General features: G+C 42.1%; 3 protein-coding genes across 3 annotated transcripts; 1 reads left to right on the forward strand and 2 right to left on the reverse strand.

Moving 5' to 3' along the window:
* Positions 1 to 5,296: 5,296 nt before the first annotated feature.
* Positions 5,297 to 41,881, reverse strand: LOC112219200 (F-box only protein 40-like). Its single transcript, XM_042301344.1, has 7 exons — positions 41,733 to 41,881; positions 20,957 to 20,999; positions 19,470 to 20,675; positions 7,702 to 7,988; positions 7,434 to 7,565; positions 6,998 to 7,346; positions 5,297 to 6,791 (listed from the first exon to the last, which is right to left on the reverse strand). The coding sequence occupies exons 2-7, from the start codon at positions 20,957 to 20,959 to the stop codon at positions 6,576 to 6,578; spliced, it is 2,193 nt and encodes a 730-aa protein (XP_042157278.1). The 5' UTR covers positions 20,960 to 20,999; positions 41,733 to 41,881; the 3' UTR covers positions 5,297 to 6,575.
* Positions 41,882 to 55,891: 14,010 nt separating this feature from the next.
* On the reverse strand, positions 55,892 to 58,785 carry LOC112219091 (beta-crystallin A1-like). Its single transcript, XM_024380305.1, has 5 exons — positions 58,702 to 58,785; positions 57,649 to 57,840; positions 57,264 to 57,405; positions 56,779 to 56,921; positions 55,892 to 56,526 (listed from the first exon to the last, which is right to left on the reverse strand). The coding sequence occupies exons 2-5, from the start codon at positions 57,813 to 57,815 to the stop codon at positions 56,379 to 56,381; spliced, it is 600 nt and encodes a 199-aa protein (XP_024236073.1). The 5' UTR covers positions 57,816 to 57,840; positions 58,702 to 58,785; the 3' UTR covers positions 55,892 to 56,378.
* Positions 58,786 to 61,349: 2,564 nt separating this feature from the next.
* LOC112218349 (protein unc-119 homolog A-like) lies at positions 61,350 to 107,913 on the forward strand. Its single transcript, XM_042301345.1, is given in 6 exon segments — positions 61,350 to 63,352; positions 97,254 to 97,367; positions 97,621 to 97,720; positions 97,946 to 98,091; positions 98,094 to 98,117; positions 107,545 to 107,913. Coding segments are annotated over 6 exon segments (624 nt in total). The 5' UTR covers positions 61,350 to 63,228; the 3' UTR covers positions 107,661 to 107,913.
* Positions 107,914 to 144,179: the final 36,266 nt, after the last annotated feature.

The following is a 144,179-nucleotide window of genomic DNA, read 5'->3' on the forward strand; positions in this document are numbered from 1 at the left end:
CGAGCTTCAATGCCATACAACTCTCCTTCCGTGGCCTCCAACTGCTCTTAAACGCTGGTAAAACGAAATGCATGCTTTTCAACCGTTCGCTGCCTGCACCCGCACGCCTGACCAGCATCACCACCCTGGATGGTTCCGACCTTGAATATGTGGACATCTATAAGTACCTAGGTGTCTGGCTAGACTGTAAACTCTCCTTCCAGACTCATATCAAACATCTCCAATCGAAAATCAAATCAAGAGTCTGCTTTCTATTCCGCAACAAAGCCTCCTTCACTCACGCCGCCAAACTTACCCTAGTAAAACTGACTATCCTACCGATCCTCGACTTCGGCGATGTCATCTACAAAATTGCTTCCAACACTCTACTCAGCAAACTGGATGCAGTTTATCACAGTGCCATCCGTTTTGTCACTAAAGCACCTTATACCACCCACCACTGCGACTTGTATGCTCTAGTCGGCTGGCCCTCGCTACATATTCGTCGCCAGACCCACTGGCTCCAGGTCATCTACAAGTCCATGCTAGGTAAAGCTCCGCCTTATCTCAGTTCACTGGTCACGATGGCAACACCCATCCGTAGCACACGCTCCAGCAGGTGTATCTCACTGATCATCCCTAAAGCCAACACCTCATTCGGCCGCCTTTCGTTCTAGTTATCTGCTGCCTGTGACTGGAACAAATTGCAAAAATCGCTGAAGTTGGAGACTTTTATCTCTCTCACCAACTTCAAACATCTGCTATCTGAGCAGCTAACCGATCGCTGCAGCTGTACATAGTCTATTGGTAAATAGCCCACCCATTTTTACCTACCTCATCCCCATACTGTTTTATTTATTTACTTTTCTGCTCTTTTGCACACCAATATCTCTACCTGTACATGACCATCTGATCATTTATCACTCCAGTGTTAATCTGCAAAATTGTAATTATTCGCCTACCTCCTCATGCCTTTTGCACACAATGTATATAGACTCCCCTTTTTTTCTACTGTGTTATTGACTTGTTAATTGTTTACTCCATGTGTAACTCTGTGTTGTCTGTTCACACTGCTATGCTTTATCTTGGCCAGGTCGCAGTTGCAAATGAGAACTTGTTCTCAACTAGACTACCTGGTTAAATAAAGGTGAAATAAATTAAATAAATAAAAAACTGCCTCATTGCCAGCATCCGTAATGGATCTGCGGTCAAACGACCTCTCCTCATCACTGTCAAACGCTCCCTGGAACACTTCAGCAAGCAGGCCTTTCTAATCAACCTGGCCCGGGTATCCTGGATATTGACCTCATCCCATCAGTAGAGGACACCTGGTTAAAAAAGCATGCCCCACTCAAGAGATTTAGAACCAGGAACAGATATTGCCCTTGGATCTCTCCAGACCTGACTGCCCTTGACCAGCACAAAACATCCTATGGCGTTCTGCATTAGCATCAAACAGCCCCCGTGATATGGAATTTTTCAGGGAAGTCAGGAACCAATGTACACAGGCAGTTAGGAAAGCCAAGGCTAGCTTTTTCAAGCAGAAATTTGCTTCCTGAAACACAAATACAAAGAATTTCTGGGACACTGTAAAGTCCATGGAGACTAAGAGCACCTCCTCCCAGCTGCCCACTGTACTGAGGCTAGGAAACACTGTCACCACCAATAAATCCACTATAATTGATAATTTCAATAAGCATTTTTCTACGGCTGGCCATGCTTTCCACCTGGCTACCCCTACTCCGGTCAACAGCCCTGCACCCCCCACAGCAACTCGCCCAAGCCTCCCCATTATCCTTCTCCCAAATCCAGTTAGCTGATGTTCTGAAAGAGCTGCAAAATCTGGACTACTACAAATCAGCCAGGCTAGACAATCTGGAACCTTTCCTTCTAAAATTATCTGCCAAAATTGTTGCAACCCCTTTTACTAGCCTGTTCAACCTCTCTGTCGTGTCGTCTGAGATTCCCAAAGATTGGGAGCAGCTGCGGTCATCCCCCTCTTCAAAAGGGGTGGCACTCTTGACCCAAACTGCTACAGACCTATATCTATCCATATCTATCCTACCCTGCCTTTCTAAGGTCTTCGAAAGCCAAGTTAACAAACAGATTACTGACCATTTTGAATCCCACCGTACCTTCTCCACTATGCAATCTGGTTTCAGAGTTGGTCATGGGTGCACCCCAGCCACGCTCATGGTCCTAAACAATTTCATAACCGCCATTGATAAGAAACAATACTGTGCAGCCGTTTTCATCTACCTGGCTAAGGCTTTCGACTCTGTCAATCACCACATTCTTATCGGCAGACTCAACAGCCTTGGTTTCTCAAATGATTTCCTCGCCTGGTTCACCACCTACTTCTACGATAGAGATCAGTGTTCAGACGACACCAGTGTTCATATCGGAGGGCCTGTTGTCCGGGCCTCTGGCAGTCTCTATGAGGGTGCCACAGGGTTCAATTATTGGGCCGACTCTTTTCTCTGTTTACAACAATGATGTCGCTCTTGCTGCTGGTGAGTCTCTGATCCACCTCTACGCAGATGACACCATTCTGTATACTTCTGGCTCTTCTTTGGACACTGTGTTAACTACCCTCCAGACCAGCTTCAATGCCATATCACTCTCCGTCCGTGGCCTCCAACTGCTCTTAAATACAATTAAAACTACATGCATGCACTTCAACCGATCGCTGCCTGCACCTGCCCGCCCGTCCAGCATCACTACTCTGGACTGTTCTGACTTAGAATATCTGAACAACTACAAATACCTAGGTGTCTGGTTAGACTGTAAACTCTCCATCGAGACTCACATCAAACATCTCCAATTCAAAATGAAATCTAGAATTGGCTTCCTATTTCGCAACAAAGCATCCTTTACTTATGCTGCCAAACATACCCTCGTAACACTGACCATCCTACCGATCCTCGACTTCAGCGATGTCATTTACAAAATAGCCTCCAACACTCTACTCAAAAAATTGGATGCAGTCTATCACAGCGCCATCCATTTTGTCACCAAAGCCCCATGTACTACCCACCACTTCGACCTGTCCTCTCTCATTGGCAGGCCTTCGCTTCATACTCGTCGCCAAACACACTGGCTTCAGGTCATCTACTAGACCCTGCTAGGTAAAGCCCCGCCTTATCTCAGCTCACTGGTCACCATAGCAGCACCCACCCGTAGCACGCGCTCCAGCAGGTATATCTCACTGGTCACCCCCAAAGGCAACTCCTCCTTTGGCCACCTCTCCTTCCAGTTCTCTGCTGCCAATGACTGGAACGAACTACAAAAATCACTGAAACTGGAGACTCATATCTCCCTCACTAACTTTAAGCACAAACTGTCAGAGCAGCTCACAGATCACTGCACCTGTACATAGCCCATAGCCTATATTGCTCCTTTGCATCCTAGTATTTCTACTTTGCACATTCATCTTCTACACATCTACCATTCCAGTGTTTAATTGCTATATTGTATTTACTTCGCCACCATGGCCTATTTGTTGCCTTACCTCCCCTATCTCACCTCATTTGCACACATTGTATATAGACTTGTTTTTCTACTGTATTATTGACTGTATGTTTGTTTACTCCATGTGTAACTCTGTGTTTTTGTATGTGTCGAACTGCTTTACTTTATCTTGGCCAGGTCGCAGTTGTAAATGACAACTTGTTCTCAACTTGCCTACCTGGTTAAATAAAGGTGAAAAAAATAAATAAATAAATAAAAATAAAATTGACAGTCTGGTACGGTAATCTGAGCGTGAGGAGCTAAAGCAAACTAACAAGAAGAGAAAACACAGCCAGCACAGTAATTGGTCGACCACAGGCTCAGTTGAACGGTCTGTTCCAGAAGGCAACCAAAAAGAAGGCACCGTCTGTCATTGGCGACCCTTCAGGCTCTCTACACCCTCAGTTCTAGAGGCTTCCCTCTGGCTGCACTTCAGAATGCCCATGGCCAAGAAGAATGTGTTCAAACATTAATTCATTCCTTGTGCTGTTGGACTACTAAATGCAATGTAAATTGTGTCGGTATGTGTACTTATCTATCCAGTGCAGTTGGGACAGTGGTCAGTTGTGAGTAAATGTATGAATGTCTTCTATATTTTTAGTATATGCAATATGATGGACTGACTGGTTTAAATGTGTATGATGTGAGAATGTATGCGTATGCAATCCTTTGAAAGTAATGTGATGCCAAAGCAAAATGTCCATTCTGGATGGACACTAAAGTTTTATTCTATTCTAATTTACAGATGCAGAGAGAGGAGCATCACTTTATCAAATCCTCCTTCAGAGTTACATCCATTTAAAACATTTTGATTTCTATATAGTAAAAAAAGAGCATATTCTGCAGTTTTTATGACACTAACCTTTGTCAAATAACTCAAAATTCAAGAGGTGCAGCTCTATATTCATGCTGGCCTTGCATAAACGCATGAACACTCACGAGGCTGCATTGCTCTGGCTACTAAGAAAAAACTAGTAACATAATAAATATACAATTTAAACATGCTATTCTGGTATCAACGGATGAATGGGCGATAGAAACCAGATAGAAACTGATAATGGTGCATGTGACTTCTATGACCTGAATAATGAGGAGGGTGAAGAAGGTGATTGAATTTGATTTATCTAAATGATGAGGGTAAAGAGGATGATTGAATTTAGAACAATAGTGTAATGATGATGAATTGTGGGCAGTCTAATTATTTTATTGTGAAAGGCTGGAAATGGTGTATATGTACATTACATAACCAAAAGTATGTGGACGCCTGCTCGTCAAAAATGTCAATCCAAAATCATGGGCATTAATATGGAGTTGGTCCCTCCATTGCTGCAGAGATTTGCCTCCGTTCAGCCACAAGAGCATTAGTGAGGTCGGGCACTGATGTTGGGCGATTATGCCTGGCTCGCAGTCGGCTTTCCAATTCATTCCAACAGTGTTTGATGGGGTTGAGGTTAGGGTTCTGTGCAGGCCAGTCAAGTTGGAAGCACAGAATCATCTAGAATTTAGTTGTATGTTGTAGCATTAAGATTTCCCTTCACTGGAACTAAGGGGCCTAGCCCGAACCATGAAAAAAATCCCCAGACCATTATCACCCCTCCACCAAACTTTACAGTTGGCACGATGCATTCGGGCAGGTAGTATTCTTCTGGCATCCACCAAACCCAGATTTGTCAGTTGGAGATGGTGCCAGATGATTCATTCATCCAGAGAACAGCACTTGGTGGTCCCGTTCTGTGAGCTTGTGTGGTCTATCACTTCGCGTCTGAGCCGTTGTTGCTCCTAGATGTTTCCACTTTCCACTTGCCTAGTTAAAAAAATATTAAATTAAGTAAAATACAAAAACAGCAATTACAGTTGACCGGGGCAGTTCTAGCAGGGTAGAAAAGTGTTTTTGTCCAGGGTTACAAGAAAATGTGTGCTGTACTCTAAAACGGAGTTTGTGTCACGACTCCCGCCGAAGTCGGCTCCTTTCCTTGTTCAGGCGGCGCTCGGCGGTCGACGTCACCGGTCTTCTAGCCATCGCCGCTCTACCTTTCATTTTCCATTTGTTTTGTCTTGTTTTTCCGCACATCTGGTTTACATCCCCCATCACTCTACGTGTATATTATCCTCTGTTCCCCCCATGTCTGTGTGTGTAATTGTTCATTACGTTTATTGTGTGACGTGGCAGGCTGGGTTTTTCCGGGTATTGTTTTGAACCTGTGTTATTGTATTGTTGTTCATTATTTGTGCTCTATTCGCTTTTGCCTTTTGGCTGGAGTGTTGTGACGCTGTTGCATCCAACTGATGTGCTTCTGCCAATTAAAGTGTGCCTGTTCACTCATCTCTGCTCTCCTGCACCTGACTCCAGTTGACCAGTTGCACTCCCAGTCTGACGGTTTGGAACATCTGTGCTTCACCACGGGTAAATTAATAAAGGTTTGGTTTTGATTTGAAGATGTCAATTTGCCCACTAACATGGGGTGAACAGCTGCGGTGATTGCTCTCTATACAATAGCATAGACTATGAGACAGATCTGCCCAGCTGCTCAGACTTTGTTTACACAAGACAACACGTTGCACATTTTTTTTAACTTGAGAAATACTGCACCAAACATCTTAGTTAGATGTAGAATTGCGCAACTAAATCATCCTTAGCAAAAATGTCAAAATGTATTACAGATTTCTTGAGTTATCTTCGATTTATTCTGGGGATTTTGAGGAAGTGAAATAGGCTTCCGCAGTGTGTAATGGGGGACAAACATCCTTAACAAAGTGCAGAATCGGTCAGGAAACGCACTTCCAAGACTGAAATCAAATTTTTCTAATGAGCAACAGAAAAACACACATGCCAATCAGCATGTTCAGTGGCTCTTTAAGTAGATCGCTAACTTGGTCCCAGATATGTTTAAGCTCTTGCCAACTCTATTGCTGTTATTGTCAAGCCATACATGTTTGGCATGACAATGAGTGACAAGGATGATGACACAAACAGACTGGCACTCAGGGTAGAGGATTGTAAGTGCAGCACAAATGAACCACTATTCAAACCTTATGAACTACTATTGAAAGCTTATGAACCACTATTAAATCTTATGAAACACTATTCAAATATTCTTCTGGAACAAGGTGACCAGACTTTTGCTGTTGCTTTGTGTGTCTGTGTTCATTTTGTTGTTGACAATGTGAGGCAGGAGCACACGCTCGGTCCTGGGCTCCATCTCGTAGTAAGGGCACACCTTCAGGTGGTCTGACATGGAGGGTACATTGTTGTCAAAACACCATGCTTCTACTGGAGAGAACAGAGTACTGAACTGCCACACCTGGGCGGAGGGGAGGAGTGGAGGGAGAGTACAGGGGAGGGGAGGAGAAGATGAGAGGAGGAAGGAATAGAGAGAAGAGGAGAACAAAGAGGAAAAAGCAAAAAAGAGGAGAGCAGAGAGGAGGAAGGAGAAGAGAGGAGAGGAAATCAACAAAGGAAAAGCACCGTAAAAAACTAATTTAGGAACTTCTATCTCGGCTAACTCACCACCTTCTTGGCCTTCCACTTGGCCATGCCAGTCTTATAGGTCTTCTTCTCCCAGAGGAGGGAGACCATCCCCCTGTCGTGCAGCAGAGAGGAACACACCTCCCTCATGAGGTGGGACACCAGGGCCAGTTGGGACAGGGAAAGGCTGTCCAGAAAGCTGGCCATGTGGTACAGCACCTCGTAGGGCAGAGTGCTCAGAGAGTCCTGGTCCCCTCCACCTCCACCCCTCGACCTTCGCCTCCTGAGGTTTGAGACTGGTTCTGGAGCAGGCTGGGACTTGGAGTATTGGGGTTCCTCATTTAGAGAGGCAGGGACCGTGGGTCTCAGGCTGAAGCTACTAATCTCTTTGCTGGACGTACAGGTTAGATAAAGTTATTGTCAGGGTCAAGGTAAAGGTAAGGGCTGTCTGTATGTTTCTATGAGGGAGCTTTCTTACTTGTAGGTGACGGTGGCAGTGTGTGTGGAGGGCTGGAACCTCCTCTGGCTGTAAGTGCAGCCCAGGTAGGCTAGGGGACACCTCTGCTCAAACCAGCCACTAGCACACATCTGTATGTCGGTGTGCACGTTCCTGAATAATAATGATGAGGAACATTTAATTTTATTTGTCTAGAAAACATACTAAAGGATATCAAGCCATATCATATACTACACGACAGCGGGTCAGGTACGTGAAATGTTTGGGCTACCTGAAGTGTTAGGAGTACCTGAAGTGTTTGGGGAACTCTCTGCGTTGGAAGGTTTGTCCACAGAGAAAGGTGAAGGCGGAGCTAGACTTGTTGTGTCGGGCTGTCACACCCTTCGCCTGCAGCTGGAGGTGGAGCTGGAGGGGGCGGTCCTCCGTCAGACTGGCCAATGAAGTGTCACGACCGAACGGAGCTGACAGGAAGGCGTAGGTCTGCGTCCCTGTGTCGCTCAGGAGGGCGTCGCTGGACTGTGACTCAGCGATCAGGTGACCCCTCTGCTCCTTCTCCAGAGAACACAGCAGACTGGCCTGGAGGATACATGCAGGAAGGGTTTGGGAGTGATATGCACATCCTAACTTTTTACACTGTTGCTGGACAAGATTAAACGCTCACACCAGTAGAAATCCACTTTTTCGGGCTGAAAGACATTGGCCAGAGCTTACCCATGATGAAAGTCAATAAATCATTGTTTTAGTCAAAGTATGATGCATTTGTGCTTGAAGTGACAGAACCGAACTGTCTGCTTCGTGCATATTTGTGCCAATGACGTGTCTTTTCCTATGAAATGATGTGTAACATTTTTTTTGCCTACGTTTAGTTTCAATGCTTGTTTTAATTTGAATGGTACTACCCACTAGCATTGAATTGTTTATTAATCAGAAACACCTGCAAAGTTTGTGAGTCACATCTGAGCTGAGCAATATAATAGATCATCTTTGGCTACTGCAAAGATGGGGGATAAATTAAGATAATTTACCATTTTGGAAAAATGGTCAGTTATGTAATTTTGACTGCTCATGAATTTATTTTATTACTATGCTATTTTTTAAGTCATGCCCTCCTCCATCCTTGGCTTTTCCTACATAAGTACGTATATATCATGCTGTTGATATGATCTTAATATCACAAACAGAACTGGAGTTATAACCAGCTTTAGTAGGGAATGTTGTATTTGAATGGTTTTCCCCGTTGCCCCTCTTCCCAACAGTAGGGCCTGCTGCACTCATTCTCCCAACATTGGATTGTTCAGTGCCCAGTTGATAATCACCCCGATAATTGCTTCTAAACTTAACCTAAACTATACCGACACTAATTTCACACATATAACAACATATTTGATACTTTACTTAATGTAAGATGGGGAGAAAGGGGGAAATGGGTGAGTTGATGAGCAAGGGGAAGCGAATTATGGATATTTATGTCATCAAACCCAAGCAGTTGTATCAGTGTACTCTGGCCTACTTGGAGTACACAGTGAGAGATTTAATGAATTTATAAGAAGACCAAGACGAATGGATGCACATGCTGCGTTATCGCTGCTACAAACAAAGGTATGTCAATATTACATAACACCTATTGCCATACATAAACTAATACAATGCTTGAAGTGACAGAACACATGTTTTTCCTATGGGAAAAAATTATCCTAATGTTTTCTACTCTACTGTGTTCCATAGGTTGGTGTGGATGTTTTGAAGGGACTTCATCATGAGTCTGGTATATGGGCTATGTTTGAGACCTATGAGGGCCAAGGCAGCAGCACAGATTCCATGGGAGCCTTTGCGTGAGATAAAATTGCTCACAGCTCCCGGGGGGGAGTCGGTGCCAGGTGGCCAGATGCACAAAGACAGAACCCAAGACACTTGTGTCACCTGCAAGTGATGTGTTTGTGGGAAGTGTGTCAAGCAAATGAAAGTGGAAGATTTGTGTCAACTGTTAGGACAAGGAAGAAGCTCTAAATGAAATCAAACTAATGTCATTGAGTAAAAATGCACGCCATGTAAGCATGAGCTGACAATAATGTACTATTTATGGCTGCTGTCATATCGACACTTATATTAATTGTAATGCCATTATTGCTTTTGTGCCGATATTCACTATTTATCGAGCACACTTTGCACTTATAATGATGTTTAACCTTTCTAGGGCAGGGGGCAGTATTTTGACATCCGGATGAAAAGCGTGCCCAAAGTAAACTGCCTGTTTCTCAGGCCCAGAAGCTAGGGTATGCATATGCATGGTAGTATTCGATAGAAAACACTCTAAAGTTTCCAAAACTGTTAAAATAATGTCTGTGAGTATAACAGAACTAATATGGCAGTTGAATTCGGCCCGCTACCAAGGACTGCAGGCCCTCCATCTCCTTCTCTGTGGCCGACTTGAGTAAAACATTTAAACGTGTTAACCCTCGCAAGGCTGCTGGCCCAGACGGCATCCCTAGCCTCGTCCTCAGAGCATGGGCAGACTAGCTGGCTGGAGTGTTTACGGACATATTCAATCTATCCCTATCCCAGTCTACTGTCCCAATTGTTTCAAGATGTCCACCATTGTTCCTGTACCCAATAAAGCAAAGGTAACTGAACTAAATGAATATCGCCTCATAGCACTCACTTCTGTCACCATGAAGTGCTTTGAGAGGCTAGTCAAGGATCATATCACCTCCACCTTACCTGCCACCCTAGACCCACTTCAATTTGCTTACCGCCCATATAGGTCCACAGACGATGCAATCGCCATCACACTGCACTATCCCATCTGGACAAGAGGAACACCTTTGTAAGAATGCTGTTCATTGACTACAGCTCAGCCTTCAACACCATAGTACCCTCCAAGCTCATCATTAAGATTGGGGCCCTGGGTCTGTGCAACTGGGTCCTGGACTTCCAGACGGGCCTCTCCCAGGTGGTGAAGGTAGGAAACAACATCTCCACCCTGCTGATCCTCAACACTGGGGCCTCACAAGGGTGCGTGCTCAGCCCCCTCCTGTACACCCTATTCACAAATGACTGCGTGGCTAGGTGCATCAAAGCTGGGACCGAGAGACTGAAAAACAGCTTCTATCTCAAGGCCATCAGACTGTTAAACAGCCATCACTGACACAGAGAGGCTGCTGCCTACAAACAGACTTGAAATCAGTGTCCAGTTTAATAAATGGATCACTAGTCACTTCAATAGTGCCACTTTAATAATGTTTACATATCTTGCATTACTCATCTCATATGTATATACTGTATTTTATACCATCTATTGCATCTTGCCTATGCCAATCGATCATCGCTCATGCATATATTTATATGTATATTTTCTTATTCCATCCCTTTGCTTAGCTTTTTGTGTATTAGGTAGTTGTTGTGGAATTATTAGATTACTGTTAGATATTACTACACTGTGGAACTAGATACACAAGCATTTTGCTACCCACACAATAACATCAGCTAACCATGTGTATGTGACCCCCAAAAAATTGATTTAGCCATGCTGGTTAAGTGTGCCTTGAATTCTAAATAAATCACTGCCAGTGTCAACAGCAAAGCAACTCAACACCATCACACCTTCTCCTCCATGCTTCATGGTGGGAACAACACATGCGGAGGTCATCCGTTCACCTAATCTGCGTCTCACACAGACACAGAGGTTGGAACCAAATATCTCAAATTTGGACTCATCAGACCAAAGGACTGATTTCCACTGGTCTAATGTCCATTGCTTGTGTTTCTTGGCCCAAGCCAGTCTCTTCTTATTATTGGTGTCCTTTAGTAGTGGTTTCTTGCAACAATTCGACCATTAAGCCCTGATTCACACAGTCTCCTCCTCTCCTCTGAGTGCCTCGAACTCAGGCCCTGTGTGGAGCTAACTTAACCCTCTCTGCCTATTCATCGCCATTTACCCGTTGTTGCTGTCTTAGCTGTTTACCCATTGTTGTCTTAGCCCTCCCAATCAACACCTGTGATTGCTTTATGCCTCCCTCTAATGTCAATATGCCTTGTAAACTGTTGTTTAGGGTAGCTGTCATTGTTTTGTTTTACTGCAGAGCTCCTAGTCCCGCTCTACATGCCTCGGTTAGCTCCCTTGCCCCACCCCCACATATACGGAGACTGCACCTAGTTTAACTGGTGTTTCGAGATGCAGCCTCTCTCATTGTCACTCAATGAGTAAGTTTACCTCCACTGTACTCGCACCCTACCATGCCCTTGTCTGTGCATTATGCCCTGAATCTATCCTACCACGCTCAGAAGTCTGCTCCTTTTACTCTTTGTTCCAAACGCACTAGACAACCAGTTCTTATAGCCTATAGCCTTATCCTACTCCTCCTCTGTCCTTCTGGTGATGTTGAGGTTAACCCAGGTCCTGTGTGTCCCCAGGCGCTCTCATTTGTTGACTTCTGTATACGTAAAAGCCTTGGGTTCATGCATGTTAACATCAGAAGCCTCCTCCCTAAATTTGCTTTATTCACTGCTTTAGCACACTACGCCAACCCAGATGTCCTAGCCGTGCCTGAATCCTGACTTAGGAAGGCTACCAAAAATTCTGAAATTTCCATCCCCAATTACAACATTTTCCATCTAGATAGAACTGCTAAAGGGGGCGGAGTTCTGTCACACTATCCAGGTCTATGTTACTTTTAAAAATCAATTTATCCAGAAATTAGTCTCTCACTGTTGACGCTTGTTATAGACCCCCTTCAGCTCCCAGCTGTGCCCTGGACACCATATGTGAATTGATCGTCCCCCCCATCGATCTTCAGAATTCGTACTGTTAGGTGACATAAACTGGGATATGCTTAGATCCTTCAATTTAAGCTAGATGCCCTCAATCTCACACAAAATTATCAAGGAACCTACCAGTAACAACCCCAAATCCGTAAACATGGGCACCCTCAAAGATATCATCCTGACCAACTTGCCCTCTAAATACACCTCTATTGTTTTCAACCAGGATCTCAATGATCACTGCCCCATTGCCTGCATCCGTTATGGGTCCGCGGTCAAAAGACCACCCCTCATCACTGTCAAATGCTCCATAAAACACTTCTGCGAGCAGGCCTTTCTAATCGACCTGGCCCGGGTATCCTGGAAGGATATTGACCTCATCCCATCAGTAGAAGATGCCTGGTTGTTCTTCAGAAGTGCCTTCCTCACCATCTTAAATCAGCATGCCCCTTTCAAAAAATGTTGAACTAAGAAGAGATATAGCCCTTGGTTCATTCCAGACTTGACTGCCCTTGACCAGCACAAAAACATCCTGTGGCGCACTGCACTAGCTTCGAATAGTCCCCGCTGTGTGCAACTTTTCAGGGAAGTCAGGAACCAATACACAGTCAGTTAGGAAAGAAAAGGCTAGCTTTTTCAAACAAAAATTTGCATCCTGCAGCACTAGTTCGAAAACGTTCTGGGACATTGTAAAGTCCATGGAGAATAAGAGCAACTCCTGTCAGCTGCCCATTGCACTGAGGCTAGGAAACACTGTCACCACATATAAATACACAAAATCGAGAATTTCAATAAGCATTTCTCTACGGCTGGCCACGCTTTCCACCTGGCTACCCCTACCCCCAGCCAACAGCATTGCACACCCCGCAGCAACTGGCCCAAGCCCCCCCGCTTCTCCTTCACCCAAATCCAGACAGCTGATGTTCTGAAAGAACTGCAAAATCAGGACCCCTACAAATCAGCTGGGCTAGACAATCTGGACCCTCTCTTCCTAAAATGTTCACATCGTCTGAGATTCCTAAAGATTGAAAAGCGGCCGCGGTCATCCACCTCTTCAAAGGGGGAGACACTCTAAACCCAAACTGTTACAGACCTATATCCATCCTGCCCTGCCTTGCTAAAGTCTTCAAATGCCAAGTGAACAAAGATCGCCAACCATCTCAAATCCCACCGTATCTTCTCCACTATGTAATCCAGTTTCCGAGCTGGTCACAGGTGCACCTCAGCCACGCTCAAGGTCCTAAACAATGTCATAACCACCATCGATAAAAAAACAGTACTGTGCAGCCATCTTCATCAACCTGACCAAGTTTTTTCGACTCTGTCAATCACTGTATTCTAAATCGGCAGACTCAACAGCCTTGGTTTCTCAAATGACTGCCTCGCCTGGTTCATTAGCTACTTATCAAATAGAGTTCAGTGCAGTGGTTCTTAACCTGGGTTCGATCGAACCCCAGGGTTCGGTGAGTCAGTCTCAGGGGTTCGGCGGAGGTCAAGACACACATCGGACTCATATGATTCGTGATGACACGCCCCGCTTGGCCATCATTGGCTGCAGGTGATCACGCTACATCGCTTGGCCTATCTGTGCTGCAGGGAATTTGGTGCGCTCAGTAGTCGACTTGTGACTGTCGTGATGGTACGTCTTGTGATTTCTTTATTAATATTTTAATCCCTTCATACTTACTATGTCGAGCAAAAAAAGAAAGTGGTCGGACGAATATGTACAATATGGATTCACATGTATAACGGAATGTGATGGGAGTCAGCGTCCTAACTGCATGATTTGCAATGCCAAGTTGAGCAATTCTAGTCTAGCACTGGCAAAACTAAGAGAACACTTCCTTAAGCTGCGTGGAGATGGAAAATACAAGAACACAACGCTCGCTGAATTCAAGGTGAAGAGAGCCAGATTCGATGAAAAGGCTACTCTGCCTGTTCTCGGCTTTGTACCTATCAACAAACTGATCCTCACAGCATTGTACGAAGTTGCTTACCTGATCGCAAAGCAGGGCAAACCACACACCATTGGTGAAACACTCATAAAACCAGCTGTGTTGAAGATGGTGAATATCATGCTGGGAAAGGAGGCTGAAGTTAAGTTATCCCAAATTCCTCTTTCAAATGACACCATCAGCGACAGAATAGAGGACATGAGCTAAGACATCTTGGCTCAAGTAGTTGCAGATCTGATTTCAAGCCCGGCAAAATTCAGCCTTCAACTCGATGAGATCACAGACGTTTCCAATCTGAGCCAGCTTGCTGTATTCGTGCGCTATGTGAAAGACAACGTGATAAAGGAAGATTTTTTATTTTGTAAGCCTCTTACAACAACAACTAAGGCAGCCGATGTGAAGAAACTTGTGGATGACTTCTTCAAAGACAACAATCTTTCGTGGGATATGGTTTGTGTAGTTTGTTCTGTCGGAGCTCCAGTCATGCTGGGCAGAAAGTCTGGTTTTGGTGCGCCAGTGAAAGCCGATGCACCACACATCATTGTTATGCATTGTATTCTGCACAGGCATGCGTTGGCAACAAAAACCTTGCCTCCAAAACTACAGAAGTATTAAAAATTGTAGTGGAATGCGTGAACTATGTGCGAACTAGTGCTCTGAGGCACCGCATCTTCACTGAGCTGTGTAAAGAAATGGGCTCTGAATTCCAGGTACTTCTGTACCATTCTAACATTCGGTGTTTATCCCGGGGACAGGTGCTGAATCGTGTTTTTGCCGTGCGTGTGTAATTAGCCCTGTTTTTGCAAGAGCACCAACATTGTCATGCAGATTGCTACAAAAATTCTGAGTTCATTCTCATTTTAGCGTATATGGCTGATATCTTCGCAGCTCTCAATCATCTCAATCAAAAGATGCAGGGCGGTGGAGTCAACATCATCGAAGTGGAGGAAAACTTGAAGGCTTTTCAAAAAAAGCTACTGTTATGGAAACGACGGACAGAGAACGATAACTTCGCAAACTTTCCCCTGCTGGACGACTGTGTAAGTAAGATCGAAGATGTATCTGGAATCGGAGACATTTCTGTACCCGCGGAACTGAAGCAAGCAATTGCCACGCACTTAGATGAGCTTGCAAAGTCTCTCGACGGATACTTCCCTACAAGAGAGTCATATCCAGCATGGGTGAGACAGCCGTTCACTTCGTTTAGTGTTGAGACAACAGATGTCAATGATGAATATCTCGATGAAATCATTGAAATTCAGCAGAGCCAGGTTCAACAGCAACTCTTCAGAACAACAACGCTTTCAACGTTTTGGTGTCAACAAATGGTAACGTACCCTGTTATTGCTAAGAAAGCTCTGGAGATTTTTATACCGTTTGTTACAACATATCTTTGCGAGCAATCCTTTTCGAGGATGCTGGACATAAAAACGAAGAAAAGTAACAGACTTTGTTGCGAAAATGAGATGAGAGTGGCACTTGCCAAGGTGAAGCCGCACATTTCTGAACTGGTCTCTGAAAGGCAACAGCAGAAGTCACACTGATTTGCAGTAAATATTCATTATTATGTTTTTGTGTGAAAATCATGTTTTGATGATTTTGTTCTTTGAACACAGTGATGTTGATGCACGGTTCATTTTGTGCACCAGTAAAATATATACCTATGTTTTTAATTTGAAAAAATCATATTTTATTTTTCCAATTAAGAAGGGTTCGGTGAATGCGCATATGAAACTGGTGGGGTTCAGTACCTCCAACAAGGTTAAGAACCCTTTTCTCTGTATATATCAATGATGTTGCTCTTGCTGCTGGTGATTCTTTGATCTACCTCTACTCAGACGACACCATTCTGTATACATCTGGCCCTTCTTTGGACAATGTGTTAACAAACCTCCAAATGAGCTTCAATGCCATTTAACAATGCCATTTAACACTCCTTCCGTGGCTTCCAACTGCTCGTAAACGCTGGTAAAACGAAATGCATGCTTTTCAACCGTTCGCTGCCTGCACCCGCACGCCTGACCAGCATCACCACCCTGGATGGTTCCGACCTTGAATATGTGGACATCTATAAGTACCTAGGTGTCTGGTTAGACTGTAAACTCTCCTTCCAGACTCACATTAAGCATCTCCAATCCAAAGTTAAATCTCGAATCGGCTTCCTATTTTGTAACAAAGCCTCCTTCACTCATGCTGCCAAACATACCCTCGTAAAATGGCATAGCAGCTTAGACGTCTTTTGTCCTCGTCTTGTCGTGTCCCGTATATATATATATTTACAACTTTTTTTCACATACCTTTTTATATATATTTTTTAATTTTCCATAAACTCATTTTCAAAACACTCTCCTGCAACCCGCCTCACCAATTTATATTTATTTTAAAAAAGTATTATTTACCTCAAATCTGTAATCCTCTATAGAAGCTAGCCAGAAACTAGCCAGAAGCAAGCCAGGAGCTAGCCAGAAGCTAATCAGAAGCTAGTTAGCTTCTTTACTGGCTAATCGTTAGTATTCAGCTAACCACGGTTTGTGGTCATCAGCTATCCTTTAGCTCGAAAATCTATCGGCAGTTTTGTACGGCGCGGCTCGGGAGCGGAACATAGCGGACCTATTTTTCTCTCCATGTCCCTGGATTTCAACCGCTAACTCTGGACATTCATACCTGGATCTCACAGCTAGCTAGCTGCTATCCGTGTGACTATCAGCTTTCGTTGATTCCGGAGCAAACATCAATTATTCCGGAGCTAGCCAGCTGAAGAGTTCCATCACTCACTCCTGGGCTACAATCACCTATCCGGACCCGTTTTACTGCCAACGCGGAGCCCCACCGGGCCTTCACAACTGGACTGCCACATTATCTACCCGAAGGAGTTATCCGGCTGGCTCCTCCGTCACGACGTTACCTGAACGCACATCTGCGGTCCGCTAACCGTTAGCTGTCTTATCGGCTGCTATCTGAATAGACAATCGGACAATTAATTAATTAATTATTATTCTTATATATATATTTTTTTTCCTTCTTGGGCCTCTACAACTATATCTATTGTTTTTTTTGTTGTTGTGTGATTTGGATTAATCCCCTCTACCACACGGAACCCCACTAATCTACCGACGGAACGCAAGAGGTGGCTAATAACAGACCTCCATCCTATGCTAGCTTGCTACCGATGGCCTGGCTAGCTGTCTAAATCACCGTGACCCCCAACCAACCTCTCTACTCACTGGACCCTTTTGATCACTCGACTAAGCATGCCTCTCCTTAATGTCAATATGCCTTGTCCATTGCTGTTCTGGTTAGTGTTTATTGGCTTATTTCACTGTAGAGCCTCTAGTCCTGCTCACTATACCTTATCCAACCTATTAGTTCCACCACCCACACATGCAATGACATCTCCTGGTTTCAATGATGTTTCTAGAGACAATATCTCTCTCTTCATCACTCAATACCTAGGATTACCTCCACTGTATTCACATCCTACCATACCTTTGTCTGTACATTATACCTTGAAGCTATTTTATTGCCCCCAGGAACCTCCTTTTACTCTCTGTTTCAGACGTTCTAGACGACCAATTCTTATTGCTTTTAGCCGTAAAAAAACAACTGATGTGTCTGTTACTTGAACTCTGTGAAGCATTTATTTGGGCTGCAATTTCTGAGGCTGGTAACTCTAATGAACTTATCCTCTGCAGCAGAGGTAACTCTGGGTCTTTCTTTCCTGTGGCGGCCCTGATGAGAGCCAGTTTCATTATAGCGAATGATGGTTTTTGCGACTGCACTTGAAGAAACTTTCAAAATCCTTGAAATGTTCCGTATTGACTTAACGTAATGATGGACTGTTGTTTCTTTTTGCTTCTTTGAGCTGTTCTTGCCATAATATGGACTTGGTCTTTTCCCAAATTGGACGATCTTCTATATACCACCACTATCTTGTCTCAACACAACTGATTGGCTCAAATGCATTAAGAAGGAAAGAAATTCCACAAATGAACTTTTAAGAAGCCACACCTGCTAATTTAAATGCATTCCAGGTGATGACCTCATGAAGCTGGTTGAGAGAATGCCAAGAGTTTGCAAAGCTGTCAACAAGGCAAAGGAATGGTACTTTGAAGAATCGCAAATATAAAATATGAACACTTTTTTTGGTTACTACATGATTCCATATTTGTTATGTCATAGTTTTGATGTCTTTACTATTATTCTACAATGTAGAAAATAGTAAAAAATAAAGAAAAACCCTTGAATGAGTAGGTGTGTCCAAACTTTTTACTGGCACTGTATACTCTACAGTAACATAAACTATTGAAAATGCTATTTTGTTATTTGAAATTAGAAAATAAATCTTATTTTAATGCTTCCTAAAACCTTCATGAAAACAACAAAATTGTTATTTTACCAATAGCATATATGAAATATATGAATTACACTGTTAGAATTCTACAGTCCCTCAAGGCCCAGTGGTTCTAGTGTTAATGGTGTGGGTCTCCCATAGACTCAAATGCAATAGCAGATGGGTCTGGTCTACTTAGTTCATTGACTTTAATTGATCCAGAGAAAAACAGCAAGTGGGCTCTCGCTTCCTTTGCTGTAGCCTGCACTTGGCTGCCTGAGCCATGGAGCAAATTAAAATAAGGGGTGTAAACTAATGTTTTTGCACCTCCCTATTTTCAACCATTCCAATGATCCTAAAGAGAAATCTCCACCCACCCGGGGCACCGGTACATGCAAAACGAACTCGCCCATTGTCTCAATAGTTATGCTATCCATATTACCAGAGCTTATATTCTTTCTATTTCTATGGCATAATCACAGCCGCAATTTAGATAATGCACTGATATATAGCTTGCTTAATGACATCTGGAATATGACACAGTTTCACTGGAATTATCAAATGGGAAGAGTCAGACAAACGTCAACATGTCAACAGCTTGTTTAGGCATGGTTTAGCTGAGACTCATTTCTTGACAGGTAGGCTGGTAGTCTTTTTAAGAAATAATTATTTTCAACCGTCTTAACTGAAATAGTGCTCACATAACTTTCATTGGCCAGCTAAGGTTAGCATACTAGCTAGTTACTCTGACAGCTGTCAGTCAGTATGTTATTTGTCATTATTTTTCTGCTACACATGGAAATCACCACAACGCTCACACCCCCAATTCCTGAATATGTATTAGCTTAAATGAGAATTTCCGCTCTAGGAAAGGAATTACTCTAAATAGGTGCGGCAAATTTTCAGTTAGGCATGAATTGATGCTAATAGGAGACTAATGAACTATAATGGGAGACTATTGGTCTGCAACTACTTTGACTGGAGATATCCAAAGAGTTCACCTTGAACTCTCACCTGCACCTCCTCCCAGATAGGCATGTCCTGTGGCTCCACCCCCAGGTCGCTGGTGTCCACGGCCGTATCCACCCTCTTCCGGTGTCCTGGGTTCCTGATGCGTGTGTGTTTGGCCGTGAAGCTGGTGGGAATCTTAAAGGTCCTCACTGTGTTGATTTTCATGGGCTCCAGCTGGCTGTAGTAATACATCTGTTTCTTCTTAGTGCCGGCCAGACAGGCCACACACTGGGGGTTGGGGCGTTTGTCTGTGTGTGTGTGTGTGTCATTAAGTGCGTGTGTCCCTGTGGTGGTCAGGGTCTGTGATTGATGTGACTCCATCTCTTGACCTCTAACTCCTGATGCTTGACCCTGACCTCTGCCCCTTGCCCCTGCCTCTTGGTTAGCCTCAGCTATCATGCAGCCTCCCCTCTCCATGTTAAACATGCGCTCCCAGACGTAGGCCACCGGGCCCTCTGATCCTACCACCCTTCCCCTGGCCAGCTCCTCCCTCTCCTCCTGGGTCAGCTCTCTCTCCTCCCCCCTCTCTCTGTCCCTCTCCCTAACCGCCTCCTGAATATCCTCAGGTAGGGGTCCATACCATCCTCGATTAGCAGGAGACACACAGCCAACCCTGTTAGGGAAAGAGCATCCTCCATCCACTCCCTGTGCCTCCAGGGCCTCCCTCTCCTTCTCTTCCTTCTCCCTCCTCCTCCCCTCCCTTCTCCTCTGCTCTTCCCTCTCCTCCACTTCCACCCTCTCAATCAGCTCAGGGAAGAGATTCTTCATCTTCAGGGAGTGGAACAAATGGTGCTGATCTCTCAGAGCCATGGCCAGGTCCAGCGCCTCACTGTGTCCTCCCCCCTTCTCCTCTTCCTTCACTAGGTTATCCTGCAGGGCCGAATGTGTGTGTGACTGGGCGTCCTCGGCTGGCCAGCGGTTCCACTCCATGGAGCAGCACACCACGCTGGCTGGACAGACCTGCAGGTGGGCCGCCAGCCAGGAACGGGGCATGCTGATTGGACAGCCGAAGCCCGCGTTTAAGCACGGCACCCTCTCATTGGGGCAGAGTAGTGCATGCTCCTCCTCTTTGCACAGGTGAAAGAGGGCGCCACACTGTAGGCGGCAGGGGATGAGCACACATGACACCGAGATCTCCACAGGGGCCTTGCAGCACTGGCTGAAACAGCTGTCACAGTGGCGGTGACCGCTGGGGCGGGAAGGACGAACCTTAGGGGAGGGCAAGACACAGGTTGAGAGGGAGGTAGAGGGAATGAGAGTGAGTGAGAGAGCGAGAAAAACAGAGAGAGGGAAAGAGGGAGGAAGGGAGCGAGGGACAAAGCAAGAGAGAGATAGTCATAGGCAAAGAACATAGGCAAAGAGTCAAAACTACTCTCAATGAAAAACATAAACTCTGTTTTAATAATTTCCCATTTTATGATTGTCGTTATTTGGTTTCAATAGCTATTGAAATATGATTAATTTTGAGTTCAAAGTAATTTTGAACTTACCATATTCACAGAACTTCAGTGTGTCAAATAATTGGTGAATATCCTGAAAAACAAATAATTTATATGATTAGACAATAAAGTTGTTTTGTGTCAACCTCCCTAAAGGTAGAGGTAATAACAACAAACAATAACAGGACAGATATAACACAGACAATCCTCTGATCAGACTATCATGGGAATCACATTAACATTGTTTGCATGTAATCTGTCATTAATCGGCCATAAAGAAATGTAATCATACTGTCATAATATAGTCAATGTTGTGCCCTCCTCCCTCTATGTACACAACCATAAAACAAGAATAGATATTGTCAGCTAGAGGCCTGGGGGTGGTCGAGTGGTTAGTCCCACCACCTGCACGGGTGGTAGTGTATGGTGTTGGCCATGGCGTTGGGACGAATCTGTCCCACTACCTATTTGACACAATGTCTGTGTTCTTATTATCTACCCTTATCTATTATCTATTCTGGGTAAGGTAGAGAATCGGAATGTAGTCCATGTTTTCTCTTGTCTTTCCTGTTCCCTCACTTTCTATCAACGTAACAAGTAAAAACATGTTTAAAATACAATGAACAGAAATACAAACGCAACATGCAACCATTTCAAAGATTTTACTGACTTATAGTTGAGGAAATCATTCAAATGAAATAAATTCATTAGGTCCTAATCTATGGATTTGTTGGTCACAGAACCATCGGGTTCTTGGTCAGCTCCCTGACCAGGCCCTTCTCCCCCGATTGCTCCGATTGGCTGGACGGCCAGCTCAAGGAAGAGTCTTGGTAGTTCCAATGTGTTCTTGGGGACCATCAATGCTACCGAAATGTTTTGGTACCTTTCCCTCGATCTGTGCCTCAACACAATCTTGTCTTGGAGCTCAACGGAAAATTATTTTGACCTCATGGCTTAGTTTTTGCTCTGACATGCATTGTCAACTATGGGACCTTATCTAGACAGGTGTGTGCCTTTCCAAATCATGTCCAATCAATTGAATTTACCACAGGTGGACTCCAATCAAGTTGTAGAATATTGTTTATTCTTCTCCCCTTTCTCTCCAATTTCGATCTTGTCTCATTGCTGCAACTCCCCAACGGGCAGGGGAGAGGCAAAGGTCGAGTCATGCATCCTCCGAAACATGACCCGCCAAACTGCGCTTCTGATCACCCGCCCAGCTGCACCAATGTGTCAGAGTAAACACCGTTCAAATGATAGACACAATGTAAGTAACCTAATTTATGTCCCTCTTACTGCTCTGAATGTCTCTGCTGAACCTACAGCTATTGTATGCAGTAATATATGCCTATGAACCAGAATTATACTGTTAACACTAAGGTGGTGTGTCCTAGCAGGAAGTCCACTGTGTGCAGCTCACCCTGCACAAATAAAAAATAACACGAGCATGTTTACCTCTGATAATCTTCCCAGTAAAGCAAGAAAAACAATCAAGCATCCCAGAAAAGTGTTAGAAATAGCCCACATTAACATATGTTGCTTAAGAAACAAGGTTCATGAAATCAATCATTTCTAGTAACAGATGAAATCCATGTTCTGAAACTCACTTAGATAATACATTTGATCGTACAGTGGTAGCAATATATGGTTATAAGATCTACAGAAAAGATAGAAATGCCATACGAGGGCGGTGCTGTGGTCTATATTCAGAACCACATTCCTGTAAAGCTTAGAGAGGATCTCATGTTAAATGCTGTTGAAGTAATATGGCTACAGGTTCATCTGCCTCACATAATGCCCATTCTGGTGGGAAGCTGCTATAGATCACCAGGTGCTAACAGTCAGTATCTGGATAACATGTGTGAAATGCTTGATAATCTATGTGATATCAATAGAGACGTATAATTTCTGGGTGATTTAAATATTGACTGGCTTCCATCAGGCTGCCCACTCAAAAAAGAAAAAGCTTCAAACTGTAACTAGTGCCTCCAACCTGGTTCAGGTTATCAATCAAACTACCAGGGTATTTACAAACAGCACAGAAATGAAATCATCAACATGTATTGATCATATCTTTACTAATACTGCAGAAATTAGTTTGAAAGCAGTATCAAAATCCATTGGATGTAGTGATCACAATATAGTAGCCATATCTAGGAAACCTAGTATAGTACTTAACTTCTCTAGGGTAGGGGGCAGCATTCGGAATTTTGGATGAAAAGCATGCCCAAATTAAACGGCCTGCTACTCGGGCCCAGAAGATATGATATGCATACAACTGGTAGATTTGGATAGAAAACACTCTAAAGTTTCCAAAACTGCTAAAATAGTGTCGGGTAGTATAACATAACTGATTTAGCAGGCGAAAACCTGAGAAAAATCCATTCAGGAAGTCGTTTTTTTTGTTGGTTTTTGTAGTTTTCTATTCAATGCCATTACAGTATCCATTGACTTAGGACTCCATTTGCAGTTCCTTTGCCTTCCACTAGATGTCAACAGTCTTTAGAAATCGTTTCAGGCTTGTATTCTTATAAATGAGGGAGTAAGACCAATCTGAACGAGTGGACCCTACCGTGTCGCAGAGCTTTTTCATGCGCATGTGCATTTCTTGTTTACCTTTTATATTGACAACGTTATTGTCCGGTTGAAATATTATAGATCATTTAGGCTAAAAAACAACCTGAGGTTGAATATAAACATCGTTTGACATGTTTCTATAAACTTTACGGATACAATTTGGATTTTTTGGTCTGATTGTTTTGACTGCGTTTGAGCCTGTGGATTACTGAAGAAAACGCGCTAACAAAACAGAGGTTTTTGGATATAAAGAGACTTCATCGAACAAAAGGAACATTTATTGAGTAAATGAATGTCTTCTGATTGCCACTATATGAAGATCATTAAAGGTAAGGGATACATTTTTTCTCTATTTCTGAGTTTTGTAACGCTTCTGCTTGGCTGGTTACTGTTTGTAATAATTTGTCAACTGGGCTATGTTCTTGGCTAGGTATGTTCTGGGCCAGGTATGCTTTTGCCGAAAAGCATTTTATAAATATGACACTGTGGTTGGTTTAACAAGAAGTTAATCTTTAAACCTATGTAAAATATGTTTTGTTTTCTGAATTTTTATAATGAGCATTTCTGTATTTGAATTTGGCGCTCTGCAATCTCACTGGATGTTGGCCAGATGGGATGCTAGTGTCCCACATACTCTAGAGAGGTTTTAAGAGTTCAAACAAAAAGTTTTGTATTGATTCCTATGTTGGTCCGTGGTGTGTAATGACGAGCAACCAGATACTACACTTGACACATCTATGAAATTGCCAATCCCAGTTACTATTGTGCATTCACCCATTAAGAAAATTATGGTAAAAACTGTTATATCCATGTGGATTGATGATGAATTGAAAAAGTGAATGGTTGAGAGGGATGAGGCAAAAGAGATGGCAAATAGGTCTGGCTGTACAACCAATTGGAAAATGTACTACAAATTGAGAAATCATGTGACAAAACTGAATAAAAAGAAGCGCTACACTGCGAAACAAATATAAATGACATAGAGAATGATAGTACAAATCTTTGGAGCACCTTAAATGAAAAAGGCAAACTCAGCTCCATCATAAGTCAGCTGGCTCATTCGTCACAAAACCCACTGATATTACCACCTATTTTAATGATTCTTTCATTAGCAAGATTAGGAAACTTAGGCATGACATGCCAGAAACGAAAGCTGACACTACTCATCCAAGTATATCTGACCAAATTATGAAAGACAAGCATTGTAATTTTGAATTCTGTAAAGTAAGTAAAATTATTGTTGTCTATCAAGAATGACAAGCCACCAGGGTCTGACAACTTGGATGGAAAATTACTGAGGATAATAGCAGACGATATTGCCACTTCTATTTGCATTATCTTAAATCTAAGAATACTTTCTAGAGTGTCCTCAGACCTGGATGGATGCAAAAGTTATTCCCCTACCTAAGAATAGTAAAGCCCCCTTTACTGGCTCAAATGGCCGAACAATCAGCCTGTAACCAACCCTTAGTAAACTTCTGGGAAAAAAATGTGTTTGACTAGATAAAATGCTATTTTACAGCACACTTCTAGAGAAGGACATTCAACAAGCACAGCACTTACACAAGTAACAGGCGATTGACTGAGAGAAATTGATGATAAAATTATTCTGGGGGGTGTTTTGTTAGCCTTTAGTGCGGCTTTAGAAATTATCGATCATAGTCTGTTGCTGGAAAAAAACGTATGTGTTATGGTTTTACACCCCCTGATATATTATGGAAAGAGTTACCTGTCTAAAAAGAACACAGAGGGTGTTATCTATAACGGAAGCCTCTCCAACAAAATCCAGGTAGAATCTGGAATGCCCCAGGATAGCTGTCTAGGACCATTACTTTTTTCAAGTAAAGCAAAGCCAATGTGTCTATGTATGCGGATGACTCAACACACTATACACGTCAGCTACCACCGCGACTGAAATGACGGCAACCCTTAACAAAGAGATGCAGTTAGTTTCAGAATGGCTGGCAAGGAATTAGTTAGTCTTAAATATTTCAAAACTAAAATACTTGTATTTGGGACAAATCATTCACTAAACCCTAAACCTCAACTAAATCTTGTAATGAATGATGTGGAAATTGAGCAAGTTGAGGAGACTAAACTGCTTGGAGTAACCCTGGATTGTAAACGGTCATGGTCAAAACATATTGATACAACAGTAGCCTGAACAGTAGTCTGCATTATAAATAGCACTATCAACAAGGCAGGTCCTACAGGCCCTAGTTTTGTCACACCTGGACTACTGTTCAGTCATGTAGTCAGGTGCCACAAAGAGGGAATAAGGAAAATTGCAATTAGCTCAGAACAGGGCAGCGCAGCCCTTGGTTGTCCACAGAGAGCTAGCATTAATAATATGCATGTCAATCTCTCCTGCCCCAAAGTTGAGGAGAGATTGACTTCATCACAATTTCTACTTGTGAGAGGTATTGACATGTTGAATGCACCAAGCTGTCTGTTTGAATTACTGGCACACAGCTATGACACCCATCCATACCCCACAAGACATGCCACCAGAGGTCTCTTCACAGTCCCCAAGTCCAGAACAGACTATGGGAGGCGGACAGTACTATATAGAGTCGTGACTACATGGAACTCTATTCCACATCAAGTAACTGATGCAAGCAGTAAAATTTGATTTAAAAAACAGATAAAAGTACACCTTATGGAACAGCAGGGACTGTGAAGCAACACAAACGTAGACACATGCATGCAAACACACAATAACATACAGTTCACACTATACACACACAAGATATACTGCATATACAGTGGGGCAAAAAAGTATTTGCAGCCACCAATTGTGCAAGTTCTCCCACTTAAAAAGATGAGAGGCCTGTAATTTTCATCATAGGTACACTTCAACTATGACAGACAAAATTAGAAAAAAAATCCAGAAAATCACATTGTAGGATTTTTAATTAACTTATTTGCAAATTATGGTGGAAAATAAGTATTTGTTCACCTACAAACAAGCAAGATTTCTGGCTCTCACAGACCTGTAAGTACTTCTTTAAGAGGCTCCTCTGTCCTCCACTCGTTACCTGTATTAATGGTACCTGTTTGAACTTGTTATCAGTATAAAAGACACCTGTCCACAACCTCAAACAGTCACACTCCAAACTCCACTATGGCCAAGACCAAAGAGCTGTCACAGGACACCAGAAACAAAATTGTAGACCTGCACCAGGCTGGGAAGACTGAATCTGCAATAGGTTAGCAGCTTGGTTTGAATAAATCAACTGTGGGAGCAATTATTAGGAAATGGAAGACATACAAATCAAATCAAATTTATTTATATAGCCCTTCGTACATCAGCTGATATCTCAAAGTGCTGTACAGAAACCCAGCCTAAAACCCCAAACAGCAAGCAATGCAGGTGTAGAAGCATGGTGGCTAGGAGAAACTCCCTAGAAAGGCCAAAACATAGCCTGGTTCCTCTCTAGGTTTCTTCCTATGTGGGGTGGCCAGTCCTCTTCTGGCTGTGCCGGGTGGAGATTATAACAGAACATGGTCAAGATGTTCAAATGTTCATAAATGACCAGCATGTTCCAATAATAATAAGGCAGAACAGTTGAAACTGGAGCAGCAGCACGGCCAGGTGGACTGGGAACAGCAAGGAGTCATCATGTCAGGTAGTCCTGAGGCATGGTCCTAGGGCTCAGGTCCTCCGAGAGAGAGAAAGAAAGAGAGAATTAGAGAGAGCACATTTAAATTCACACAGGACACCAAATAGGACAGGAGAAGTACTCCAGATATAACAAACTGACCCTAGCCCCCCGACACATAAACTACTGCAGCATAAATACTGTAGGCTGAGACAGGAGGGGTCAGGAGACACTGTGGCCCCATCCGAGGACACCCCCGGACAGGGCCAAACAGGAAGGATATAACAAGACCACTGATAATCTCCCTCGATCTGGGGCTCCACGCAAGATCTCACCCCGTGGGGTCAAAATGATCTTAAGAACGGTGAGCAAAAATCCCAGAACCACACGGGGGGACCTAGTGAATGACCTGCAGAGAGCTGGGACCAAAGTAACAAAGCCTACCATCAGTAACACACTACGCCGCCAGGGACTCAAAACCTGCAGTGCCAGACGTATCCCCCTGCTTAAACCAGTACATGTCCAGGCCCGTCTGAAGTTTGCTAGAGAGCATTTGGATGATTCAGAAGAGGATTGGGAGAATGTCATATGGTCAGATGAAACCAAAATATAACTTTTTGGTAAAAACTCAACTCATCGTGTTTGGAGGACAAAGAATGCTGAGTTGCATCCAAAGAACACAATACCTACTGTGACGCATGGGGGTGGAAACATCATGCTTTGTGGCTGTTTTTCTGCAAAGGGACCAGGAATGACTGATCCGTGTAAAGGAAAGAATGAATGGGGCCATGTATCGTGAGATTGAGTGGAAAACCTCCTTCCATCAGCAAGGCCATTGAAGATGAAACATGGCTGGGTCTTTCAGCATGACGATGATCCCAAACACACCGCCCGGGCAATGAAGGAGTGGCTTCGTAAGAAGCATTTCAAGGTCCTGGAGTGGCCTAGCCAGTCTCCAGATCTCAACCCCATAGAAAATCTTTGGAGAGAGTTGAAGGTCCGTGTTGCACAGCAACAGCCCCAAAACATCACTGCTCTAGAGGTGATCTGCATGGAGGAATGGGCCAAAATACCAGCAACAGTGTGTGAAAACCTTGTGAAGACTTACAGAAAACATTTGACCTCTGTCATTGCCAACAAAGGGTATATAACAAAGTATTGAGATAAACTTGTTATTGACCAAATACTTATTTTCCACAATAATTTGCAAAAAAATTCATTAAAAATCCTACAACGTGATTTTCTGGATTTTCTTTCTCATTTTGTCTGTCATAGTTGAAGTGTACCTATGATGAAAATTACAGGCCTCTCTCATCTTTTTAAGTGGGAGAACTTGCACAATTGGTGGCTGACTAAAAACTTTTTTGCCCCACTGTATGTGGTAGTAGAGTAGGGGTCTGAGGGCTCACACTTACGTTGTGAAATCTGTTATGAATGTATTGTAATGTGTTTAAAATGTATAGCTGCCTTAATTTTGCTAGACTCCAGGTAGAGTAGCTGCTGCTTTTGCACTAGATATTGTGGATCCATAATAAATACAAATACAAATGTTATGGGTATCTGTAACGGGATTTTTCCGTCGAAGGAGAGGCGGACCAATACGCAGCGTGGTTGAAGTTCATGTTTTTTTAATAAGAAAAACTATACATGAACAAACTACAAAACAATAAATGTGAAAACCCGAAACCAGTCCCGTGTGGTACAAACACTGACACAGGAGACAATCACCCACAAAACCCAACACCAAACAGGCTACCTAAATATGGTTCCCAATCAGAGACAATGACTAACACCTGCCTCTGATTGAGAACCATATCAGGCCAAACACAGAAACAGTCAAACTAGACACACAACATAGAATGCCCACTCAGATCACACCCTGACCAAACAAAACATAGAAACATACAAAGCAAACTATGGTCAGGGTGTGACAGTATCCTTGTAATCATTAAGGACTGGGGAGTTTTTCAGAATAAAAAAGAAACAGAAGGGAGCTAATCACAAGCAATATCCTAGAGGAAAACTTGGTTCAGTCTGCTTTCCACAAGACACTGAGATTAATTCACCTTTCAGCAGGACAACAACCTAAAACACAAGGCCAAATCTACACTGGAGTTACTTACCAAGAAGATAGTGAATGTTCCTGAGTGGCCGTGTTACAGTTTTGACGTCAATCTACTTCAAAATCTAAAAATAATAATGGACAAATGTTGCACATCCAGGTGTTGAAAGCTCTTAGAGACTTACCCAGAAAGACTCAATCGCTGCCAAAGGTGCTTCTACAAAGTATTGACAGAGGGGTGTGAACACTTACACTACTGTTCAAAAGTTTAGGGTCACTTAAAAATGTCCTTGTTTTTGAAAGAGATGCAACATTTTTGTCCATTAAAATAACATCAAATTGATCAGAAATACAGTGTAGATATTGTTAATGTTGTAAATGACTATTTTGAGCCTGTAATCGAACCCACAAATGATGATGCTCCAGATACTCATCTAGTCTAAAAAAGGCCAGTTTTATTGCTTCATTATTCAGAACGGGGTGGCAGGTAGCCTAGTGGTTAGAGCATTAGACTAGTAACTGAAAGGTTATAAGATCAAATCCCCAAGCTGACAAGGTAAAAATCGTTTGTTCTGCCCCTGAACAATGCAGTTAACCCACTGTTCCTAGGCAGTCATTGAAACTAAGAATTTGTTCTTAACTGACTTGCCTAGTTAAAGAACAAAAGTTTTCAGCTGTGCTAACATCATTTCAAAAGGGTTTTCTAATTATCAATTAGCCTTTTAAAATTATAAACTTGGATTGGATTAGCTAACACAACGCGCCATTGGAACACAGGAGTGATGGTTGCTGATAATGGGCCTCTGTACGCCTATGTAGATATTCCATAAAAATTCTGCCGTTTCCAGCTACAATAGTCATTTACAACACTAACAATGTCTACACTGTATTTCTGATCAATTTTTTTTTAATACATAAAAAATGATTTTGAGAAACAAAAAAGTTATTATTGAAATGAAACTGTGTCCACGATAATGCATCATTTAAAAATTATCATAACTGGCATGCAGATCAGTAGAAATGGTAGGATAAATTGCAATCTTCCCCAAACTTGCAACTCTGACGCTGCTTATGGTCTTTACCCATTAAAAGAATTGTGCCGGCACAAGCACGTGCACAAATAGGAGGTCCGATGAAAGAAACGTGCACTCCCGTGGAAATCAAATGCCCATCCAACTGATTCGTTAAAAAAATTTTTTTTTAAAAGAACAGCTCAAATAAGCAAAGACATTAAAGTCAGTCAATATGGAACATTTCAAGAACTTTGAAAGTTTATTTTAAGTGCAGTCACAAAAACCGTCAAGTGCTATGATGAAACTGGCTCTCATGACGACCGCCACAGAGGATGACCCAGAGTTATGTCAGCTGTAGATGATACATTAATTAAAGTTACCAGCCTCAGAAATTGCAGCCCAAATAAATGCTTCACAGAGTTCAAGTAACAGACACATCTCAACATCAACTGTTCAGAGGAGACCACGTAAATCAGGCCTTCATGGTCGAATTTCTGCAAAGAAATCACTACTAAAGGACACCAATAATGAAAAGAGACTTTCTTGGGCCAAGAAACACGAGCAATGGAAAGTAAACCGGTGGAAATCTGTCCTTTCGTCTGATGAGTCCAAATTTGAGATTTTTGGTTACAACTGCCGTGTCTTTGTGATGCAGAGTAGGTGAATGGATGATCTCTGCATGTGTAGTTCCCACCGTGAAGCATGGAGGAGGAGGTGTGATGGTGTGGGGGTGCTTTGCTGATGACACTGTCTGTGATTTATATAGAATTCAAGGCACACTTAACCAGCATGGCTACCAAAGCATTCTCTAGCGATACGCCAAAACATCTGGCTTGCGTTTAGTGGAACTATCATTTGTTTTTCAACAGGACAATGACCCAACATACCTCCAGGTTGTATAAGGGCTATTTGACAAAGAAGGAGAGTGATGGAGTGCTGCATCATATGACCTGGCCTCCACATTCACCCAACCTCAACCCATTTGAGATGGTTTGGGATGAGTTGGACCGCAGCGTGAAGGAGAAGCAGCCAACAAGTGTTCAGCATATGTGGGAACTCCTTCAAGACTGTTGGAAAAGCCTTCCAGGTGAAGCTAGTTGAGATAATGCCAAGAGTGTGCAAAGCTGTCAAAGGCAAATGGTGGCTACAACAATAAAAACCTTACAGTGTAAGTGTAAGGTTTAGTAAGTCATAAGCTACGGCTACATGTTACAGCTTTTTCTGACAAAGTAGAAACAAAATAAAAGTTTTTGTTCTAAATTCAGTCACACTCTTCTTCTTCATCCTTATCATTCAGTTAATTCAAATGGAATTATAATACATTTTGTCACTCTTGTTCAACAACTCCAAATCGCTTTTGCATGTATTCCAAAGTAATAAATTAAAATAACATAATCAAAAGGAAAAATGTGATTATTTATTAGCTTAGTGGATATAAGTATTTAGGCATGTCATGTGAATTAGGCCTCATTTAAAATCATTGTCAAAAGCACAAGAGATATGGAACAGTTTAAACAATACTAAATAAAGTATAAGTAATACCGCCGAGTCTGTTCTAATGAAAACAAATTGTAAAGTCTTTAATACAGCATAACAAAGTTTAAAAACAGACGGATTTGTGAAATTGCTTGATCCAACATTTTGCGATTGTATGAGGCTTGGTAATCACAGAATCAGTAGGATATTAAACAAAAACTCAAATAGGCAACAGAAGCAGAAACAGCATAGGGCTCAGTCATTCCTGGCGTTTGTTCAAAATAAGTTATATTATAATGTACGTTAGACACATTCTTTCTGATTGTCTATAGCATGCAGTCTCTCCTCTCACTACAGCTAATTTCATTTGAATTATAATGTGGATTATAATAAATAAATATATTTCTACGGGTGGATGCATTTTTCCTTAGGGAAAATCTCGTCTGTGATATTGAGTTAGAAATGTAAAACTTTAGAGTACTTAAGTATCAGATGCAAGAGAGTCACCTTCAGATGGATGTGTGGTTTCAGAGAGAAGCCAGCTGTGAGCCTGGGACCAGACATGGTGGATAAAGAGTCACCTTCAGATGGATGTGTGGTTTCAGAGAGAAGCCAGCTGTCAGCCTGGGACCAGACACGGTGGATAAAGCATCACCTTCAGATGGATGTGTGGTTTCAGGTAGAAGCCAGCTGTCAGCCTGGGACCAGACACGGTGGATAAAGAGTCACCTTCAGATGGATGTGTGGTTTCAGGGAGAAGCCAGCTGTCAGCCTGGGACCAGACACGGTGGATAAAGAGTCACCTTCAGATGGATGTGTGGTTTCAGAGAGAAGCCAGCTGTCAGCCTGGGACCAGACACGGTGGATAAAGCATCACCTTCAGATGGATGTGTGGTTTCAGGTAGAAGCCAGCTGTCAGCCTGGGACCAGACACAATGGATAAAGAGTCACCTTCAGATGGATGGATAAGCCTGGGACCAGGCACAATGGATCACCTTCAGATGGATGTGGAAGCCAGCTGCGAGCCTGGGACCAGACATGGTGGATAAAGAGTCACCTTCAGATGGATGTGTGGTTTCAGGGAGAAGCCAGCTGCGAGCCTGGGACCAGGCATGGTGGATAAAGCATCACCTCACCTGTCAGCCTGGGAGGCATGGATAAAGCATCACCTTTAGATGGATCTTTGGTTTCAGGGAGAAGCCAGCTGTCAGCCTGGGACCAGACATGGTGGATAAAGAGTCACCTTCAGATGGATGTGTGGTTTCAGGGAGAAGCCAGCTGCGAGCCTGGGACCAGACATGGTGGATAAAGAGTCACCTTCAGATGGATGTGTGGTTTCAGGGAGAAGCCAGCTGCGAGCCTGGGACCAGACATGGTGGATAAAGAGTCACCTTCAGATGGATGTGTGGTTTCAGGGAGAAGCCAGCTGCGAGCCTGCAACCAGGCAATTTGAATGACATCCTTGTCCTGCACAGTAATTTGAAGAAATATAGTGATGAATGGACCTTTTTTTAAAGTTATTGTTTTAGTATATTTATTTGTTGTCTAATATTAGAAGGCTTTTTAAAGTGATTTGAGTTGTCAAACTGTAGCACAAATTGCATTGTGAAAAAAAGATATCTGTTCTCAATTCATGGCATGTATTATTTTTATCCAAATGTTAAATAGACAAGCAGACAAATTAATTAATGCAGGAAAAGAGGAATAATAGCCTGGTATTTGTGGTCATAAAAACAATTAGGTATATTATTTTGTTGGGTAATGGATTGGCTCTCGGAAGTCATTGAGGCGGCTTCGATCTTCAATATAATCATTCATTCTGAAGGTTAAACCCATATGTCTTAGGCCTGCAGTAAATTAAATGATATTACCAGGTTTGTTTTTCATTAGGTTATAATAATCCATGCATTCTGGGAATGTTGTAAAGTAAAATAAATGATGGGTGGAGTTAGAAATTTGGCTGTCAGAAGTATTACAATGGGAAATTACACTCACAAAACCGGACTGAAACATTCACACCTCCATGAATTTATGAAAAGATAGTCAATTTGTGCCACAGTTTAGACTACCGATAGATCAGCAACTTCCCCTTTTGATTGTGTGGTGCAATGACAGAATCATGCAATTTACTACAATGTGCCACCATCAAACTCAAACGGTCGCACCCTGATCTGTTTCACCTGTCTTTGTGCTTGTCTCTACCCCCTCCAGGTGTCGCCCATCTTCCTCATTATCCCCAGTGTATTTATACCTGTGTTCTCTGTTTGTCTTTTGCCAGTTCATTTTGTTTTGTCAAGCCTACCAGCGTTTTTCCCGTGCTCCTGCCTTTCTCTAGTTCCTGTTTTCTATTTTTCCCAGTTTTGACCATTCTGCCTGCCCGATCTTGAGCCTGCGTAGCATTCTGTACCTTGTCACACCACCCTGGATTATTGACCTCTGCCTGCCCTGACCCTGAGGCTGCCTGCCATTCTGTACCTTTTGGACTCTGCTCTGGATTACTGATCTCTGCCTGCCTTTGACCTGTCGTTTGCCTGCCCCCCTTGTTTTTGTAATAAACTTTTGTTACTTCGAAACTGTTTGCATCTGAGTCTACTCCTGAACCTTGACAGCGGCATAAGCTCCAAATATTTAATTAAGGAACATTTAATTGAGGAACCAGTGTAACTAGCTTAGTTGTAGAAGAACACACATCTGCACAGTTTAATATTGTACATCACTCTGAAGTTTTATGACATGTGCCACTAATTCTGAAAACCCATTCATATGTAAAGCAGCACACTGTCGGAAACCATAACAACGTACAGTACGACATACAGCCCATTGTACCATACATAACAAGTATCATCCCCTCAGCTCCTCAATGTCTCAGTCAGTGTAGGCTCCTGAGAACAGGAAGTGGAGGACTATCCTTATCAGTGAATTTCATAAAAATACGAATAGTGAAACTTTTAAAAGTTATCCTTTTGTAGATCAAACTATACTAAATGTCACCAAATAACTTATTAAAACACATTGTTTTGCAATGAAGGTCTACAGCAGGCTCAACAGGACTCAACAGGGTAGCACCATGATGTAGCCGGAGGACAACTTTTTTTGCGCTCCTCTGGGTACAACAACTTCAATACTTAACCTAGGAGGCTGATGGTTCTCACCCCCTTCCGTAGACTTACACAGTAGTTATGACAACTTCCGGAGGATGTCCTCCAACTTATCACAGCATGAACTGACATGTTGTCCATCCAATCAAAGGATCAGATAATGAATCTAGCACTGAAAGCATAAGCTGCAGCTAGCTAGCACTGCAGTGCATACAATGTGGTGGGTAGTTGACTTAAAGAGAGTAAAAAACAATAGTTGAACAGTTTAAAAAAATTAAGGAGAAGCAGCAGAGAGAGAGATCATTTGTTGCATAATTTTTTTCAGGTTCAGTTTCACTTACGCTAGCTAATCCAGCTAATTAACCTATTCAACAACCTGACTCAAATAGAGAAGAGTTACATTTATTTTAGGTAGCTGGCTAAGGCTATCCAACACTTCCAATTCAAGGTAATCTTTCGGGTCCGCCATTGTAACTGCTAAACTACTTGCCGTACACGTGATTCTACACATGGATTAGATTGTGGGTTTACTAACGCGTTAGTTCTAGTAGCTATGTTGACTCTGACATTATCTAATATGATGACAATGATGTAGGTTGTGTGTAGACATTATTGTATGAAGGTTTGTCTTGGAGTGTTTTTTTTGCCTGGTATTGTGAAAAAGGCTGGTCATTGTGAACTGATGACTCCTTCAGTCCCCCGACCGGACTTTGTTAACACTGAAACAGGAAGCATAAGAAGAAGGACAAGAAAAGGATCAGCCTGGATCTGCTGAGGAGCAGCATGGCCCATGTTATGGATACAGGTGTCCTGCATGTATTTCTTTTCTCTCCTTCTCCCCTCCTCACAGGTGGCAATCATCATTCTCTAATCAGTCTCGACAGAAGACACACCTGCTCCTTTCCCCTTACCCAATCACATCCCCTTTCCCTTGGTTTAAAAACCCACTCAGTTGTTTTCCCAAACTCACTCTCTCTGTCTCAATCCCTCTCTCTTTGGATTGAGCAATCTCTCTTTTGTTTTTGCTCCTACATGTCACATTTGTCTGTTATCCTGTGAGTATGTATTGTTGTGGTGTATGACTGTTTGTTTGTTGGTGGGACAAGGGGATACCAAGCCAAGTCGCCCATGGGCATATATTGCCCTAAGGAAAACATTGTCTAAGAACCCTAGTTAGAACTGGTTAGGTAGCTAGCGGTTATTGAAGCAAGTGAGACTAGCTTAGAGGTTTTTGGATATTTATTATTTCTTTCCTTGTATCCAGCTCAGCCCCCCTCCCCTTTACCGTGTGTTTAAAAATAAACCAATGGTGTTTAATGGTAGATTTAAGTTGTCTGTGGTTATTAGTTCTCACTGTTCCTTTTCACTGTTTTGCATGATATGTGTTACAGGTCTCGTTTCCATCCCCCCTAGACTGCAGGGCCAAAGGGGTTCGTAACAGCCCAGTTAATGGCAGGGAGGAAGTGGCGGCTGTGGATGGTATGTATACAGATGTTCCTCTGCCTGAGGGCGGAAGTAAATTCTATATGGCGACATCCCCGTTGAACTCAAGCCCTGGGTTAGAGCTGGTGGAGCTGCCAGATGGCACGTGGGCGTTGAAGCAGATGCCACCACATCGTCAAGTGTGAAGCAGACAATGTGTTACTTTGTCTAGACATCAACTGTAATGGAGATGACGTGTTGTGTAACTTTACTTAAACATAATGTGTAAAGGGGACAGTATATTATGTAACTTTGCTTAAAAACTCTTAAGGATCCGCCCCTTGTTTTTCAATTTTCACCTAAAATGACATGCCCAAATCTAACTGCCTGTAGCTCAGGCACTGAAGCAAGGATATGAATACTTGTGGTACCATTTGAAAGGAAACACTTTGAAGTTTGTGGAAATATGAAAGGAATGTAGGAGAATATAACACAATAGATTTGGTAAAAGATAATACAAAGAAAAAACAAACGGTTTTGTATTTTTTGTACCATCTATGAAATGCAAGAGAAAGGCCATAATGTATTATTCCAGCCCGGGTGCAATTTATATTTTGGGCACTAGATGGCAGCAGTGTATGAAAAGTGTTAGACTGACTGCAACCATTGCATTTCTGTACAAAAATTGTGTCAAGACTGCCCAAATGTGCCTAATTTGTTTATTAGTCTAGTTGAAGTTTAAATTGTGCACTTTCCTCAAACAATAGCATTGTGTTCTTTCACTGTAATAGCTACTGTAAATTGGACAGTGCAGTTAGATTAACAAGAATTTAATCTTTCTGACTATCTGATATGTTTATGACCTGGGAAATGTTCTAGTTACTTACAACCTCATGCTAATCGCATTTGCCTACGTTAGCTCAACCGTCTGGTGGAAGGGACACGTTTTAATAATTAATCAAATCCATCAGTTGTGAACCATATCAAATGAATCTGCTCCTAGTACATGTGATTATTAAACACTCTGAATCAAATAAGACGTTTTACTGGTTTTCATTAACCAGTTATTGTGTTGGTTTGAGAAAGCGCTAAGGAGTAAAGGAACATTATAACGACTGTTGGCTAAGGGGCTTCACCTTCAAGGTGGCCCGTTGCCAAACCATATTGTGAGCTCAAGCAGGCAACCAAAGGGGAGCTTAAGGGTAACTGTGTTAAAGGCACACTCAAAGGAGTACTGGGAGTCTAGCCTATAGAGCTTTGTCCTCTACCCATACGAAGTGCTGAACCCCTGCTTTCAGCTAAAGATGATTTAGTTGGAACCCTATACCTGGGACTTAACGAGTGTGACTCACTTGTGAGGGTGTTGTCCGGTCAGGAAGGGAGGGCCAGCCACTGGTAGGAGTGTTTGTGATTATGCCACGCTTATAACAAGTATGCCACGTACAGCGACAGCAGTGTCGTAAGAGCAGTGCCACGTATTAAAATAGTACATAGTGTACTATAACTAAATATCGCATTGCTTAATAGCATTATATATTGGAATAGCCCCCGCTGACTTATAGTATACCTTGTCACGAACTACCTGTGAAGTGTAATCAGTAGTAACGAGTGAGGTAACCCCTGTGGCAAGCAGGGTTAGACCAAGCGGGGTAACCCGGTTGTTAAAATTTAGCTTGACGCGCTAAACACAATTTAGGCTAGCACGACAGGGAGACCGCCTCACCGGGAAAGAGGCTTATACCATGGGATAATCCAGGCTGACAAGGTGTGGGGAGAGTTGACCCAACCTGTGAGGTCAAGTGAAGATCCACAGGACTACCCATGCGTGAGTGAATTTAGTAGGATCATCAGGGAGACGATCCATACTAGTCACCTCGACATTCTTGGCGCCTAACGTGGATCTATGGATCTAATCTACAAAGTAACCTAAAGTAATTGGTTAGTAGAATAAAGGTGAGGCGCCAAACTAAAAAGGCCCTGAGAAATAAAGAATAAAAGGTACAAGAACTAAAAAGACCCTGAAAAATAAAGAATAAAAGGTACAAGAACTGAAAAGGCCCTGAGAAATAAAGAATAAAAGGTACAAGAACTAAAAAGGCCCTGAGAAATAAAGAATAAAAGCAGAGGTATAAGAACTAAAACTAGGAACAGAGTCTTAATTCATTAAATCCAATTAGAGACGTCCAGGCTATAACAATTAAGTTTTGAGTTTATTGACCTGAGGTAACTGGTCTAAAGACAGCCAGAGTAAAAGATACCTGGTCATCGAAAAAGCAACTTAAAGTAATTTGTTGTGAAAAGAAGCCTCTTAATCTTAGTATGGGACAAAGGATCAGAAACAGTAAAAGGAAAGTTAATGAATGAAAAAATTGACTGTGATCAATGGATTAATCTAATGGTAGAATTGAAAGAAGGATAGTTCAACTGGAACCCAGTTAAACCACAGGATAGGCTGTAACTGACCAGAGATCCTAGTTCAGGCTCAGTGGCAGAAGCCACATTAGAAAACTGGGTGGCCTGTTTTACAAAACGTTACGAGAAGAGAGGGAAATTTAGGGAAAATAATTAGTACCTCCCATAGGATGGATAGATGGCTGGAGGCTCTTGGAAAGTGAATATTCAGACGTGTATGTGGTTCCAGAGGATGTCATGGATAAGACACCCACAATAGTGACACAAGCAGACTATAAATGTAGCTTATACTATGAGAGGGGAGTACCTAGTACAATATGTGGGTATAGTCATTTAAGTAAGTCATACAGTGTTGGAACGGTGAATGACAGGCACTGGGGGAGAGATGGGGGGGTCAAGCAGAAACGCAGTATCCCCTTTAATGTTGACTCAGATGATGCCCTCAGACCTGCAATGGCATGCAGGCTGAGTACAGTTGTGCAAAAAATGGGATAGTAAGGAACAGTTGGAAACTGGGTGGAGATGTTCAGGGCCAGAATACCTACACCCTGAAGGGTTGGCTCCTCTTTATCTACCACAACTTCCCTCTTACCAAAAAGCAGCGCCTCATGGACACTTTCGGCACCCGCTCAAGAAGAAATGGGAGGCCACAGGCCCGAAAGGTGTGAGATAAAACAGGAGCACCTAGAGGTCTGAACCGTCTCCTCAGAGGTAAAAGAGAGAGGACGCGAGACCGAGGACGTGGAGTATGTTTTTAGGTCAGATGAGAGTGAGATAGGGTGTGATTGGGCAGATGTGGAAACGGAAGTGGAAGAGCATAACTAACTGCAGTTTGGGGAGTGCCTAGCCCTGGAGCTCTGTCAGAGAGAGTCAATCCGGGCGGACAGCTCCAGGAAGAGTCTGGGTGATTCCAGACTTCTCTCATTGAAGAATGATGGAGGATCATAGCAAAGGGTCTGAATACTTCTGTAAATAAGGTATTTCTGTTTTACATTTTTCATACATTTGCAAAAATGTATACAAACCTGTTTTTGCTTTGTCATTATGGGGTATTGTATGTAGATTGATGATGAAAATGTTTAATTTAATCAATTTTAGAATAAGAATGTAATGTAACAAAATGTGGAAAATGTCAAGGGGTCTGAATACTTTCCAAATGCACTGGATAAAAGATAGATCTCTAATGAGGGAATGCTGCATTTCTCACTTTCAATGAGACTGTATGATCTGTAATTCTAATTCTGTCTACCTTTTTTCTTTTTCAACAAACACATGTAATATTGTAATATTAGCCTGTTAGCCCCCAACAATCCTTTATTGTTTACTGTAAAAGATAGCAACACCTTTCTTGAATATTTAAACAGAAGGAAGAGATCATAACACATTTTTCTCTGTGATTCAAGTGAAACTGTTGACAACTTTGTGCAATTTTTTGGAGGACATTTAAAAAAATGCCAATGGCATAACACTAATATTTCTAAACCCCCTTTTCCAAGAAAACAGAGAATAGAGAATGTAGTTATCAGTTGAGGTCCCAGATGTTGTTCAGGAATATTGAGGGGGAAAGAGGAGGGGAACAACTCATTTTAACATGCACTAGCCAAACCAAACTATCATTGTGTCTACAAGGGAACTGTCAGGAGAAAAAGGAGAAATAAAAGGAAAACAGCAGCAGGTAAACTAGACTATAACTTCAACTAGACTACAACTTCAACTAGACTACGACTTCAACTAGGCTACGACTTCAACTAGGCTACGACTTCAACTAGGCTACGACTTCAACTGGACTACGACTTCAACTGGACTACAACTTCAACTAGACTACGACTTCAACTAGACTACGACTTCAACTAGACTACGACTTCAACTAGGCTACGACTTCAACTAGGCTACGACTTCAACTAGGCTACGACTTCAACTGGACTACGACTTCAACTGGACTACAACTTCAACTAGACTACGACTTCAACTAGACTACGACTTCAACTAGACTTCGACTAGACTACGACTTCGACTAGACTACGACTTCGACTAGACTACGACTTCGACTAGACTACAACTTCAGTTAGACTACAAATTCAACTAGCCTATGACTTCAACTAGACTACGACTTCAACTAGACTATGACTTCAACTAGACTATGACTTCAACTAGACTATGACTTGAACTAGACTACGACTTCAACTAGACTATAACTTCAACTAGAATATGACTTCAACTAGACTATAACTTCAACTAGACTTCGACTAGACTACGACTTCAACTAGACTTCGACTTCAACTAGACTACGACTTCGACTAGACTACGACTTCGACTAGACTACGACTTCGACTAGACTACAACTTCAGTTAGACTACAAATTCAACTAGCCTATGACTTCAACTAGACTACGACTTCAACTAGACTATGACTTCAACTAGACTATGACTTCAACTAGACTATGACTTCAACTAGACTATGACTTGAACTAGACTACGACTTCAACTAGACTATAACTTCAACCAGACTATAACTTCAACTAGTCTATAACTTCAACTCAATCAAATAGGTTTTTTGACTATTGTAGCTGAGAAGCAATTCTCTTTATGACCAGAAAGGTCCAGTAAAAGTGTGAATTGAGCACCAACAAATTGTCTATATCTAGTCTGTCTGTGACTAGGAGCCAATCCAGAATTGACCTCTAATCCAGAATTTACAGTATATCTGTATAGTATATCTGTATATCTTGTGGTCCAAGAGAGCTGCGACTTGTGGAGGTATTTGTCCCAACCCAACACTAACACACCTGATTTAAATAATCAACTAATTAATCAAGACCTTGATTAGCTGAATATCATGTGTTAATGCTGGGCTAGGACATAACCCTGCTCATACTGCAACCAGGGTTAGGGCATTGTCTTAAATCAGTGTGGCGAACTGAGTGACGCTTAGTTGTGTCACCACCTCAATTCCATTTAATTCAGTCAATTCAGGAAATAAACAAAAATTCCAACTCCCCCACAAACAATCTGTGCTTGTATATGAGAAAAAAAATGGAATTGGAATTTCAGTTTACTTCCGGAATTGTCTGAATAGAAATGCAATTGACCTCAACCTTGACTGCAACCCTCCAGAACCAGGAGTTCAGAACAGTGTACTTACTAATCTGACACAGTGTTGTCTTACCAGGGTATGAATGCTGAAGAGTCTTTCTTCTTGTCTCTCTCTCCTCTGAGGCTGAGGTCCAGCTATTAGCTTTTATAATAACTATTCAAGTCAGTCACCTCATCAGTCAGACAGTCAGTCATACAGACAGTCGGTCATCCTTGCATGCGTTACAGTCCTGAAAGTTCATTACGAGATTGACTAGGGCAGTTTAAATATAGCCAGGTTGCATTCTGGTCCGCAGGGTGAAGGGGGTCTCTCTCTGGAGCAGTGGAGTCAGGTTACACCGTGAGACAGACAGAAAGAAACCACAGCACATATTTCATTAGTGTTTCAATGCATTATAGATTCAACATGGATGTCATGTTGACAATCAGTTCAGTGTGTCTGTAATGATAAGTGTCAGTGTGTCTGACTGTCTCCCCATGGTGGAAACTGTCATGGGTTAGGCAGGCAGGCTTTCGTGGGTTGGACAGAGTTGCTAGCCATATTGCTTACACCCATTCAGTTGTTTTCAGCTCTACAAGGGGCCATCAAGCCTTGTCTGAGGGGTAGGGCTATACTGTACTAAGAGTGGGAGGCAGGAGTTGATATCCAGCTTTACTTTCATGCTAGTTGTTTTGTAGGAGGACACTGCTGTATATTTTTTTTAATTTTTTTTATTTTACCTTTAATTAACTAGGCAAGTCAGTTAAGAAAAAAATTATTATTTTCAATGACGGCCTAGAAAGAGTGGGTTGTGCCTGTTCAGGGGCAGAATGACAGATTTTTACCTTGTCAGCTTGGGGATTTGAACTTGCAACCTTCCGATCGCTCTAACCACTAGACTACCCTGCCGCCCCATAAGTAGTATTCCTCACATGGACTTAGTTAAACATCGCATCTTTGTATCCCATTGGGCAGTGCCATTGAGGCCATCTCCATTTTGAATAAGTCAATTTTCTTATTATCCTACTTGAGTTGGTAAACACACTTAAACACACTGCCACCTGGAGTGTGTTGTTTGAACTGGTATGAAGCCAAGGCTTCCGATTTACTTTCACCTGCAGTTATGGAATATTTGCTCACAAGTATAATTCCTTGGCAGATCCCTCCTGATGACCTGGATGTAATTGTGTGATCCTTCCTAAACCCATAGGAAGTCCCACCCAGTTTACTACTTTAAAATGGTGGAAGTCATCAATGGCAATGTCCGTGCAAAAAAAATATTATTTCCAGGCAGTGTTTGTATGTATGTATTTGTTTGTCCCCATTAGCTGCTGGGGTCCAAACACATTAAGTCACGTAATATATTACATATAAAACAAAATATAAAACAGTACATCATATAACATTATTACACCACTACAAAACAAAATGTATAATTCCCCCATACAACAATATTACACTGTACGTGTGTATAGAGTTTGTGTGCTAGCGTTTGTGTGCCTGTGTTTGTGTCTCTTCACAGTCCTCGCTGTTCCATAGGTGTATTTTTATCCGTTTTCTTAATTGGATTCCACTACTTGCATCAGTTCCATGGAGTCATGGCTCTATGTAGTACTTTGCGCCTCCCATAGTCTGTTCTGGACATGGGGATTGTGAAGAGACCTCTGGTGGCATGTCTTGTGGGGTATGCATGGGTGTCCAAGCTGTGTGCCAGTACTTTAAGCAGACAGCTCAATGCATTCAGCTTTCCAACACTTCTTACAAAAAACAAGTTGTGATGAAGTCAATCTCTCCTCCACTTTGAGCCATGAGAGATTGACATGCCTATCACTAATGTTAGCTCCCAGTGTACATTTAAGGGCCAGGCGTGCTGCCCTGTTCTGAGCCAATTGTAATTTTCCTAAGTCCCTCTTGGTGGCACCTGACCAGACAACTGAACAGTTCAACTTGATCAATATCCACATCATTCATTACAAGATTTAGTTGAGGTTTAGGATTTAGTGAATGATTTGTCCCAAATACAATGGTTTTAGTTATTGAAATATTTAGGACTAAACATATTCCTTGCCACCCATTCTGAAACTAACAGCAGCTCTTTGTTAAGTGTTAAGTCGCTCTAGTAACTGAAGTGTAGAGTGTTAAGTCATCCGCATACATAGACACACTGGCTTTACTCAAAGTGGCATGCCGTTAGTAAAGATTTTAAAAAGTAAGGGGCCTAAAGAGCTGCCCTGGGGAATTCGTGACTCTACCTAGATTATGTTGGAGACTTCCATTAAAGAACACCCTCTGTGTTCTGTTAGACATGAAACTCTTCATCCACAACATAGCAGGGGGTGTAAAGCCAAAACACATTTTTCCAGCAGCAGACTATGATCGATAATGTCAAAAGCCTCACTGAAGTGTAGCAAAAAAGCCCAAACAATCTTTTTTATCAATTTCTCCTAGCCAATTGTTGAATGTCCTTCTCTATGAGCATGCTGAAAGTTTGTCAATTTGTTTACTGTAAAATAGCATTGTATCTGGTCAAACACAATTTTTCCAAAAGTTTACTATGGGTTGGTAACAGGCTGATTGGTCGGCTATTTGAGCCAGTAAAGGGGGCATTACTATTCTTAGGTAGCGGAATTATTTTTGCTTCCCTCCAGACCTGAGGGCACACTTTCTAGTAGCCTTAAATTAGCGATTTGGCAAATAGGAGTGGCAATATCATCCTCTATTATCCTCAATCATTTTCAATTCAAATTATCAGACCACGGTGGCTTGTCTTTGTTGATAGACAACAAAAACAAATTCACCTCTTCCACACTCACTTTACGGAATTGCGCCTTCTTCACCACACTGTCCGTGTGCATGGACCATTTCAGTTTGTCGGTGATATGTACACAGAGGAACTTAAAATGTTCCACCTTCTCCACTGCTGTCCCATCGATGTGAATAGGGGGGTGCACCCATTGCTGTTTCCTGAAGTCGGAATTGATTGATTGATTATGTCCGTAATCACACCAGCCAGCTGGTCTGCGCATGCTCTGAGGACATGGCTAGGGATGCCATCTTGGCTGGCAGCCTTGTGAGGGTTAACCCGTTATTTTTTTTACTCATGTTGGCCATGGAGAAGGAGAGCCCACAGTCTTTTGCAGCGGGTCTCGTCAGTAGCACTGTATTGTCCTCAAAGCGTGCAAAGAAGTTGTTTAATTTGTCTGGGAGCGAGACTTCGGTGTCCGTGTGGCTGGTTTTCTTTTTGTAATCCGTGGTTGTTTGTAGATCCTGCCACATACGTCTCCTGCCACATACCTCTACACTTTGTCTCTATACTGACACTCTATACTGACATTGCTTGTTTGATTGCCTTACAGAGGGAATAAATACACTGTTTGTATTGGGCCATGTATCCAGTCGCCTTGCCATGATTAAATGCGGTGGTAGGTGCTTTTAGTTTTCTGCTAATATTTAATCAATCCACAGTTTCTGGTTAGGGAAGGTTTTAATAGTCACAGTGGGTACAACAGCTCCTGTACACTTCCTTATAAACTCACTCACCGATACAGCTTATACGTCATATGTTATTCTACCCGGAACATATCCGAGTTCACGTGACCCAGTCCACGTGATCAAAGAAATCTTGAAGAGTGGAATCCGATTGGTCAAACCAGAGTTGGATAGACCGAAGCACAGGGGCTTCCTGTTTTAGTTTCTACCTATAGGAGGAGAGCAACAAGATGGAATCATAGTCAGATTTGCCAAAAGGAGGGCGGCTTTATATGCATCGCGGAAGTTAGAGTAGCAATGGTCGAGTGTGTTACTCGCTCGAGTACTGCAATCGATATGCTGATAGAATTTAGGTAGCCTTGTTCTCAAAATAGCTGTGTTAAAATTCCCAGCCTCAGGATATATGGTTTCCAGTTTGCATAAAGTCCAGTGAAGTTCCTCGATGGCCGTCTTGGTATCCACTTGCGGGGGGATATACACGGCTGTGACGATAACCGAAAAGAGTTCTCTTGGGAGACAATACATCTGCATTTGATTGTGAGGAATTCTAGATCAGGTGGACAGAATGACTTCTTGTATGTTGTTACAATTACACCAGGAGTCATTAATCATGAAACATAAACCCCCTGCCCTTCTTCTAACCGGATGCACTGAAAATCCCGTTGGCTGTACGTACTCCGACAGTATGTCCCCAGCAAGCCATGTCTACGTGAAACAGAGTATGTTACAATCCCGGATATCTCTTTGGAAAGCAACTCTAGCCCTGATTTCGTTGACTTTGTTATCTAGGGACTGGATATTAGCGAGTAATATACTCGGAAGCGGTGGGTGGTGTGTGCGCATCCGAAGCCTCACCAGAAGACCGCTCTGGCACCATCTCATCCGGCGGCGTTGTTTTGGGTCGGCCTCTGGAATCAGTTCAAATGCCCTGGGAGGTGCAGACAAAGGAAATTCCTGGTCGGTCGTAGTGCTGGTTGTGCTGGTAAGTTGACGTCACTCTAATATTTAATAATTCTTCCCGGCTGTATGTAATAACACTTAAGATTTTCTGGGCTAACAATGTAAAAAACGAAATAGTACATAGTTTCCTAAGGACTAGAAGCGAAGCTGCCATCTCTATCGGCACCATCTTGTTACTGCATGTACATATTACTTTGACTAACTGGTGCCTCCCACACATTGACTCTGTACCGGTACCCCCTGTATATAGTCTCACTATTGTTATTTTATTGCTGCTCTTTAATAATTTTTTACCTATATTACTTATTATTTCAAAATTGTAACTTTTATTATTGTTTTTTCTTTCATACATGTTTTTCTTATTATTTTTAGTTAATTTTTACATAATAGATATATTTTTTAAACTGCATTGTTGATTAGGGTTTGTAAGTAAGGATTTCACTGTAAGTATAATTTTTTACCTTTATTACTTATTACTGTTGTATTCGGCGCATGTAACAAATACAATTTGTTTTAATTTGAAGGTTCACCTTCCAACAGGACAATGACCCTAAGCAAACAGTCAAGACAACTCAGGAGTGGCTTCGGGACAAGTCTCTGAATGTCCTTGAGTGGCCCAGCCAGAGCCCATACTTGAACCCGATCAAACATCTCTGGAGAGACCTGAAAATAGCTGTGCAGCGATGCTCCCCATCCAACCTGACAGAGCTTGAGATGATCTGCAGAGAAGAATGGGAGAAACTCTCCAAATACAGGTGTATTTGCACAAAGGTCCAACCAAAATTTGGGGGGGTTAAGTGCCTTGCTCAAGGGCACAGTGGCAGGCAATGGCAACCCCCTGTTTGCCAGCTCACTTCTGCCAGGTTTTTCTCGTCATACCTGAGATTCAAACTGACAACCATCCGGTTTCTGGCTCGCCTCTCTAATCGCTAGGCTACCTGCCATTTGGGCCATTTGTTAGAGTAAGAATACAAAATGTGGTCCACACGTTAGATAACATGTCTTGATCTTGGTTAGAACTATTGCACACTCACACGTTTTCAGAAAAGGGTTGATCGACTTTGATATATGCATAAAATCTGGTTTATTCTCAATACTAACATATGGAATTGTTTTAAAATGGTCATACCATGGATCATTTAGCTATCTGATTTAGAATTTTAGGACCCCTTTTGGTATAAAAAAAATATATATATCTAAAAAGGATTTGATAATATATTGAATTTTTCCTTTACTACTATAGCCCATAGAAACGCATTGAATAACACATTAATAAATGTGACCGACTGGCTCGATTCGGTCTTATATAGCAAAATTTGAAATTAGGTTTTTTACATTGGATAAAAGTAGAGACTCAGAGCTAGAGCTATATCATACACGACAGTTGAGGAACAATTGGAAAGTATTTATGCTTTGAAAATTGATAAACATATAATCTCACTTTTGAGAAACTGTCCCTTGAATATTTTGGTACTTACTGGAGAGCTCTTCTTTGTCTTTGTACACCCATTCAGCATTGTTCCCTCTTAAGCTTTAGCCCCACTCATCTATTTAAGCATTCACATGTGAGGTTTATACTGCGGGTGTGTTCGTAAATTTAATCTAGAGTGCCAGAATGTTCTCTGGGCCGTTCGTAAACTCAGAGCATTGTCAGATTGTCCTTTTCTAAATTCGGAACGTTCAGAGCACACACTGGACTCTCTGGCCGAGGAGTAGGGTTTGAACCGAGCGCTCTGACCTAACAACAGCAGTCAAGCACCCAAGCTAACTGGCTAGCTTGCTAGCTACTTCAAGACACAAATAAGAGAACATTTCACTCTGACACTTTTACTCGCCCTAGCAGAGCTGATTATGCTGTTTTATGTTATCCAGAGCATTGGTGACTGAAACTGTGCTGCTGGCAACAATTTAATTACACTTTTTTGCCAACGTTTATTGACACCGGCCATATTCAACGGGTGTCGAGTGGTCGTAAATTCGTCAGATATTCTGCGCTCTGGCACACTCAGATGAGAGTGATCTGAAATCAAAGTAGATAGCCAGAGCGAATTTACCAGCTACATCTATTGACAGTTGTTGCAGTGACATCATAAACATTGTATTGAAATAGTTACTTGCATATTGGGGTCTTTTGCTTAGACATGTAGCTAGCTAAACAATGAACCCTAATCCCAACTCATAATGTTACTACCCTGCATAAATCTGTAGGTAGCTAACCAACCAGGTTCAATGTTAGCTAGCTAGCTAACATTAGGCTATAACTAGCAATGCAAATGTCTCTGAGATACGAATAATATTACTACACAGATCATACACGTAACGTTAAAGTTGCCGTCTTTTTCTGTAGCTAAACCAACTAGGCTTGTAATCTGGGTTGCCCCATCCTGAAAAGACCCCAGAAAAGGTATCGTAGTCCAGACCCATTTATAGCAGCTCTACCCTGGTACCCTGGTAAGCCATTATCAGAGACACCTCAGGGCGAGTGCGGGGAGGAGGCACAGGACGTACTGGACTGTGGAGGTGCACTGGAGATCTGGAGCGTAGAGCTGGCACAATGCGTCAGCCAATCTCCTCGTGTTCCCCCCCTGTTTAGACAGGCAACTAAACATAGAACAAGAACCCACAAACACAAAAGAGAAAATGGCCATCTAAATATAATCCACACTTCAGAGACAACGATAAACAGCTGCCTCTGATTGGGAACCATATCAGGCCACCATAGACATATAAATACCTAGACCTACAAAACCTCTAGACATACAAAAACCCTAGACAATACAAAAACTAGCATACCCACCCTCGTCACACCCTGAGCTAACAAAAATATAAAGAAAACAGAGATATTAAAGGTCAGAGCGTGACAATGGGACTAATACAATTTGATTTGATCAATAACTATTTATTTTAAAATGAATAGGGACCTGACTATGCAATGTTTAACTATCCTGCGCTGATCCATTCCTCCTGATTAATATGATCTAAATTTCATTTGTCTTTTCTTTTCCTTATACTGGGGATTGAGGGGTTGAAGTAAATAACTTTCATAAGTGAAGCATGTTTATCATATTTTATTTGAGGGAAATCCATTACACACATGCATTTAGATTTCATTTGAGCATAAAATCAGTTACATTTTAGAAACATTGCCACAGTTTCATATTGTCTACAGCCACAGTTTCATTACACTGCATTTTTAACACGGCAAGATCTGTTACATACAATCAAAAGTTTGGACACCTACTTTCTTTATTTTTTATACATTGTAGAATAATAGTGAAGACATAAAAACTACGAAATAACACATATGGAACAACATAGTAACTGAAGAAAAAAAAATCAAAATGCATTTTATATTTGAGATTGTTCAAAGTAGCCACCCTTTGCCTTGTTGACAGCTTTGCACACTTAAACCCAGATTCTTGGCATTTTCTCAACCAGCTGTACCTGGAATGCTTTTCCAACAGTCTTGAAGGAGTTCACACATATAATGAGCACTTCTTGACTGCTTTTCCTTCACTCTTCTCTCCAACTCATCCCAAACCATCTCAATTGTGTTGAGGTTGGGTGATTATGGAGGCCAGGTGGTCTGATACAGCAATCCATCACTCTCCTTCTTGGTCAAATAGACCGTACAAAGCCTGTAGGTCTGTTGGGTCATTGTTGTGTTGAAAATCAAATATATAGTCCCACTAAGCGCAAACCATATGGGAAGCCGTATCGCTGCAGAATGCTGTGGTAGCCATGCTGGTTAAGTGTTCCTTGAATTCTAAATCAATCACAAACTGTATCACCAGCATAGCACCCCCACACCATCACAGCTCCTCCTCCATGCTTCACGGTGGAAATCACACATGCGGAGATCATCCGTTCATCTGTCAGTTGGAACCAAAAATCTCAAATTTGGACCAAAGGACAGATTTCCACCGGTCTAATGACCATTGCTCGTGTTTCTTGATCCAAACAAGTCTCTTCTTATTGATGTCCTTTAGTAATGGTTTCTTTGCAACATTTCAACCATGAAGGCCTGATTCACGCAGTCTCCTCTGAACAGTTGATGTTGAGATGCGTCTGTTACTTGAACTCTGTGAAACATTTATTTGGGATGCAATTTCTGAGACTGGTAACTCTAATGAACTTGTCCTCTGCTGCAGAGGTAACTCTGGGTCTTCCTTTCCTGTGGCAGGACTCATGAGAGCCAGTTTCATCATAGAACTTGATTGTCTTAGCGACTGCACTTGAAGAAAATGTAAAAGTTCTTGAACTGTCCGTATTGACATACCTTCATGTTTAAAGTAATGATGGACTGTCGTTTCTCTTTGCTTCTTTGAGCTGTTCTTGCCATAGTATGGACTTGGTCTTTTAACAAATAGTTATCTTCTGTATACCCGTATATTTTAAATGAAATGCATTCCAGGTGACTACCTCATGAAACTGGTTGAGAGAATGCCAAGAGTGTGTAAAGCTGTCATCAAGGCAAAGTGTGGCTACTTTGAAGAATCGCAAATATAAAATATAAAGACTTTTTTGGTTACTACAGGAACCCAGACCACCTCGCCTTCCGGTCAGTGGCAGCCTCCCGCAGATGGAATGAGCTGGCGCTTAACGATAACCTTTCCCTGGATGCGCTCATCGCGATGGCTATCCGCCTGGACAACCTACTTTTGGAGTGCCGATGCCCTCCTTTCTCCTCACCCTCCTCTTTTGGCTGTCCTTAGGCAGAGCCTGAACCTTTGGAGATAGGGGTCGCACACCTATCCGTGGCAGAGCAACATCGCAGAGACAGCTGGGGCTGTGTCCCTATTGCAGTCAGGAAGGGTACCGGCTCCAGCGGTGTCCTGTGCAGCCTAACCCGAAGTCCACTGGGTCAGAGGGACAGCCCCGTAACCTCCGTCTCCCAGGGTAGGCGTGAGTATTGCTTCATCATCGTTTTCCTCAATACCCTTCATGGTTTCCTTTTCAGTGGGTGGCTGTCCCTCAAGTGTTGTCTCCATGGCTCCAGTGGACTCCGGTGCCGTGGGGATTTTATTGACCAGGCCCTCGTCTCCTCCCTGAACATCACAGCATACCCGCTCTCCTCTCCTTTTCCTGTTCAAGCCTTGGATAAATGGCCATTGGGATCAGGCACCATCACGCACATCACCACTCACCTTCATGGTGGGACCCTTGCACCAAAAAAGCCTTGCCTTCCTTATCACCATGGCTTCCGTACACAAAGTCATCCTCGGCCTCCAGTGGCTTCAACATCATGACTCCACCATCTCCTGGTTGAGGATGAAAATCACCGCATGGGCACCGCATGAATATCGGAAGACCTGCTTTTCCTTATCTTGTAGTTCCACGTCGGTTGAGAGTCCTGTGAGTGCCCTCCAGTCCACCATTCCGTCCTCCCATTTCGTTGTTCCCGTGTTTTGGAACGTAAACTCAGCCAATAAAGAAACGCCCTTTTTCAGGACCCTGTCTTTCAAAGATCATTTGAACAAATTCAAATAACTTCCCAGATCTTCATTGTGAAGGGTTTAAACACTGTTTCCCATGCCTGTTCAATGAACCATAAACAATTAATGAACATGCACCTGTGGAACGGTTGTTAAGTGGACAGGGTCCCTGTTCATCTAAGTAAACGTGCCTTAGGCATGATGCAAGGAGGCATGAGGCCTGCAGATGTGGCCAGGGCAATAAATGTCAATGTCTGTACTGTGAGACGCCTAAGACAGCGCTACAGGGAGACAGGACTGACAGCTGATCATCCTCACAGTGGCAGACCACATGTAACAACACCTGCACAGGATCGGTACATCCAAACATCACACCTGCGGGACAGGTACAGGATGGCAACAACAACTGCCCGAGTTACACCAGGAACACACAATCCCTCCATCAGTGCTCAGACTGTCCACAATAGGCTGAGAGAGGCTGGACTGAGGGCTTGTAGGCCTGTTGTAAGGCAGGTTCTCACCAGACATCCCCGGCAACAACATTGCTGGACCAGACAGGACTAGCAAAAATTGATCTTCACTGACGAGTCACAGTTTTGTCTCACCAGGGGTAATGGTCAGATTTGCGTTTATTGACGAAGGAATGAGCGTTACACCGAGGCCTGTACTCTGGAGCGGGACCGATTTGGAGGTGGAGGGTCTGTCATGTTCTGGGGCGGCCCGGATCTCAATCCCATTTAACACGTCTGGGACCTATTGGATCGGAAGGTGAGGGCTAGGGCCATTCCTCCCAGAAATGTCCAAGTACTTGCAGGTGCCTTGGTGGATGAGTGGGGTAACATCTCACAGCAAGAACTGGCAAATGTGGTGCAGTCTTTGAGGAAGAGATGTACTGAATGCAGCTGGTGGCCACACCATATACTGACTGTTACTTTTGATTTTGAACCACCCACCTTTCTTCAGGGACACATTTCTGTTAGTCACATGTCTGTGGAACTTGTTTAGTTTATGTCTCAGTTGTTGAATTTTGTTATGTTCAAACACATATTTACACATGTTTTACTGAAAATAAACTCAATTGACAGTGAGAAGACGTTTCTTTTTTTGTTGAGTTTAAATATGGACATCCGCCAGGCTCTGGAGAGGGAACCCAGTTCATGCTCTATATGTGCTGAAACAAAAACTCCTTCCCCTTCCCATACCTCAATGGCCTTGGTCCCATTAGTCCATAGAGTTCATGACTGATCTCCCTCTGTCTGATGGGTTCAACACTATTATGGTTGTAGTGGACAGATTCTCTAATTCCTGCCGTTTTATCCCTCTCACTGGTCTTCCTACCACTCTCCAGGTTGCCGAGGCACTGTTCCAACAGGTGTTCTGGCACTATGGCCTTCCGGAAGACATTGTCTCCGACTGTGGCATGCAAATCCCCTCACGGGTATGGAAAGCCTTCATGGGGAAGCTGGGGGTCACAGTCAGCCTCACTTCTGGGTACCAGCCTCAGTCTAACGGGCAGGTGGAGAGGATGGTCCAGGATCTGCGGAGGTTCCTACAGGGGGAGTGGGCCAGGACCGGCAGGGGTAGTGGGCCCGATTCCTTCCCTGGGCGGAGTACGCTCAAAATTAATTCCATCACTCCTCCACCGGGCTGACTCCCTTCTAATGTGTTTTGGGTTTTCAGCCAGCCCTTGCTCCCTGGACCCTGAGCCAGACTGAATCTCCTGCGGTGGATGAGTGGTTCAGGCGTGCAGAAGAGGATTGGAACAATGCCCAGGTGAGGCTCCAGTATGCTGCCTGCTGCCAGAAGGAGCAGGTGGATCGCCACCGCAATGAGGCCCCTGTGTTCCACCCTGGTGATCTCGTCTGGCCCTCTTCCAGGAACGTCCAACTCTGCCTACACTGTAAGAAGCCCCCAGTTTGTGGGGGCCCAGCTAGGTAACATAGATTACAGCTCCCCACCAACTACTGGATCTCACCCACTTTCCATGTTCATTTCCGTCCTCAGGCCGGTGGTTCCTGGTCCACTGGCTGAAGCCGTCCCCCACGATGCCCCGTCTATGCTGTCAGATCCCTCCTGGACTCCCGATGTTGTGGGGCTGGTTCCTGTAACTGGTGGACTTGGAGGGGTACGGTCCAGAGCAGCGGTGTTGGGTTCTGGTGGACTACATTCTACAGTATATCACAAAAGTGAGTACTCACTACTTTACATTGGAGCAAAGTGTAATTTCTTCAGTGTTGTCACATGAAAAGATATATTCAAATATTTACAAAAATGTGAGGAAAGTGTACTCACTTTTGTGATATACTGTATATCCCAAAATCATCTGAGATTTCCACCTTCGCCTTCCACCTTCCACCTTCGCCGTCCTCGCCCTCGGGGCCGTCATCCTGGCCAGCGTCCTACTGCGGCTGGAGCCACAGTTAGGGGCTGGGGGGATGGGGGGCTTCTGTCCCGCTCCGGCGCTCAATGTCACCGGTTTACTTACCACCGGTCCTGGTAACCCATCATGAGGGACATCTGGACTTCATCACTACTCTGATTATTCCCCCTTTATCTAGCACTCCCTAGCATCACTCTTCAGGCAGTGTTGTTTGTGTGTTCATGTCCAGGTGCTCTCTTGTTATTATTAAACTCGCTACCTCCTTCCTGACTCCGAGCGTCATCGTTACACATAGTGGTAATTAGAAACAAATTCTGTATGACCAACTCGAAAACCAATAGCTTTGTGAAACATAGCCTTCATCTCCAAAGCCAAAAAACTTTGGTCAGATTTCCAACAAAGTTGAATAAGTGGCTTTTAATTCAGATTCACCAACCCAATATCCACAGCGTAAAACAGTTTGCTCACTCTTTTGATCGAGGAGTTTTCCCCGATTTCTCTTAACCTTTGTACAATGTATGGTTCTTCCTTGAGATCACACACAATTGTTTCAACTGCCCCTTGGACAGTGGTGGAAAACCAAAAGCTTTCAGAACCCTGGCCAAGACGTGTTTTAGTCTTTTTGTAAAAAGTTATTGTGCGATGTCCTCAAAGTACTGTAGAATTAGTTGGCTAGGATGGCCACCTTACACCCTATGCATGATTTATTTAGCTGGATCGCATTGATATGTTCCAGAATAAGAGCCAACGTTGCCTTGATAATCTTTACAAAGGTGGTGGTGAGACAACTGCCCGCATTGTTTTGTAGGTATGTTAGATTCAAAGGTCCTATTTCTGAAGCAATCTGATCGAGCCAGTGGTAGTTCATTCACAGAAAATAATCCAGAGTTGCATGTTTTTAGTAAAGGAATGAGTCAGGATAGCCGGTCTCTGCGTTGTCATCCAAGGCCTCACAACACCAGTCACTAGATCCACGGTCTTGGAGGTCACATTGTGGATCATCTTGAGACATACTCCTCAATTGCTGGAAGCAACTCGTGTCGATTGGTTGTCTTCCCTGTTTTTAACCTGTTGATCTGGTAGATAGATGCAGGGGCGTAAGTGCTACCACCCACAGTCACACTCTAATTGATCTTCAACATCCGACGGGATTAACTCTGATCTGACAGCCTCAACCCTTCAATACATTTCTATTCTATTAGGAATATCTTTTGACTGAGACACACAAAACACACCTCCGTTCACTTGAGGTAAAATCTACCTTCTGTCTTACAAAATTCCTTGCCTTCATTTCATTGAGTAAAATGTAAGCATAGGTTGTGAAGGCATGAAAACACCACCAATACGACCATCTGAACATTTCCACTCATGCCCCAACATGTCTGGATGTATTTGAAGAATTTGTGTCAAATTAGGCATTGGTTTCTTGGGCGATGACACAATCTTTGCGTCTTCATTATCCGGATGGACCCTCTTGGTGGCCTTAGTAGACTAGACCCCTTGATAGATTTCTCGGGTGTTTGAATCTACATGGTGGGTAATTGACCAAGCCCCATAGCTGTTTGACTGGGTATATCTTGTTTCACTCAGACATGTCTGAACAAATAACCCTACGTTCTGTGACGTATATATAGCCAAAATGGATAATTTTTTTTAAAAGAACAGAGCATGTTCGGATCAAAGTAATCATATCATGGCGACCCCACAGTTATAACATTTTATAACCAAATTGTATTACCTCCTGCCACGCCCCCCTCATAAGTCCTTCGGCTCCACCCCTTTCAATCAAGACACTATGCAGTACAATATTCCCAAGCCAAGCCTCATCTGTATCCCCCCTCTCCCCAATATTGGTGTGTGTGTGTGTGTGTGTGTGTGTGTGTGTGTGTGTGTGTGTGTGTGTGTGTGTGTGTGTGTGTGCGTGTGCGTGCGTGCGTGCGTGCGAGGGACAGGACGAACGCAGTGTGAGTTACAAGCCAGTCATTGTCTTGTCTCTCGCTTTCTTTTGCTCAATCTCTTTATTCATCAATCTCATACAATGTTTACCATGACAACCACAGTGACAGGCAATAGTGATGATGATGGTGAAAAAGAAGCTGATGATGATGTGGATGAAGAAAAGCAAAAGGTCCTGAGGTGTTTTCATAGTTCTGCGACCAGCTTCTGGGAGGAGTCGCGGATGTATTCTTCCATGTTACTGTTTTTCTCAGCTCTGTTATTCCCTCTATCTTTCTTTCTTTCTTTCAATTTGTTTTTTGTCTGTTTTTTTCTTTTGTGCCATGAACATGTAACGTCGTCAGTAAGCACCTGAGGACCGGCCCAGAATCCTGCCTTGACTAGTGGAACTGGGAGGGGCAAGGGAGAGGAGGTGTAGGAGAGGGGAGAGAAGAGTGGGAAGAAGAGTAGGAAGTAGAACAAGAAGAAGAAGAAGAAGGAGAGGAGGAGTAGAAGAGGAGGGATGAAGGTGGTTCCTGCTCAGTGCTGAATCCTCCTGATGGACTGGATCTGAGGGGTCTGGGCATGGGAGCCAAACTCACGGTAACACTTGTACTCTCCTCCGTGGCAGTCACACTCCATGATGTACTGGTGGCCACGGTAGCCGGGGAACTGGTAGCACACGAAGCTACAGGGTGAGACGAGAGCAGGCCAATCAGATACACTGTTACTGTGAGGTGAGTCTGTGCTAGAAATGTACTAGCAGTAGTAGCACGAGTTGTAGAAGCAGTCATTATTAGTAGTAGAGATTGGTCTGGGTCGGTAGTGTACAAGTAGTAGTAGAGTAGTAGTAGTCTGCGGCAATTGTGTACAGAAGTAGCAGTGGTAGTATATTTGGTATGAAGTGGCAGTGTCCCTGTCATGGCATTAGTATACTTACGCTCCGCTCTGGATGTGCATGGATCCAACCTCATTGTTGAACCAGCCCATGGCCTGCAGGGAGGGGTAGTCATCACACATCTCAAACTGGCGGCCAATCATGTTCTCCTTCTCATAGATGGTTATGCGGGACTCCTTGTGGCTCTGATAGAGATGGAGAGAACGAGATAGATGGAGAAGAGAGGGATGGTGAGAGCGATGAGCGATAGAGAGATGATGGGATGAAAAGAGAGAGACATTTTAACACACAGTTTACATTCTTATAGTATTTCAGATATTGTTATTGATAATTGAATGTATCATAAGCTAATACAATGTAATGCAGTGTAAATATAATCTGGTAACATTGGCATGGTAATATGATGGTATGTTATGTTCATTATATAGTAAAGTAAAGATATTGAAGTGTGATTTAATGTATTGTAGATACTGTTGATAATGTTGCCATGATAATGTGATGATCTGTGATAATGTGGAGTGACTCACAGCGGAGCAGATGGGTCTGAAGGAGATCATCCTCTCGATGCGGTAGGAGTTGCTGCCGCTGTAGGCCTCGAAACGGGGGTAGTCTCCCTTCTCCAGGACAAACTGCTGGCCACTGAAACTGGAGTGCTCATAACCCACCCAACTAGAGGGGGGGAGAGAAAGGGAGATGGAAAGAGGGAGATAGTGATGGAGGGAGATGGAATGAGAGAGAGGGCGATGTAGGGAGACAAAGGAAGGTAGGGAGAGGGAGGTAAAGAGAAAAGAGTGAGATTGAAATCAAGGAAGGAAAGACAGTGATGGACGGAGAGAGAATTGAAGGAAGAGATGAATAAGGAGAGAGAGTGATTAGTTAGTGCCCACTGTAAAGGGTTTTGGGACTACTTACGCTCCACACTCAACCTTCAGGGATCGGATGTTCTCCATGCCACACTCCATGATGTTTTGGCAGCAGGCGGTGAACTCCATACGCTTTCCCTGGAAGTACTCCTGGTCGTACACTGTGATCTTCCATGGGCCCATGGGCATGGTATTCATAGGTTTGGTCAGAGCCATTACGTCCTTCTGTCTCAGTGTTGACCTGGAGAGAGAGAGGAGGGAGGGAGACGGAGAGGTGAGTTAAAACGAATAAACATCATCATCCATACTTACATTCTTCTCTAAGCATGTCTGCACATAGACATTCATCACTGTATAAAAACATAGAAGCTCTCACGGAAATAGTCTGATATACATATAGATAATTCAGTTAATTCTTGACAAAACATATTTTTAGGACGTCTACACCAAGAAATCCCACCCTGTCTTGAAGCTCGCATAGCCTCTGGTCCACTGACCTGTAGCTACAGAACAACACAGTTCATTGAATCATGAGGTAAAGCCTTAGACAGATGCCTGACCAGCCCTATTAAATAAACAGAGTGATCTATGCATAATGACCAGTCATTCATACCTCTCCACTGAAGCTCCCTGTCATCAGAGCCTCAATGGTTGTCAGACTATTTTATACCACGATCCACCTAAACTGAAGCCTTTCAAATAGTAATATTGTAATCCTCCAAATAAAACAAAACAAAATGTATCTTGATACGAACAAGTCTTCAGTGAGAACTCCCAGTCACCACCTACCACTGGTTCCAGACACATCATTTGGGAACACTAGCCTGTAGTCCCGTTCTAACTAAGCTAAGCCCCGCGAAGCTCTATCACACAGACAAACAGAAGTCTATGGGCCGGCTCCAGGGACATAGATCAAGCCTGAAGCCTAACGTCCTGTACTAAAAAACATGGTCAACGGAGAATCTCCAATAAAACAGCTTTATAGTTAATCTTAAAAAAAAAAAAGCTATGTTTCAAAGCCCATCAGATCAGACCTATCCAAACAGATAGGACTAAATTAAGTCTGTTAGATAAACATGGAGCTATGTGCTAGCAGACCTACCTAAAACGTAAGCTGTGTGTGTCACAGGGTTCCACTGAGCGGTCTGCCAGAGAGGTGTGTGCGTGGGTATATATACATCCCGTGGCCTGGGGCTAGAGGGTCAGCCACACCCGATTCACTGTCAGCACTTTGCTTTGGGATCCATTGTTACTGAGCCTGAACCTGCCTGAGATGGGGTTAACACACATACATATGCATATATGGGCGTACGCAGGCACACACACAGAAATAATTAAGGCAGGTCTTTATACCTTAAGAGTGTACATATATGGATTAATTGTTTATTCAGTAAATTGACATGCACACACACACACACATTTGCTCACAGAAACACACTTACAGACACATACAGTCACACCACTGTAGATACAGGTGGGTGGGGGGGGGGCAACTCAATATTAGGAAGATGTTGCTAATGTTTGGTATACTCAGTGTATAAAAATATGATTATGATATATGATATAGTTTGGGTCCTGGATGCTGATTGATTGAAACAGCATTTCAGCTGTTTGTATATCAGACAATAGAACATGGGTATGAAACAAATAATACTTGTTTACTGTTCTATTGATGTTGGTAACCAATTTATAATAGCAAAAGTCTTTGCGTCGGACAGCCCTTAGCCTTGGTATATTGGCCATTATAAACTGGGTGGTTCGAGGCCTGAATGCTGATTGGCTGACAGTCGTGGTATATCAGACCGTATACCATGGGTATGACAAAACATTTATTTTTACTGCTCTAATTATGTTGGTAACCAGTTTATAATAGCAATAAAGCACCTTGGGGGTTTGTGGAATATGGCCAATATAACACAGATAAGGGCTGTATCCAGGCACTTCGCCTTTCGTCGTGCGTAACAACAGCCCTTAGCCGTGGTATATTGGCCATATACCACACCCCCTCAGGCCTTATTGCTTAAGTAACTAACTCTTTATTATGATAACAGTGTAATATAACTTTACTTACTATGCATTTTTATCTCAGTGTAACAGTGTTGGTCAAAAATACACTTTATGGGTCATTTGTGAATGACATAACTGATCAGTATTTTGGTAATAGTAGAAGGACATTTGTTAGGATGAGGGGGCAGTGGTACAATGCCAGGGGGGTAATGAGGGGGCAATATAACCCTGGTCTCTGCAATGGAGGATAAAGGTTGGGTAGATCTATGCACTGATAAAGTCTGGTACAGTTTACTGGTACTGACTGGTTATTTCTGATCTCTAGTGAGAATGGACCATGATTTAATAACATATCAGATGTGGTGGTGGTATAAAAGAGAGACAAAAAGAAGAGCTCTTGTTGCCATGGATACAGAGAGAAAAAGAAGAGCTCTTGTTGCCATGGATACAGAGAGAAAAAGCACTTTTGTTGCCATGGATACAGCAAAAAAGAAGAGCTATTGTTGCCATGGACACAGAGAAAAAGAAGAGCTCTTGTTAACATGGATACAGAGAGAAAAAGAAGAGCTCTTGTTGCCATGGATACAGAGAGAGAAAGAAGAGCTCTTGTTGCCATGGACACAGAGAAAAAGAAGAGCTCTTGTTGCCATGGATACAGAGAGAAAAATAGATTTGTTCTTCTCTGGAGAATGTTGACATTTTTGGATGAGATTCAGAAGAGTTGTTTGTCAATGTTACTCACTGTTCACATAGGCATTGTTCATTTGTTTGTGTTCTAAAGTAGTGCATAGTTAAGTATGTAGCTAATTATTTACATTAGCATCAACATTTCAGTCGTATTCAAGATTCTTCCTAGATGCATTTTGTTTGTGTCTATATGCTTGTGTATGTAACCTCTCTGTCCTAAGTAAATGCACGGATGTGCTGAAAGCAGTGACAAACTGTGTCTAGGACTAGTTTCTAGAAAGCATGCATTTACCAATATGCTGGAGGCAGAGCAATTTTCCATCTCCTTTTTACAATCAATCTAAATGAACATGAATTGTGGAGCTGTCATTATTTCCATGTACAGTACGGTGTACATCCACACTTAAGGCAAAGCAGGCACGCTCTCTCTGGTACAATGGGAGATCAGACAAGACAGAGCTATAGTAAAATGCCTATTCTAAATCTCTATGGCTCTATGCCTCTCTCCCCTGTATGTCATTGTGCTGCTAAAGCAAACAAGCAGAGATGGGACAAAACAGTATAGCGAGAGACTGGTGGGAGTGTAGAATGCTTAACATCTAACAGAGGCTACAGCATCCATCCATCCACTCCTCTCACCAAACAATGAACTCGTTGGGAACAGCTTACTGAGGTCAGCAAATTGCCCAGACTTCTGTGTGTGTTTGTGTGTGTGTGTGTGTGTGTTTCTCAGTGAATGTTGGTCTATGCATATGTTTTGGATGTTTCGGTGTGCAGCGGCTTTGTTGCTAGTATGTGTATAAAGCATATCAATGTGTGTGTGTGTGTGTGTCTATGTGTGCGCGTGTGTGTGTCTCTGTGTGAGTGTGTGTGTGCGTCCGTGTGACACCCTTAGCATGTATTCCTCTGTGTGTGTGTCAGTGAGTGTTTCTGCTGATGTTAGCAGCCCAGAAGTGACAAAGAGACAAGCACTGTCAGCAAGCCTATGGGAGGAGCTCTCTGTGACCATATATACTCTACCGTATACAGACATCAGCCATTCAACACACACGCAGGCGGCACAGACACACACACGCCTTAGACCTGTGCTAAGAAACACAACCACCTTATCAGATGAAAATGTACACAGGTTGCTGTTTGTTTAGGATGAACAGATTTTTCTCTTGCTGCAAACATTTTTTGGGGGTGAAAAAGCTCAACATAATCCACAAAGAAAAGACTGCTAATAATTCTCCACAATCATAGAGTCCGCCCTTTTCTTTTGCAGTGTTCTCTTTCCGTTATTGCACCTTTTATGGAAATGTATTCTAGTAAACAATCTCAGCAATGTATTTTTTACAAATGGACTTCAGGAAAAATGTGAAAATGCTCCTTTTCAGCCTTGATGACAAACCCATCCTGAAATGTCCACTGTGACTGGCTCTGCAGTAGAGGCAGCTGGCCTGTAGGATGCAGCATTTCCTCATGGATGAGTGAGAACTTGTGGAACAACTGTGACATTCCAGAATGTCTGGGATATTCACTGGAAATCTCATGGACTAGACTCTATGCCATTGGCCATACTGGCATAGGCCTGTCCATTTTATCATATGGTACATTTTAATAACCATACACCTACCTTCTCACCGATCTGAAAGAACAGGCCAGCCAGATGAATGCAAACCTTTTGCAAACCTTTGGCATTTGCTTTATTGCAGAGGCAAGGAGAGAAGGCCACTTTATTAATACGCAACCTATGACCATATAGGAAATAACCTCAAATGATGTATAGACTGCTGTCTAGTCCAGTGACACTACACGGTCTGGTCAGTACAGGGTAGGGTACTAATAGGCTGTGGTATCCAATGAAAGTCAAACCCACTCTCCACAGGTTTTCAAGGGTACAGTATATTCAACCTAACTTCCATTTCCCCTGAAAAATGGAAGTGGGAACTCCGTTTAGGCATCTTTTTACGCCTGCTACCTAGGCAAGCTGGAATATTGGTACATTGTGTGAGGTAACCAGTACGTCTAGAGAGACAAATTAAATACTACTAAGGCATTCAGTGTTGTGGTTCTGACCTATTACTCAATTGCACTTCCTAATGCGCCTGCTGCAAATAATGAAAGAATCTGGAGAAATTTAGGCTATATAAGTTTATAGGCCTACCCCACATGATTAATGTATCTGTTTGGTCCTCTGACAAACCAATAGGCCTAATTGACTTCTCTTGATGGAAATCAGCAGGCAGTATCCTTTCAGCTGACATGGCAAAACATTTTTGGAGTGACATCCAAATGGACCATACATAATTGAGAGATAGGGGTAGCGCCCAATAGGGATCAAACAAAATATATCAGATCTCGAAATCCTTGCATTGTTTTTAAATGCGACATGTTAGTGGAGAAGCTGCAGTTTGGGCATTTGGATCTCAACCAGTGCCACTTCCCTCTTTCCAATTACGACGAAAAGGCACAACGCTCACTTTGCCTTGCAATCTTTACGAGGCAGCTGCAAGCCCGCAGACGACCCCACCAGAGACTGTTTCAGCCAGACACTGCGCTGTAGGTGGATTTGTTCGGTGTTAGGAGGAGAGAGAGCAACTCTATAGCAGTATCATCTCCTGCAGACGGCAGACTTCAACTCAGAAATAAGAAGGGCTTTGAATTAAGCACCAAGGAGCTACAGACAGCAGCTGTGCAGGCTTTGGAGAGGGCGGGAGGGAGGATGACTGTTTTGTATCTTACAGGCATGGGCTAGGAGAAGGGGGAGGAGGGACAGAGAATGAGCTATTCTTGCACCAGCAGAAGCAACAGCCGGGACCGTTGAGCGCTAAGAAGTCCACCGGTAATAATCCTGGCAGTTGCTGTGTCAGAAGAGATACCGGAGGAAGCGGCAGTAACAACATCAACGGCCACTGCGAGCCCGAACGCAAACCAGAACCCAACAGCAGCAATGAAAGTAAAAAAAGGCAGCAACTCAACGGATGTGGGGGTACCGGCGACCACGGAAGAGGAACTGCTCGGGAACATGGCGATCACTCCCGAGGACGTATTGGGCTTGCAGAAGATCACCGAGAGTAAGTTCGATAGTCCATACACCACACTAGGCTTACCGATTGACTGGCTGCTTTTGGTAGCCTAGTAATAAGACACACATAAAACCCCATTCATTCAGTGAATGAAGTGTGAAGAGGCCTAAGCAAAGTGTTGCAAAGAGAGTGTTTCTTTTATTAGACAGTTTCCTTCCCTTCCACGCTGTTCATGCATTCATTGCAACAATGTAACCACGTTCCATCTTATCTGGTTAATCAATAGATTGTCAACAGCTGATGATTACTGGAAACTGCCCAGCTAGCACAGTGGATTTGGGCCGATTCCGGCTGAGAGTCAGACTCGGCCGACGTCATGTGGCCCGAGTCTGGACCGCCTTCAGCAGTATTACTTATGGCTCGGATGTGGGGATTGAGCTCGGGCCGATTCAGGTGTGAGTTATCTGTCCCAAATGTATTACTTGGGGCTCGGGCAGATTGGGTCTACTCTCTGGCAGATGATTACACGGGCTGCTTTATATAATTAACATTTCATTATTTATTTTTCCATATTTTCTCAATGTTTCTGTGAACAAAAAATACATGTAACATTTAAATGAAATTCTTTAAGATGCCTGTGTAATATTTTAGTATTTTGATACTTTGTGTACGGAAATTGATAAGCATTAAAAACTTTATAGAAGGAGCCTCTTGAGTGGCGCAGTGGTCTAAGACACTGCATCGCAGTGCAAACTGCGTTGCTACAAATGCTGGTTCGAGACCTGTGCCGGCTGTGACCGGGAGACCAATGAGACCACCCGCAATTGGACCAGCATCGTCTGAGTTAGTGGAGTGTTTGGCTGGCCGGGATGTCCTTGTCCCGTCACGCTGTAGTGACTCCTGTGGAAAAGGTTAAGGTTTCTGAATACTTTTCGAATGCATCGTGGAGAGAGAGAGAGTGGTTTAGCAGCTATATCTATCCATCTCTGATGCCCTAACCCCACTAACCTCCAGGAAGTTAGGTAACAGGTGGCCTCTAGGGCCCTTGACTATTTTAAGTAATACCTTCTTATACAACAGGTGATGTCCCAAATGGCACCCCGTTCCTTATATATGTAGGGAATTGGGTGCCATTTGATGCCCATCAAAACACCCTCCATCCCCTCATACGTAGCCTATAAACTGCTGGTTGTTGTTTAACTTAATCAAATCAAATTACATTTATTTATAAAACCCTTCTTACGTCAGCTGATATCTCAAAGTGCTGTACAGAAACCCAGCCTAAAACCCCAAACAGCAAGCAATGCAGGTGTAGAAGCACGGTGGCTATGAAAAACTCCCTAGAAAGGGCAGAACCTAGGAAGAAACCTAGAGAGGAACCAGGCTATGAGGGGTGGCCAGTCCTCTTCTGGCTGTGCCGGGTGGAGATTATAACAGAACATGTCCAAGATGTTCAAAGTTCATAGAGGACCAGCAGGGTCAAATAATAATAATCACAGTGGTTGTCGAGGGTGCAACAGGTCAGCACCTCAGGAGTAAATGTCAGTTGGCTTTTCATAGCCGGTCATTCAGAGTGTCTCTGCTCCTGCTGTCTCTAGAGAGTTGAAAACAGCAGGTCTGGGACAGGTAGCACATCAGGTGAACAGGTCAGGGTTCCATAGCCGCAGGCAGAACAGTTGAAACTGGAGCAGCTTCTGTTCCTCTGGATAGCATTCTGACCTCCAGCCAGCCACTTATAAATTGGGATTCTTCCTCTGCACAACAGGGATGAGAGTTCCTCATGGAACCTTTTTATCCAGAACATTTTTTTAACACCTTCTCTATTTTAACTTTATTTAACTAGGCAAGTCAGTTAAGAACAAATTCTTATTTTCAATGACGGCCTAGGAACAGGGGCAGAAGGCTACCCTGCCGCCCCAATTTTCATTCTAGAAAATTGTTATTTGTTAGGTGAAAAGGTTCTACCTGGTCAGAGAACCCTTTCTTATACAGTGCTACTGCCATAGAAACAGAAAAAGAGTAGTGTTGAACAATGTCCAGCTGGGAATACCCTAATGAGCCCAACTCCCAGGCCGGGACAAGCTCCAACTCGGGGGGTGTCGGGACGAGAGGGGAGTCATGCTTGGATGGCTGCAGCATCTTGGAAAATCTCTCCATGGTTACAGCAGCCTATCTCTCTGTGGCCTAACAGGAACACACACACACAGACAGTCCTCTCTGTGTCAGGAGGAAGAGTCTGTCTCTCTCTGTCTATTCGTCCGCCTGGCTGTCTGTTTGCCTGCCTCGTTGGCTTGCTAGCTGGCTCATTCGCTGTCTGCCTGTCTGCTGGCCTTGTGTCCTCTGTCCCCTGAAGAACAAAGGGATCTCACTCTTTCAGAGGCTGGCACCATTTCTTCCAGTCAGAGAGAAAGAGGGAGACAGACAGAGAGAGAGAAGGACGCCTTACAGTCAGTGTTTGTGTGTGAGTTTATTGAGTTCTGACAGAGCACACAATGGACAAGACAGGAGTCTGACAGTCAGTGACTTTCATTTAGTTCTGTGACGACCCTCCCACTCTGTCTGCCGAATTCTTTCTCTTTGCTCTTGTTTTCCTTATTAGGATGTCGGTGGGCGGAGCTGGGAGGGTCATCAGCGAAATGGGACACACCCGGGATAAATACACCTTCTCCCCATTCATTGAGGAGACTCTCTCCATGCAGACACACTGTCGGATTTTGGTTGTGGCATTTTTGTGGCATTTTTGGTTGTTTGCTTTGGCACCTTTCAACACCTCTCATTATCACATCTATGTACGCAACCACTCACTTACACTACTGATTACTGACTACACACCCCATTGTTAATTGTATTTAGGTTACCTCAGTTAATAAATATATTTTGTTATTCCTTATCTCCACAATGTCTCCCTTTTTGTTACGGACTTCGAGCTGGTTCGTGACAGTTCACTGTCCTTGTCCTTTAAAGACATGCTGCGGGACTTTAGCAAATTGGGCTAAACTACGTTAGTATGTTTTAAACATTCTGCTTTAGGCTGGATATGTCAATGTGTAGTTCATACATGCATCATCTATGAGCAGAATTACTGTTTTACCTTTAACAAGCCATGAAATCCCTAATTTGAAAGCGACTGTTTTTTGGTAACTGTGTTTCGCAATTTTCCCATTCAGGGAATCTACACACATTTTGGTGACGTACTGCAAGCTTGGGCCTGCCCGCTAGCGATTTGAGTTCGAGCCCCTTGCTATTATCTTCAACATGTCAACCAAATAAGGTTTACAAGCTATGCATAGTGTTTTTATGAACGGTGATTTACGAACTGATGTATTTGTAACATAACTGTTTGCTAGTCGATAACTGTTTGCTAGTATAGCCAGAGCCATATATATATATATATATATATATATATATGAGAGAGAGAGAAACACGAAATAAATGGCTCTGTAGTAGCTATGTTGCTAATGCAAATATTCTACTGATAAAGCTACAGGATTAGCAGTACCCATTCATAACTTCAGTAATTACTTGCAATTTACATATAACGTTTAAAAAACAAAAGTATATTAGTAGCTTGCTTCCTATATTGATAATCAATTTTTAAAATGTGTTGCTCATCATCAGACTAGCCGAGGGAAAGAACATGATCTACGGATAAAGGTGCTCCCCTGAGCCAGGCTCGAGTTGCACAGGTGTCGACGTTCAGTAGAGGGGAGACAGGAGCAGATGGTGACGCAATAGGATACGAATTTCGCTCAGCATAGCAAAATGTCAAAAGATAATGTTGCAACCACAAGGTTTCTTTATCGAATCCCCGAGCCGACAAGGTAAAGATCTGTCATTCTGCCCAAGAGCAAGGCAATTAAACCCCACAACAACTGCTCGCGGGAGCAGATGATGTTGATTAAGGCAGCCCCCTGCACCTCTCTGATTAAGAGGGGATGGGTTAGATGCGGAAGACACATTTCGATTGAATGCATTCAGCTGTGCAACTGACTAGGTACAGTGCATTCGGAAAGTATTCAGTCCCCTTCACTATTTCCACATTTTGGTACAGTACAGCCTTATTCTAAAATGGATTTTAAAAAATCCTCAGGAATCTACAGACAATACACCACAATGACAAAGAGAAAACAGGTTTTTAGAAAAAATGTGAAATTCATTACAAATAAAAAAACACATCTTATTCACATAACTATTCAGACCCTTTGCTATGAGACTCGAAAAAGAGCTCAGGTCCATCCTGTTTCCATTGATCATCCTTGAGATGTTTCTACAACTTGCTTGGAGTCCACCTGTGGTAAATTCAATTGATTGGACATGATATGGAAAGGCACACACCTGTCTATATAAAGTCCCACAGTTAACTTCTTGCGTCGAGCCATCCCGGATCCGGGATCGTGAATACAGCCTCAAGCTCATTACCATAACGCAACGTTAACTATTCATGAAAATCGCAAATGAAATGAAATTAATATGCTAGCTCTCAAGCTTAGCCTTTTGTTAACAACACTGTCATCTCAGATTTTCAAAATATGCTTCTCAACCATAGCAAAACAAGCATTTGTGTAACAGTATTGATAGCTAGCGTAGCATTTAGCGTTAGCATCAGCAGGCAACATTTTCACAAAAACCAGAAAATCATTCAAATAAAATAATTTACCTTTGAAGAACTTCAGATGTTTTCAATGAGGAGACTCTCAGTTAGATAGAAAATGCTCAGTTGTTCCTGAAAGATTATTTGTTTAGGAGAAATCGCTCCGTTTGGTGCGTCATGTTTGGCTACCAAAAAAAAACAACGAAAAATCAGTCATCAAAACGCCAAACTTTTTTCCAAATTAACTCCATAATATCGACTGAAACATGGTAAACGTTGTTTAGAATCAATCCTCAAGGTGTTTTTCACATATCTCTTCATGATATATCGTTCGTTGAAAGCCTCCTCTCTCCTCTCAATCACTGGATGACTGCGTGCAGCTTGTAGATTACGCACCAATTTAGACAAAGGACACCGGGTGGACCCCTGGTAAATGTAGTCTCTTATGGCCAATCTTCCAATGATATGCCTACAAATACATCACAATGCTGCAGACACCTTGGAGAAACGATAGAAAGGGCAGGCTCATTCCCGGCGCATTCACAGCCATATAAGGAGACAATGGAAAACAGAGCCTCAAAAATTCTGCCCATATCCTGGTTGAAGTTTCATCTTGGTTTTGCTTGTAGCATGAGTTCTGTGGCACTCACAGATAATATCTTTGCAGTTTTGGAAACGTTAGAGTTTTCTTTTCAAAGCTGCCAATTATATGCATAGTCGAGCATCTTTTCGTGACAAAATATTGCGCTTAAAACGGGCACGTTTTTTTATAAATTAAAAGAGCGCCCCCTATATCCAAGAAGTTAACAGTGCATGTCAGAGTGAAAACCAAGGTTGAGGTTGAAGGAATTGTCCGTAGAGCTCCGAGACAGGATTGTGTCGAGGCACAGATCTGGGGAAGGGTACCAAAAAATGTCTGTAACATTGAAGGTTCCCAAGAACACAGTGGCCTCCATCATTCTTAAATGGAAGAAGTTTGGAACCACCCATAATCTTCCAAGATCTGGCCGCCCAGCCAAACTGAGCAATCAGGGGAGAAGGAACTTGGTTAGGGAGGTGACCAAGAACCCAATGGTCACTCTGACAGAGCTCCAGAGTTCCTCTGTGGCGATGGGAGAACCTTCCAGAAGGACAACCATCTCTGTAGCACTCCACCGATCAGGCCTTTTTCAGTAGAGTGGCCAGACGAAAGCCTCTCCTCAGTAAAAGGCACATGACAGCCCGCTTGGAGTTTTCAAAAAGGCACCTAAAGGACTCTGACCATGAGAAACAAGATTCTTTGGTCTGATGAAACCAAGATTGAACTTCTTGACCTGAATGCCATGCGTCATGTCTGGAAGAAACCTTCCACCATCCCTACAGTGAAGCATGGTGGTGGCAGCATCATGCTGTGGGGATGTTTTCCAGCAGCAGGAACTGGGCTCCAGAGCGCTCAGGATGTCAGACTGGGGTGAAGGTTCACCTTCCAACAGGACAACGACCCTAAGCACACCAACACAGCCAAGACAACGCAGGAGTGGTTTAGGGACAAGTCTCTGAATGTCCTTGAGTGACCCAGCCAGAGCCCAGACTTGAACCTGATCAAAAATCTCTGGAGAGATCTGGCTTCGATCTCGCTCTGATGCCACGGTGCCAGGACCGGCTGATAACCTAGTACATACTGAAAAGGAGATAGATTAGTGGAGGAGTGGTGGAGGGAGTTTTGGGCCATCTCTGCCCAGGGGCTGAAAGCCGACCACTCCCCTGCCGGTCCTGGCAATAGGACCTCAGAAACCTACCCACATCCTGGTTACCTCTCTCCACCTGCCCGTTGCTCTCGGGGTGAAAACCTGAAGTGAGGCTGATCGAGACCCCCAGGAATTCCATAAACGCCCTCCTGACCCTCGACGTGAACTGGGGACCCCACTCAAACTATATCCTCAGGCACCCCGTAGTGCCGGAGGAGGTGGGTGAACAGGGCCTCCACAGTCTGTAAAGCCGTAGGGAGACCGGGCAAAGGAAGGAGACGGAGGAAGATCCGTCACGAAATCCACTGATAGGTGTGACCACGGCCGTTGTGGAACGGGTAGGGGTTGTAATTTCCCAACCGGAGGTGCTGGGGGACGGAACTGACGGACCCGGATGTCCGTGGGAGGCCAACAGGTTATCCAGCCGGATGGAGAGGTCCACGGGCTGGTCAAAGGCAAGGGTGGTTCCCCTGCAGGCTAGCTCCCTACGAACGTCCTCGCGTAGACTACACTTTTAGTGGTCGATCAGGGCCCGCTCATTCCATCCCGCGCCGGCCGCCAGAGTTCAAAAGTCCAGAGCGAAGTCTTGTGCGCTCCACATGCCCTGTCTCAGATGATACAAGCGTTCCCCCGCTGCTCTCCCTTCAGGTGGAGGATTAAAAACCACCCGGAAGCGGCAGGTGAAATTTTAATAGTTGTCCAACGTCGGTCCTTCCCTTCCCCAGATGGCGTTGGCCCATTCCAGGGCTTTACCAGTCAGACAGGAGATGAGGGCGTTCACACTATCGCGTCCCGAAGTCGGGTGAACAGTTGCCAGGTAGAGCTCCAGCTGGAGTAGGAACCCCTGGCACCCGGCAGAGACAACTTGACAACAATAAACACGCACAAAACTATGATGGAACCAGAGGGTTAAGTAGGGAATAAATTATAACGTAATGGAAACCAGGTGTGTACAATCAAGACCAAACAAAAGGAAAAAGAAATGTAGATCGGTGAAAGCCGGTGACGTCTAACGCCGCCCGAACAAGGAGAGGCACCAACTTCGGCGGAAGTCGTGACAGAATACTTATGTAAATGTATATATTTTTGTATTTTATATACATTTCTAAAAAACTATTTTTGCTTTGTTATTATGGGGTATTGTGTGTGTAGATTGATGAGGGAAAAAAACAATTTAATCAATTTTAGAATAAGGCTGTAACGTAACAAAATTTTGAAAAAGTGAAGGGGTCTGGATACTTTCCGAATGCACTGTATCCCCTTTTCCTTTTAGCTGTGTGTTTTCTTAGCGAGGTACACAATCATATAATATTGGCCTTTAAAATTTGTATAATTTTCACATGGCACATTACAAAGTTATTAGAGCTTACTGCAGCCATAGCTTCATAGAAGCCTTTGTTGTATTATGAAAACTCATGTTGACATTTGTCTGTGTGAAAGTTCAAAAGTCCACTGTTTTTTTAAATTAAGTTTAAAAAAAACTGAATAGTATTTGCATTTTTTACATAATGTGCTTCTTGCTCGAGGATGGCAACTCCAATACAGAAGTTGTTTGAGACTCAGTGTCTCAACCAACTCCTCTATTAGAGTTGCCATCCTCAAGCAAGATGGTAAGGGGGATTGCCGAGGCCACAGGAAGGAAAGCCACAGGAAGGTCAGGGTGTGGTGGATGCGTGGCTGGTGGGTCAGCCACGCATCCACCAGGGCGTACATGTATCAACTTTCACAGTGAATGTTTTTGTTCAAATGGTTTGTGTGCTTATTAATTGAATATTAACAAATGCATAAGTAAAAAAGATTGCACCTATTTAATGTAACCCTTGCCGTTTGGAAATTAATAAGTTAACTTTTGCATCCATAGCATTAAAACACATCTGAAGTGCAAGTGCACTGTTTAGCTCAAATCTGAAGGCTGGGGGGCATTTAGGGCATCTACTGCTGATCACTAAAATATCCTAATGATTATCACACTTCCTCTAGCCAAATATTATGGTGACACTATACCAAAGATGGTTTGGTATGGTTTTGAAACCAAGCTTGAGTTATCAGTGTAGCCCTGATAACCAATCCACAGATGGTGTTGGGATCCAGAATGTCCTCCACTTGAACCCAACACCGCTCCTCTGGGCCATACCCCTCCCAGTCCACCATGTACTGGAGCCATCCCCCAAGATGTCGGAGGTCCAGCAGAGATCTGGCGGCATAGGCCGGACCCCCCCTCGAAGTCCAGGGGGGACAGCATCAGGGGACCAGGAACCACCGGCCTGAGAAGGGAGACATGAAAAGGTGAGATACGATAGTCACTGGGAATCTGTAGCCTTTTTCTGCACACCTGAACCACTCATCAACCACAGGAGCTTTGGTCTGGCCCGGGGTCCACGGAGCCAGGGCCAGCTGAAAACCCAGAATACACTGGAAGGGGGTCAACCCAGTGGAGGAGTGAGGTAGCATGTTCTGGGCGTACTCTGCCCATGGAAGGAATCGAGCCCACTCTCCCTGCCGGGCCTGACAGTAACTCCTCAGGAACCTCCCCCTCCTCCTGGTTCATCCTCTCCACCTGAGGCCTATACCTGGAAGTGAAGCTGACCGTGACCCAAGAGCTTCGCCATAAATGCTCTCTATACCCGTGATGTGAATTGAGGCCCATGGTTGGAGACGATGTCCTCCGGATGGCCATAATATTGCAAGACCTGTTGGAATAGTGCCTCATCAACCTGGAGAGCAGTAGGGAGACCAGAAAGAGGGATTAAACAGGATTTTGAAAGTCTATCCACAACCACCAAAATGGTGGTGAAACAGTCAGAGAGGAGATCAGTAACAAAGTCAATGGATAGATGGGACCAGGGATGCTGAGGCACAGGAAGGAGTTTTCCTGCTGGAGAGTTCCGGGGGGATTTAGTTTGGACACATACGGAACAGGAGTTGACGTAGCGAGTGACGTCCTGTGCCAGGATGGGCTACCAGTACTTCTCGGGGATAGACTGGGTAGTGCAAGAAATACCTGGATGTCCAGCGACGACAGCTGTGTGTGCCCAGGTCAGCAGCCGGTCCTTAATCCCTGTGGGAACGTAGGTGTGCTCGAGAGGACAATTAGTTGGTGCGGACTCCCTCTCCAAAGCCTGGCGAATGTCCACCTTGCTTGGCACAGATTCAACCTCCTCGCGGTTCAGGTTCCGATGGTCGGTTAGGACGACGAATGGTTCCTTGGCACCCTCCTGCCAGTGTCTCTACTCCTCTACTACTCACCGCCAGGAGCTCTCGTTCACCAATGTCGTAATTCCTCTCTGCAGGGGACAGTTTTATAGAGTAATATGCACACGGATACAATTTCTGTGGATTACCCTGTTGTTGAGACAGAACTGCCCCCATGCCCACCTCTGAAGCGTCCACCTCCACCACAAAGGATATCGTGTGATCTGGGTGTTTGAGTAATGGGGCGGAGGTGAAATGTCCCTTGAGGAGACGGAAGGCCTCGGCTGAGGAGAGCGGTGAGAGGGGCAGCAACGGAGCGGAAGTTCCTGATGAAACGGCGGTAGAAGTTGGCAAACCCAAAAGACTGTTCTAACCCCTTTATGGTGGTTGGGACTGGCCATGACCTGACCACATCTACCTTCTTGTCGTCCATCCTCACTCCCTGCAGGCTGATTTGGTAGCCTAAAAAGGAAACAGCCTTCTGATGAAATTGGCACTTCTCAGCCTTGAAGAACAGGTGGTTAGCAAGGAGGCATTCCAGGACTGCTCGAACGTGAGAGATGTGTCCTCCAGGGTAGCCGAGTATACCAGGATGTCATCAAGATACACAACCACCTGGCATCCGAGCATTTATATTTTATATTTTTATTTCACCTTTATTTAACCAGGTAGCCTAGTTGAGAACAAGTTCTCATTTGCAACTGCGACCTGGCCAAGATAAAGCAAAGCAGTGTGACACAGACAACAACACAGAGTTACACATGGAATAAACAAACAAGCCAATAGCACAAACAAGTCAATGGCACAGTAGAGAAAGGAAAGTCTATATACATTGTGTGCAAAAGGCATGAGGAGGTAGGCAATAAATAGGCCATAGGAGCGAATAATTTCAATTTAACAGATTAACACTGGAGTGATAAATGCGCAGATGATGATGTACAAGTAGAGATATTGGTGTGCAAAAGAGCAGAAAAGTAAATCAAATAAAAACAGTATGGGGATGAGTTAGGTAGATTGGGTGGGCTATTTACAGATGGACTATGTACAGCTGCAGTGATCGGTTAGCTGCTCAGATAGTTGATGTTTAAAGTTGGTGAGGGAAATAAAAGTCTCCAACTTCAGCAATTTTTGCAATTCGTTCCAGTCACTGGCAGCACTGGGGATGATCAGTGAGATATACCTGCTGGAACGTGTGCTACGGGTGGGTGTTGTTATCGTGACCAGTGAACTGAGATAAGGTGGAGCTTTACCTAGCATAGACTTATAGATGACCTGGAGCCAGTGGGTCTGGCGACGAATATGTAGCGGGGGCCAGCCGAATAGAGCATACAGGTCGCAGTGGTGGATGGTATAAGGTGATTTGGTAACAAAACAGATGGCACTGTGATAGACTGCATCCAGTTTGCTGAGTAGAGTGTTGGAAGCTATTTTATAGATGACATCGCCGAAGTCGAGGATCGGTAGGATAGTCAGTTTTACTAGGGTAAGTTTAGCGGCATGAGTGAAGGAGGCTTTGTTGCGAAATAGAAAGCCGATTCTAGATTTGATTTTGGTTGGAGATGTTTAATATGAGTCTGGAAGGAGAGTTTACAGTCTAACCAGACACCATTGTATTCATAGTTGTCCACATATTCTAGGTCGGAACCGTCCAGGGTGGTGATGCTAGTCGGGCGGGCAGGTGCGGGTGCGGGCAGCGGACGGTTGAAAAGCATGCATTTCATTTTACTAGCGTTTAAGAGCAGTTGGAGGCCACGGAAGGAGTGTTGTATGGCATTGAAGCTCGTTTGGAGGTTAGTTAGCACAGTGTCCAAGGACGGGCCAGAAGTATACAGAATGGTGTCGTCTGCGTAGAGGTGGATCAGGGAATCGCCCGCAGCAAGAGCGACATCATTGATATATACAGAGACAAGAGTCGGCCCTAGAATTGAATCCTGTGGTACCCCCATAGAGACCGCCAGAGGTCCGGACAACATGCCCTCCGATTTGACACACTGAACTCAGTCTGCAAAGTAGTTGGTGAAACAGGCGAGTCAGTCGTCAGAAAAACCAAGGTTATTGAGTCTGCCGATAAGAATATGGTGATTGACAGAGTCGAAAGCCTTGGCCAGGTCGATGAAGATGGCTGCACAGTACTGTCTTTTATCGATGGCGGGTTATGATATCGTTTAGTACCTTGAGCGTGGCTGAGGTCCACCCGTGACCAGCTCGGAGGCCAGATTGCACAGGGGAGAAGGTACGGTGGGATTCGAAATGGTCAGTGATCTGTTTATTAATTTGGCTTTCGAAGACTTTAGATAGGCAGGGCAGGATGGATATAGGGTGTCCCTGAACACCTCGTTAACGAATGCCTGGAACACTGACAGAGCATTGGCTAAGCCAAATGGCATCACCAAGTACATGTAGTGGCCAGACATTGTGCTAAACGCAATCTTCCATTCATCCCCCTCCCGGATGCTGATGAAATTGTATGCACTCTGTGGGTCCAGTTTAGTAAAGAACCGGGCACCACGGAGCTGTTCTATGGCTGCCGGGACCAATGGGAGAGGGTAACGGTACTTCGTGGTGATTTAATTGAATCCTCTAATCAATGCAGGGATGTAACCCTCCATCCTTCTTGGCCACAAAGAAGAAACCAGCCGACACAGGAGAAGTGGACGTGCGGTTGAAACGTTGTTGGAGCGTCTCTTGGATGTAATCTTTCATGGCTTGGGTATCAGCCACCAATAGAGGGTAGATGCGGAGGGTATCTTGCGACCTGGTGCACTGGTGATGAAGTGGATGTTCTCCTGAAGAATGGACTCCACAGTGAGTGTGATGGTTCCGGATCCTAGTGGCCGATTATCGAGGCTTTGAACCGGGAAAGGAGAGTAGAGTGGGTATGTGATGATGTTATGAGAGGCAAGGGTCTAGTCAATAAAGTTCCCCGTGGCACTGTAATCCACCAACGCTGTAGTTGACTTTCCCTCATGTACTGTGTCTAGTGTGATGGACAAAAAAAAAGAGTTTAGCAGAAAGTGATGAAGATGACATACTCACTCCTGCACCAGGAGGTGGAAGATCACTTGACCATCCCTCTGCTCTTATGGATCCGGGATTAGGAAGTGCCGGATACCGCTGGAGCTGGTGCCTTCCTTGACCACAGTACAGACAGAGCCCCAGCTTTCTCCATCTGCGTCTCTCCGTCGCGTGGCGACATGTGACCCCTACCTCCATGGGTTCAGGCTCTGATTCAGAGTTTTCACTGAGGGAGGGAGAGAAGCAATGCGTGTACCGACACTCCTGAAGTAGGTTATCTAGACGGATGGCCAACACAATGAATGCCTCTAGGAAGAGGTTGGCGTCGCGACAGGCCAGTCCTGTCTGGACCTCCTCACGCAGACCTCTTCTGAATAGTGTACGAAGCATCCGCTGGATGCTGCTCCTGTCCGGAAGGTGAGCGTGCATTCGGCAGCCGTCTGGTCCCCCTGCCGTAATTGAAGTAGGCGCTCACCCCTCTCTCTGCCCTCCGGGGAATGATCGAAGATGAATTTGAACAGAGTCTTGAACCCCTCATATAAATCTAGCACATCCTCTCCTCTATCCCAGATGGCCGTAGCCCATTCCAATGCTCGCCCGGTCAGCAGAGAAATAACTGTGGCAACATTAGACCTCTCGGTGGTGGGGGACCCATGTGGTGCGTAAAGTAGAAGGAGCACTGAAGCAGGAAGCCATGGCATTTAGATGGGGTGCCATCATATTTAGCGGGGAGGGACAAATGGGCATCGCTGACCTGAGTGGGTTGCTGAATGGGCTGTTGTGCTGGCTCTCTGGGTCAACTGGTTGTAGAATATTCTCCGCTAGTTGACGACAACGACTCCCGGGTGTGTTCAAGTGGTTGCACATTGCGAAGAACCTCTTCCATAGCCATCCCTTGTTGTGCCAACTGGTCATAGTGTTGACATAGAAAGTATCCCTGCTCGTCGACCGTCTGGGAGATATTCTGTTTTCTTGCTACTTCCATTGTTTGAGTGTTCTGTAACAAAGAAGCTGAGAGTCGAGAAGCAGGTGAAAGGTTTAATAAAACAATAAACATGGAACGAGACAACATAACAGCACGCAAAAACACAGGAATAATACTGACTGGGGAAAGAACCTAGGGGTGTGCCAGATATAGAAGAGGTAATAAGTGAGGTAATGGAGTACAGGTTTGCCTCATGATGACGTACAATTGTGTGTAATGATTGATGTTAGGTGTGCGTTATGCTGGATTCCAGGACCGGTGGTTAGTATACTGGCGACGTCGAACACTGAAGGGGACGAGCAGAGAATACGTGACATTGAGGAGAGAGCAAACCCCAGCTTAATTAGGTCTGTAATCAACAGCCTAACTGTTAAATGTGCCTGGCTTTATAAATCCTCCACATACAGTACCAGTCAAAAGTTTGGACACACCTACTCATTCAAGGGTTTTTCTTTATTTGACTATTTTCTACATTGTAGAATAATAGTGAAGACATCAAAACTATGAAATAACACATATGGAATCATGTAGTAACCAAATCAAAATATATTTTAGATTCTTCAAAGTAGCCGACCTTTGCCTTGATGACAGCTTTGCACACTCTTGGCATTCTCTCAACCAGCTTCACCTGGAATGCTTTTCCAACAGTCTTGAATGACTTCCCACATACAGTTGAAGCCGGAAGATTACATACACCTTAGCCGAATACATTTAAACACAGTTTTTCACAATTCCTGACATTTAATCCTCGTAAAAATGCCCTGTCTTAGGTCAGGTAGGATCACCACTTTATATTTAGAATGTGAAATGTCAGAATTATAGTAGAGAGAATTATTTATTTCAGCTTGTATTTCTTTCATCACATTCCCAGTGGGTCAGAAGTTTACATACACTCAATTAGTATTTGGTAGCATTACCTTTAAATTGTTTAACTTGGGTCAAACATTTTGTGTAGCCTTCCAGAACCTTTCCACAATAAGTTGGGTGAATTTTGGGCCATTCCTCCTGACAGAGCTGGTGTAACTGAGTAAGGTTTGTAGGCCTCCTTGCTCGCACACGCTTTTTCAGTTCTGCCCACACATTTTCTATGGGATTGAGGTCAGGGCTTTGATGGCCACTCCAATACCTTGATTTTGTTGTCCTTAAGCCATTTTGCCACAACTTTGAAAGTGTGCTTGGGGTCATTGTCCATTTGGAAGACACATTTGCGATCAAGCTTTAACTTCCTGACTGACTTCTTGAGATGTTGCTTCAATATAGCCACATAATTTTCCTGCCTCATGATGCCTTCTATTTTGTGAAGTGCACCAGTCCCTCCTGCAGCAAAGCACCCACCCACAACATGATGCTGCCACCCCCGTGCTTCACGGTTGGGATGGAGTTCTTCCGCTTGCAAGCCTCCCCCTTTTCCCTCCAAACATAACTATTGTCATTAAGGCAAAACAGTTCTATTTTTGATTCATTAGACCAGAGGACATTTCTCCAAAAACGATTAACTTTGTCCCCATGTGCCGTTGCGGTTTTGGAGCAGTGGCTTCTTCCTTGCTGAGCGGCCTTTTAGGATACGTCAATATAGGACTCGCTCTACTGTGGACATAGATACTTTTGTACCTGTTTCCTCCAGCATCTTCACAAGGTCCTTTGCTGTTGTTCTGGGATTGATTTGCACTTTTCGCACCAAAGTACGTTCATCTCTAGGAGACAGAACTCGTCTCCTTCCTGAGCGGTATGACGGCTGCATGGTCCCATGGTGTTTATACTTGCGTACTATTGTTTGTACAGATGAACATGGTACCTTCGGGCATTTGTAAATTGCTCCCAAGGATGAACCAGACTTGTGGAGGTCGACAATTATTTTTCTGAGGTCTTGGCTGATTTCTTTTGATTTTCCCATGATGTCAAGAAAAGAGGTACTGAGTTTGAACGTATGCCTTGAAATACATCCACAGGTACACTTCCAATTGAATCAAATGATGTCAATTAGCCTATCAGAAGGTTCTAAAGCCAATGCATAATGTTCTGGAATTTTCCAAGCTGTTTAAAGGCACAGTCAACTTAGTGTATGTAAACTTCTGACCCACTGGAATTGTGATACAGTGAATTATAAGTGAAATAATCTGTCTGTAAAGAATTGTTGGAAAAATTACATGTGTCATGCACAAAGTAGATGTCCTAACTGACTTGCGAGAACTATAGTTTGTTGACAAGAAATTTGTGGAGCGGTTGAAAAATGACCAAAGTGTATGTACGTACATTTCCAACTTCAGCTGTATGCTGAGCACTTGTTGGCTGCTTTTCCTTCACATTGCGATTCAACTCATCCCAAACCATCTCAATTGGGTTGAGGTCGGATGAGGGTGGAGTCCTCGTTATCTGATGCAGTATTCCATCACTCTCCTTCTTGGTCAATAGCCCTAGCACAGCCTGAAGGTGTGTTGGGTCACTGTCCTGTTGAAAAACAGAATGCTGTGGTAACCATGTTGGTTAAGTGTGCCTTGAATTCTAAATACATCACAGACAGTATTACCAGCAAAGCACCCCCACACCATCACACCTCCTCCTCTATACTTCACTGTGGGAACCACATGTGTGGAGAGCATCCACTCACCTCCTCTGCGTCTCACAAAGACACACCGGTTGGAACCAAAAAATCTTAAATTTGGACTCTGTAAAGACAGATTTTGGTCTCATGTCCATTGCTCGTGTTTCTTTGCCCAAGCAAGTCTCCTCTTTTTATTGGTGTCCTTTAGTAGTGGTTTCTTTACAGAAATTCAACCATGAAGGCCTGATTCACTGTCTCCTCTGAATAGTTCATGTTGAAATGTGTCTGTTACTTGAACTCTGTGAAGCATTTATTTGGGCTGCAATCTGAGGCTGGTAACTTTAAACATCTTATCCTCTGCAGCAGAGGTAACTCTGGGACTTCCTTTCCTGTAGCGGTCCTCATAAAAGCCAGAAGCCATCATAGTTCTTCATGGTTTTTGCCGACTGCACTTGAAGAAACGTTCAAAGTTCTTGAAATTTTCCGTATTGACTGACCATCACGTCTTAAAGTAATGATGGACTGTCTTTGAGCTGTTCTTGCCATAATATGGACTTTGTCTTTTACCAAATGGGGCTATTTTCTGTGTACCACCCCTACCTTGTCACAAGTGATCATGAACTAGAATGTATTGGCCTGAACGTTACACTGTCTCCCCAAATGTCTTTTACCCTTATTGGGATGTATAGGCCACCTTCCACCAAAAGTGTGTTTTTTGATCAGTTTAATAACATGCTTAGGGAATGTGATTTGGGGAAAGAGGTCATCTTAATGGGAGATTTTAATATGAATTATGAAGACAGGTCTTGTAGGAAAACCCTCAAATGGATCACTAATACCTTTGACCTTACACATAAAGGAGCATCCAGGGTGACTTGTTGCTCTAAAACACAAATTGATTTGGTGTTCAGTAATAAACCAGATAGAGTGACTAAATCATTCAATATGGTTACTGGGCTATCTGATCATAATCTGACACTTATAGCCAGAAAGCTGTCTAAGAGCAGGTTTAACCTCTCTACTGTTAGAAAGCCGGATCAACTAAGAATACCTAAGAGTGAATTAAACTATTTTTAAAACGCAATTAAGGGAATTAACTGGAATGATCTCTTGTCCTATACAGACGTGGAAGCTGATGGTCAGGTTTTTCTATTCACAATCCAGACTACAATAAATGGTTTCCTAAAGAAAATCAAATCCAAACCTGGCCAAAAGAGCACTCTTCCTTGGCTGAAGGGAGAAATCTGGAAATGGATGAAAGAACGAGATTATGCTCTAAAAATAGCCCTAAAATCCAAATTAGAGCATGACAGATGTAGGTTTACCATGTTGAGAAATAAGGTGATGAAAGAAATCAGACAGGCCAAGGCAAACGTTTTTATTAACATAATTGGTGAAGCAAAGGGAAATTCTAAACTGATCTGGGAGAATCTAAAAAAGTTAACAGGGAAAGACCATAGTAACACTGCAAAAAGACTAGAAATCATGGTGAATAACAATCTAACACAGGATGCAGTCAAAATAGCAATAACCTTCAATTCCTACTTTATTGACTCTGTCAGGGTACTGACACAGAACCCCTCCACTGGTTTCTTGGGCTCAGTGCTAGTGAATGACGCTCAACCTGTCTTCATCATAAGGGAGGTTTATGAGTCAAAGGTGAACAAGGTGATTAGCTCACTAAAGAACTCTAAAGCCAAAGATGTGTTTGGGCTGGACTCTACCTTTCTTAAAAACTACAAAGAGACACTTATTGGCCCCATTACTAAGGTCACCAACACATCTATTGGTCTCGGGGTGTTTCCAAGGGTGACCCTGCTGACGTGAGTAACTACAGGCCCATTAGTATACAAACCCCAGCTTAATTAGGTCTGTAATCAACAGCCTAACTGTTAAATGTGCCTGGCTTTATAAATCCTCCACATACAGTACCAGTCAAAAGTTTGGACACACCTACTCATTCAAGGGTTTTTCTTTATTTGACTATTTTCTACATTGTAGAATAATAGTGAAGACATCAACTCCATACACTCCATGCAGTTTGGCTTCAGAGCGAAACAATCCGCTTTCACTGTGAGACCTTCCCATGTCTAGAATACACTGCCATCAGACACACATAACTGCACCACATATCACACTTTCACAAAATGCATGAAGACATGGCTAAAGGTCAATCAGATTTGTGAACATAATCCCTAGCTGTGTATTGCTGCTTTCCATGTTGTCTGTTGTCTGTAGCTTGTGAGGTGTGCTTTTATGAATTTTGTCTTGCTGCTTTTTGTCCTATGTTGCTCTGTCTGTATGCTATGTCTTGCTTGTCCTATGTTGCTCTGCATGTGTTCACTGCTCAATGATTGTCTATAGTGTAATTGTTTTTAATAACCTGCCCAGGGACTTCGGTTGAAAATTAGCCGGCTGGCTAAAACCAGCACTTTTACTGAAACGTTGATTAATGTGCACTGTCCCTGTAAAAAATAAAGTAAACTCAAACTCAAACACAACTGATTGGCTCAAATGCATTAAGAAGCAAAGAAATTCCACAAATTAACTTTAAACAAGGAAATTGAAATGCATTCCAGGTGACCACCTTATGAAGCTGGTTGAGAGAATGCCAAGTGTGCAAAACTGTCAGCAAGTCAAAGGGTGGATACTTTGAAGAATCTCAAATATAATATATATTTATTATATTAACACTTTTTATTTAACCAGGCAAGTCAGTTAAGAACAAATTAGTATTTTCAATGACGGCCTTCCCGGCCAAACCCTCCTCTAACCTGGACGACGCATGACCAATTGTGCCCTATGCAACTCCCGATCACGGCCGGTTGTGATACAGCCTGGGATCGAACCAGGGTCTGTAGTGACTCGTCTAGCACTAAGATGCAGTGCCTTAGACCGCTGCGCCCCTCACGAGCTACTCATTCGTCCTACCCTCTGTAGCGCCTTGCAGTCAAATGCCAAGCAGTTAACATACCAAGTCAAGATGCTCTCAATGGTGCAGCTGTAGAACTTTTTGTGATGTGGACAACCCGCTCCACAATAGTTCCGTCGATGTGAAGGGGGACTTGCTCGGCCCTCCGTTTCCTGTAAGCCACGATCAGCTCCATTGTCTTCTTGACATTGAGGCAGAAATTGTTGTCATGGCACCACACTGCCAGATCTCTGACCTCCTCCCTATAGGCTGTCTCAGGGCCCTCTGTGATCAGGCCTAGGTTGTCAGCGAACTTAATAATGGTGTTGGAGTCTTGCGTAGCCACCAGTCGTGAGTGAACAGGGAGTACAGGAGGGGGGGAATAAGCATGCACCACTGAGGGGCGCCGTGTTGCGGTCATCTTGGTGGATGTGTTGTTGTCTACCCTCACCACCTGGGGCGGCCCATCAGAAAGTCAGGATCCAGTTGCAGAGGGAGGTATTCAATCCCAGTGTCCTTAGCTTAGTGATAAGCTTGTAGGGCACGATGGTGTTAAACGCTGAGCTGTAGTCAATGAACAGCATTCTCACAAAATAATTCACATTTTACAGTAAACAAGCACAGCACTTACACAAATAACTGATGATTGGCTGAGAGAAATTGACACAAACAAGGAGGTGATTCCACCTCGGGAGGAATCGCCAGTGGCAGTAGGGGAGCATGCCAGGCGTGGTCAAGCCACTGTTACGTGTTCAGCCCCCTACACAAGCTTACACAGCCGGAGCACCGTGCCGAGACAGACCATAGATCAAGAACATCTTTTCATTTATTTGGGCATGGTCTTGAATCCGAACCTGGCTTGTTAGCCTTCGTCGTTTTGGTTGCGTTAGCCATCTTAGCTAGTTAGCCAGGCTAAACAGGCCTAAGAATAACTAATAGATTCAGCAGGAAACTCACAAAACCAGAAGGATGAGCACACTCTCTTTAAGTGGGACAGTTAAGTTGCAGTAAAGGCTGATAGATTTCACCTTTACATGTTTATTTTGTGTGAAATTGTTCTGCTCAGCTCGAGGTGAATAGCGGAAGAATTTAAGGAATTTATATGTGCCTCGGCGGGGCTTCCGGTGAGGCACAGTGTTCATTGGCCTTGTCAGGTGTGATTAAAATGTTATTCAGTAGAGGGCGCTAGCGCAAACTCCCCAAAGCTGTGTTGTACCTAGTTGACCGACTGAAATGGAACTGAACAAACACTCCCAATAACAACCTCTGCTTTAGACTCAGGTGTCAAGTCTCTAAGATGCTGGCCAAATGAATATACTCTGCCTTTGTTCTGTGGGGGGTTCTCTCTCTATGTCCCCTGCTTCCATCTGTCTGCCTGCCAGCCTGCTTGTCCGTCCATCTGTCTGTGTAGCGTTGCGGTAGAATGAAGTGACCCATCCTCTGATTGGAGAGGACTACATGGTCACACCATCACGGATCATCTAGCCCTGGGGAGTTAGTGTTCAGAGGCAGGGCTGGACATATACTACATGCCACTGTTACAAACATGTCAAAATAGTAATTCCCTGTTACGAACGTGTCAAAATAGTAATTCCCTGTTACGAACGTGTCAAAATAGTAATTCCCTGTTACGAACGTGTCAAAATAGTAATTCCCTGTTATGAAGATTGTATTTTGGCAGCAGACCACCATACTGTACCCTCCTTCCCTCCCTCGTCACTCAGATCTTTCCAACCCTGCCTACCTACCTCACCTGCTCCCTCCCTCTACTAACCATACTGTGTCCCCCCTGCCCCTCTGGTCCTAAACCTTCTCCCCTACCCCGTCTCTTGCTCCCCCCACTCTCCAGTGAGTGATAAAATGGATATGCTTCCTTGCGAGTCACTAAACCGGATTAGTCCCGTTGAGCTGTGTTGACGCGCAGTGGCTTCCTGCTCGTCCCTGATTGGCTGTTCAAACAGACCTGAGTGGTCACTCTGGCTGCACACGTATTCTTTTATAATCCTGTTTTATTCTCCTCTCCTTTGATGGCTAGAGAGTGTCACGTAACATGGTCATCATGATCCTCATGGTAATCTATTGAGTGTTAAGGAAAAGACAGGCTATTCTCCATTCAAACTAAGCTTAATGTGATGTTAGTTTTGAGAAATACAACTTTGTTATATGTCAAGCTCAAAACTGTAACCTACATTTGAAAAGAGAACACTAAAATCTTCACTCCCCACAACTCCAGTTCAAACCCCCACTGTTTCCTTTGAGGCATGCTAGATGTATTTAGCCTTCAGACAGTGTATGTCTGTTTTATTATATCCATACAACTAAAAGCCAAACGCTGTAGTTACAGTGACACAGACTCTGCTCTGACGTTAATTTCACAACTCTGTTTTATGTAATCCCTACTGTATGTATTTACAGCCACATCCTGATTCGCATCCTGATTGGCTCAGTGGAGAAAGAACACGCCTTCATTGGTCAAAGGCCGGGACAACTGTGATGATGTCAGGGTGATGATGTCAGTTAATGGTATCATCATCATCATTATACTTTACATCTCCAGGTGGGGGGTTTGGATAGAGAGGTGAGGTGGCCAGTGTGAGCAAGTGATTCGAGGGCAGGGGACAGACACTTAGGTTTCCACGGTAACGCTGCTGCCAGTTTCCAGTGATTAGAAGGCCACCCATCACTGTGAGAGTCAGTTGGCTTTTTCAGGATTGTCATGGTGATTAATTATACAGTCCAGCTGATGAGGACTGGGTCAAATGTACCTACAGTTTGGGGTCATGTACAGCTATGTGGGCTGTATGGATAAGTGGGTCTTGTTATTGTATGAAGCCTATAGCTTACATAGTGAATGGACTGATGGTGATTTAAAATATTAGCCTTCTATACAAGCATTTTGTTAACTGGTAGGGGCACATATGTGGCTGTTCGAATGGTAATGAGTGGAAATGTCATTTCAACTGCTGTTGTGTTGGTTTCCTTTGGTACAGAACCTGTCTTCTCTGCTATGTTCTGCTCTCGCTTTTTTTCCGGTTCCCATCCGCTCCTCCCTTGTGCTCTGTTTTTTCTCTCTCTCGCTCTCTTTCTCTAATGTCAATGTTTTCTATTCTCTAAACACACACACACACACTACTAATCCCCAGGAGGCTAATCTGAGATCGAGGATTAGTGTCTAAATAAAGGCACCGTCGTCCCTCAGCTTTCTGTCCCCATATTCCACCGTCACATGACATCATCCACATGACCCAGGCATCCCACTGCTTGCCTCTGAAGCTAAACATGGTTGGTCCTGATCCAGATATTGGTAAAAAGGGATGTTGGAGGGCCAGTAGGAGGCACGTTAAAGAGGTGTCCTGACTCTCTGTGTTCATGGTAAGAGAAGGGGTGTTAACCCTGGTGTCCTGGCTAAATTCCCAATCTGAACCCCCCCAATCTGACCCAGCTCCTCAGTAAAAGGCACAAGACAGCCCGCTTGGAGTTTGCCAAAAGGCAACTAAAGGGCTCTCAGACCTTGAGAAACAAGATTCTCTGGTCTGATGAAACCAAGATTGAACTCTTTGGCCTGAATGCCAAGCATCACATCTGGAGGAAACCTGGCACCATCCCTACAGTGAAGCATGGTGGTGGCAGCATCATGCTGTGGGGATGTTTTTCAGTGGCAAGGACTGGGTGACTAGTCAGGATCGAGGGAAAGATGAACGGGGCAAAGTACATAGACATCCTTGATGAAAACATGCTCCTGAGCGCTCAGGACCTCAGATTGGGGCGAAGGTTCACCTTCCAACAGGACAATGACCCAAAGCACACATTCAAGACAACGCAGGAGTGGCTTCGGGACAAGTCTCTGAATGACCTTGAGCGGCCCAGCCGGAGGCCGGACTTGAACCTGATCAAAAATCTCTGGAGAGACCTGAAAATAGCTATGCAGCGACGCTCCCCATCCAACCTGACAGAGTTTGAGAGGATCTGCAGAGAAGAATAAGAGAAACTCACCATATGGGGCGGCAGGGTAGCCTAGTGGTTAGAGCGTTGGACTAGTAACCAGAAGGTTGCAAGTTCAAACCCCCGAGCTGACAAGGTACAAATCTGTCATTCTGCCCCTGAACAGGCAGTTAACCCACTGTTCCTAGGCCGTCATTGAAAATAAGAATTTGTTCTTAACTGACTTGCCTAGTTAAAAAGATAAAAAAATAAAAATACAGGTGTGCCAAACTTGTAGCGTCATACCCAAGAACACTCAAGGCTGTAATCGCTGTAAATGTGCTTCAAACAAAGTACTGAGTACAAAGTCTGAGTCCTTATGTAAATGTGATATTTCTGTTTTTAATTTTTAATACATTTTCAAATATTTCTAAAAACCTGTTTTTGCTTTGTCATTATGGGGTATTGTGTGTAGATTGATGAGAAATGAACTATTTAATCATTTTTAGAATAAAGCCTGTAACATAACAAAATGTGGTAAAAGTCTCTCATGGTTTTTTTTTCAAGTAGGATAGCAACCTACACAAGAAATAACTGAACCATTTATACTGAAAAAATATATATTTATAAATGCAACATGTGTTGGTCCATGTTTCCAGAAATTTTCAAAAAGGTGAGCATTTCTCCTTTGCCAAGATAATCCACCATCTGACAGGTGTGGCATGTCAAGAAGTTGATTTAACAGCATGATCATTAGACAGGTGCACCTTGTGCCGGGGACAATAAACGGCCACTCTAAAATGTGCCACAGATGTCTCAAGTTTTAAGGGTGCATGCAATTGGCATGCTGACTGCAGGAATGTCCACCAGAGCTGTTGCCAGATAATTTAATGTTAGTTTCTCTAACATACCATAAGCCACCTCCAATGTTGTTTTAGAGAATTTGGAAGTATGTCAAACGGCCTCACAACCACAGACCATGTGTACCCGCGCAAGCCCAGGACCTCCACATCTGGCCTCTTTACCTGCGGGATGGTCTAAGACGAGCCACCCAGATAGCTGATGAAACTGTGGGTTTGCACTACTGAAGAACTTCTGAAAAAAACTGTCAGAGACAGTCTCTGGGAAGCTCATCAGCGTGCTTGTTGTCCTCACCTGGGTCTTGACCTCAATGCAGTTCGGCGTCGTAACTGACTTCTTCAGTGGGCTAATGCTCACATTCCATGGCCACTGGCACAGTGGAGAATTTTTATTCAGTGTAGATGTCCCCTTGATACATTCAGTCTACAACTCAATGGTGAGGGCATGAATGGCAACAATACCAGGACACAGTGCTTTTCGTTCCCACTTGACAAGCACTACTGTCTGGCAATGGAATGGGAAGTACCTAGCCAATATCATGGTGACCTTCACAGTAAGCACACGCGTATAACACATGAAGCAATAGTAGACCTATCAGCAATACTTAAAAAATATATATATATTGTTTGTTTTTTTACCCCATTTTCATGGCATCCAATTGGTAGTTACAGTCTTGTCTCATCGCTGCAACTCCCTAACAGACTCGGGAGAGGCAAAGGTCAAGAGCCGTTCGTCCTCCAAAACACAACACAACCAAGCCACACTGCTTCTTGAAACAATGCCCACTTAACCTGGAAGCCAGCCACACCAGAGGAAACACCGCACACCTGGCAACTGTGTCAGCCCGCCACAGGAGTCACTAGTGCGTGACAGGACAAGGACATACCTGCCGGCCAAAACCTTGTGCGCCATCCCATTGGTCTCCAAGTCGCAGCCGGCTGTGACAGAGCCTGGACTTGAACCCAGGTTCTCTAGTGGCACAGTTAGTACTGTAATTCAGCGTCTTAGACCACAGCACCACTCAGGAGGCCAAGCAATATTTTTAACAAAAAAATAAACAATCGTTAGTTTTATAACTGAAAATGTACAATTATTTGTGTAAGACTAGCATTGAAATACGACTCTGGCTTAAAAACAGAAGTCCATACTCTCGCGGTACAGTAGTTGCATGGTAAGAAACAGAAAGAAAAAAAACAGCTCAATCAAAACCGTCTAACCAAAAGCAGAGCACTTTCGACATACCCACTCCTTTCTACATGCCCAGTACTTTCCTTTCGACACACACTCCCCCATACTTTGACCCCTTGACTTTTTCCACATTATGCTACATTAATCTTATTAAAAAATGAGAAACAATACCCCATAATCTACAAATAATAATTTTTTTTTAAAACATTTTCAGAAATGTTATTTACATATGTATTCAAACCATTTGCTATGACACACAAAATTGGACTCAGGTACATCCTGTTTCCATTGACCATCCTTGAGATGTTTCTACAACTTTATTGGAGTCCATCTGTGGTAAATTCAATTTATTGGACATGATTTGGAAAGGTACACACCTGTCTATATAAGGTCCCACAGTTGACAGGTTAATTTGAGATTCTTCACAGTAGCCACCCTTTGCCTTGATGACAGCTTTGCACACTCTTGGTATTCTCTCAACCAGCATCATGAGGTTGTCACCTGGAATGCATTTCAACTAACAGGTGTGCCTTGTTAAATTATGGAATGTATTTCCTTCTTAATGTGTTTGAGCCAATCAGTTGTGTTGTGACAAGGTACGGGTGGTATACAGAAGATAGGCCTATTTGGTAAAAGACTAAGTCCATATGAGACCAAATGCCTTGATTCAGTCTTATGTAGCAAAAATCGAAATGGTGTATTTTACATTGGATAACAGGCACAGAGCAACAAATTGGCATATCCTCCACAGCATTTGAGGAACAATGGGAAAGTAATTCTGCTTTGAAAGTTGATAAACTTGTAACCACACTTTTTTTGGTACCTACTGGAGAGCTCTTCTTTGTCTACACCCATTCAGCATCGTTCATACCCTCTTAAGCTTTAGCCCCCACCCAAACTCTAACCATTTTACTCGCCCTAGCAGAGATGGTTAGGCTGTTTGTTATCCAGAGCATTGGTGACTGTAACTGTGCTGCTTACAACAATTTATTACTCTTTTTTGCCGACGTTTACTGACACTGGCCATGGATGTTGAGGGTTCATAAATTCATCAGATATTCTGAGCTTTGGCACACTCAGATGAGTGCTCTGAAATCAGAGTAGATGGCCAGACTGAATTTACGAACCAACCTGAAATGGTTACTTGCACAGTGGAGTCTTTTGTTAAGACATTTAGCTAGCTAACTAGGTAAACAATGAAACGTAATCTCAACTCATGACATTACTACCCTGCTTGAATCTGCAGGTAGCTAACCTACCAGGTTCAATGTCAGCTAGCTAACATTAGGTTATAACTAGCAATGCAAATGGCTCTGAGATACAAATAATAAGATCATACACGTAACGTTTGCTAGTGAGCCAGCCAGCTAATGTTCGCTAGCTAACAGTACAATTACCTGTATTCATCATGGATGGACACGTCTCCTGTCACAGATGCTATGGTTGCACTTAGTTTGAAGATGTAATCTGGAGACAGGTGTTTTTGCTAATTCCACTGATTTCAAAACCTGATCCTCCAGAAAGTGGAGAGCAACACCTATGCAGTTTTACTACGCGATATATTAACACAAAAAGAAGTGTTAGACAGGATTACCTACACATACTGACCAGCTCAAATAGTCAGAAGCGTGCAATATAGTAGACAAATCCAAACTCCTTTCTCAGCATGTCCAGCCCACTCATTATCTCAGACAATCATGGCTAGCAGAAAGGTTCCTGTCTTTTTCTGTGGCTAAACCAACTAGGCTCGTAATTTAACCATTTTATTCCTATTTACAGATGACATAAGTTTGTTAAGGCACATGAAAGATCACGTTCGAGAAGGAATTTGACAATTAACACATTTTGATCAAAAAAAAGTTCACGTTGAAACGGCTCTCCTGACAAAACGCCTAGTTTCTTGAAATGGGCCACATATTATGGCATGAACAGCTCAAATAAGCAAAGAGAAATGACAGCCCATCCTTACTTTAAGACATGAAGGTCCATCAATCTGGAAAATGTCAAGAACTTTGAAAGTTTCTTCAAGTGCATTCACAAAAATCATCAAGTGAAACTGGCTCTCATGAAGACCGCCACAGGAAAGGAAGTTCATTAGAGTTAACAAGCCTCAGAAATCAGCATTTATCTGCACCTCAGATTGCACATTAAAGAGTTCAAGAAACAGACACATCTCAACATCTACTGTTCAGAGGAGACTGTGTGAATCAGGCCTTCATCATAGAATTGCTGTAAAGAAACCACTACTAAAGGACACCAATGAAAAGAAGACTTTCTTGGGCCAAAAGACATGAGCAATGGGCATTAGACCGGTGGAAATCTGGTTTTTGGTCTGAATGAGATTTTTGATTCCAACTGCCGTGTCTTTGTAAGACGCAGAATGGGTGAATGATGCTCTCCGCATGTGTGGTTCCCACCGTGAAGCATGGAGGAGGGGTGATGGTGCCTTGCTGGTGACACAGTCTGTGATATATTTAGAATTCAAGGCAACATAACCAGCATGGATACCACAGCATTCGCTCTTGTCTTGGTAAGCAACTTCACTGTATATTTGGCCATTGTATAATACAAACAGTATGCATGTATTGGAATATATATATTCTGGCTTCCTTTTTACTCTGTCATGTAGGTTAGTATTGTGGAGTATCTAAAATGTTGTTATTCTATCCTCAGTTTCCTCCTATCACAGCCATTAAACTCTGTTACTGTTTTAAAGTCACCATTGGCCTCAAGGTGAAATCTGAGTGGTTTCCTTCCTCTTTGCACCCTAACAGAGAAAGAAAGCATCTGTCGGAAGACACACACAAAAACACTCACCAAATAAAACATCTAGCACAGACAAACATGCAAGCAAAAACAGGAAACTGACTAAAGGACAAACCGCTACAATAAGTCCCTTTCTCACACACACACTGTACATACAGTTAGGTTGGAGTCATTAAAACTAGTTTTTCAACCACTCCACAAATTTCTCATTAACGAACTGTTTTGGCAAGTCGGTAACAAGTCCAACTATAGTTTACAGACAAACAATATCCCACAAAGCAGGTGGGAGATAGGACTTCTTAAATATGATCCCCAATTAGAGGCAATGATTACCAGCTGCCTCTAATTGGGAACCATACAAAACCACCAACATAGAAATACACATTCTAGAATGCCCCCTAGTCACACCCTAACCTAAACCACTATAGAGAATCCAAGGGCTCTCTATGGTCAGGGTGAGACACTTGTAAAATTCCAGATAATGATGTTATGGCTTTAGAATCTACTGATAGGCTAATTGACATCATTTTAGTCAATTGCGGGAGGTAGCCTAGTAGTTAGAGCATTGAACTAGAAACCGAAAGGTTGCAAGATCAAATCCCCGAGCCGACAAGGTAAAAATCGTTTTTCTGTCCCCGAACAAGGCAGTTAAATCACTGTTCCTAGGCCGTCAATGAAAATAAGAATTTGTTCTCAACTGACTTGCCTAGTTAAATAAATAAATAAAATAGAGGTGTGGATGTATTTCAAGGCCTACCTTCAAACTCAGTGCCTCTTTGCTTGACATCATGGAAAAATCTAAAGAAATCAGCCAAGACCTCAGAAAAACGTTGTAGAACTCCACAAGTCTGGTTCATCCTTCGGAACAACATCCAAACGCCTGAAGGTACCACGTTCATCTGTACAAACAATAGTACGCAAGTATAAACACCATGGGACCACTCAGCTGTCATACCGCTCAGGAAGGAGATGCTTTCCCTTCTCCCAGAGATTAACGTACTTTGGTGTGAAAAGTGCAAATCAGAACAATAGCAATGGACCTTGTGAAGATGGTGGAAGAAACAGGTACAGAAGTATCTATATCCACAGGAAAATGATTCCTATATCGACATATCCTGAAAGGCAGCTCAGCAAGGAAGAAGCCACTGCTCTAAAACCGCCATAAAAAAGCCAGACTACGGTTTGCAACTGCACATGGGGACAAAGATTGTACTTTTTGGAGAAATGTCCCAGCCTGGTGCAGGTCTACAAATACTTATTTTCCACCATAATTTGCAAATAAATTCATTAAAAATCCTACAATGTGATTTTCTGGATTTTTCAACCCCTCATTTTGTCTGTCATAGTTGAAGTGTACCTATGATGAAAATTACAGGCCTCTCTCATCTTTTTAAGTGTGAGAACTTGCACAATTGGTGGCTGACTAAATACTTTTTTGCCCCACTGTATGTGAACAACTACAAATACCTAGGTGTCTGGTTTGACTATAAACTCTCATTCCAGACTCACATTAAACATCTCCAATCCAAAATGTATCTAGAATTGACTTCCTATTTCACAACAAAGCCTCCTTCAAAGCCTCCTTGCTGCCAAACATACCCTCGTAAAACTGACTATCCTATCGATCCTTGACTTCGGCGATGTCATTTACAAAATAGCCCCCAATACTCTACTCAGCAAACTGGATGTAGTCTATCACAGTGCCATCCGTTTTGTCACCAAAGCCCCATATACTACCCACCACTGCGACCTGTATGCTCTCGTTGGCTGGCCCTCACTACATATTCGTCGCCAAACCCACTGGCTCCAGGTCATGTATAAGTCTTTGCTAGTTAAAGCCCTGCCTTATCTCATCTCACTGGTCACCATAATAACACCCAACCGTAGCACGTGCTCCAGCAGGTATATTTCACTGGTCATCCCCAATGCCAACACTTCTTTTGGTTGCCTTTCCTTCCAGTTCTCTGCTGCCAATGACTGGAACGAATTGCAAAAATCACTGAAGCTGGAGTCTTATTTCTCCCTCTCTAACTCTAAGCATCAGCTGTCAGAGCAGCTTACTGATCACAATACCTGTTCACAGCCAGTCTGTAAATAGCCCACCCAACTACCTCATCCCCATATTATTACATACCCTCTAGCTCTTTTGTACCCCAGTATCTCTACTTGCACATCATCATCTGCACATCTATCACTCCAGTGTGAATGCTAAATTGCAATTATTTTGCCTCTATTGCCTGTTTATTGCCTATCTCCCTACTCTTCTACATTTGCCCACACTGTACATAGATTTCTCTTTTTTCTTCCCTTTCGATTGTGTTATTGATTGTACATTTGTTTATGTATAACTCTGTGTTGTTGTTTTTGTCGCACTGCTTTGCTTTATCTTGGCCAGGTCGCAGTTGTAAATGAGAACTTGTTCTCAACAGGCCTACCTGGTTAACTAAAGGTGAAAAAAAATGAATTTACCGGTTTATCAACTTTCAAAGCTAAATTACTTTCCCATTGTTCCTCAACTGTATTGTGTGATACAATTTTGTAGCTCTGAGTCTCTACTTTTATCCAATGTAAAAACACAATTTCAAATGTTGCTAGATAAGACTGATTTGAGCCGGTCGGTCACATTTCGGTCGAGTTAATACACAGTGTAAAACTTGATATTTGAAGGTCACTCTACTAAGGACATGGACGAATGACTCATTACTTAATAACTGTATATAATTTATAAAGCACTTTTCACAGTCCCCAAAATGTAACATTTTGTATTTAAAATAAATTGTTGTAATAGAATGAAAGTGTTCCAGAACGTACTAGCCGATCAGGATAACCAAATAAAAGCTACAGGATCCAAATCATACAGGGAATATGTAAAGGCGCCCTAGGTCACCTAACGTTAGCAAACGACATGTTTGGCAAAACTATATAACAATAGTGAAGCACAAAACAGCCTGAAAATAGCTAGTTGTTAACACTATTCCAAAACACACACTTGCGAGGCTGGCTATGTAGCAAGCAAACTTTTAGCTAACATAAGCTAAACCACACAGACTCAGTGGTCCCCCTTTTCATCAGTGATGTTACTTTATTAGCTAGCTAGGTAGGTAGCTAGCCAACTTTACAACATATCTCTTAGCTCAATTTCTGCTGGTCCTAGACAGGTGCGGGACATCCTTCAGCAGTTGGTGTAGCTGTTTTCTCCAAATATGTTATTTTTTACCAAGGATTTTTCATGTCATTTACAGAAGTCGTCAATGGCGAAATGCTCACTACAAACCCATAGATCCAAAACACAATGTCTGTGGATGGGTGTGTTGCATCTTTGCAGAACACCTAGCCAAAGCTTCAATAAATCTGGGTCATCCAAAGGAAGTCTGTGAAAAGTTATCGGACTAGCTAGGTTTTATCATTGCATTGTCAGATGTTGGGATTACATATCGGTGAACCAATTTCCACAATATTCAGCAAAAATTACTTCAGTCCCCTTGTTATTGCCAGGCTGATCTTGTGAGTGAGTGAATGACAACGTTACTAGCTAGCTACCTAGTACCTGTGCCGGTAGCATACCCCTTATTTACAAATTATCACTTGAGTTCAACTAAATGGATTATAACATTCGTTATAACACATTTTCATGTGTATAAGATCTAAAGTCCTGGGTTACGATACTGAGAACTTTGTTGTTTGTAAAAGGACGTATTTGGGTGTTTTTGGAGCCCTGGAACTCCAGAATGAGGCTAAGGCAGTCAATTGCTGGTGGGGTAAGTTTCTCAAAAACAAGTGAGATTGTAAGAAAACTGTCTAACCTTCTATAACATGCCATTTACATCATAAATACTGATTAATACAAATTGTGGAGTTCTCATTTAAGTACCCTACTGATTGATTGTTTTCAATTAAAATTGTGAAAAATAAAAATAGCTTTTTAGCAAAAAACTATTTCTCAAGCAAGAATTTTGCTAGAACATTCTGTGAGTGGTGGGGAGGGAAAAACTGAAAACTAGCTGTTTTTGGCAGAAAGGCTTCTTATTGGTCTATTAACTAATTTACTGCCTGGTGTGACCAAAACTCAAACAGCTCTTATGCTAAAAGGGCATTTTCATCCCTTTCACAGTATTATTCCAACCTCATAGTTGGAATAAAAAAAATGAATTTTTTACTGCACTGAGCCTTTAATTCGTAGACTGTCTGAAATTGGCCTGTGGCAGGCAGCCTGCAATTAGTTTGAAAACCACCTGACAGACAGGACACAATGTGTTTCTTCTGATGGTGTTAAATCACGTTTCCTAGATATTACCAAAGGTGTCCACCAAGGGTTGATTTTGGGCCAGATACTTTTTATTATCGCTAACCAGGTTTCCATCCAACCTTTTTATGCAAGTATATTACATGTCGGAAACAAAATATGACAGGTCTGATGGAAACAGAAAATTTGTCAGTGAACTTTACGAATGTCGACAAAACAAAATACACTAGACATGGTGGGATCTTTTTGTGTCTGTAAAATTAATTATGCGAGAAATGTCAGTGGAAACACGTTTATGCGCAAATATTGTTGTGTGCTCCTCCCACTACGACTCATCGGGAAAGCCTGCAGTTTATTAGGCTACAGATAAAATAAGTAATGATGAACTTCACAGTGTGGTGAAAGTGCAAGGTGATGAGCTTGATGGTCCTTTCCAATAAAGGAAATCTTATTCTGGTGACATGATAATCGATACTTAGCTACCATTTGACAAATACAAATAATCTTGCTCTTTTGTCCATAAAAATTCATAATAATTGTGCTTTCAAGACAACTGGGAACTCTGGGACAACTGGGGGGAAAAAATAGATCAAATCATAAAGTCAGAGATAATCAGGTCGGTAAGTCGAAACTCAAGTTTCCCACCTGGAATTCCGAGTTGGATGACCGGTTAGAACAACTTTTCCCAGTTCCGAGTTGACTTGAACACACTGAAGTCGGAAGTCGGAGATTTCCAAGTTCCGACTTCCCAATTGTTTTGAACACAGCATAATCATCATGGCTAATCAACTCTCACCATACGAGATCCAGAGACTGCTGGTTTTCTTTTCATAATTAATTGCACACACTTGGTTTCCCAGGTCTAAATCGGTCCCTAATTTCAGGGGAACCAATGCGCAACTCAATATTAGAAAGGTGCATTGCTTGCTGTTTGAGAAAGGTGCATTACCTGCATTGATTGCTGCATTTACCTGCACTGCATTGCTTGCTGTTTGTGGTTTTAGGCTGGGTTTCTGTACAACACTTTGAGATATCAGCTGATGTACGAAGGGCTATATAAATACATTTGATTTGATGATTTTGATTTGATTTGTTAATTTTTTGTGGACTCAGGATAAATATCTGGGTAATCTGGATTGATGCAAAGTCGACATTAATTCCGGCTTCAGATTATGGCAATATGGTCTATATGAATGCAGCTGTCACTGTATTTAAGCCATTGGACACAGTTTATCATAATGCACTATCCTTTATTGCGGGTGATAGGTTCCGTACACATCACTGAATTCTTTATCAGAGAGTAGGCTGGACCTCTCTTAAAACTCGCAGATCAATGCGCTGCTCTCTTTTTGTTTCTAAAATCCTTACTTCATTATTGAATGACAGACATTTGAGTCACTAGGCCCGATCACAGGCATGGCTAACTTTGGAGATCCCTTCGGTCTCCACAGAGATATGTTTAGATTTTTTGCACCTTACTAGAGGAATGATCTCCAGAACTCTCTAAAGTTGGATGTTTTGGTGCCACTAGGGGCAGTTCAATGTTTGTTTTTCATGATTAGATTTTGTAAGTTATTTTTCTTACATTTCTTGTAAATATAGTTTTTCTTTACTTTGCTATTGTGAATTTATATGATTGTGTGCCGGGCTCCCTTGTAAAATAAGCTTTGGTCTCAATAGGATGTCCCTGTTTAAATAAGATGTAAATAAAGATAGAATATTGCTTTGGTAATCTCCTGCCTGTGTATTCCTAGTAACCTAACCTATTTACACTGTATGTGTGATCCTCAAGGTTATTGTTATGCACTCAGCATTGGCAACCATTTATTTAAAGACTTTACAGAAACAGAGGATCAGTAGATGAAGACTTCATTTCTTCTATAAAGAAAGAAAATAAATAGTTTATAATTGTGTTTATATTAACATCCTCTCTTTCTCTCCTTTTCCCTCCCTTAACACCCCCTCTCTTTCCCTCCCTCCCTCCCTCCCTCCCTCTCCCTCTATCAGACTACTTATGTGGGCCAGGTGAGAATGTGTACAGCATTGACTTCACCAGGTTCAAGATCAGAGACATGGAGACAGGCACAGTGCTGTTCGAAATCACCAAACCTCCTCATACAGGTGAGACACACACACACACACACACACACACACACACACTGATTGGCACACACACACACACACACACAGGGGTCTGATTGGCCTTTATGAGTGTTGTCTGTCTGTCTGTCTGTCTGTCTGTCTGTCTCTGTCTGTCTGTCTGTCTGTCTGTCTGTCTGTCTGTCTGTCTGTCTGTCTGTCTGTCTGTCTGTCTGTCTGTCTGTCTGTCTGTCTGTCTGTCTGTCTGTCTGTCTGTCTGTCTGTCTGTGCGTAGATAAAGCAGGAGATAAAAGCGTCATTGATACAAACGCCGGGAGGTTTGTCCGCTACCAGTTCACCCCCGCCTTCCTCCGGCTAAGACAAGTTGGCGCCACGTAAGTCTAACCCATTAACTCACAAAGAGGTCTGTAACCCTAATCCCCATTTTACACAGAAGTCTAACCCTAACCCTCAATGTACACAAAAGTCTAAACCTAACCCTCAATTTACACTGAAGTCTAACTCTAACTCTACAAAGAAGGACACATTTTAATCCCAAGGAAATTGCCTTTCCCCCCCACTCTTTCTGCCTTTATCTCACCATCCTTCCCCTCTCTCAGTGTTGAGTTCACCGTAGGAGACATGCCCATAGAGAACTTCCGGATGATTGAGAGGCACTACTTCAGAGAGAAGCTTCTCAAAAGCTTTGACTTTGAGTTTGGCTTCTGTATGCCCAGTAGCAAGAACACTTGCGAACACATCTATGAGTTCCCCCTCTGTCTGAGGATATCAGTGAGTACACACACACACACACACACACACACACACACACACACACACACACACACACACACACACACACACACACACACACACACACACACAGCAAGAGAGAGAAATGCCTGGAAAATGTGCTGACAGACAGTAGTTGTGTCCGAATACCCATACTTGGGTATTAATTATTATTATTAATAAAAAATGTGGTTTAATAGTATGCAACATTTCCAAAATCGAGCATACTTTAAATGCCTGGATGTAATTTATTTCGGCTTTGACAACAGCTGATCAATTAGATATGGGGATGTGCTACCGAAATCAATGAATAGCAGGAAACAATGCAATTGCACATGACGCATTCTCAGTATGCGAAAATAGAATTATAGTTATAGTATGTACATTTTCAAAAATGTGTACATTTTCAAAAATGTGTACATTTTCAAAAATCAAAAATATAGTATGTACATTTTCAAAAATGGCAGGATGTTATAATCATTTTGGATCTTCGTCTAGAAGAATTCGATGCACACTTTTCCACAATACATTGGAAGAGGTGGGCTGCGAGTGATAGGACATAGTTCTCTTCAAGTAGCCAAACAACAAAACTAGGCTACTTAATTGGGAAGAAGCCGAATAGCAAAGCTTCTGCACGGGTGTTCAAATGTAGGCTAAGTAGTTTTGTTCTCCTTAACATGATCACAAGTATTGCATCGTAGCCTACTTGAAAACAGAAGTCTACATATGTTTTGTTTTACCCAAAGTGGATTTCTGTTTTCTCATTGAAAAGTGTTTCCTTCATCAGAGCTTCAAATAGATTAAATTAAGATTGTTTTGGTCAGTGTTTACACACAATACCCCATAATGTCAAAGTAGTTTTTACATTTTTACAAATGAATTACAAAAGAAAAGCTGAAAGGTCTTGAGTCAGTAAGTAAGTATTCAACCCCTTTGTTATAGCAAGCCTAAATAAGTTCAGGAGTAAAACCGTGCATAACAAGTCACGTAATAAGTTTCATGGACTCACTCTATGTGCAATAATAGTGTTTAACATGATTTTTGAATGACTACCTCATCTCTGTACCCCACACATACAATTACAGTGCCTTGCGAAAGTATTCGGCCCCCTTGAACTTTGCGACCTTTTGCCACATTTCAGGCTTCAAACATAAAGATATAAAACTGTATTTTTTTGTGAAGAATCAACAACAAGTGGGACACAATCATGAAGTGGAACGACATTTATTCGATATTTCAAACTTTTTTAACAAATCAAAAACTGAAAAATTGGGCGTGCAAAATTATTCAGCCCCCTTAAGTTAATACTTTGTAGCGGCACCTTTTGCTGCGATTACAGCTGTAAGTCGCTTGGGGTATGTCTCTATCAGTTTTGCACATCGAGAGACTGAAATTTTTTCCCATTCCTCCTTGCAAAACAGCTCGAGCTCAGTGAGGTTGGATGGAGAGCATTTGTGAACAGCAGTTTTCAGTTCTTTCCACAGATTCTCGATTGGATTCAGGTCTGGACTTTGACTTGGCCATTCTAACACCTGGATATGTTTATTTTTGAACCATTCCATTGTAGATTTTGCTTTATGTTTTGGATCATTGTCTTGTTGGAAGACAAATCTCCGTCCCAGTCTCAGGTCTTTTGCAGACTCCATCAGGTTTTCTTCCAGAATGGTCCTGTATTTGGCTCCATCCATCTTCCCATCAATTTTAACCATCTTCCCTGTCCCTGCTGAAGAAAAGCAGGCCCAAACCATGATGCTGCCACCACCATGTTTGACAGTGGAGATGGTGTGTTCAGGGTGATGAGCTGTGTTGCTTTTACGCCAAACATAACGTTTTGCATTGTTGCCAAGAAGTTCCATTTTGGTTTCATCTGACCAGAGCACCTTCTTCCACATGTTTGGTGTGTCTCCCAGGTGGCTTGTGGCAAACTTTAAACAACACTTTTTATGGATATTTTTAAGAAATGGCTTTCTTCTTGCCACTCTTCCATAAAGGCCAGATTTGTGCAATATACGACTGATTGTTGTCCTATGGACAGAGTCTCCCACCTCAGCTGTAGATCTCTGCAGTTCATCCAGAGTGATCATGGGCCTCTTGGCTGCATCTCTGATCAGTCTTCTCCTTGTATGAGCTGAAAGTTTAGAGGGACGGCCAGGTCTTGGTAGATTTGCAGTGGTCTGATACTCCTTCCATTTCAATATTATCGCTTGCACAGTGCTCCTTGGGATGTTTAAAGCTTGGGAAATCTTTTTGTATCCAAATCCGGAAACTTCTTTATCTCGGACCTGCCTGGTGTGTTCCTTGTTCTTCATGATGCTCTCTGCACTTTTAACGGACCTCTGAGACTATCACAGTGCAGGTGCATTTAGGAGACTTGATTACACACAGGTGGATTGTATTTATCATCATTAGTCATTTAGGTCAACATTGGATCATTCAGAGATCCTCACTGAACTTCTGGAGAGAGTTTGCTGCACTGAAAGTAAAGGGGCTGAATAATTTTGCACGCCCAATTTTTCAGTTTTTGATTTGTTAAAAAAGTTTGAAATATCCAATAAATGTCGTTCCACTTCATGATTGTGTCCCACTTGTTGTTGATTCTTCACAAAAAAATAAATTTTTATATCTTTATGTTTGAAGCCTGAAATGTGGCAAAAGGTCGCAAAGTTCAAGGGGGCCGAATACTTTCGCAAGGCACTGTATCTGTAAGGTCCCTCAGTCAAGCAGTGAATTTTAAGCACAGATTCAAGCACAAAGACCAGGGAGGTTTCCCAATGCCTCGCAAATAAGGGCACCTATTGGTAGATTGGTAAAAATGAAAAAAATCTGACATTGAAGTTATTAATTACACTTTAGATGGTGTATCAATATACCCAGTCACTACAAAGATATAGGTGTCCTTCCTTACTAAGTTGCCGGAGAGGAAGGAAACCGCTCAGGGTTTTCACCATGATGCCAATGGTGACTTGGCTGTGATCCAATACAACACATTACTGAGTATCACTCTCTATATTTTCAAGCATAGTGGTGGCTGCATCATGTTATAATGGGTATGTAATCGTTAAGGACTGGGGAGTTTTTCAGGATAAAAATAATCCTAGAGGAAACCTGGTTTAGTCTGCTTTTCACCACACTGGGAGATTAATTCACCTTTCAGCTGAACAATAACCTAAAACACAAGGCCAAATCTACACTGGAGTTGCTTACTAAGAAGACAGTGAACGCTCCTGAGTGGCCGTGTTTTGACTTAAATCTTCTTGAAAATCTATGGCAAGACCTGAAAATGGTTGTCTAGCAATGATCAACAACCGATTTGACAGAGCTTGAAGAATTGTTTAAATAATAATGGGAAAATGTTGCACAATCCAGGTGTGGAAAGCTCTTAGAAATGTACACAGAAAGACTGTAATCGCTGCCAAAGGTGCTTCTACATACTATTGACTCAGGGGTGTGAAAATTCAGATGTTTGATTGCAAATGCAGAGGGAGTCGAAAAGAGAACACAGAAGGCTGTGTAATCTCCGAATTACATCTTCAAACTAAGGGCAACCATCCTTGACGGAGAGGGAGAAAGATCTGATGATTCTTATGGCATTGCACATGGTCAGTGTGAACCAGAGTGACTTGATACAAAGGGGCCAAGCAAGCTGTACAAATGAAACAGAAATGACACATGATGTCTTATTCAATGAAAGGGGTTGCAGTCTGGCGTGAATCATTCATCCATGTATACAGGTAAGAGTCTAGCTACATTTTCAAATATTAGAAGTTTCTAATTTTGTCAGAAAGTTGTTTTCATTGCAAGTTAAAACGTACTGTTAGCTAGCTACCATTGAACCTAGTTGGTTGGCTTTAGATACCTGCAGATTCATACTATATAATGTCATGCATAGTGTATAGCTATGACAATTTGTTTCTATTGCTAATGTATGAGGATTATGGTTCATTGTTTAGCTAGCAAGCTAGTAGCATGTCTAAACAAAAGACTCAACTTTGCCAGAAGTGAACAATCAAGTTAACCAGGTGTACAGTCGTGGCCAAAAGTTTTGAGAATGACACAAATATTAATTTTCACAAAGTTTGCTGCTTCAGTGTCTTTAGATATTTTTGTCAGATGTTACTATGGAATACTGAGGTATACTTACAAGCATTTCATAAGTGCCAAAGGCTTTTATTGACAATTACATGACGTTGATGCAAAGAGTCAATATTTGCAGTGTTGACTCTTCTTTTTCAAAACCTCTGCAATCTGCCTTGGCATCCTGTCAATTAACTTCGGGGTCACATCCTGACTGATGGCAGCCCATTCTTGCATAATCAACGCTTGGAGTTTGTCAGGATTTGTGGGGTTTTGTTTGTCCACCCGCCTCTTGAGGATTGACCACAAGTTCTCAATGGGATTAAGGTCTGGGGAGTTTCCTGGCCATGGACCCAAAATATCAATGTTTTGTTCCCCGAGCCACTTAGTTATAACTTTTTCCTTATGGCAAGGTGCTCCATCATGCTGGAAAAGGCATTGTTCGTCACCAAACTGTTCCTGGATGGCTGGGAGAAGTTGCTCTCGGATGTGTTGGTACCATTCTTTATTCCTGTCTGTGTTCTTAGTCAAAATTGTTAGTGAACCCACTTCTCACTGGCTGAGAAGCAACCCCACACATGAATGGTCTCAGGATGCTTTACTGTTGGCATGACACAGGACTGATGGTAGCGCTCACCTTGTCGTCTCCGGACGAGCTTTTTTACGGATGCCCCAAACAATTGGAAAGGTGATTCATCAGAGAAAATGACTTTACCCCAGTCCTCAGCAATCCAATCCCTGTACCTTTTGCAGAATATCAGTCTGTCCCTGATGTTTTTCCTGGAGATAAGTGGCTTCTTTGCTGCCCTTCTTGACACCAGGCCATCCTCCAAAAGTCTTCGCCTCACTGTGCGTGCAGATGCACTCACACCTGCCTGCTGCCATTCCTGAGCAAGCTCTGTACTGGTGGGGCCCCGATCCCAAACCTGAATCAACTTTCTTGCTGGACTTTCTTGGGTGCCCGGATGCCTTCTTCACAACAATTGAACCTCTCTCCTTGAAGTTCTTGATGATCCGATTAATGGTTGATTTAGGTGCAATCTTACTGGCAGTAATATCCTTGCCTGTGAAGCCCTTTTTGTGCAAAGCAATGATGATGGCACGTGTTTCCTTGCAGGTAACCATGGTTGACAGAGGAAGAACAACGATTCCAAGCACCAACCTCCTTTTGAAGCTTCCAGTCTGTTATTCGAACTCAATCAGCATGACAGAGTGATCTCCAGCCTTGTCCTCGTCAACCCTCACACCTGTGTTAACAAGAGAATCACTGACATGATGTCAGCTGGTCCTTTTGTGGCAGGGCTGAAATGCAGTGGGAATGTTTTTCGGGAATTTAGTTCATTTGCATTTGCAAAGAGGGACTTTGCAATTAATTGCAATTCAACTGATCACTCTTCATGACGTTCTGGAGTATATGAAAATTGCCATCATACAAAATGAGGCAGCAGACCTTAGCTACATGTGGCTGGCGGGTGGTTAAAGCATTTCTTTCACATGCCCCATCAATTTAGACAAGTGTGTCTGTGTTCACAAAAATGCATAAACAACATCAGGGGATGACTTTTGATGTCTGGGAAAAATCGAAGAAACGTACATTTTTGAGTGTAGTTGCCCTTAATTTAGTGTGCATGCCCTACACTGTTGTTTGGTTAGCTGTGCTTCTGTAGCGGAGTACAGCGCACATCTGATGAGTTTGCAAATCAAGTGGCCACTTTTATTTATTGTAATATCATTTTTTTGTAGTTGTTCACTATTTAGAGTTGAATATGTTGGGGGAATACTTTCTGAAGGAACTGTATAACTCTATTCCTATTCTATTCAGAGTTTAGAGAGAAAATCTAATTGGATATTAGCTATTATCCAAGCTATACTGACATATGGAGTTGTTGGTCAGATGTAAGATGGTCATACTATGCATTATTTAGCTATTTGATTTGGAGTTTTAAGACCTTAGGATATGTAGAAAAATTATTTGATAAAATATTGATTTTGGCCTTTACTACTAACACCCTTAGAAACGCATTGAATAACACATTCATAAACGGCAAAAAAGGACAGTCAAAAAATACATCATAATAAACTATTTTGGAAATGTCTGTTCTAAATGTAGGAGATGTAAAAAAAAATGTTTAAAAAATCATTGTTTTTAACCAGTACCGGTAACCTTCAGATGAGAACACCATCGTGTTCATTAGAGTCTCCCCTTTTCACAGTGGGGTCCCATTAGTTTGTAACCCAAACGGTTCGGACGCTACCAAACAGAAGTTGGCACATTGACGGTACTGACTTCAGCCGAGGGGGCCGTAGAGCAAAACGGTGAACACCATTGTGTTTGTGAGAGTTCCCCCTTGTGTTCCACGCATTAGGGTGCTAGTGTCTGGGAATGAGATTAGGTGTAGTGTGACTAACATGACTTCACTTTAGAGCATGTGCTATCCTTCAGCACAACATGTCACCCATTATTAAGGACATTATTAAGGACATGTTTATATCATATTCGACATAGTGGGTTATGTTACATTTGACATGGGTGATTATGTCACACAGTTATGCCACATTTATGATACTAATACTTATTTTCCACCATAATTTGCAAATAAATTCATTAAAAGTCCTACAATGTGATTTTCTGATTTTTTTTTCTCATTTTGTCTGTCATAGTTGAAGTGTACCTATGAAGAAAATTACAGGCCTCTCATCTTTTTAAGTGGGAGAACTTGCACAATTGGTGGTTGACTAAGTACTTTTTTTGCCCCACTGTATTTTTACCCATCTACCAATAGGTGCCCATCTTTGTGAGACATTGGAAAACCTCCTTGGTTTTAAATTCACTGCTCGACTGAGGGACCTTATAGATAATTGTGTGGGTTACAGAGATGAGGTAGTCATTCAAAAAATCACGTTAAACTCTATTATTGCACACAGAGTGAGTACATAAAGTTATTACGTTACTTCTTAAGCACATTTTTCCTCCTGAACTTATTTAAGCTTGCCATAACAAAAGCGTTGAACACTTATTGACACAAGACATTTCAGCTTTTCCTTTTTTATTATTTTGTAAGCATGTCTAATAACATAATTCCACTTGGACATTGAGGGTTACTGTGTGTCGGCCATTGGAACAAAATCTAACTTGAATCCATTTTAAATGCAGACTGTAACACGACAAAACCTGGAAAAAGTAAAGGGGTGTGAATACTTTCTGAAGGCACTGTGTAACTCTATTCCTATTCTATTCAGAGTTTAGAGAGAAAATCTAATTGGATATTAGCTATTATCCAGGCTGGTTAATGAGAAGTTTGTTGAATTTGAAAAAAAACAAAAACACCCTCACTCGGCCCGGCCCCGCCCCACCTTCTCAGCCAGTCAGGATCCGCTAGTCCATTGTGGGCATGGCATACTGCATGCTTCTTATTGAACAGTATGTGCTATATAGTATGTAACGATGAGTACAAATTATGCAGTTTAAGTATGTAGTACGCTAGTATGGGTATTCGGACACAGCCACAGTGTTGTTATGTGGTGATTTTGATCTGTTTGGTAATTAAAAACCCAATAATATTGTTGGTCCATCAGACCCGTGAACATTGGGTGAACAAAAACATGAACACCACACAAGGGTTACAGTTATTTTCAATTGCTAACATGCATTGGTCAAAACTGAAGTCACATTGTCAAAACTCTTCACACAGTCAGCGAAACAGAACTGTATGTGGAAAAACGATGAATCATTTTTCATTGCTTTCACAGAAAATACATTCAATGACCACATTCTCCGAAATCCATGACCTCTTTTCTCATTCATACTCCACCACCTACTAAACTATATATGCAGCACATGTTTTCAAATGCTAACACGCTGTTTCCAAAACGGTTAAAAACACATTGAAAACAAAATGATGGCAAATGTTGTGCATTTCTGCAGTAACCAGATTGAAACATAGACAATCTCAGAAGAATATTTAATCATTCCAAACACAGCTGATTGCAATTTCATCTGATAGCCTACCCAAGTCTTAGTCTCGTTACCAAACAGACAAAAGAGGACGGCTTCGGAATGATTTTGTTTGGAAACATGGATCAAGGAAGACAGGGTGGTGGGGAAAGAAGAGTGGCAGGGAGAGGGATGTGTGGATTACAAACGAGAGGAAGACCAAGAGCGGTGGTCTCTGACGAGATAAGGGCCACAATTATTGACCATGTTGTAAACCATGGTCTCTCTTTGAGAGAGGCCGGTTTAAGGGTCCAGCCAAATCTGCAGTGTTCAACAGTTGCATCTATAGTACGAATTTTCCGGCAAACAACTGGTGAGATGTGCATCCTTCAATGACAATTGAACTACATACTACAGTACAAAACAGTATGTTCACATTTTTGTTCAGTATGTTCACCCCCGCTAAACATCAGTCTCAACAGTGAAGAGGTGACTCCGGGATGCTGGCCTTCTAGGCAGAGTTAAACATTTTAACAAGCCATATATCAGAATGGGCAATAAAAAGAAAATATTAAATGGGCAAAAGAACACAGACACTGGACAGAGGAACTCTGCCTCTTCACTGTTGACATTGAGACTGGTGTTTTGCGGGTTCTATTTAATGAAGCTGCAAGTTGAGGACTTGCGAGGCGTCTGTTTCTCAAACTAAGACACTCTAACGTATTTGTCCCCTCGTTCAGTTGTGCACCAGGGCCTCCCATTCCTCTTTCTATTCTGGTTAGAGCCATTTTGTGCTGTTCTGTGAAGGGAGTAGTACATGGCGTTGTACCAGATCTTCAGTTTCTTGGCAATTTCTCACATGGAATAGCCTTCATTTCTCAGAACAAGAATAGTCTGACGAGTTTCAGAAGAAAGGTCTTTGTTTCTAGCCATTTTGAGCCTGTAATTGAAGCCTCAGATACTCAACAAGTTATTTGAATGGACAAAAAAATGTATTATCTTTAAATATCAAGGACATTTCTAAGTAAGTGAAACGGTGTTATTCTTATTCCATAATGAAATACTGATTTATGTGAAAAATAATTCACACTTCAAAGAGAAAACATAATTTATGTAATGCTCCCTGTTGTTAGTGTTTTTTAGGTCAGTGTGTTATGAGTGACAATGTATGCTTTCTGAGTGAGAATTGTTGCCGGTGTTATGGTCGAACAAGCTTATTTTGAGAAATGGACAGTATGAAGTGTTTTGGTGGTTTGAGTGAGTTTTGGAGGTGAGATTAATTGTTCGGCCAAGATGCGTGTTGGTAATGCAGACTGTGTGAACAGTTTTGAAAAAGTGGCTTCAGTATTGACCAATGGTTGTTAGCAATTGAAAAAAACTAATATATATAATGTGTTGTGTCTCTGTTGCTCCCTGCAGTGCGAGAGATGATCCTGCACCCGTACAAGACACAGTCCGACAGTTTCTACTTTGTGGACAACAAACTGGTGATGCACAACAAGGCAGACTACTCCTACAGTGGCGGCGGCCCATAGAGGATGGAGGACCAACCAGGCTCTTGCAGACAGACAGACAGACAGACAGAGGGACCATGTTACTCAGTGTTAACAACCTACTGATCCCATGCTCTCATCCTCCCTCTCAGCCCTATGGAAAAGCTACAGAAACACCACTGTACAGGCCCACCTCGAACCCAGTTGCTGTGGTGTGTGTGTGTGTGTGTGTGTGTGTGTGTGTGTGTGTGTGTGTGTGTGTGTGTGTGTGTGTGTGTGTGTGTGTGTGTGTGTGTGTGTGTGTGTGTGTGTGTGTGTGTGTGTGTGTGTGTGTGTGTGTGTGTGTGTGTGTGTGTGTGTGTGTGTGTGTGTGTGTGTGTGTGTGGCTTGTCTGGGAACACATGCACCAACACACAAAGTGACAGAGGTAATAACACCAGCAAGTTTCTGTATAGGACCAGTAGAGGCTAAAGAAGAAACGTGTGTGTGTATATAAAATGTCTCTGTATATTTATTCTGTGGGTGTGTGTATGATTGTGTGTACAAGTCTGTATGTTTGTTATGACTGTGTGTGTGTGCGCATGCATGTGTGTCTGTCAGTGTGTACAACATGTGAGTCTAAAACTTAAATGAGTTAACTGACTTTGAAAAGTGTTTCAGTTATACTCTTCGTCCATTACTATAACTCAGTTTTACTGCATAATATCATATATTAGATAGATTTGACATCACATATCATGGTATATATACATGTACATTTCACTTATATTTTATGTTTTATCAACAATAGGGAATTTTTATGGAACTTTATGGACAGAGGGCTTTCCAAATACAGTTAAAACTAGTTAATTTGGAATAGTGCCTTCAGAAAATATTCACAACCCTTGACCTTTTCCACATTTTATTGTGTTACAGCCTAAATTTTAAATGGATTAAATTGAGATTTTGTGTCACACACAATACCCCATAATGTCAAAGTGGAATTTACAAATGAATAACCCTTTTGTTATGGCAAGCCCAAATATGTTCAGGAGTAAAAAATGTCTTAACAAGTCACATAAGTTGCATGGACTCTTTGTGCAATAATGTTTAACATGATCTTTTAATGACTACCTCATCTCTGTACCCCACACATACAATTATCTGTAAGGTCCCTCAGTCGAGCAGTGAATTTCAACCACAAAGACCAGGGAGGTTTTCCAATGCCTCGCAAATAAGGGCACCTATTGGTAGATGGATAAAAAATACAAAAAGCAGATATTGAATATTCATTTCAGCATGGTGAAGTTATTAATTACACATCAGATGGTGTATTTTTTAACCTTTATTTACTAGGCAAGTCTGTTAAGAACAAATTTGTATTTTCAATGACAGCCTAGGAACAATGGGTAAACTGACTTGTTCTGGTGCTGAATGACAGATTTTTTTTTTTTACCTTGTCAGCTTGGTGATTTGAGCCTGCAACCTTTCAGTTGTTAGTCCAACACTCTAACCACTAGGCTACCTGCCATCCTGCCCCATGTATCAATACACCCAGCCACTACAAAGATACAGGCTTCCTTCCTAACTCAGTTGCCGGAGAGAATAGAAACTGCTGACCCGGGATTGCCCCATGAGGCCAATGGTGACTTTAAAAAAGTTACAGTTAATGGCTGTGATAGGATAAAATGGAGGATGGATCAACAACATTGTAGTTACTCCACAATACTAACCTAATTGACAGAGTGAAAAGAAGGACGCCTGTACAGAATATAAATATTCCAAAATATGCAACAAGGCACTAAAGTAATTCTGCAAAAAATGTGGCAACTCAATTGACTTTTTGTCATGAATACAAAGTGTTAGGCTTGGGGCAAATTCAATACAACACATTACTGAGTACCACTCTCCATATTTTCAAGCATAGTGGTGGCTGTATCATGTTATGGGTATACTTGTAATCATTAAGGACTGGAGAGTTTTTCAGGGTTAAAAAGAACAGTCAAAATACTAGAGGAAAACCTGGTTCAGTCTGGTTTCCTCCAGACACTGGGAGATGAATTCACCTTTCGAGAGGACAACAACCTAAAACACAAGGCCAAATATATACTAGAGTTGCTTACCAAGACGACATTGAATGTTCCAGAGTGGCCTAGTTATATTTTTGACCTAAATCGACTTGAAAATCTATTGCAAGACTTGAAAATGGTTATGTAGTAATGATCATCAACCAACTTGACAGAGCTTGAAGGATTTGTGCAAATATTGTACAATCAAATCAAAATCAAATTTATTTATATAGCCCTTCGTACATCAGCTGATATCTCAAAGTGCTGTACCGAAACCCAGCCTAAAACCCCAAACAGCAAACAATGCAGGTGTAGAAGCACAAGGTTTGCAGAGCTCTTGTAGACTTAACTAAAAAGATACAGCTGTAATCACTGCCAGGTGATTCTAACATGTATTGACTAAGTGGTGTGAATACTTATGTAAATTAGATAGTTCTGTTTTTCTTTTTGAATAAATTTGCTAACATTTCTAATAACATGTTTTCCCTTTGTCATTATAGGGTATTGTGTGTAGATGGGTGAGAGAGAGAAAATATTGAATCCATTTTGAATTCAGGCTGACACTCAACAAAATGTGGAATAAGACAAGGGGTTTGAAAACTTTCTGAAGTCACTATATAAGATAGCCAATAGATTAGTAGTGTATCCATTCAAAACAAAATTATTATATTTACCATACATACAGTACCAGCTAAAACTTTAGACACACCTACTCATTCCAGGGTTTTCCTACATTTTTCCTATTTTCTACATTGGTGAATATTAGCGAAGACATCAAAACTATTAAATAACACATATGTAGTAACTAAGTGTTAAACATATGTAGTAACTAAGTGTTAAACAAATCAAAATGCATTTTATATTTGAGATTGTTCAAAGTAGCCACCCTTTGTCTTGATGACAGCTTTGCATACTGTTGGCATTCTCTCAATCAGCTTCATGAGGTAGTGACCTGTGCATTGTTAAAAGTTAAAAGTTCATTGGTGGAATTTTGTGTTGTGTTGTGACAAAGTATGGGTGGTATACAGAAGATAGCCCTATTTGGTAAAAGACCAAGTCCATATTATGGAAAGAACAGCTCAAATATGCAAAGAGAACTGACAGTCCATCATTACTTTAAGACATGAAGGTCAGTCAATGTGGAAAATATCTTTGAAAGTTTATTCAACTGCAGTCGCAAAAACCATCAAGTACTATGATGAAATTGGCTCTCATGAGGACCGACACAGGAAAGGAAGACCCAGAGTTACCTCTGCTGCAAAGGACAAGTTCATTAGAGATACCAGACTCAGAAATTGCAGCCCAAATAAAAGCTACACAGAGTTCAAGTAACAGACACATCTCAACATCAACTGTTCAGAGGAGACTGCGTGAATCAGGCCTTTATAGTCAAATTGCTGCCAAGATAACACTACTAAAGGAACCCACCAATAAGAAGAAGAGACTTGCTTGCGCCAAGAAACACGAGCAATGGACATTAGCCCGATGGAAATCTGACCTTTGGTCTGATGAATCCAAATTTGAGATTTTTGGTTCCAACCGCCATGTTTTTGTGGGACGCAGAGTAGGTGAACAGATTATCTCCGCATGTGTGGTTCCCACCGTGAAGCATGGAGGAGGAGGTGTGACGTTGTGGAGGTGCTATGCTGGTGACACTGTCTGTGATTTATTTAGAATTCAAGGCACACTTAACCAGCATGGCTACCACAGGATTCTGCAGCGATATGCCATCCCATCTGGTTTGTACTTAGTGGGACTATCATTTGTTTTTCAACACAACAATGACCCAACACACCTACAGGCTGTGTAAGGGCTATTTGACCAAGAATGAGAGAGATGGAGTGCTGCATCAGATGACCTGGCCTCCACAATCACCCGACCTCAAAACAAATGAGATGGTTTGGGATGAGTTGGACTGCAGAGTGAAGGAATAGACCCCAACAAGTGCTCAGCATATGTTGGACCTCCTTCAAGACTGTTGGAAAAGCATTTCAGGTGAAGCTGGTTGAGAGAATGCCAAGAGTGTGCAAAGCTGTCATCAAGGCAAAGGGTGGCTACTTTGAAGAATCTAAAATCAATTTTGATTAGTTTAACACTTTTTTGGTTACTACATGATTCCATAAGTTCTTTTTCATAGTTTATGTGTTCACTATTAGTCTACATGTAGAAAATAGTAAAAATAAAGAAAAACCCTTGAATGAGTAGGTGTGTCCAAACTTTTGACTGGTACTGTATATCAAGTATTTTGTACTGTTCCTTAGCAATCATTTAAAGCACAACACCTTAGTTTATCCATTGTCATCATGGGAGAAAAACTAACATTTTACAACGTTACTATACCAGCAGACCTGTCCAGTCAGTCTTTGTTTTCACACAACATTTGTGTTAGGTTATGTAAATGTTACAACTGTGTTATTGTCAGCACTATAAAATTGGGGCTAGTTCAGGGCTTCAGGATTTTTCTTTCAGGTAATTTTGAAAATCATTTTGAGAATGTCCAGACGTTTCTTTGTTATGAAACGTATTGCAAAACGATTCATATGTAGCAAATATACTGGATACTTTTCTCCCTCTTTCTTTTTCTTTCATTCTTTGCACGTATCATCTGAGTTCCTCTTACTCTTTTTTTGTCTTTCCCACATCTCTCCATTCCTCCTCTCTCTCTCTCTGCCTCTCCCTCCCTCTCACTCTCTCCCACTGTCACGACACATCCATCTCGATCTCTCACGTTTCCCTCCTCTCTTTCTATCAGAAACACATTCCAGTGAGTTAAGCAGCATACAGGTGTCATGTTCCCCAGTAAGATCAAATGGATGAACTGGAATGACCATGTTAGTCCAACAAGTTCAACAGATTTTGTGATTCATTCATGATTTAGAAAATGAACTGAGAAATATGTAATGTTTTTGACCATTCTATTGCCAGTCTGGGTGAACCAAAAATAAATAAAGTTTTATGTGAATTTTTTAAATAAGAAATCACTTTTTTATTTGAAAAAATTATTACAGGTTTTGTGTGTGCGTGCGTGTGTGTATGTACTTGTGTGTGCATGCACACGTGTGTATAGTGTATCTATATTTGTAGCTGATGCTGAAGTTGAAAGTGAAAATTATGTGCCCTGTCTGCACAGATTCTCTAGATACAGTACAGTACCTCTAGATACAGTAAAGAAATGTTATGTAAACATCTGTTTGCAGTGTTACTTGATTAAAAATAAACAAGCGCATGAATGGTATATTATATACAACATATTATTTTTTATTTTTTTTGTTGACAGGGACAACCCAGCAAACCAAAATTGGTTCTGTGAAAGTTCGCAGAAAATAGTTCTCATAACATAAAATCTGTTTGCCTGCAAGAACAGTCCCAGAACGTTGCGCTCACGTTTTGTAGTGGCAGTATGTTCTAAAAACATTACTTGTGTTATTACTTTACCTGGAAACCCAATGACAACATCTGTGGTGGTTATCACAACATTTGAGTGAATTTTAGGGGAATATTCCCAAATATATTTAATTTAAACATTTTCTGAAAAACAACAACGTTTTGATATCAAAAACATTATCCTAATGTCACAACTAATGTTCTGGGACTGTTCCCAGTTTTCTGGGAATGCAAATCAATCAACATTTCTGTAAATGTGCCAGATTTAGACTTCTTGCTAGTTTTAAACTGTAGTTCCTGGGCAGGTCGATATATGTGACCCATTTCAGGAAACCAGGCATATGTCACGGGTCACAGGAGAGCTGTTAGAACGTAAACTTTGTTTTTAAATGTAAATTTGTTTTGGGGGTAGAAATGCCTTCTCGAACATGTCAACTTTCATGTTTATTTTATTTATTTATTTCACCTTTATTTAACCAGGTAGGCAAGTTGAGAACAAGTTCTCATTTACAATTGCGACCTGGCCAAGATAAAGCACCTTAAAACTTCTTGTGACTCCCCATCCCGGGTCCGGGAGCGTAATCATCGACCTGACACTAATTAGCATAACGCAACGTACATAAATCTTCCTAGAAAATCTTCCTATTCATGAAAATCACAAGTGAAATATATTGGAACACAGCTTAGCCTTTTGTTAATCACCCTGTCATTTCAGATTTTCAAAATATGCTTTACAGCCAAAGCTAGACAAGCATTTGTGTAAGTTTATCATAGACTAGCATAGCATTTTGCCTTGCTAGCAGCAGGCAACCAAATCCGAAAAGCAATCAAATTAAATTGTTTACCTTTGATGAACTTCAGATGTTTTCACTCACGAGACTCCCAGGTAGATAGCCAAAATTCATTTTTTCCCAAAATATTATTTTTGTAGGCGAAATAGCTCCATTTGTTCTACACGTTTGGCTGAGAAATCGCCCGGAAATTGCAGTCACGAAAACAGCAAAAAATATTCCAAATTAGCTCCATAATATCGACAGAAACATGACAAACGTTGTTTATAATCAATCCTCAAGGTGTTTTTCAAATATCTATTCGGGACCATTAGTCGGGACAATTCATTTTTCAGTAGGACCGATTGGAGTAATGGCTACCTCTGTATTTTACGCGAGAGTCACCCTGGGAGCCATCAGGTGAAGACTTACTCAATGTAGCCGCCTACGGCTATTCTTTAACATAAATGCGTAAAACTACGTCACAATGCTGTAGACACCTTGGGGAATACGTAGAAAGCGTAAGCTGGTTGATATGGGGCACTTCCGGATTGGATGTTTTTCAGGCTTTCGCCTGCAACATCAGTTCTGTTATACTCACAGACAATATCTTTACAGTTTTGGAAACGTTAGAGTCTTTTCTATCCAAAGCTGTCAATTATATGCATATTCTAGCATCTTGTCCTGACAAAATATCCCGTTTAAAACGGGAACGTTTTTTTTCCAAAAATGAAAATACTGCCCCTAGAGTCGCAACAGGTGTACCTTAATATCAAACTTGTATGTCATCTGTAAATACGAATACATTTGTTAAATTACCAGTCTAGTTGCTTTAGCCACAGAAAAAGTCAGCAACCTTCCCGCTAGCCATGATCGGCTGAGATAATGGCTGGACATGCTGAGAGATGTATTTGGATTGGTCTGCCATATAGCATGCTTCTTTCTATTTGAGCTGGTCAGTATGTCTAGGTAATCCTGTCTAACACGTTTTATTTTATTTTATGTATCGCGTAGTAAAACTTTATAAGCTGTTAGGGTTCCTTCCTTAATCCTTGTCAATCATTGGTTCATTGGTGAAATTAGCATTATGACAATATCTTTAATTAAATAATTCAAAAACCTTTATTAATGCAATTTCAGACAGAAGTTGACAATCTCGAACATAGCACGCAGGTTCCCGAGTAAGTTCTGCATCAAACAAAAAGTCTCCAGTTGTTTTGTTACACCCTCAGTCTATCCTGGTGATGTCACTACCTACGTCATTACCTTTTTACTCCTGAGACCAAAACCCTATATAAACAATGGCTTTTAGTGTTATCTAAAACTTAGCAGTAAAGTTGATTTATTGTGGAATGTTTGACTAGTCTTTATTTATTTATTTATTTCACCTTTATTTAACCAGGTAGGCAAGTTGAGAACAAGTTCTCATTTACAATTGCGACCTGGCCAAGATAAAGCAAAGCAGTTCGACACATACAACGACACAGAGTTACACATGGAGTAAAACAAACATACAGTCAATAATACAGTATAAACAAGTCTATATACGATGTGAGCAAATGAGGTGAGATAAGGGAGGTAAAGGCAAAAAAGGCCATGGTGGCAAAGTAAATACAATATAGCAAGTAAAACACTGGAATGGTAGATTTGCAGTGGAAGAATGTGCAAAGTAGAAATTAAAATAATGGGGTGCAAAGAGCAAAATAAATAAATAAATAAAATAAATACAGTAGGGAAAGAGGTAGTTGTTTGGGCTAAATTATAGGTGGGCTATGTACAGGTGCAGTAATCTGTGAGCTGCTCTGACAGTTGGTGCTTAAAGCTAGTGAGGGAGATAAGTGTTTCCAGTTTCAGAGATTTTTGTAGTTCGTTCCATTGGCAGCAGAGAACTGGAAGGAGAGGCGGCCAAAGAAAGAATTGGTTTTGGAGGTGACCAGAGAGATATAGGAGAGTCTTATCTCCTCCACTCCCCTGCAGAGCTCCTTCTTCACAGTCACACATTCTCAGAGGGACCTTTTTATAAGAAAGAGAGAACTAAAAAACAATTGTGGAATACTAAACCTCTACAATGAATATCTATTGTTAATCTGGTTTTACAACCCCTCCCCTTTTATTAACATTACATAAGAATAATCAATTATTCTAATACATCAAACATTTTGGTACAACCCTTTTCGTGAACCCCGACAAGCCTAATGTCATGTTAAAGTGTACTGTTAGCTAGCTAATGTTAGCTTGCTGGCTTGCTAGCTAACATTACGTGTATGCTCTCCACTTTCTGGAGGACCGAGTTTTGAAATCAGTGGAATTCGAGTATGACAGCTAAGGAGATGGAGAAAACACCTGTCTCTGGATTACATCTTCAAACTAAGGGCAACCATGGCATCCGTGACAGGAGACACATCCATCCATGATGTATACGGGTAAGATAGTCTAGTTAGCTACATTTTCAGACATTAAATGTTTCTAATTTTGACAGAAAGTGGTTTCATTTCAAGTTAAAGTGTACTGTTAGCTAGCTAACATTAGCTGGCTGGCTGGCTCGCAGGCTAACATTAGGTGTACTATCTTATTATTCGTATCTCAGAGCCATTTGCTTGACTAGTTATAGCCTAATGTTAGCTAGCTGACATTGAACCTGGTTGATTAGCTAGCTGCAGATTCATGCAGGGCAGTATTGTCATGAGTTGAGAATATGGTTCATTATTTACCTAGCTAGCTAGCTAACGTTATCTGGCTAGCTCGCTAGCTAACGTTACATCTATGACCTTATTATTCGAATCTCAGAGTCATTTGCTTGACTAGTTATAGCCTAATGTTGATCCTGGTTTGTTAGCTAGCTGCAGATTCATGCAGGGTAATAACGTCATGAATTGGGATTATGGTTCATTGTTTAACGTAAACTCACTCACTTTTGTACATCGCCTTGGTCCGTACAATTGACCTTATTTTAGCGCCCAAAAAAACGTAATACTTCCAGATCAACTGTAATATCAATAGCATTGTAAAGCACAATTTCTCCCCTTTCCAACTAAATCAATGACGAGCCCTTCATGATGCCCATCTCTGCATAATTCAAGAAGGCAATGAGCTTCGTCTGGTCTTTTTAAAAATGTTGAGTGGGGAGCGAGGCTACATAGTGATCTTGAAAGGGGGACATATGTTGTGTGAAGAAACAGGTTTTTTCACCCGATTTGTTCAACTAATCAACTTTAAAATGTAAATAAAACATAAACAGTTTATGTAATGTCTCAACACATACCTGTTTGAAGGTTTGTGTCGAATTTGAAGAGGTATTTAGGGCTGCGCTAACGTTAGCCTCACAAGTGAGTGTCATGATTTTCATGATCTCAACCCCATAGAACATCTTTGGAGGGAGTTGAAAGTCCATGTTGCCCAGCAACAGCCCCAAAACATAACTGCTCTAGAGGAGATCTGCATGGAGGAATGGGCCAAAATACCAGCAACAGTGTGTGAAAACCTTGTGAAGACTTACAGAAACCGTTTGACCTCTGTCATTGCCACCAAAGCGTATATAACAAAGTATTGAGATAAACTTTTGTTATTGACCAAATACTTATTTTCCACCATAATTTGCAAATAAATTCATTAAAAATCCTACAATGTGGTTTTCTGGATTTTTTTTCTCTCATTTTGTCTGTCATAGTTGAAGTGTACCTATGATGAAAATTACAGGCCTCTCTCATCTTTTTAAGTGGGAGAACGTGCACAATTGGTGGCTGACTAAATACTTTTTTGCCCCACTGTACATGTCTTGACAAAATACTCTCGTCTGAGTGTGCCAGAGCGCAGGATAACTGATGAATTTACAAACGCTCAACATCCGTTGAATATGGACGGTGTCAGTAAACGTCAGCAAAAACGCGTAATTCAATTGTTGCCAGCAGCACAGTTACAGCACAGTCACCAACGCTCTGGATAACATGAAAACAACCTAACCAGCTCTGCTAGGGTGAGTAAAATGGTCAGAGTACGGTTTTCTCTTATTATGTGTCTGGAAGTAGCTAGCCCATGTTAGCCAGTTAGCTTGGGTGCTTGACTGCCGTTGTGAGGTCAGAACGTAAGAATCAACCCTACTCATCGGCCAGAGCTTCCAGTGTGCGCTCTGAATTTACAAATGGACAATCTGACATTACAGTTGCAGTCACCAACACTCTGGATAACATAACAGCCTAACCAGCTCTGCTAGGGAGAGTAATGTTCAGTGAGCTGTTCTCTCATTTGTGTCTGGAAGTAGCTAGCAAGTTAGCTTACCTACTTTGAATCTGTGTATAATCAAGGTCTTTACTGGGGTCCTTGCCAGATGTTGTTAGTACAGAACGCCCGGAACAACCCTTAAAGAGATGGGTGGGGCTAAAACATAAAAGGGTGTGAACAATGCTGAATGGCTCTCCAGTAGTACCAAAATTATTCAAAGGCCATTTTCTCAAAAGTGAGTTTACAAGTTTATCAACTTTCCATTGTTCCTCAGCTGTAGTGTATGATATACCATTTTGTAGCTCTGAGTCTCTACTTTTATCCATGTAAAATAAACAATTTCAAATGTTGCTACATGAGACCGATTTGAGCCGGCCTGTCATATATGCAACAGCATGGTTAGAGAGGCACTGTAAGAATTATTATTATACCAGAGTTAGAACAGCAGTTGCTTATTGTGTATTCAATAGGACTGTGACTGCGTCCCAAATGGCATCCTATTCCCTATTTAATGTACTACTTTTGACTCTGGTCAAAAGTAATACACTATATAGGGAATAGTGTGCCAATTGGGACACACCCTGATTGTTGTTGAGGAGCCATAAATATGATCCATAATAAGGACGTTCTAAAAGTCTAAAAGTCTTAATTATCGTCCTCTCATATCTCAGATGCTCAGATTGAAGTCAAACTGAGGACAAATTCCCTGTATTTACCCATGAAATCACCATCCTATTTTACTCACCACTCAACACACCTCCACACCCCACACCCTATTCCACTCACGTATCAGATACCTTACCCATATATGTTCATATTATGAACATTTACTATTGAGAGATTTGCATAGGCTTTCCTCATAAGCCCTGTCTTCATATCACAATGCTTGTCCTCATGCCAGAAGTCTTGTTCTCACATATCGTCAGGCTTGCCCACATAATCCAAAACTCGTGCATCAATTGTAAAGTCTTGTCCACGCAAGGCACAATGCTGGTCTCCATATCGCCAGGCAAGTCCTCCCGTTGACCAGTTAGAGGGCAGGAGCTGCAGAGAAACCCCTCCCCAAATAAGAGGAGCACTGTGGTGATAAATCCCACGTAGAGCGATCACCCATCTCCATCTCACCTGCTTGGTTGCTGTAGCGATCTTGGCCCTGGGCGATTTTGATGGTTACCCAGGCAATGAGGATGAGGAGCCCCTAGAAAATGAAGAGGACCCCATTAGTGAAATCTTTCCCCTCGCCATCCTCGCCAGTAGTCTATGTAGGATATTTTCTGTCACAAATGTTATGAGGGGGAGATGTATGGGTGTGGTGGTTATTGTCTACTCTTTCACACTCCCATGCTAGACTGGCAGGGGAATTTAATTATACGGTACCCTAATTTCTACTATCCATGAGCCTCAAAAAATGGGAATATGCTAGCTAACTACCTATCAATGGATAGCAAGGGATTGCACTCAAAGTGTGTTGAACTCTATTGTCATGGTCTTTTTGTAGTGATGATGTATTTATAGTGATGCAGGCTAGTTAGCTACTAATCATAGGCCCTTGTTTTTTTCCATATATACTGAACAAAAATATAAACACAACATGCAACAATTTCAAAGATTTTACTGAGTTACAGTTCATATAACAAAATCAGTCAATTTAAATTAATTAATTAGGCCCTAATCTATGGATTTCACATGACTGAGAATACAGATATGCATCTGTTGGTCACAGATACCTTAAAACAAAGGTAGGGGCGTGTAGCAGAAAACCAGTCAGTATCTGGTGTGACCACCATTTGCCTCATGCAGCGCAACACATCTACTTTGCATAGAGTTGACCAGGCTGTTAATTGTGGCCTGTGGAATGTTTTCCCACTCTTCTTCAATGGCTGTGCAAAGTTGCTGGTTATTGTATGGAATTAGAACACGCTTGTGTACAGACCTTGCGACATAGGACCGTGCATTATTATGCTGAAACATGAGATGATGATGATGGATGAATGGCACTACAATGGGCCTCAGGATCTCGTCACGGTATCTCAAATTGTCATCGATAAAATGCAATTGTGTTCATTGTCCATAGCTTATGCCTGCCCATACCATAACCCCACCGCCACCATGGAGCACTCTGTTCACAACGTTGACATCGTCAAACCGCTCACCCACACAACACCATACTGTCCAGTACAGTTTAAACCGGGATTAATCTGTGAAGAGCACACTTTTCCAGAGTGCCAGTGAAGGTGAGCATTTGCCCACTGAAGTTGGTTACGACGCCGAACTGCAGTCAGGTCAAGGTCAAGACCTGGTGAGTTAGTGCAGAAATTATTTGGTTATGCAAACCCACAGTTTCATCAGCAGGTCTCTGACAATCCCGCAGGTGAAGAACGTGGACTGCCCTGGGCTGGCATGGTTACACGTGGTCTGAGTTTGTGAAGTTGGTTGGACGTACTGCCAAATTCTCTAAAACGATGTTGGGCTTATGATAGAGAAGTTAACAATAAATTCTCTGATAACAGCTCTGGTGGATATTCCTGCAGTCAGCATGCCAATTGTTGACGACACACAACATCACTGGGTTCATGGGGACATATTCATTAATTTCTCAATAACCAACCGACACACCACAGTGAAATAAGAAAATAGGGAGTAGTTGTATTTCATGTCTGTGCATGATCCAATAACAGTTCAAAAGCTGAAGAATGAAAAATCAGGGGATTTAAACACGGAAGCATCTTACATTTTAAGTTTAGAGAATTGGATGGAGGGGTGGAGGTGTTGACACAAGGCCTACTGACGTTTGGTTGCTTGATCAAACTCTGCAAGGATCTCCTCCATTTCCTTCCCATGAGGTAGCCCAAGTCCATCAAGGCTTTTTGCACACATGGCATGGCTACCTCAATGAATTGGGGAACTTTTTAAGCCCTTCAAGTTCGAGATAGGAGCCGTGAGAATCATACAGGCTGCTGTGGCGGTGTTGTGAGGAGATTGAATATTCGCCCAGATGATCCTACCACAGACGATTTAAGGTCAGATTAAATAAAAAAACGATCTTTTGCATATAATATAATTTGCCGTTCATGTGTTCACATGATTTTGTGGGCTTCTGTTGATTCGGGTCAGCGTTGCCATGTAGAGAGGTCAGGTTCGGATGCAGCTGTCATTGACAGTCTTCAGTAAGAAAAAGAAAGAAAAGTTTTATAAACATTTTGCAATTGTTCAATTGTTAAATTGCTGATTTGTTAAATTGTTGCACTGTAGCCTCTGTTGGAAGTAGACCTTCTGAAAGCTCTCAACATTCAAGCTTTTATGTCAGCCCGCTACTTTATAAGCTTTACTTGTGTGACTGACCTTATGTAGCAAAATTTGAAATGGTGTTTTTCACATTGGATAAGAGTAGAGATTTGTATATCATACACTACAGTTGAGGAACAATGGGAAACTAATTCTGCTTTGAAAATTGATATATTTGTAACCCCACTTTTGATAAAAATGGCCCCTGAATGTTTTGGTACACCTAATGGATTCCTTACACCCATTCAGATTCATTCACACCCTCTTAAGCCTTAGCCCCACCCATCTGTTTAAGGATCCACATGTGAGGCCATGTGCTAAACATAGAGTACGGTAGTGTACTTAACAACCAAAGATTTCAAGAAAAACGACAAGCTGCATGACATCAGCAGTCTGGTGGTCCAACATAGCATAAATAATGAACACCAATAAACCCATCCATATAAAAATGAATTTAGTATATGTCAATACAGCAAATCAGGCAACTAAAAGCAACTTTCTAAACAATGTTTTGGTTAATTTCTAGCTTATTAGCTAGCTATCTAACGTTAAGCTAGCTGGCTAGACAGCTCAAATAATGACCATATCATAGCTGACGACATCTTAAATGTAGCTAATTTGTAATCATTATTACAGGAAAATAAATTACAGAAAGGTTGTGAGTGTGATGAAATAAAAGCAAGGCATTCTACTGGAGACAGTGTGACTGAGTAATCAATCCCAAAATCTTATCTTAACCTATTTTACCGTATTACAAAATATGGTTTAGTATGAAAACTCTGTGCCACTACTACGTGGAATGTTTTTGTGTTCATTGTTTGTTTGTATTTTTAAGAATTTGGCAACAAACAAAGTTGCTATCTCTAGATTTAATGTAGTTTTTTGTATGAAATGCATTTAGGAACTTACACTATTCGTTTTTAGATGCTAGATAATAAGGAGTCAGGCAGATCCGCAGAAAGTAAAGACAGTATAGGGTTAAATTAACCTACAATTTGAAATGACTACACTTTTTTGGAGTTAAGCATATTCTAAGATGTTTTAAATAAATGAATTTAAAAATCCTTGAACGTCAACTACAGGAAAAGATGTCAACCAATACACCTGAAATTTTGAACAACAAAGACATCACCAGATTCTACAATGGTCTTCCCTCTGCGTGTTTTTTTAATCATTTTGACATACGTTTCCATAGCATGGGCTGCCTCATGATCAGTTCTCACTCCTTCTGAACAACTCATTATTGTGCTGATGAAGCAGCGTCATGGTCTTCCTCACAAAGAGTTGGCCTTTCAATTAAATGTTAGTGCTGGGATCATGCAACACAATCTCACATTCAATTTGTGCATACATGTACATAATGTATTTCAGCAGATTTAGTGCGATTATGTGGCTTAATTCGTGAGAAAAGACACAAATTCATGTGCTACTTAATCCGTGCAAAAAGACACAGATTTAACCAGTTGGCTAAACAAGCCTTTGCAACAACCATAGACGCCTATATTTCTTTCTTTTTTTTACGTTATGATTACATAGATATTTTGTCTTTATTTAATCCCTACTTTAACATTGTAGTTGTTTGCCTATTTGTACTGTTTTCATTTTTTTTTTAAATGGAATGGTCTATTCAGAATATAATGAATTTAAGCAATGCATGATGGCTAATGGTGTTTTATTCGGTTGCAGATCCATGTATTTCTTACAAAAAACAAACATGTAAACTGTTTTTATTGACCAGAATGTAACTGAAAACACAATAGCTGTCACGATCGTCGTAATAAACGGACCAAAGTGCAGCCTGGTGTGAATGCATCATTTTAATGGATGACGAAAACACAAAGTAAAGTGAACAAAACAAGAAATGAACAACGACCGTGAAGCTATATTCGAAATGTGCTGACACAAACACTACACATAGACAATCACCCACAACCCACAATGACAAAACAGGCTACCTAAATATGGTTCCCAATCAGAGACAATGACTAACACCTGCCTCTGATTGAGAACCATATCAGGCCAAACACAGAAACAGACAAATTAGACATCCAACATAGAATGCCCACCCAGCTCACGTCCTGACCAACGCTAAAACAAGGAAAACACAAAAGAACTATGGTCAGAATGTGACAGTACCCCCAGCTCTGGCGCTGGACGTGGACCCCACTCCCACATTGTCTTTGTCCACCTCCTTAGCATCCTTTGAGTGGCAACCCTCGCCGCCGACCTTGGCCTAGGAACCCTAACACAGGGCCCCACTGGACTGAGGGGCAGCTCGGGACTGAGGGGCAGCTCGGGACTGAGGGGCAGCTCGGGACTGAGGGGCAGCTCGGGACTGAGAGGTAGCTCAGGCTGGTTGACGGCTCTGGCAGATCCTGGCTGACTGGCGGCTCTGGAAGATCCTGGCTGACTGGCGGCTCTTTGCAGACTGGCGGCTCTGGCTGCTCCTTGCAGACTGGCGGCTCTGGCATCTCCTTGCAGACTGGCGGCTCTGCAGACATCTCCTGGTGGCTCCTTGCAGACTGGCGCTCTGGGCTCCTTGCAGACTGGCTGCAGACAGACGGGGCGGCTCAGACTCTGGCAGCTCTGGACAGACGGGAGACTCTGGCAGCTCTGGACAGACGGGAGACTCTCTGGACAGCAGCTCTGGACAGACGGGAGACTCTGGCAGCTCTGGACAGACGGGAGACTCTGGGTGCTCTGGACAGACGGGAGACTCTGGGTGCTCTGGACAGACGGGAGACTCTGGCAGCTCTGGACAGACGGGAGACTCTGGCAGCTCTGGACAGACGGGAGGCTCTGGCAGCTCTGGACAGACGGGAGACTCTGGCAGCTCTAGACAGACGGGAGACTCTGGCAGCTCTGGACAGACGGGAGACTCAGGCAGCTCTGGACAGACGGGAGACTCAGGTAGCTCTGGACAGACGGGAGACTCTGGCAGCGCTGGAGAGGAGGAGGGCTCTAGCAGTGCTGGACAGGCGGGAGCACCTGTAGGGCTGAAACGGAGAGAGAGCCTGGTGCGGGGGGCTGCCACCGGGGGGCTGGTGCGTGGAGGTGGTACTGGATAGACCGGACCTTGCAGGTGCACTGGAGCTCTTGAGCACCGAGCCTGCCCAACCTTACCTGGTTGAATGCTCCCGGTCGCCCTGCCAGTGCGGCGAGGTGGAATAGCCCGCACTGAGCTGTGCTGGCGAACCGGGGACACCATGCGTAAGGCTGGTGTCATGTACGCCGGCCCAAGGAGACGCACTGGAGACCAGATGCGTAGAGCCGGCTTCACGGCACCTGGCCCGATGCCCACTCTAGCCTGGCCGATACGAGGAGCTGATATGTACCGCACCGGGCTATGCACCCGCACTGGGGACACCGTGCTCCGGTAACCACAGGAAGTTGGCACAGGTCTCCTACCTGGCTTCGCCACACTTCCTGTGTGCCTCCCCAATAAATTTTTGGGGCTGACTCTCGGGCTTCCATCCGCGCCGCTGTGCTGCCTCCTCATACCAGCGCCTCTCCGCCTTCGCTGCCTCCAGCTCTTCCTTGGGGCGGCGATATTCTCCTGGCTTTGCCCAGGGTCCTTTACCGTCCAACTCGTCCTCCCATGTCCATTCCTCCTTGCTCTGCTCCTGCTGCCGCTGACTGTCACCACGCCGCTTGGTCCTGTTGTGGTGGGTGATTCTGTCACGATCGTCGTAAGAAGCGGACCAAAGCGCAGCCTGGTGTGAATGCATCATTTTAATGGATGACGAAAACACAAAGTAAAGTGAACAAAACAAGAAATGAACAAGGACCGTGAAGCTATATTTGAAATGTGCTGACACAAACACTACATATAGACAATCACCTAAAATGACAAAACAGGCTACCTAAATATGGTTCCCAATCAGAGACAACGACTAACACCTGCCTCTGATGGAAAGCCATATCAGGCCAAACACAGAAACAGACAAACTAGACATCCAACATAGAATGCCCACCCAGCTCACGTCCTGACCAACACTAAAACAAGGAAAAAGAACTAAGAACTTAAAAGAACCCATCCAAAAGAACTATGGTCAGAACGTGACAATAGCAACCTTGCCAGTGTTCATCAATACCAATAATGTTTTATTTTCATATCAAATTTGGAGAAATGTATTCAGTCAATGTAGTCTTAAAATATTGTTGGCTGACCAAAACGACCAAAACATGAACCCGTAATAAGGATAGGGTGGAATTGTACTATGAGCTGGTCTAAATACATAAATAAAATAAATACATAAATGCTCTGAGTAAGCACCTTTTCACTAGAAACTATCTTGGGTTAAAATTACTGACCGTGCGAAATAGCTAGAATGCTTTTGGATTTCCACTGGGCTGCACTATGGTTATGAGAGTGATGATTCATGTGCAATACCTATGTAGACCTGTGATGAGCTGAAAAACAACCTTCTAGCCTACTGGAAAGTTAAAAGAATAACAAGAAGAAGAAAAGTTACCTCATCCGGTCATGTGACATTTATTGTTTATAGAGTTTACTCCCACACCAGAGGTCTGGACCCTGGACAGATAACAGGTAGGTCGCCAGTTCGTCCCTTGTTGTCAGAAATACAGCATGCATACAAATTTGTTTTGTGTTTGTTAAAGTGTTTGGTTTAAAAAACATGTTAAACCAGTAAGAAAGGTTACGTAACTAAGGTGAATAAAGAAAGTTGCAACACAACATAGAATGTGTGGATATTTTGTTGCATTACTTGCGTATATTTGGATATCATTCTCACTTATTATTTTAGCCATCTATACATTAGGCTATATATTCACCTTTTTGCATCTTCAAAGAAATACACATTGCTACTCAATCTGTATTCATCTTGTGACCTCTCCTTGGAAGCAGGAGAGAGGGACCATTGAAGGGACATAAAGGAGTTGATGAAATCCTGTTAAGGCATAGACAATCAGATGAGAGGAAGTCTGAACTTGTCAATGACCTACATTGATTGGTCATATATAAGGGAGGAGACAATGTAGACACTGTAGACACTAGCCTTTTATACAATGGGTGGGTCTAATCCTGAATGCTGATTGGATAAAACTGCATTCCAGCCGGTGTCTATTTCACAAGTTACCCCCGGCTAAATCAATGAAGTTGAAATGCCTATTTACTCTGTTCCATCTGACAGGAAATGTATAAACTTGATCTCCACCATAAAAAGCATCTAGACATTATCTCCCATTTCTTTTAGACTAACATTTGGTTTTCAACAGCAGAGATTTCTATAAACCTTGCTGTCTGTCACTCCAAACTTTTCAATATTGTTTAAATAATGAATTGCGATCTCCAACATACAAAGCTTTTCTCAGTTGACTGACTAAAGCGATACTTTGTTGTGAGAACTAAAATGGATTACTGGAACATTATTTGTATCTTTTCGGCGGCATGACTATGGATGAATGGGAAAATGGAGATAATACCCGGGCAGGCAGATTTGGAGGATACTGCATTGAATGACCTAGAGAAAAGCCGCAACAACAAAAAACACAGTTAAGAGTACAAACTGGGCTGTGCATTGCAGCGCTGAGAGAAGAGAAGAAAAAATAAGAAAAAAGTTGTTGACTTCAAAACGGTCACTAAGGAAGAGTTTTTCATGTTCGTGTTCAAGCAGCCGGAGAACCCACTATACCCGGTGACATCACTGGAGAAATTCCCGGAGAACACCCTTGCATTTGATCTCCACCCAAGGAGAGGAGAGAGTATCGGGGACTCGATCTGGTACACGTCAGAGCCAATGGGCGTGAACTATCTGGCAGCACTTCTACCCAAGATCTGAAGGGCAGCGGAAACATCTACATACACAAATCACAGCATCAGGACCACGACAGTCCGGAAACTGTCTAATGCTGGTTTAGAAGTGAGGGAGATTATGTCAGTGAGTGGACATCGGTGTGAAGGTTCGCTGCATAGCTACTAGCGTAGCTATGAGCAACATCCTGACCGAAAACAAAGTGAATACTGCAGCACCATCAACACCCAAAAGGCTGAAGCAAGGCAGCAGACGTAGTAGCACAGACTCTGACAGATATTTCAACCAATGCACAATCCAGGGGAATGTACAGATAAATGTGACGTACAGTAAGTAGCTATAGCTACATCAGCTGTGGTGGATAACAAAGGGAATGTATGGTTTCATTTATTAAAATCAGCTCAAATGAATGTCATGGATTGTCTTTCTTTTGTCTGAACAGTGTCCTGACAAGAGAGCAATTTTTTCTGCAGGGCAAAGTCACACATCATAAGCTCATTGTTATGGATGTATTCAAATAAATCTTAGCTGGAAAACAGATGCAAATGCAGCTATTTTGCTATTATTCTGGCAGCACTTTTGAAGTGACTGTTAATTAGCCATAGTTGGCTAGCTAGCTAGCAAGCTACCAGTCAGTATGGCAAAGGAACATTTAGATCAAACGACTGGGTCGTGTCGCCCGCTCTGTCTGTACAGCACTTTGGCAGTAAGAAGGGCTATATAAATACATTTGATTTGATATACTGTAGATACAGAACAAAAAGAACGAATGACTGGGTCGAGTCCATAGGTACAGACCAAAATAACGAACGACTTGGATGTGTCTCCAGATCATCCCTAGATTTGTGTCAGATTTGTGCCAGGACTATATCTTGTGGAAGGATGAAACAGTATGAATAAATTCATAAAAATAATGTTTGTTGTCACGCCCTGATCTGTTTCACCTGTACTTGTGATTGTCTCCACCCCTTCTTGGTGTTGCTGATTTTCCCCAGTGTATTTATCCCTGTGTTTCCTGTCTCTCTGTGCCAGTTTGTCCTGCTTTTTGCTATTCTCCTTTTTCTAGTCCTCCCGGTTTGACCCTTGCCTTTTTCTGGACTCTGTACCCGCCTGCCTGACCATTCAAATCAAATCAAATGTATTTATAAAGCCCTTCGTACATCAGCTGATATCTCAAAGTGCTGTACAGAAACGCAGCCTAAAACCCCAAACAGCAAGCAATGCAGGTGTAGAAGCACGGTGGCTAGGAAAAACTCTCTAGAAAGGCCAAAACCTAGGAAGAAACCTAGAGAGGAACCAGGCTATGTGGGGTGGCCAGTCCTCTTCTGGCTGTGCCGGGTGGAGATTATAACAGAACATGGCCAAGATGTTCAAATGTTCATAAATGACCAGCATGGTCAAATAATAATAATCACAGGCAGAACAGTTGAAACTGGAGCAGCAGCACAGTCAGGTGGAAGTTGAAACTAGAGCAGCAGCATGGCCATCCTGTCCCAGGGTCCTTAGCGTAGTGATGAGCTTTGAGGGCCCTATGGTGTTGAATGCTGGTGGGTGTTATTTCATAGTTCCGACCTAGAATATGTGACAACTATAAATACCGAGGTGTCTGGTTAGACTGTAAACGCTCCTTCCAGACTCATATTAAACATCTCCAATCCAAAATCAAATCTAGAATCGGCTTTCTATTTCGCAACAAAGCCTCCTTCACTCACGCCACCAAACTTACCCTAGTAAAACTGACTATCCTACCGATCCTCGACTTCGGCGATGTCATCTACAAAATAGCTTCCAATACTCTACTCAGCAAATTGGATGCAGTCTATCACAGTGCCATCCGTTTTGTTACCAAATCACCTTATACCATCCACCACTGCGACCTGTATGCTCTAGTCGGCTGGCCCTACATATTCGTTGCCAGACCCACTGGCTCCAGGTCATCTATAAGTCTATGCTAGGTAAAGCTCCGCCTTATCACTGGTTCACTGGTCACGATAACAACACCCACCTGTAGCACACATTCCAGCAGGTATATCTCACTGATCATCCTCAAAAGCCAACACCTCATTTGGCCGCCTTTCCTTACAGTTCTCTGCTGCCAGTGACTGGAACGAATTGCAAAAATCGCTGAAGTTGGAGACTTTTATCTCCCTCACCAACTTTAAACATCAGCTAACCGATCGCTACAGCTGTACATAGTCCATCTGTAAATAGCCCACCCAATCTACCTACCTCATCCCCATACTGTTTTTATTTACTTTTCTGCTCTTTTGCACACCAGTATCTCTACTTGCACATCATAATCTGCTAATTTATCACTCCAGTGTTAATCTGCTAAATTGTAATTATTCCCTACTATGGCCTATTTATTGCCTACCTCCTCATGCCTTTTGCACACACTGTATATAGACTTTCTTTTTTTCTACTGTGTCATTGGCTTGTTTATTGTGTTATTGGCTTGATTATTGTTTATTCCATGTGTAACTCTGTGTTGTTGTCTGTGTCACACTGCTTTGCTTTATCTTGGCCAGGTCGCAGTTGTAAATGAGAACTTGTTCTCAACTAGCCTACCTGGTTAAATAAAGGTGAAATAAAATACAAAAATATAAACAATTCTACAATGTAGAGATTTTTTAAATAAAGAAAAACCCTTGAATGAGTAGGTGTGTCCAAACTTTTGACTGGTACTGTGTCTATACAGTATTTGATTTCTAACTAGCCTACAAATAAATTACCAACTTCATCATAAGGAATCAGTAAACTGGTAGAGCACGATACATAAACCGATTGTTTCCCTCAATAAATGTGGCGCTATGGCTTAGTTGGTTAAATCCTTTTGTTGATTACAGTCACTCATTGATGTTTTGATATGTGACGTTATACAAACTGAAATAAGACATAGTTTGTGCTTACAGCCTCTCACTAATTAACGCGTGGGAGAAAAGATTGCAGCACTGTCTTTGGCCACTGAAGTCGGGATATTGAAGATATCAGTAATTGATTGTATATATATTTGTTGACATTTCATTTACAGAAACCTACTACATGGAGTTTCATTAGTTAACATCTTCATGTGGAGCTAACACTACTTTTTTTCACAAGGAACAGCTTTGAATGAAATCTTGTTTTGGTAATATAATTTATACTTTTCTTTGTTAAGTTGAGTAGCCTGACTTGTTTGCTACCTTTTTTGCATAATTTCTTTGAACCATACATTTTGTCAATTCATAATCGATCCAGGGGGCTCTAACAGTTCTCACTGCTGGTGCATGCTTGTCAACAATTGGCAAGTACAAGTGCTGCATCAGGATTTTCCTCCTTATACATATCAGACCAACATACATTTTTGACATCTTCAACAAAAGAGTCCTGAGAAAAGTCTCCACTATAAAGGATGTCATCCTGCTTGCTTAGCGAGTACCGATTCCCCCCGATTCAAACCCCAATTCGACTTGGGACCTCTGCCTTAGTAACACATGACCGTCCTCCCTCAAGTGTCTTAGCCGATCGCGCCATCTCAAAAACGAGCTGCTTCTGGTAATAAGGCACATGGCTCTCCTCTGTTTGCCTCCACGATCTTCGTCATCACTCTCCTCTCCCTCCTGAGATGCTCCTGTCCCCATGTTGTTTTCTCTCAAAAGGAGCACTCAAGCTCAGTTTCCACTCACATAAAGGATACTCTCCCGCCACCCTGTGGTGAAGTGTGGAGTTTCATGGTCTAGAACTTAAAATAGCGTCAGTTGAGCTACTAGCACAAAAGCTTAAATAAATCGCTAAATACGTATATACAATATCGGCAGATACATTGTATTGTTTAATATTTGTATGTCCCAACTCTTTTATGCTACCAGGAGCCTGTCTATGAATACCTGAGAATGCAGTTTGTGCAGGAAAGTCATCACAGCTAATATGCACACACTAGGCCTTGAGTGCATCAGCAACCACAGTACTTCTTGAAGCCAGATCGCGGGTCCCTTCACGCGACGTCCAGCTCAGACAAGAATACTGGTCTCCAGTGTAACAGATGTTATCGTACAGTCTAACTGGTGAGTCCTGAACACACATGCATCATACCATCTTCTCCCCCCCCCCCCTCCAGGTTTGCGTTCAGTGTGTCATAAACATGGCAGTCAGGGTGAGCGATGAACAGGAAGTTCATGGGTAGCGTAAATGTTTAGACAAAACTGTTGTAGTCAAACCAGGTCTCTAAATAACAAAATAGTTAGGAGCACCATAATATATATTTGTTTTAATTTATTGACTTATAGCATATTGGGCCTACATGAATTCCAGCTCCATTTGAAGCACGTTGTGCTCTAGAAACTAATATATAATGTCATCATGTCAACCTAACTAAATCCAAACTATTCAAACCAGAAACTCAATGGAACTGATGCAAGCCCTCGCCGCCTCGCCACCATACACATTTTGACTGTACAAATGGTGCTACAGAATTACCTGCCAGTGACTGTTGGCCTACCATCTCACAGCCCTCTCTCCAGGACAAACTCTGTAACTTTGTAACACCCCCCCTTTTTTTCTATTGATTGTCATAGAAACATAAAAACAATAGCTAAATATTCAAAAAAGGTCTGACCTACATTTACAACATTTGATTTGCATTAAAAGTAAAGTTATGATTAAAAGAAACAATCAAATCATATGAAAATGGATTTAAATATGTCTTTCATCTCTAGGAGAGAGAACGCTTCTCCTCCTGAGTGGAATAACGGCTGCGTGGTCCCATGGTGTTTGTTTGTACAGATGAATGTGGTACCTTCAGGCATTTGGAAATTGCTCCCAAGGATGAACCAGACTTGTGGAGGTCTACAATTTTGTTTCTGAGGTCTTGGCTGATTTCTTTTGATTTTCCCATGATGTTAAGCAAAGAGACACTGAGTGTGAAGGTAGGCCTTGAAATACATCCACAGGTACACCTTCAATTGACTCCAAGCCGTTTAAAGGCACAGTCAACTTAGTGTATGTAAACTTCTGACCCATTGGAATTGTGATACAGTGAATTATAAGTGAAATAATGTCTGTAAACAATTGTTGGAAAAAATGTCTTGTGTCATGCACAAAGTAGATATAGTTTGTTAACAAGAAATTTGTGGAGTGGTTGAAATGAGGTTTAATGACTCCAACCTAAGTGTATGTAGACGTCTGACTTCAACTGTATCAGCTTAAGCAAATACAGCTCTTCTTACACACTAATCATTAGAATGTTGGTCTCATTGTCATCTACAACACAGACTACTCACAAATGCTGATGTTAAAAATGAAAAATGAAAGTCACTCAGGAAATGCCCAAGATGAACAGATTTATGTTCAAATGTATTTTATAGAGCTTTGACTTAAAGTAATGAAGCCCAGTTCATATAGAACAGCAGAGATGAGAAGAGACGAGATACATAGATACATTAGATGTCACGTTCTGACCTTTATTTCCTTTGTTTTGTCATTATTTAGTATGGTCAGGGCATGAGTTGGGGTGGGCAGTCTATGTTTGTTATTCTATGATTTTGGGATTTCTATGTTTCGGCCTAGTATGGTTCTCAATCAGTGGCAGGTGTCATTAGTTGTCTCTGATTGAGAACCATACTTAGGTAGCCTGGGTTTCACTGTTTGTTTGTGGGTGTTTGTTTCCGTGTCTGCGTTTTTCACCACACCCTACTGTTTTGGTTTTCGTTCATTTCACATTTATTGTTTTTGTATCAGTTGTGTTCATGTTGAGTATTTCTTATTAAAAGAACCATGGACACTTACCACGCCGCATATTGTTCACTTCAGACGAAGAGGAGGAAAACCTTTACATTAGAATGTTGTGTTGTACAACAGCTGACATTTCACGTTCTTAAAATAAAGTGGTGATCCTAACTGACCTAAGACAGGGAATTTTTACGAGGATTAAATGTCAGGAATTGTGAAAAACTGAGTTTAAATGTATTTGGCTAAGGTGTATGTAAACTTTCGACTTCAACTGTATCTATATATCTTTAGAGTAGTCAGGAGATAGTAACTTGTTAAATAAGTTTCTAAGTTTCCAAATTTCTAATGAGTTAGTTGTTACATGATTAATTTAATTCAGTAACAATGAAACGTAGTTAATTGATTTGATAAATAACAGTCATCACATTAATGATAGTCATGTCATGACACATGAAATGCATGCAACAAACAGGGTACGCTTTAAAAAAAATATATATATATTTGACCCCTTTTCCTCCCCAATTTCGTGGTATCCAATTGTTTTTAGTAGTTGCTATCTTGTCTCATCGCTACAACTCCCATATGGGCTCAGGAGAGACGAAGGTTGAAAGTCATGCGTCCTCCAATACACAACCCAACAAAGCCGCACTGCTTCTTAACACAGTGTCATCCAACCCGGAAGCCAGCCACACCACACTACACCAGGAAACACTGTGCACCTGGCAACCTTGGTTAGTGCGCACTGCACCCGGCCCGCCACAGAAGTCGCTGGTGCACGATGAGACAAGGATTTCCCTACCGGCCAAACCCTCCCTAACCCGGACGACGCAAGGCCAATTGTGCTTCGCCCCACGGACCTCCCGGTCACGGCCGGTTACGACAGAGCCTGGGCGCGAACCCAGAGTCTCTGGCGCCACCCGGGACGCCCCAGGGTATGCTTTTTAACATGTCAAATAAATATCAGCAAGTCAGGATAGCTATGTACAGCAAAATGACTAACTAGCTCTCTGCTTGGCTAGCTATCTAGCTGAACACAGAAAGTTAGCGTGTTGTTCTTTGATTGGCTAAATGGATCCGTCTCATCACAAGACTTTGTCTAAAGTTTTGACATTTTGAATCATGAATAGTGCATCCGTTGACACGTAGACTTTCTAGAACTATGACCTGTGACCAAAAACGAGCTACATATGGACAGTACCAAAATAAATGATCTAATGACTCTGCCTCCTCACAGAAAAATATGCAGTGCTGGGAAGATTGTATCCCCCATGTATTTAACATTTTATTGGTTGCAAGAATAATCATTTAAATTTAAAAATTCAAAGTCTTGAATCCGGCATTGTTTTGTGTGTCAATTCATAAACCATGTGCCATGGAATCGGTACATCGAAAATCCATTTTTGTGGTAATGCTGCAATTAGTTGGTTATAATTTTGGGTAGAGCAGACATTTCCATATGTCTGTGTTAGCTGCATGTGTGACATAACTCCACCAGTCCTATTTATGATATCATTTTCAAAGATTATACCTTTTTCAAATGTTATCAAAAATATATTTTTTTAATCGATTAGTATATATGATATACTAATATTTGTTGTGTTATTTGTTCTATCTTTTCAGGTGGATTAAACTGAAATTGCAACCAACTTTCTAAGGCTTGTTTTTTCATGCTGTGGGGATGTGCTAAGGGAATTTTTATTTATAATGACTAATTATGTATACATTTCAATCAGGATGTACTAATCAGAATACTATTATGTTACTGTATATGTACTAATCAGAATACTAAATGTTACTGTATATGTATGAATTTTCTTATCTGATCCCAGTACTGAAAATAATGTGTGTGAATGTGGTCAAGAGTTTAGTAACAATGACGGTCTGTTCCTTGGTACAAATGAATCAGACTGGCTAGAATGCTTATCTACACAAGAAAACCTTGACTTGTAAATTATATTAAATTGGTAGGGAGACGGATGTGGGAAGGCTTGAGACACAGCCTTGGTACTGGAACGGAGATGGCATGGGGTGGTGTTAGAACTAATGATGTCATTTTCAGTTTATAACCTGTGGTAACCTGTATTGTGGCAGTACTCTCTTGAATAAAGGCTGTTACTTGACTTTAAGACCAGGGCTCTGTCCATTCCTATAAAATAAGGGTCTTACAAATTCTTATGAATTGACAGAGTGTTTAATTTTAATTGGGAATTAAAACAGGAATTAAATTCCTTCAACAATTGGTCCTTCGAGCCGGATCTAAAAATCCGTCCCTGCCATCTGGAGGTCCTACACCAGAAAAATAGTGCACGTTATTAAAGACCTGGCCCCTGAATGGAGGTTAAAAACAGGCCGGTATACACTACAGACGACAGGTACGGTGACAGATCCAAACGAACAGTGCTTTTCCCAGTCGGCAGCAGGTCAGTAGCCTTTATTCTCAAATTTGGGAGGGATTATTTAGGATATTTATTGATTAAATGTTATAAAGGAATTTGGATTTGATCAATAATAGGTGCTTGAATATTCTGAACAAATACAATGGGTTTCTACCTTGGGTTTTAACCAAAATCGATAGGAAGGAAACAGGTCTGAAATTGACCTGTGGTAAGGTGCACTACCATAAATAAACTAGAGCTGAATAAATCCTGGTTTTGCAAGCCAGAAGGTTATTAAGGAGGGATATAGTACGCATTGGAGAATTAGGACGCTTGTTCCATACAAATAGGATAGCCATTAATTCAAAAACATACCTAAATAAAGTTTGAACCTGAGTAGTCTATCTGTATATGGGAAGTAGTCTGACTATCAAGAAGTAGCAGATAAGATATGTATAAAACAGGTGAGGATAAATTGGGCTTGGTGAGAAGGCAGGGTAATTCTAGGCGAACAGAATAATTGAACCTGTACGATGCTGAAATAAATTAATATCCAAAAGGAGAGGTTAACTTAGTCTAGAGTAGTGAGATATGAGATATTAACCTTGAAAGTCCCAAGGAGAATATCCTACGGGTGAAATGTAATGTCCGATCAAAAGTCAGCTATAGACGTGGTTCACAGGACGGAAAATACATACTGATTATCTTTAAAGAGACACACACATAGTCAGACAGAAAAGGACTAAAAGTAACTAAGTAACGGTAAATAGCAGATACACGCACATAGGAGGTAAAATTAAATATAGAAAGGCATAGATAAGTGATTAAATACCATAGCTACTAGTAACGGTAAGGATTAAGGATGGGTGGAAATTCCTCAAAGGAAGTGCCGGAACTAACGGGAGACGAGCGTTATATGGAACAGAGAGACAAGAGAAACATTGATTTCGGTCTAAAATGGAGAAAGAAATATGATTTTGATGGCCGTCTAAATGTAGAAAAGCAGGAATCACTTATAAAACAGATACATAAGGAATGTGGAAAAAACGTGAAAAAGCAGAATAAACAGGGGTTATACACAGCCGGAGTTTTCAGAAGCAAAAAAGAGAGTGGGAGGCACAGGATTTAAAAAAAAATCTAACAAGAGTCAAGAGGCGCTGCCCTCCGCTCCCGCAGATGAAAAAGTTAACCAATTGGGAGGTGATGGTAGCAAACTATATCTTCCTCGATTATACCAACAATACAGAGATAATCCAGGCGACGAAATAGTGGTTGTAAGAATACGGCTGCAGGATTTACCTGTGAAATTACCACCCATGTATATGGATCCCGCTGAAGCCGAGGGAGGTATAATGGAGTTAGAGAAGGGAATAAAGTCGAGAAAAGTGGATAAGGTGAGTCAAAAGAAAAATATAAAATGTTTTAATTGTAACAAAATTGGACATTTCGCCCGGGAGTGTAACACTCCCTGCAAACGTCATCAACAAGGTTGTAATTTAACTGAGGGGAAGGTCAGAGGTGACAATCAGGTAAAAAAAAGGAAGGGTCAGATACAAAGAGAGCGAAATTAAGGAGAATCCTAACTGGGGGAAAACTTTGGGTCGTTAAATTAGGGCTATTTTCTGTTGTCCAGAGGCCGGAGTTACAAATTTAAACAGAGAAAATGGGTTGTGGCATTTAGAGGGAAAATGCGTGCATTATAGCTTAGAGTTACTTTTGAAAAGTGGCTAAAAGTTCCAAATACATTTTTTTTAAAGGAGAAGTATCGTAAAGATAGTCTGAAAATATGCTACAGCTTGCAACGGAAGTGCTAGGCACTCAATGGGGCTATATAGTGCAACGCTTTGGACTATAAAATAGGTAAGAATAGTTTAATCGTAAAAAGTTGTGATTGTTTTCCCGAGTATTGATTTTTGGTTAGGTAACGCCAGTGAATTCGAACAAGAATTTAACGTATTCTAAAAACACTATCTGTTTTCATTACGGGGAACAAGTAAATGTCTTATCTTAAAGGGACAGTGCACAGTGGTTTGAGTGTATAAAATATTTTGGGAAGACAATTTGAAGATAGACTGAATGAGTTATATCGAGGGATTTAAAATGAATGATGTGAAGGGATTATCATAATTATTAGGTTTCGTTGTTGTAGTAAAAGTTTGGGTGAAGGGGATTTCCCTGTTCCCAGAGACAAGGTATTTTAAAGGGGTACACTCACATATGGATTATTAGGAGTTTTAATTTGACAAGTGAATAACGTATTGGGAATAGAGTTGTAATTAAAATACTAAGTCAAAGACGAGACAGTTACTTAAATCAAAATGAATTCTAAAAAATAACGAAGAGACAATTACAATTTATGCCCATCGAAATGTTTTATAAAATTAGCGAATTTAGAGATATTGGTTGGTGTTGTAAATTATAATTCAAGATTTGAACAGATGTGATAAATTAGGTTTGGTTTATCGAACCCTGTTGTTGCAGACAACCAATAATTATTTACAATTCATTGAAAGTCGTTACAGATTGGGCCGAGGTTGAGTGCATGTTGATGACGTCACTCGCAAAGCACTTTGGTCGCCACGGAAATTACGTTGTGACTGGGAGTAACGGAGAAAATTGTTTGTCTTTTAGAAGGAAAATGTGTGCGTTATTGTTTTGAGTCGCTTTTCAGAAGTTGATAAAACTTACAAAATACATTTTTAAAAGTAATTTGAGAGTCGCCAGGATAGTCAGGAAAGATGCTAAAAACTAGCAGCTGATACGCAAGGTGGGCATCATAAGATTTGTGGCGTTTATTTGGATTGTATTAGGCTATGAGAAAGGGAGACTGGAGGTCTGAATCGTAAAACATCGTAATAATGGATTCTGATGGTTGTCGATTCCAGGTTTGATTGTTTATGTAAAACCAGTGAATTTGAGCACTGTTTCCATTGTGTGGAACCATGTTAGGGTATTTAAAGTTTGAAAAGCAACCTCTATAGAAAAACATAACTGCATATGTTTCAGGAAATTAGCTAGGTTGAATTTGGTTATTCGAGCTTTTCCCTGATACGTAGACATCTGTAACAGGGGCAAGTTTTTTTTTTTCTTGAGGAACTAACAGATGTAAACATGAGTGTCTGAGTAATTTTGTCATCTGAAGCATTATAGTAGTGAGTTTTCGTATAGTTTGTTTTTTACTGATAAAAGTGGTTTGTTTATTTGTTTACTGGTTATGGTCAATTTTAGTGTTTGATTTAACTTAGTTAAACATTGTGTTCTGGCGTGTTTAAGTAGGATTCTTTATTCCGGGACGGATGGAAGTTATCTAAAATAAGTCAATTAAAGGAGCCATGGGGGAATGCGAATGCATTTTTATTAAATATCTGGGATTAAATTACGGATTTCTTACACTGAGAAATGTACAACATTTGCGGCAGAGGGAAAAAGTAATACATTGGATAATAATGTTATCAGGTTAATTGTATCTAAGGGTAGCATGTTCAATTAAGTAAACATATACGTAGACGATGTTTAAAACTTATGATTAATGATTTGAGTCAAAAGGGAATTATCATTAGGTTTAGTTTGTAGTTCACTTTTGAGTTTCTGAATCGAAGTAGCATAATGAATGCTAGTTAGGCGTGTTGTGTCTCACTTTTAGAAGTTTCCTGGGATTATAATCTTGGGGAGAGTGGGGGAGATAGCGGCCATAAACGACCAAATTGAAAAAGGTCTGTAAGTCTTGATTATCCATTAAGGTTTGCAAATATATACACGTAAAACATTTGTTAGGACTATTTGTTTTAGTGCAAAGGTATTTTAAAGAGGCACGCTCACATATGAAACCTTATGAGTTTTAGTTAGTTACACAAGTGATTTTTTAAAATTTTAAGGATAAAGGGTTCTTTAATATGTCTAATATGGTATGGAACATGACTATAAAAGGGTGGTATGACCTATTGACCTTATCGTGGCTATCTTTTGGGGTCTGATCAGCCCCGGGGAGAGCCATTTGTATAATGAATTGTGGTCAGTTGGGTTACTAATTTTAAGGTAAATTAGTTATAATGGAGTTTTAGTTTTGGGTTTAGAATTATTGTTTGAATCACTGAAGAAGTGTTTCAGGATTCTGATTTACAATATTAGCTGCAAAGTTTTTTGAATTGGCTATTATGGATTTGATATTACAACAGAAAAATAGTTATATTTATCATTGAGAATAAATAGGGGTGATAAATTACTGTAGATAAGGTATTCCACACTATGCAACATATATTAAATTCATGTTATTGTCAGATAGAATACTGAGGATCCCTGAAGGAAAGAGCTTGTAAAGTGTAGGAAGGATTTCGATATGGTTAGCATTTGTTTAGGCTCTGGTTATCCATTAGGAGGTTTTTTAAATATTATTACATTTAATAGGACATCTGTGGTGATTTAGGATTATTGTAAGGATTAAGATAGATTGATGAAGGAAATGTAAGGACTTTAGAGATTGCCACTTAAAGACATGTTGTTTCTAAAATCAATGATTTTAGATAGTCAAACAGTGAGACGCTTAGTGGTATTTGAGAGATAGGAGAGAAAGGAATTACTGTTTAAATCGGTAAATATATATATTTAAGAACATATATAAATAGCACAGATACTTCTTAAACTAGATAAGACACTGGACAGAGAATTGATACAGGATTGATATGAATGGATGCCCAAGGGAGAATTGGACATACATGATAATGTCAGAAAATAAGGATAATTTACTAATCCTACCTAAGTCATTATTTAGGATACATAAGGTTGTTACCTGGGCAGAGCCAGGTATCAAAAGGGGGGTGTGTAAGTTAGTGGCCTATAGGATAATAAACTAATAATAAAAAATAATACAATTTAGCTAACAAATAGGCATAGAAGTTAAAGATATAATCAGATAAAACATATGAGAAACTGTTTGTTAACCAAGCCTGTAGGTCCAGGATTTTATCCATTACAGGTGAACTACAGGTGAAGTCACTCAATCCAGTCCCCGAGGCTTGTTGGGGGGGACCATACCAAGGACTCCTGGTGACAGCCAGCTGAAAGAGCTACCCGGATTCATATCACACGGCGGGAGGGTAAGACACACTGACACTATCGAACAATAAACAGTGTTCGAGAGGAGAACTGGAATTAACAGAATTCCGGGGTCCATCTCTCGAATGAAGTAACCCTCCCTGTCCTGTCACCCCTGTTTTTGTTCATAGAAGTGAAGGTGTGTCTGGCTCTTGCTAGTGATGTGTTCTCGGGGAGAGGGTGGGGCTTCACATGGAAGCTGTTCATCTGAGCTGTCTTATCGTGGGTGCCATATTCCTAATACAACACGTCCTACTTGAGTATGCGGAGAGTGGTAATTTGACCCATGGTTTAGACGATGAGGATTTTGTTCCAAAACAAGCATAAGAGATCCCTAGATCTGGGTAGACAGGAAGTTAGAGTAGAGGTTGGGAAGGATCTCTCAATGGAGTTTTATGTAGACCAAATGGGGTCTCTAACTACATGGCAGTCTAGGACTCTGAGCCATTATGGCATATATCAGTGCAGGTTCCCATATTGATCGTGGACACAGGTCGTAGCTCATTTGGAGAGAGAGGACTATATGAATCCACTCACCCAGTATGGAAGAAGGTAGAGTATAGTGAAGGTGAGAGTTTTTGATTGTAATCAGGAGAGAGGATGTATTGCATAAAGATACACCTAACCCTTTAAACAGAAATGAAGGAGGATCTAGGGTTGTGGTATGATGGATATGACCAGGTCTTGGTCGACACCCTAGTACGGTTCCAGGTAGAGGAGTTTAGGCCAGTATGGTAAAGCTGTTCACGAAAGCAGGAATGCCAGATAATGACAGTTGCATTGACTTGCACGATTTATATCCACAGGTTCCTCCCTTTACAGTGACCGGAGGAGATTATTACCGTTTGGCCCGGTACAGTACTCTTGGGAAATTATGTCAGGGCGAGGTTTTACTGACAGATTGGACAGGATTATGCTCCCTTGTACATTTGGGTATGCCTTTCACACACATTCAACACCAAGACATGAAGTTTAGCCAAATGGGAGAAAAGAGCTACTCCATCCAGGTCTCTTGATGACAAAGTATACATTGATAACATTGGGGTTCCACGGAGGTGCCAGATGAGTTCAAAGCAAGAAATCAGATCCTAGCAGGATTAGAGTTAAGCATTTCCGGGTGGTCTACTCTCAATAAGAACGTGGACTAGATTAATTATATTTATGATAATCAACAGCGCTTTAACAAGTATACCAGAGATGCTATTAAAGGTTTTGCAGAACAGACTGAAGCAACCAGCCTGATGGCTTGGCAGAATAGAATTGCATTAGATATGTTATTGGCTGAAAAGGGAGAAGTATGCGTGATTATCAGGACCATGTTTGTGCTTACATCCCAAATAACACAGCTCCGGACGAATCAGTGCCCGAAGCCTCAGCTGGTTTGACCACCCTGGCTCACGGGTTGGCAGAAAACTCTGGGGTGGATACTTCTCTGACTAATTGGGTTTGATAGTATGTTCGGAAAATGGGAAAAAGATATTATGATCACTGTATTATGGGCTACATTCACCTGTGTGACTGTTTAGTTTTATGGGGCTGTTGTCTAATTCCCTGTGTATGAGGCCTTATTTCCAGGATTCTGGAGAAATCGATGACAATAGATGGTGAGGTACCAGGGGATTCCAGGTTCTGACCCGTGGAGTGCTGAATGTATGTCTACAGAACAAGTGGACGAATCTGGATCCTTCAGTTGCGGGAATTTATGTTTGAAGAGACCATTTTTGATGTTTAGGGAGGCTAGGTTGTATCCCGTTTCAATAATAGACTGTTTTTTTATGAAGATTGTAACGAAAATCCTGATAAGAAGAGTTATGATTCTGATGTAGGCCTGAGAAACAGTTATGGCGAATGCAAGTATGCGGTTATGTTTAGGTAATGTTTTGATGACAAGAAATATCTCTAATAAAAATAGAAATAGGCTTTTTAATATTACAATATAACTACATGTGTGATTGGATGTATAATATTTCATCAAAGGGTGGATATGTTAAGGGAATTTTTATCTATAATGACTAATTATGTATACATTTCAATCAGGATGTACTAATCAGAATACTATTATGTTACTGTATATGTACTAATCAGAATACTAAATGTTACTGTATATGTATGAATTTTCTTATCTGATCCCAGTACTGAAAATAATGTGTGTGAATGTGGTCAAGAGTTTAGTAACAATGACGGTCTGTTCCTTGGTACAAATGAATCAGACTGGCTAGAATGCTCATCTACACAAGAAAGCCTTGACTCGTAAATTATATTAAATTGGTAGGGAGACGGATGTGGGAAGGCTTGAGACACAGCCTTGGTACTGGAACGGAGATGGCACGGGGTAGTGTTAGAACAAATGACGTCATTTTCAGTTTATAACCTGTGGTAACCTGTATTGTGGCAGTACTCTCTTGAATAAAGGCTGTTACTTGACTTTAAGACCAGGGCTCTGTCCATTCCTATAAAATAAGGGTCTTACAAATTCTTATGAAATGACAGTGTTTAATTTGAATTGGGAATTAAAAGAGAGGAATTAAATTCCTTCAACAGGATGTTTTTCAGTGGCAAGGACTGGGAGACTAGTCTGGATATAGGTAAAGATGAACGGAGCAAAGTACAGAGAGATCCTTGATGAAAACCTGCTCCAGAGCGCTCAGGTCCTCAGACTGGTGAGAAGGTTCACCTTCCAATAGGACAATGACCAAAAGCACACAGCCAAGACAACACAGGAGTGGCTTCGGGACAAGTCTCTGAATGTTCATGAGTGGCCCAGCCAGAGCCCGGACTTGAACCCGATCTAACATCTCTGGAGAGACCTGAAAATAGCTGTGCAGCAACGATCCCCATCCAACCTGACAGAGCTTGAGAGGATCTGCAGAGAAGAATGGTAAAAATCCCTCAAATACAGGTGTGCCAAGATTGTAGCATCATACCCAAGAATACTTGATGCTATAATCGCTGCCAAAGTTGCTTCAACAAAGTACTGAGTAAAGGGTCTGAATAGTTATGTAAATTACATTTACATTTTTTTTAAATTAGCAAACATTTGTAAAAACCTGTTTTTGCTTTGCCATTATGGGGTATTGTGTGTTGATTGTTGAGGGGGAAAAAAATATTTAATCTATTTTAGATTAAGGCTGTAACATAACAAAATGTGGAAAAAGTTGAAGGGTCTGAATAGTATCTGAACTGTATACAATATTCTGCCTATATGAACAAATACAATATTTCTAGCTATACTTGATTTCATGAAAAGCAGTAAACATACACATTTACTTTAACAGACACGTGAACACAATAGTAAACACACACATTGTTTCACATTCTTTAATAACAGACTTGTAAAAAACAAACAAGCAATAAGCTACAGCTCGCTTCCGATTCCATTTCACAGCTGCCACTGGAAACTCAACCTAATTGTAACCTCATGCGGACGGAAGAGTAGCGGAGGAAGGAATTCACTGCTGCTGCAATGTAAGCAGTAAGATACACGTTGTGGCGGTACTTTGTGATTTTTTTTTTACAGTGTGACTCTGTAGTTCACTGCTTCCTGTACGTAGTCAGTTATCTGTAATACTGTTTCCAGAGCCACTGTGGAAGGAACCAAAAATGTGACAAGATTTTGTGAGCGGAATTTAATTGAATTCTGTAAGTTTTGTTTAATTTGTCTCATATGTGAGATATATGGTCAACTTTGTCATCCCGAGCTAATCATTTACTTATATTAGTGTGGTTGTGGTGGTTTTCGGCCAACAGAGAGGGCCATTTGCTCTAGTGGTTGCTTCAGTTCACGAGCTCTCGCTGCTGTAGTTCTCACGCTATGTTGTCAGTCGAATGAGTGACAAGCCAGCAGTGGCTGTACTAAGAGCAACCAGATATAAACTCATTGATTTCAAGGTGAGTGAGTTGTCAAGCA

Source organism: Oncorhynchus tshawytscha, linkage group LG19 (genome assembly GCF_018296145.1).
Source record: "Oncorhynchus tshawytscha isolate Ot180627B linkage group LG19, Otsh_v2.0, whole genome shotgun sequence".
In the NCBI taxonomy this organism is placed as follows: Eukaryota; Metazoa; Chordata; class Actinopteri; order Salmoniformes; family Salmonidae; genus Oncorhynchus; species Oncorhynchus tshawytscha.

Excerpts from the sequence above, each read along its gene's own strand:
- LOC112219200 (XM_042301344.1), bottom strand. Across the intron at positions 7,566-7,701 it reads GAGTTCCCCAAACACTTCAG|GAACGTGCACACCGACATAC; the intron begins GTACTCCTAACA and ends ATTATTATTCAG. Across the intron at positions 7,347-7,433 it reads ACTGCCACCGTCACCTACAA|CAAAGAGATTAGTAGCTTCA; the intron begins GTAAGAAAGCTC and ends CTGTACGTCCAG.
- LOC112219091 (XM_024380305.1), bottom strand. The coding sequence starts at position 57,815 with ATGGCTCTGACCAAACCTATGAATACCATGCCCATGGGCCCATGGAAG. Across the intron at positions 57,406-57,648 it reads CTGAAGGTTGAGTGTGGAGC|TTGGGTGGGTTATGAGCACT; the intron begins GTAAGTAGTCCC and ends CCCCCCCTCTAG. Across the intron at positions 56,527-56,778 it reads ATGCACATCCAGAGCGGAGC|CTTCGTGTGCTACCAGTTCC; the intron begins GTAAGTATACTA and ends CTCACCCTGTAG.